At 42.4% G+C, this 144,179-nt stretch overlaps 1 long non-coding RNA gene across 1 annotated transcript; it reads left to right on the top strand.

The window, feature by feature from the left end:
- The first annotated feature begins 12,491 nt into the window (after nt 1-12,491).
- On the top strand, nt 12,492-14,141 carry LOC122929572. The gene is made up of 3 exons (XR_006387981.1): nt 12,492-12,613; nt 12,892-13,013; nt 13,609-14,141. It is a non-coding gene; the product is annotated as an uncharacterized LOC122929572 (long non-coding RNA).
- The last annotated feature ends 130,038 nt before the right edge of the window (nt 14,142-144,179 follow it).

Below are 144,179 nucleotides of genomic sequence, written 5' to 3' on the forward strand. Positions count from 1 at the left end.
GTGTTTTCTAGGGGTACCATCATTTTTGTCCATGCCTGTTTCATGAGTTTATTTTTTTACATAATTCTGTTGAAGCATGGTTGAAAAACAATGTCTGACTTTCATTGGTTAACATTTATAGAATTTTAATTTATTATTACTTTTGTCAGATTAAAGTTATTTCTGTGACCATTGTGACTTTTTCTTTCATTGACCAAAGGGTACCAACAATTTTGTCCACGTCTGTACATTCATGTGCAGCAGCTCCTATCCACCTTGTATCTTGGCTGCAGCAGTTGCTGTAACACCTGGATATGAGCAGTGCATAATGTGATAAAAAATGAATCCAGCCAGTAAAAAGGAGGCAATATGGACAATCACAGTACATTAGTAAGTGCCTTGTATTAACTTTCTCTATATGTGTAACACCCCAGAGTTGTGTTACTACACTCCTCTACCCCGCTACTATCTGTTAAGAGCCTTCACCTTGTTATCTGATATGATTTTCTAATGTCTTCACAACTGTGCATTTAAAACTGTGTTGGATACAATTTTCCTTGTCATTTTCCATGTTCACCAGTAGGTGGCAACAATGGATTGGTAGTCCCAGTTTAGTATATCTAGGCTGGACTGGTTCATTCCAGCTTAGCTCCCCCTCTTTGGAGTTGTGGACTGTTCCCACATCCTGCACCTTGGGTGGAGAAGGAAGTTAGGCTGAATGTGCCAGCCACCCCTGTTGGGGAAGGCTGTGCGATAGAGTTTAGAAGTCCCCCTGCATAGGGAAGAAAGACAGGATCTTGTCTCGGCTGAGACATTGATCATATTCCCAGACTGAGCCCTGTAGCCTCAGCTGGATGACAAGAAAGCAGACAATCTCCAGAGTTCCAGGACGAAAGCCTTCCCTGAGAATATATCTGTGAGTAAAGTCCATAGACCTAGGAGAAGCCATATTCCTCCTAAGCTAGTCAGTCCCCACAAAGCAGAAAATATAGAAAAGTGGAGAAGTCAAATTCCAGCCACATTTATAGAGCTAACAAGCAGAAGTCTTTTCCTGCAAGCTCCTGATTTATAGTGCAGAAGATTTATTCCTGCCAACCATTGCCAAAACCTGCTGGGACCAAAGATCAAAGCTATATTCAGTTTGGATTCAAGTTATCATCAGTAAAGAAAAGTTTAAACTTCATCTAATGGTCTGGACATCATTTCTGCAGCAAAATTCCTCTTTTACTCCTACTATCACTACACTCAATCACTACACGCCTCCAGAGGTTTCGCAGCCATATATAAAAACTAGTGGTTTGCAGGCCATTGGCCACCAGAAATCTATTAACTCAACGAGTATCCTCCCTGTTATTAGAGATCTATCCAATTGTAGCTGCTGCTCAAGTCTGGAGTATGCAATGGGCCAATTCTCCAGTGACATTCATCACGGACAACCAGGCAGTGGTGGACATCATTACCAAGGGCAGGTCAAAGTCATTTTATGTCATGCCCTTCATTTGGAAATTAGTCTGGCTTTCCTTACATTATAACTTCCAAGTGTCATGCAGACATATCCAAGACATTGAGAACTTAGCTGCTGACGCATTATCACACTTTAATTTCCATAATTTTTTCCAGGTCATGCCAGAAGCGGAACAAACGGGATTATCCCCTCCAGGCTTCAATACTCTGCGCATGGATTAGGACACTTCATATGAACAGCCAAATCCCTAGTGCAAAGGTCGCTCGCTATCTGCCAACACGGCCAGAAACTACAAGACCGGCTGGAACATCTTTAAAAAAAAATCCCTTCTCCATCCAAAGAACGACACAGATAAGACCACTTATTTAATGGCTTGTATTTAATAAAATCCTAAGCTACCCTGCTTGGCTTCTTTTGCCCCTTATAGGTCTGCCCATATACATGGCTATGGGCACAATCCAAGCCATTCAGTTAAGTCAGCAGGATGTGGATAGTTTAACTATTTTGTCACCATCATGTCAAGTTCAGTATCTGTAGCCATGACCACAAATATATATATATATATATATATATATATATATATATATATATATATATACATACTGCATATATAAGAAAAACATATAATAAATGCAGTGGGTATAGATATTTAGTATATACAGCAGTGTACAGTTATATTAGGTATGATGTATAAAATATGCAGTGTGTACAGGTATACAGTATATACAGCAGTGTATTGACAGGTATAAATTACAGCTCATACCTCACATATCAGTACACTGCTATATATAATATATATCTGTACACACTACATTTATTGTACCTCATATCTCAAATATCAGTACACTGCTGTATAATATATATATATATATATATATATATATATATATATACATATTTACATACTGCATATATAATAAATACATATAATAAATCCAGTGGTTAAAGATATATTGTATATACAGCAGTGTACAGAATCAGATATGTTAGGTATGAGGTATTACAGATGCGGTGTGTACAGGTTTATAGTATATAAAGCAATGTATTTAAAGGTATAAATTATTGCTCATACTTCACATATCAGTACACTGCTACAGTCAGGTCCATAAATATTGGGACATTGACACAATTCTAACATTTTTGGCTCTATACACCACCACAATGGAATTGAAAATGAAACGAACAAGATGTGCTTTAACTGCAGACTGTCAGCTTTAATTTGAGGGTATTTACATCCAAATTAGGCGAACGGTGTAGGAATTAAAACAGTTTGCATATGTGCCTCCCACTTGTTAAGGGACCAAAAGTAATGGGACAATTGGCTTCTTAACTGTTCCATGGCAGGTGTGTGTTATTCCCTCATTATCGCAATTACAATGAGCAGATAAAAGGTCCAGAGTTCATTTCCAGTGCGCTATTTGCATTTGGAATCTGTTGCAGTCAACTCTCAAGATGAGATCCAAAGAGCTGTCACTATCAGTTAAGCAAGCCATCATTAGGCTGAAAAAAACAAAACAAACCCATCAGAAAGATCGCAAAAACATTAGGCGTGGTCTAAACAACTGTTTGGAACATTCTTAAAAAGAAGGAACGCACCAGTGAGCTCGGCAACACCAAAAGACCATGGAAAACAACTGTGGTGGATGACCGAAGAATTGTTTCCCTGGTGAAGAAAACACCCTTTACAACAGTTGGCCAGATCAAGAACACTCTAAGTGTATCTGTGTCAAAGTCAACAATCAAGAGAAAACTTCACCAGAGTGAATACAGAGGGTTCACTACAAGATGTAAACCATTGGTGAGCCTCAAAAACAGGAAGGCCAGATTAGAGTTTGCCAAACAAGATCTAAAAAAGCCATCACAGTTCTGGAACAACATCCTATGGACAGATGAGACCAAGATCAACTTGTACGATAGTGATGGGAAGAGAAGAGTATGGAGAAGGAAAGGAACTGCTCATGATTAGGGATGAGCGAACTCGAACTGTATAGTTCGGGTTCGTACCGAATTTTGGGGTGTCCGTGACACGGACCCGAACCCGGACATTTTCGTAAAAGTCCGGGTTCGGTGTTCGTCGCTTTCTTGGCGCTTTTGTGACGCTTTCTTGGCGCTTTTTGAAAGGCTGTAAAGCAGCCAATCAACAAGTGTCATACTACTTGCCCCAAGAGGCCATCACAGCCTACTATTGGCATGGCTGTGATTGGCCAGAGCACCATGTGACCCAGCCTCTATTTAAGCTGGAGTCACATAGCGCCGCCCGTCACTCTGCTCTGATTAGCGTAGGGAGAGGTTGCGGACTTGATTATTGATCGATCTGCAGCTGTGGGTCATTGAGCTGCTGATACTCAATTGCTCACTGTTTTTAGGCTGCCCAGACCGTTTGTCAGTCACTTTTTTCTGGGGTGATCGGCGGCCATTTTGTGTCTTGTGGTGCGCCAGCACAAGCTGCGACCAAGTGCATTTAACCCTCAATGGTGTGGTTGTTTTTTGGCTAAAGCCTACATCAGGGTGAAGCTGTCACACCAAGTGCATTTAACCAGCAATAGTCTGTTTATTTTTTGGCCATATACTACATCAGGGGCAAGCTGCGCCTGTCACCAAGTGCATTTAACCCTCAATGGTGTGGTTGTTTTTTGGCTAAAGCCTACATCAAGGTGAAGCTGTCACACTAAGTGCATTTAACCAGCAATAGTCTGTTTATTTTTTGGCCATATACTACATCAGGGGCAAGCTGCGCCTGTCACCAAGTGCATTTAACCCTCAATGGTGTGGTTGTTTTTTGGCTAAAGCCTACATCAGGGTGAAGCTGTCACACCAAGTGCATTTAACCAGCAATAGTCTGTTTATTTTTTGGCCATATACTACATCAGGGGCAAGCTGCGCCTGTCACCAAGTGCATTTAACCCCTTAATGGTGTGGTTGTTTTTTGGCTAAAGCCTACATCAGGGTAAAGCTGTCACACCAAGTGCATTTAACCAGCAATAGTCTGTTTATTTTTTGGCCATATACTACATCAGGGGCAAGCTGCGCCCGTCACCAAGTGCATTTAACCCTCAGTAGTGTGGTTGGTCAAGCTGTCACACCAAGTGCATTTAACCAGCAATAGTGTGGTTATTTTTTGGCCATATCCCAGTCTAATTCTGTCAGTAAATCTATACCTGTCACCCAGCGCCTAAATACTAGGCCTCAAATTTATATCCCGCTAAATCTGTCGTTACTGCTGTACTGTTCTGGCTGGGCAAGTTATTTAGTGTCCGTCAAAGCACATTTTTTGTTCTGGCTTAAAATACAATTCCCAATTTAGCAATTTCCTAATTTAGTGGTTTCTGCTGTATCAGAGCTATTTGAAATCTATCCCTAAAAGGGTATATAATATTCAAGGTGCACATAGGGTCATTCAGAATAACTTCACACACACGCTACTGTGCATTTCCAAGTCTAATTCTGTCAGTAAATCTATACCTGTCACCCAGCGCCTAAATACTAGGCCTCAAATTTATATCCCGCTAAATCTGTCGTTACTGCTGTACTGTTCTGGCTGGGCAAGTTATTTAGTGTCCGTCAAAGCACATTTTTTGTTCTGGGTTGAAATACAATTCCAAATTTAGCAATTTCCTAATTTAGTGGTTTCTGCTGTATCAGAGCTATTTGAAATCTATCCCTAAAAGGGTATATAATATTCAAGGTGCACATAGGGTCATTCAGAATAACTTCACACACACGCTACTGTGCATTTCCAAGTCTAATTCCGTCAGTAAATCTATACCTGTCACCCAGCGCCTAAATACTAGGCCTCAAATTTATATCCCGCTAAATCTGTCGTTACTGCTGTACTGTTCTGGCTGGGCAAGTTATTTAGTGTCCGTCAAAGCACATTTTTTGTTCTGGGTTGAAATACAATTCCCAATTTAGCAATTTCCTAATTTAGTGGTTTCTGCTGTATCAGGCCTACTTTAAATACATCCCTAAAAGGGTATATAATATTCAAGGTGCACATAGGGTCATTCAGAATAACTTCACACACACGCTACTGTGCATTTCCAAGTCTAATTCTGTCAGTAAATCTATATCTGTCACACAGCGCCTAAATACTAGGCCTCAAATTTATATTCAGCTGAATTTGAATACAATACATTGGGCCAAATAATATTTTTGTTGTTGTGGTGAACGATAACAATGAGGAAAACATCTAGTAAGGGACGCGGACGTGGACATGGTCGTGGTGGTGTTAGTGGACCCTCTGGTGCTGGGAGAGGACGTGGCCGTTCTTCCACATCCACACGTCCTAGTGTACCAACTACCTCAGGTCCCAGTAGCCGCCAGAATTTACAGCGATATATGGTGGGGCCCAATGCCGTTCTAAGGATGGTAAGGCCTGAGCAGGTACAGGCATTAGTCAATTGGGTGGCCGACAGTGGATCCAGCACGTTCACATTATCTCCCACCCAGTCTTCTGCAGAAAGCGCACAGATGGCGCCTTAAAACCAACCCCATTAGTCTGTCACATCACCCCCATGCATATCAGGGAAACTGTCTGAGCCTCAAGTTATGCAGCAGTCTCTTATGCTGTTTGAAGACTCTGCTGGCAGGGTTTCCCAAGGGAATCCACCTAGCCCTTCCCCAGCGGTGGAAGACATAGACTGCACTGACGCACAACCACTTATGTTTCCTGATGATGAGGACATGGGAATACCACCTCAGCATGTCTCTGATGATGACAAAACACAGGTGCCAACTGCTGCAGTGTGCAGACTGAACAGGAGGTCAGGGATCAAGACTGGGTGGAAGACGATGCAGGGGACGATGAGGTCCTAGACCCCACATGGAATGAAGGTCGTGCCACTGACTTTCACAGTTCGGAGGAAGAGGCAGTGGTGAGACCGAGCCAACAGCGTTGCAAAAGAGGGAGCAGTGGGCAAAAGCGGAACACCCGCCGCCAAGAGACTCCGCCTGCTACTGACCGCCGCCATCTTGGACCGAGCACCCCAAAGGCAGCTTCAAGGAGTTCCCTGGCATGGCACTTCTTCAAACAATGTGCTGACGACAAGACCCGAGTGGTTTGCACGCTGTGCCATCAGAGCCTGAAGCGAGGCATTAACGTTCTGAACCTTAGCACAACCTGCATGAGCAGGCACCTGCATGCAAAGCATGAACTGCAGTGGAGTAAACACCTTAAAAACAAGGAAGTCGCTCAGGCTCCCCCTGCTACCTCTTCTGCTGCTGCCGCCTCGGCCTCTTCTGCTGCTGCCGCCTCGGCCTCTTCCTCCGCCTCTGGAGGAACGTTGGCTCCTGCCGCCCAGCAAACAGGGGATGTATCACCAACACAACCACCACCTCCGTCACCAAGCGTCTCAACCATGTCACACGGCAGCGTTCAGCTCTCCATCTCACAAACATTTGAGAGAAAGCGTAAATTCCCACCTAGCCACCCTCGATCCCTGGCCCTGAATGCCAGCATTTCTAAACTACTGGCCTATGAAATGCTGTCATTTAGGCTGGTGGACACAGACAGCTTCAAACAGCTCATGTCGCTTGCTGTCCTCTTCTTCTACCTGCTCATCCAGTCAGCCACACACCTTCACCACCAACTTCAGCACAGCCCGGGGTAAACGTCAGCAGGCCATTCTGAAACTCATATGTTTGGGGGACAGGCCCCACACCGCACTGGAGTTGTGGCGGGGTATAGAACAACAGACCGACGAGTGGTTGCTGCCGGTGAGCCTCAAGCCCGGCCTGGTGGTGTGCGATAATGGGCGAAATCTCGTTGCAGCTCTGGGACTAGCCGGTTTGACGCACATCCCTTGCCTGGCGCATGTGCTGAATTTGGTGGTGCAGAAGTTCATTCACAACTACCCCGACATGTCAGAGCTGCTGCATAAAGTGCGGGCCGTCTGTTCGCGCTTCCGGCGTTCACATCCTGCCGCTGCTCGCCTGTCTGCGCTACAGCGTAACTTCGGCCTTCCCGCTCACCGCCTCATATGCGACGTGCCCACCAGGTAGAACTCCACCTTGCACATGCTGGACAGACTGTGCGAGCAGCAGCAGGCCATAGTGGAGTTTCAGCTGCAGCACGCACGGGTCAGTCGCACTGAGCAACAGCACCACTTCACCACCAATGACTGGGCCTCCATGCGAGACCTGTGTGCCCTGTTGCGCTGTTTCGAGTACTCCACCAACATGGCCAGTGGCGATGACGCCGTTATCAGCGTTACAATACCACTTCTATGTCTCCTTGAGAAAACACTTAGGGCGATGATGGAAGAGGAGGTGGCCCAGGAGGAGGAGGAGGAGGAAGAGGGGCCATTTTTAGCACTTTCAGGCCAGTCTCTTCGAAGTGACTCAGAGGGAGGTTTTTTGCAACAGCAGAGGCCAGGTACAAATGTGGCCAGCCAGGGCCCACTACTGGAGGACGAGGAGGACGAGGAGGTGGAGGAGGATGAGGATGAAGCATGGTCACAGCGGGGTGGCACCCAACGCAGCTCGGGCCCATCACTGGTGCGTGGCTGGGGGGAAAGGCAGGACGATGACAATACGCCTCCCACAGAGGACAGCTTGTCCTTACCCCTGGGCAGCCTGGCACACATGAGCGACTACATGCTGCAGTGCCTGCGCAACGACAGCAGAGTTGCCCACATTTTAACCTGTGCGGACTACTGGGTTGCTACCCTGCTGGATCCACGCTACAAAGACAATGTGCCCACCTTACTTCCTGCACTGGAGCGTGATAGGAAGATGCGCGAGTACAAGCGCACGTTGGTAGACGCGCTACTGAGAGCATTCCCAAATGTCACAGGGGAACAAGTGGAAGCCCAAGGCCAAGGCAGAGGAGGAGCAAGAGGTCACCAAGGCAGCTGTGTCACGGCCAGCTCCTCTGAGGGCAGGGTTAGCATGGCAGAGATGTGGAAAACTTTTGTCAACAAGCCACAGCTAACTGCACCACCACCTGATACGCAACGTGTTAGCAGGAGGCAACATTTCACTAACATGGTGGAACAGTACGTGTGCACACCCCTCCACGTACTGACTGATGGTTCGGCCCCATTCAACTTCTGGGTCTCTAAATTGTCCACGTGGCCAGAGCTAGCCTTTTATGCCTTGGAGGTGCTGGCCTGCCCGGCGGCCAGCGTTTTGTCTGAACATGTATTCAGCACGGCAGGGGGCGTCATTACAGACAAACGCAGCCGCCTGTCTACAGCCAATGTGGACAAGCTGACGTTCATAAAAATGAACCAGGCATGGATCCCACAGGACCTGTCCGTCCCTTGTCCAGATTAGACATTAACTACCTCCCCTTAACCATATATTATTGTACTCCAGGGCACTTCCTCATTCAATCTTATTTTTATTTTCATTTTACCATTATATTGCGAGGCTACCCAAAGTTGAATGAACCTCTCCCCTGTCTGGGTGCCAGGGCCTAAATATATGCCAATGGACTGTTCCAATGTTGGGTGACGTAAAGCCTGATTCTCTGCTATGACATGCAGACTAATTCTCTGCTGACATGAAGCCAGATCCTCTGTTACGGGACCTCTCTCCTCTGCCTGGGTGCTGGGCCTAAATATCTGACAATGGACTGTTGCAGTGGTGGCTGACGTGAAGCCTGATTCTCTGCTATAATATGAAGACTGATTCTCTGCTGACATGAAGCCAGATTGTCTGTTACTGGACCTCTCTCCTCTGCCTGGGTGCTGGGCCTAAATTTATGAAAATGGACTGTTGCAGTGGTGGGTGACCTGAAGCCTGATTCTCTGCTATGACATGAAGACTGATTCTCTGCTGACATGAAGCCAGATTGTCTGTTACGGGACCTCTCTCCTCTGCCTGGGTGCTGCGCCTAAATATCTGACAATGGACTGTTGCAGTGGTGGCTGACGTGAAGCCTGATTCTCTGCTATGATATGAAGACTGATTCTCTGCTGACATGAAGCCAGATTGTCTGTTACGGTACCTCTCTCCTCTGCCTGGGTGCTGGGCCTAAATTTATGAAAATGGACTGTTGCAGTGGTGGGTGACGTGAAGCCTGATTCTCTGCTATGATATGAAGACTGATTCTCTGCTGACATGAAGCCAGATTGTCTGTTACGGGACCTCTCTCCTCTGCCTGGGTACTGGGCCTAAATTTATGAAAATGGACTGTTGCAGTGGTGGGTGACGTGAAGCCTGATTCTCTGCTATGACATGAAGACTGATTCTCTGCTGACATGAAGCCAGATTGTCTGTTACGGGACCTCTCTCCTCTGCCTGGGTGCTGGGCCTAAATATCTGACAATGGACTGTTGCATTGGTGACTGACGTGAAGCCTGATTCTCTGCTATGATATGAAGACTGATTCTCTGCTGACATGAAGCCAGATTGTCTGTTACGGGACCTCTCTCCTCTGCCTGGGTGCTGGGCCTAAATTTATGAAAATGGACTGTTGCAGTGGTGGGTGACGTGAAGCCTGATTCTCTGCTATGACATGAAGACTGATTCTCTGCTGACATGAAGCCAGATTCTCTGTTACGGGACCTCTCTCCTCTGCCTGGGTGCTGGGCCTAAATATCTGACAATGGACTGTTGCATTGGTGGCTGACATGAAGCCTGATTCTCTGCTATGACATGAAGACTGATTCTCTGCTGACATGAAGCCAGATTCTCTGTTACGGGACCTCTCTCCTCTGCCTGGGTGCCGGGGCCTAATATCTGAGAATATCTGAGAATGGACTGTTCCAGTGGTGGGTGATGTGAAGCCAGATTCTCTGCTATGGGACCTCTCTCCAATTGATTTTGGTTAATTTTTATTTATTTAATTTTTATTTTAATTCATTTCCCTATCCACATTTGTTTGCAGGGGATTTACCTACATGTTGCTGCCTTTTGCAGCCCTCTAGCCCTTTCCTGGGCTGTTTTACAGCCTTTTTAGTGCCGAAAAGTTCGGGTCCCCATTGACTTCAATGGGGTTCGGGACGAAGTTCGGATCGGGTTCGGATCCCGAACCCGAACATTTTCGGGAAGTTCGGCCGAACTTCTCGAACCCGAACATCCAGGTGTCCGCTCAACTCTACTCAACTGGTTCTCTTGAATTTATTGATGATGTGACTGCTGACAAAAGCAGCAGGATGAATTCTGAAATGTTTCGGGCAATATGCTCATATTCAACCAAATGCTTCAGACATCATTGGGTGGCGCTTCACAGTGCAGATGGACAATGACCCAAAGCATACTGCAAAAGCAACGAAACAGTTTTTTAAGGGAAAGAAGTGGAATGTTATGCAATGGTCAAGTCAATCACCTGACCTGAATCCGATTGAGCATGCATTTCACTTGCTGAAGACAAAACTGAAGGGAAAATGCCCCAAGAACAAGCAGGAACTGAAGACAGTTGCAGTAGAGGCCTGGCAGAGCATCACCAGGGATGAAACCCAGCGTCTGGTGATGTCTATGCGTTCCAGACTTCAGGCTGTAATTGACTGCAAAGGATTTGCAACCAAGTATTAAAAAGCGAAAGTTTGAGTTTTGATTATTATTCTGTCCCATTACTTTCGGTCCCTTAACAAGTGGGAGGCACATATGCAAATTGTTGTAATTCCTACACCGTTCACCTGATTTGGATGTAAATACCCTCAAATTAAAGCTGACAGTCTGCAGTTAAAGCACATCTTGTTCCTTTCATTTCAAATCCATTGTGGTGGTGTATAGAGCCAAAAATGTTAGAATTGTGTCGATGTCCCAATATTTATGGACCTGGCTGTATATATAATATATATCTGCACTCACATATCAATACACTGTTGTATATAATATATATATTTTAGAGGTGGGACGGGGGATTCGTCAAATCCATGAATTCCTAGATTCTTGCTGGATTCTTGGACTCGAATCCCAACGTAATTTCCATAATTCGAATCCCGCCTACCCTGCGACGTAGCGATGTCACGTCCCCTCGCCTCCAGAGAGCAGTCTGCCGCTCGCCTGCCGGAGAGAAGAGACATGTGCAAACCCCGGACTTCCTCGGACTGCACTGCTGGAGCCTGCCTCAGCCACACACACGGAGGTAATAAGTACAGCCTGGAGCGGGAGCACTTTACATTGGGTGAGTGTGGCCCGGAGTCTGCTTGCAGGTTTAGCGTCTTCACCGGCAAGAAATGGCACATTGGGCACTGTATGGCACATAGGGACACTGTACGGCACATGGGGGCACTGTACGGCACATGAGGGCACTGTATGGCACATGGGGGCAAGGAATGGCACATGGGGGCAAGGAATGGCACATGGGGGCACTCTATGGCACATGGGGGCACTGTATGGCACATGGTGGCACTGTATGGCACATGAGGGCACTGTATGGCACATGGGGGCACTGTATGGCACATGGAGAAAAGGAATGGCACATGGGGCAAGGAATGGCACATGGGGGCACTGTATGGCACATGGGGCACTGTATGGCACATGGGAGCACTGTATGGCACATGAGGGCACTGTATGGCACATGGGGGAACTGTATGGAACATGGGGGCATTGTATGGCACATGGGAGTAGGCGCGTACATACAGGGGTCGCAGTTAAAGTGGGGGGGTGGCTGCGACGCGGAAGGGGCCCCATGGATCAGTTTTGTATTGGGGCCCCATGGAATGTGTGTACGCCACTGGCCTTGGCTAACCTATACTGGGGCGCTATACCTGGCTAACCTATACTGGGGCACCATACATGGCTAATCTATACTGGGGTACTATACCTGTCTAACCTATACTGGAGTACTATACCTGGCTAACCTATACTGGGGCACTATACCTGGCTAACCTATACTAAGGCACTATAGCTGGCTATTGTCTCTTCTATACTAGGGCATCTATACCTGGCTATCTAATACTGCGGGCAACTATACCTGGCTACTTATCCTGGGGGCAACTATACCTGGCTACCTACAAATGGGGGCATCTATACCAGGCTACATATACTGTGGGCTACTATACCAGGCTACCTATACCAAAATTCAAGTGATATAGCTAAGCTTGTTGTTGCTAACTGCAGTATTCTCAATTGCATTTTGACATCTTCTGTGCAGGTCCTGCTCAAGTACCGCTGTTGCTTACAGTGGAGATCCGACCCGACCTTGTTTGGAGCTGCCAAGCAGGACATCAACCTTGCCTGGAGCAACACAACTGGTCCTTCTAGTTTGTTGTGCAGGTAGGTACTTTTAACAACACCAATACCTGTTAAGAAATTTGAGTTAAGAGCTGGAGTGCTAACCCTGCTACATCTGTAATACTGTGGGCAAATATACATGGCTACCTAATACTGTGGGCAACTATACCTGGCTACCTACAAATGGGGGCATCTATACCAGGCTACATATACTGTGGGCTACTATACCAGGCTACCTATAACAAAATTCAAGTGATATAGCTAAGCTTGCTGTTGCTAACTGCAGTATTCTCAATTGCATATTGACATCTTCTGTGCAGGTCCTGCTCAAGTACCGCTGTTGCCTACAGTGGAGATCCGACCCAACCTTGTTTGGAGCCGCCAAGCAGGACATCAACCTTGCCTGGAGCAACACAGCTGGTCCTTCTTGTTTGTTGTGCAGGTAGGTACTTTTAACAACACCGATACCTGTTAAGAAATTTGAGTTAAGAGCTGGAGTGCTAACCCTGCTACATCTGTAATACTGTGGGCAAATATACATGGCTACTTAATACTGTGGGCAACTAACCATGGCTACCTAATACTGTGAGCAACTATACCAGGCTACCTAATAGTGTGGGCTACTATACCTGGCTAGTGGCTACTTATCCTGGGTGCAACTATACCTGGCTACCTGCAAATGGGTGCATCTATACCTACCAGGCTACCTATACGGGGGCAACTATACTAGGCTACCAATAACAAAATAAAATTCAATTGATATAGCTTACTACTGCACTTTAATTGTAAATGCACCTCTTTTCTGCAGGTCCTGTTCAACTACCTGGGTATATCTTATGTGTTTTGACTGGGAGGTTTATATTGCTGTGTTACTTACTAGAGGGGGTTCTATACTGAGGGGCAGTATCTAGTCAACTAAGGGGGCATTATATTGAAGTGGCAGGCATGAAAAAAAGGAAGCAGTGACAGGGAGCAATGCAAAATGTAGGGTTAAAGACTTATTTATGTATTTATTTATTTATTTTTGTCACTTTCAGGCAGAGTGTGCCAATGGCACCCCATATGATGGCATCATCTCAACCAACATCAAACATCTGTAACTATTTCAAAATATCACCAAATGAAAATTTTGCCAATTGCAACCTGTGCCCAGCTAAAATATCCAGAGGAAAAGACTCCCATACCACCTCAGCTAGCTATGTGGAAACATTTGAAAACAAAACATTTCTCCAAGGAACTGAAAGGCACACCATCACCACTATTGCGTCCAGCTTCCCCCTCAGACCCTCGGTCTATCAGTGAGGATTTAACATCCGAAGACCTAGATGAAGAATTAGCTTTTGTTCACAGTCCGGTATCAACGTCTAGTCCAGCTCCTAGTCCAGGATCATCAGAGTCATCGTTTACAGCAAGTCTGTTCAAACCACCCCCACGGAAACGCAAAGCAGTAACACCACCTTCTCAGCAATGGACTATGCCAGCCTTACTAGACAAAAATTCTAATTTTCAAACCAGGAGACAAAAGAGCTAAAACAGTTACACGATTAGTCGCTGAAATGATCTGCCAGGACAACCAACCACTATCCATAGTAGAGGATAAAGGTTTCAGAAAGGTGATAAACCACCTAGAGCCAAGATATGCCAAGCAGGAAACACATTGCAGAAAAGGTAATTCCAGAAATGTATGAAGAGGTAAAGACAAAAGTTCAGGACCTTCTAGTTAAAACCAATTTCATTTGAGTAACAACACACATGTGGACATCTATATCTTATGATGATTATCTCAGTTTTACAGTTCACTTCATAGATGACAACTTTCTGCATCATCCCCTGTGCTTGGAATATATTCCCTTTCCTGAGGTTGGACATACAGCATATGCCATAGAAGCTTTCATTACCAACACTATGACAGAATAGAATCTGTCACAAAAAACTGTGTGTCATGAGCGATAATGGTCCTAATGTGGTAGCAGCTTTACAGCGCAGTCCGTTTCACCGCTTGCCTTGCCTGGCTCATACCTTTCAATTAGTTCTGAAGGATGGTTTATTGAACAAGAGTGAAATTAGGACAAGCTCAAGTTAAATAGCTCAAGTCAAGCTCAAGACAAGTTAAATCTGAAACCTCATTGTCTCATACAAGACGAACCAACTAGATGGAACTCTCAGCTTCACATGCTAGCTCGTCTCCCAGAATAAAAGTTTTACTATCTGCTTCTGACCTAAATTTTCAGGTAGATCTTAGTGTTTGGCAGTGGACAATTATATAAGAAGTGATATGAATCCTTGATGTGTTTGATAGAGCTACTTTTGTGGCCAGTTCAAGCCAAGTGACAATCTCTAAAATAATTCCTTCAGTCAACAGTACAATTCATGCTTTGAAGAATTTCAAATCCACTATAGCTTCCATACAGGGATTCAGAAATTATTTGCTTGCATCGATAAAAAGGCGCTATCACTCTGTTGATTCTGAAAAATTCTATGCTCTTGGTACTTTACTGGATCCCCGATTCAAGGGAACTGTGTTTATCAATAGAGAAAACCTTGAGGAAGCTAAATCCACACTGGCCATTGAGATTACAGATTCAGATCTAAGTATGCAAGGCGAGGACACTGATCGACATTCATCAGCACAGGGACTAGGAGGAGATAACAGTCAAACATCACAAACTGAACAAGGAGGTCATAGCATGTGGAGGAAGAAATAAATGCCTACTTAGCAGAACCACTGATTGAACCATCCTCTGATATTTTCAAGTATGGGAAGGAAAAACCAAAAATATCAGAATTTGAGAACACTCTCTAAAAAGTTCTTAATTACACCACCTTCCACTGTCATTTCAGAAAGACTATTCAGCACATCAGGCATCATAGTTGATAGGAAACGAAGTAGACGGAACCCAGAACGAGTTCATATGCTGGTTTTCCTGAACAAAAATCTTCCTTGAGCAAACAACTTAGTAAATTGTGATATGGAGCAGGGTGCATTGTTTTAGCTTGAGGCTGGGATATGGAGTGTGCCATGTTTATATACAGGTTGCCTTTTGTCCTGTTGATCTTTCCTGCATCTCTTAATCACATACCAGTAGGTGCAAACATGATATTTAAAATTCCTGTAAAACTTCAGTCTAAAGTAGTTAGAAAATCCAACTGCCTGCTTCCTCAGGGCCTATGTCTAAATAGCTGAGGTGGTATGGGCGTCTTTGCCAGGCACAGGGTGCAATTTGCATTTCAGTGAAATTTTGAAATAGTTCCAGATGTTTGATGCTGGTTGAGATGATGCCATCTTATGGGGTGCTATTTGAACACTCTGAAAGTGACATGAAGAAAAATAAATAAGTCTTTAACCCTACATTTTGTATTGCTCCCTGTTACTGCTCCCTTCTTCTCATGCCTGCCACCTCAATATAATGCCCCCTTAGTAGACTAGATTCTGCCCCTCAGTATAGAACCCCCTCTAGTAAGTAACACAGCAATATAAACCTCCCAGTCAAATCACATAAGATATACCCAGGTAGTTGAACAGACCTTCACAGAAAAGGTGCATTTGCAATTAAAGTGCAGTAGTAAGCTATATCACTTGAATTTTGGTAAAGGTATCCTAGTATAGTAGCCTGTAGGCATATATGCCCCCATTTGTAGGTAGCCAGGTATAGTTGCCCCAGGATAACTAGCCAGGTATAGTAGCCCACACTATTAGGTAGCCTGGTATAGTTGCTCACAGAAGCATCACAGGCAGAGGATCATCTGGACAGCCAGGCAACTGGTATTGTTAAGAAAACATGTCAGCCTACAAATCCCCCTAACTTCAGGTGCTTTAAAGGACATTTGAAGTGAGAGGTATATGGATGCTGCCATGTTTTTCATTTTTTAAACAATACCAGTTGCCTGGCAGCCCTGCTTGTCTATTTGGCACCAGTAGTGTATGAATCACACCAGAAACAAGCATGCAGGTAAAATTATCTGATTTGACAAAAATGTCTGATAAACACCTGATTTGCTGCATGCTTGTTCGGGGCCTATGGCTAATGTTTTCGAGGTAGAGGATCAGCTGGACAGCCAGGCAACTGTTATTGCTCAAGTAATGGCAGCCTCCATATACCTCTCATTTTAGTTGTCCTTGAGGTTACTTTCTTTCTGTGTTAACAAATACTTTGTTAAAAAAGTAAGGACTCTTATTTTTTTTCATATTAAAAGAATATTGAGTTTGGATCACTTTGTTTGTTAAACCGTTCACACAATTCTTATGTACAGGATTCGTAGGATTCGAGATTCGAAAAATTCAAGAACCTTTTAAAATTCGGATTCGAAAAAAATTGGATTTGTCCCACATCTAATATATATATAACGAGAGAGAGAGAGAGAGAGAGAGAGAGAGAGCAGTGTACTGATATGAGTAATACAAGTTATAATAGATGCAGCTGGTACAGAAATATGTGATCAGTTATACATTAAGGTCTCTGTGTATGCGGTACATGAGGTAGTGGTGATTGTAACTGTCTGCAGTATTATACATGAGTGAGCAATGAGTAAAAACAGGGCATGGGTGGGGGGAAAATGAAGAGAACAGTGGAGGACCTCCTCTTACCACTCCATTCCAGTCTCTATGGATCAATGCAGAGCACATCGCGCATGTCTACTCCTTGCTGTTAGGGGTTGAAGGACCTGTGATGATGTAATTAAAGGTCCTGGCAGATGCACCTTTCAAACCTGAGAACTACACCATTCTTAGTGAAGTTCCTTTGCTAGATCGTGCAGGACCTGTGATGTCCTGGTATATGCACTGTTCTAACCTGGGAACTATACTGTTCTCTGTGCAGTTCCCTTGCTAGATGTACAAGACCTGTGATGACATCAGCAAAGGTCCTTTTGCTTTCTCCACTGATGATAGGAATTTTAAGCTGAAGATGGACAGGAGCCAGTATTAAAGGTAATTAGCGGGTGTGGCCTAGCCTTCACTGTGGGGTCCTCTTCCCCACGGGCCCCATAGCAGCTGTGTGGTCTGCATCTATGAGAGGTATGCCACTGATCGCTAATGCTAACGCTCTTCCCCATACACAGCACGATCTGCTACTGGGAAATGATGATCATTTGTGCTGCACAAAATATACAATTACTTGATGAATGAGTGTTTTGCTTTTCATCTGGTAATCTGTGGTGCACTTACACCACCAGTTTATCACTATCCAGTGTTACTAGCAACAATGGTTAGCAATAATCTCTCTGCCCATGTAAAGGGCCCTTCAGACCTGCTTGATGTGAACTGAAGTCATGTCAGAGCTTTAAGAAAATCTTTCACTGCCTCTTAGCCAGAGGGAAACAGTCTACTCACCTCTCCTATTCTCAAACCTATTGTTTTTTCTTTACTTTTAAATGTAATGTTCTTTTAAGAAGACATCGCATACAGTATGCGGCATATATTATTCTACATAGCTGAAAGGGGCATGGCTTAAGGTTGTATAAGAAACAAGTGCCAGACAATGCACCAGATTTATCATACAACATAAGCTGTTGTAATAAATTTAGCGCTTCCTTAGACTGTCTTACAGAGATGTTACACAGCTTTAGTTAATTTGTCAGGTCCTCCTTCACATGTATCAGTTGTGCCTGGCCAGTTGTTTTATGCTGAAGCCGGACACAACTGATATATGTGCACAGGACTGCAGTGCACAGATCCGGTGTCTATACACTGATAGGGACAGACAGAAAAACAGAGCATGCAGCGTTTTTCTGTCCGGAGTTGCCATTTGACATCCGGCATCACAACTGATGCTCCGGATAGATGTGCCCAATCACATAGATCAGTTTCCACCAAATATTGATTGAGGCCTGCGATATACCTGATTCTACAAAATACTGATTAAGGAGTTTGATATACCTGCTTCCACAAAATACGATTGAGGGCTGCGATATACCTGCTTCCACAAAATACTGATTAAGGCCTCCTGCACACGACCGTATGACTTTTTCAGTGTTTTACTTTTTTTTTCAAGGAAAAGAGGCTTTACAACAAAGGGTAACAGGACAAAATGCACCCCGTATTTTGTTACCCATTTCCCCCGAATACGTCAACACCCCATATGTGATCAAAAAATGATGTATGGGCGCACAGCAGGGCTCTAGAGTCAAACATCAAAATATGGATTTGGCTGACCTGAATTGGCAGACATTTATATTAGATACCATGTTGCATTAATTACATTCCTGAGCTCCCCATAAATTAAAAACCTCAGCAAGTGACCCATTTTCAGAAACAGCACCTACGTATGAACATTTTAAGTGTTCATAAGGGTATTTCTCAGCAAACAGGTGTCTCATAGAAGGCCGAAATAATAGTGAAAGCATTTCAAAGCACACATTTGTAAAAATGTTAAATTACTAGCAGTCCTCAATTTTTCACATTCACAAGGAGTAACGGGACAAAATACACCCTAGTACATGTTCCCCATTTTCTCCCCATTCAGGAAAAAAAACATATATATATACTTTACTGAACTATCACTAATTAACCAACTATATAATCATAACTCTAATAAAGTAACGAATTGAGTGCTTTAACAAATACTCCATACAATGCACAATTGCCTCCTTATCTGAATTGCAAGTAATTTTCATTCTTTTTTTTTAATCAATCCTAACAGTACAAATTCAATAGAAAAAACAAATAAGGCGGCTGCAACAGGAGCACCTAAAATCAATGCAGGAACTCAGGGAACAGCACTGGAAACAGCAAGACAAACTTAAGAAATTGCCATAAAGGCATATTTGTTTCCCAAATTGTAAATAAATATTTTGTTCAGTTCTAACGTGTGCTTTAGTTTTTTCAAATTGTTATGTTTTTGTGTAATATTAACAGATAAGGTTGCAGTATGGCCCCTTTAGTCCAGGGCAAACTCATCAGGATCAGGACAGACAGCAGCATCAGGTACATGGTAATGGTGGATTATAAGGCCTACACATAACTAATTAAGATCAGGACTGACAGCAGCAGCAGGTACATGGTAACGGTCGAGTATATGGCCTACACTTAACTCAGCAGGATCAGTACAGACAGCAGAAGGTAAATGGTAATGCTATAATATAAGGCCTACACATAGCTGGGCCTAACTCAGCAGGACCAGGACAGACACTAGCAGCAGGTAAATGGTAACGCTGTAGTATAGGGCCAACACATAACTCAGCAGGATTAAGACAGACAGCAGCAGTTAAATGGTAACGGTCGAGTATAAGGCCTACACATAGCTCAGCCTAACTCAGCAGGAACCAAAAGCAGCAGGTTCTTTGTTTGCAGCAGAATTGTGTTTGCAGCAGGTTCTTTGTCTAAATGCAATATTTTCCTTTGACAATTTATTTTTCAAAGGTGTTTTATGTTTGTAAAGCCAACAATAAATGATTGCATCGGTCTGCTCTTAGTTTCCATATCAGGCACATTGAGTCTGGAGCAGAACACTGCGGTAAGGCAGCCTGTCTCTACTCCAGTGGCCTACAGTCAAAATTTTATCCAGTACCTCCAGCCACATAATCACAAGTTCTTTTCTGTCAGATGAATGCCTAATTTTTGGGGCCTGTACTGGCCTACAGTAACCTTTTTAGCCAGTGACCGCCTAATGTACCTCCAGCCACATAATTGCAAGTTATTTTCTGTCAGGTGAATGCCTAATTTTTGGGGCCTGTACTCCCGTGGCCTAAAATAAAACTTTTCTAGCCTCCAGCAGGGCACATATTTGAGAGTTCCCCTTCAAGACGCATAAAAATGGCCCCTGATTAAAATACATATTTTTTGTGGGAATTTTTGCCAATAATCCCCCTCTGATATGTCACTGTCCATGTTGTGGGACTATTTGTGCACTTCTAGTAAGTATTTGGTGGCTGCAAATATGACCTGAAGGTTTTTCAGGTTCGCCTGCCATTGAAGTCAATGGGGCCTGCCGCAAACGTGCGGTTCGCGAACATTTGATTGCGAACCGTCTCAGACAATGTTCGTCCATCACTACTAGTTAGGGCTTATGTACAAAGCAGAGCTATTTGCACATAACATGTATAGTAATGCCAGAGGTCATAATGCTACTTAATACAGAGTTATTTGCCCTCCATGTGATACTATTCAGGCGCTGTATGCAGTTGCATATTTAGAGATATTTTCTTTAACAAGTAATGCTTTTAGCATAAAATATCTCCACACATTTAGCAGCCAATGAGGCAAGTCCAAACTTCTTTGGGAAAAAAACTCTCTCTGTGCCTCCATATGATATTGGAGACATACAAAAGTACAGGAGAGGCTCGTTTGTGTCTCCATACAAATTAGGGCAATTATGCAGCCTTGTACAGGAGCCCTTATTATCATTTATATCCAGAGATATTGGTGGAATATTTGTGCAAAGCACTGATATATGGTAAGTTATATATACAGATTAGAGATGAGTGAATCAATTCTAAAAAAAAAAGTTGTTAAAATGTATTCAAATTAGAACGTTTGTTATGGACTTTAATTTCTCATAAAATACAAACTTTATAAAATATTGCAACATGTTAGCAAAACTTCTGACAGACTGCAATAAACATCACAACTAGCTTTGCGCAAAGCAAAGCTTTCAAAGTGGAAGTCGGTCTGACGTTTAGGAAAACTTTGATTTGTAATTAATGCAAATCTCCTTGCTCTTCATGGTAATGAATCACTTTCTCCTAAAATGGTGGCTGCACGTGTTATAAGATGGACGCCTTTATTATTCCGCTGCCAACATGCCAACCAATACCATCCAGTCTGCACCCTTGAGGGGGGGGGCAGATCTTAATGATGGCCATCCTTATCTTTTGCTGGCTTTATTTCTTCCAAATCATCTTTCAAAGTCTCCATGTCCTAGAAAAGTCAGCACGATTCAGATTCTCATCGATATTAGATGATGTGGAAAAAGAAGTAAAGCAGATGGTAGAAGAAGGGCTTCCACCTGTAGGGCAGGAGAGTGCTGGGGTTGGAGAAGTGGGTATGCCAGAGCTGATTAATATTCTGTGTTTGCTATAAAATAAACTGCAGGAAATTGCAGGTCAGAACAGCAATAATATGTATATTGTTCCCCTACCTAAACAGCCAAGCCCCATACCAGCAACTGCCCCGCTGCTATTAATAATAAAGACCAACCATATAATGCAGTCTTTATTAGTAAATAAAAGGCAGCTGTGGTGTGGGCTAATTGGCCGCGAGGTTCTTCGCCCTCAGCACGGCTGCTCTGTGTGGCCGCACCCTAAGGCAGAGTGGCCTGCGTATACTTGAATTAAAGTAATTCGTAAAAAATGTATTCATAACAAATAGATTTTCTTGGCGAACTTGCTGAATCAAATTTTTTCAAAACTTTGCTCATCTCTAATCACAACAGCTGGATGGCCACACATAGATTCATATAGCGTAAACATCGCCTGACAATGTATCTCAAAATTATGCTTTTTTTTCTTCAAAATTGTTGTTGCACCATTCACTAAGGTAAGCAAAGGGAAGAGATTTAGTGAAGATTAATAGTATCCTCAAAGCTAAGGAATACAGGCAGATACTTATCTGTCATGCAGTACCATCAGGGAGAGATCTGATTGGTTTCAAATTTATTCTACAGCAATCCAACGACCGCAATCATAGAGTCAATGTCATTAAAGGGGTTCTCCAAGACTTAAATATTGATGTCCTATCCTGTAGATAGGTCATCAGTATCTGATCGGTGGAGGTCGACACCCAGAACCCCCACCGATTAGCTGTTTGAGAATACAGCAGAGCTCACATTATCACTGCTGCCTTCTCTAGCTTCCCCTAAGTCAAGTGACGACACATACCAAGCACAGCCACTATACAATGTACGGCACTCTTCTTCGCAAGAAGGGAGAAAGTTGTTCTCAAACAGCTAATCGGCCGGGGTCCCGGGTGTCGGATCCCTACCAATCAGATAATGATGACCTATCCAGAGGATAGGTCATCAGTATTTAAAGGGAGTCTGTCACCTAATCTGAGCATTTTAGACCGCTCAGATTAGGTTATAGACTCTTTGACCCTCATTACAATGATACCTATATTTTCTGTGTGCCTCGTCGAGATCATGAAAAAGACACTTTTCAAACATATGCAAATGAGCTTCTGCAAGTGCCCAGGGGTGGCGTTACTGCGGCAAATGCCCAGGCACCTCGGCGATGTGCCCAGAAAAACACACCTCTTTCAGCCCTCTGGCCCGTCCTTCTTTCCTATTATTACCTCATCCTCTGCCTCCAGCCTGCATAAGTCACGAGCGGCACCAGAGGACGGCGGGCCAGCAAGTCTCAGCCCAGTAGGCCCGCACCTGCACACTGCTCTGCCCATTATAGGCAGAGGAACAGCTTTTCATATTGCGCTGGCCAACTAAAGACAGCTGCGCTGAGACTTGCCAGCCCGCTGTTCTCTGGTGCCGCTCGTGACTTCTGGAGGCAGAGGAGGATGTAATAATAGGAAAGAAGGACGGGCCAGAGGGCTGAAAGAGGTGTGCTTTTCTGGGCACATCACCGCTTGCAGAGGCTTATTTGAATAAGTTAAAAAAGTGTCTCTTCATGATGGTACACGAGGTACACAGAAAAGAAAGGTTGTCAGTATGGGATCTGCATCTCCACGGCAGGGTGGCAGATCGCTGTCTACACATTGCAGCACTATGGGTCCCAGTACTGGCTTACCTTGTAGGAGACGCAGGTGCCCGCCAGCATACCGCCGCATCCGTCCTCTTTGCCAGGTGTCATCTGATGAGCAATAGCACGCGCGCGCGCACCTCTCCCTTTCTTATAGGAGTAGGCAGCTGGTTCCTGATTACCATCCCCACCCGGAGGCGGGACTATTTTGTATTTAAGGCAGCTTCACTCATCATGAAGTGCCCAAGCGTGGTTGTTGTACCTCTTGACTCCCGCTGAAGCATTCCACTGTGTCCGTTTATTGGATTTCCTGGATTCTGACCTCCGCTTCATTTGACTACGCATCTGCCTGCTGTCTGTTTATTGGACCACCTGGATTTTAGACCTCTGCACTGCCTGACAACGAGACCGCTTATATCTGCACTGCCTGATTACGCATCTGTCCATCTCCTCCTGTAAGTCTGCCTGGATCCAGACCCTGTGCTGCCTATGAGACTGCTTATATCTGCATGCTATATTGCTCTGAACTTTGTGTTGCCTGTACCTGTCAAGTGACTTTTGAATACTGTCTGCCAGTAAAGACCATCTGTTCCTTTATTCTGCCTTTGTTGGACTCTGTTCACACTACTGCAGGTAGCTGCATTCAAGGTAACAGGTGCAGACACCAGGGTCCTGTCTCTGAGAGTCAGCAGTCAGCAATATTGGACTAATTCCAGTCCTCTATCAGCTGACACAGAGGATCCACATCCTCTGGTCGTAACAGTACGCTTGGGCCATGGATCCCGCTGGCTCTAAACCAGGAATGTCTGAAGTACTACATGAACTTGAACAACAGCGTACCACCCAGAAACAAGTGATAAATTACTTGCAGCATGTAGCTGCTCGCCTGGACTCCCTTGCTACAGCACAGTCTGTACAGGCTCCTACTGCTCCTGCTGTCCCTGTTGCGGCTGCAGCACTGCCAAGCGTTTCCGGACCACGATTATCTGCTCCGCCCCGTTACAGCGGCAACCCAAAAGCCTGTCGTGGATTTCTTAACCAGTGTACAATTCACTTTGAACTGCTTCCTCATCACTTTCAATCAGACCGCGCTAAAGTGGCGTTCATTATCTCTCATCTCGAGGGTGAGGCTCTGGCCTGGGCGAATCCAATATGGGAGAGATCTGGTCCTATCACCAATAATGTGGCACTATTTATGGGCTCTTTTAAGAGGGTGTTTGAGGAGCCAGGTCGAGCTTCTTCTGCGGCCTCCTCTCTGCTGCACGTCCGTCAAGGGAGCTGGTCGGTGGGCCAATATGCGATTCAGTTCCGCACCTTAGCGTCTGAAGTTTCGTGGAATGAGGAGGCTTTGGTGGCGGCCTTTTGGGAAGGTTTGTCGGGTCGTATTAAGGATGAACTTGCAGGTCGTGATGTGCCTACCTCCCTTGAGGCTCTAATCTCTCTGGCTATTAAAATCGACATACGGTTTTCGGAGCGAGCTCGGGAGGCCCGTCGAGAAAAAAGACTTCCACAACAACTGTTTAAGTCTAATATGTCTCAACCTCCATTACGCACCTCCTTTTCGGATCCTGAACCCATTCAGGTGAATTCCACTCGGCTCTCGGATGAGGAACGTCGTCTTCGCATGTCTTCTGGACTCTGCCTCTACTGTGGTGGTCCGGGTCACCGTGTCCGCAACTGTCCCCAGAAGTTGGGAAACTCCAATGCTTAGGGTCTTTGGGAGAGGCGGCCCTAGGCGAAAACTGTTCCACTCTCCAAATTCCTGTGACTCTGGTTCTTGGGGGCATCAAGGTCTCCATATCTGCTTCCTTGGATTCCGGGTCTGCGGGGAACTTCATACACCAAGCTATGGTGAGTCAATACCACATTCCTGTACGCCTGCTTAAAAATCCCCTGCTGGTGACTGCCATCAGTGGACAAGTACTGACTGATCCAGTCCGGTTCATCACTGAGCCGTTGGAACTGCAGGTAGGGTGGTTACATGTTGAAAAGATTTCTCTATATGTGCTCCCTGAACTGTCCCATTCCCTTTTTCTGGGGTTGCCCTGGCTTAGGATGCACAATCCAGTAATCGAGTGGAGCTCTGGAGAGGTTCTTCAATGTGGTCAGCTGTGCCAAGGCAAGTGCTTATGTTCTATTCAACGAAGGGTCCCTATATCCCTCCCTAAAAACCTGGAGGCCTTGCCGGTGGTCTATCATTCCTTTGCGGATGTGTTCGATAAAAAAGAGGCTGAGACACTACCTCCCCATCGCCCCTATGACTGCCCAATTGATTTACTATCTGGGACTTCTCCTCCTCGGGGTCGTGTTTATCCTCTGTCTCCTGCTGAATCGCAGGCAACAGCAGATTACATTAAGGAGAACCTTGAGAGGGGTTTCATCAGGAAGTCTTCCTCACCTGCAGGGGCAGGATTCTTTTTTGTGAAAAAGAAAGATGGGTCTCTTCGCCCCTGTATAGACTACCGTGGTCTGAATAATATCACCATCAAGAATAAATACCCTTTACCGTTAATTTCTGAATTATTTGATAGACTCCGTGGGGCTCGGATCTTCTCTAAGCTGGACTTGCGGGGGGCATATAATTTAATACGGATTCGTGAGGGTGACGAATGGAAGACAGCCTTTAATACCAGGGATGGCCACTATGAATACCTTGTGATGCCCTTCGGGCTCAGTAATGCCCCTGCTGTCTTCCAGGAGTTTGTCAATGACATTTTTCGAGATCTGCTCTATTCTTGTGTTGTTGTCTATTTGGATTATATTCTTATTTTTTCCAGAGACATCAGAACTCATCGCAGGCATGTGCAGATGGTCTTACAACGCTTACGAGAGAATCGTCTGTACGCTAAATTGGAAAAGTGTGTCTTTGAAAAGTCGTCCCTGCCCTTCCTGGGGTACATCATCTCGGATCAGGGTCTCAAAATGGATCCTGGAAAGGTGGCAGCAGTGCTCGACTGGCCCCGTCCCTCCGGCCTGAAGGCAATACAAAGGTTCCTGGGTTTTGCCAATTATTATCGTCAATTCATCCGTAATTTTTCTACCCTGACAGCTCCTATTTCTGGCCTGACCAAGAAGGGTGCCAATCCCAAACTATGGTCCCCTGAAGCAGAAACCGCATTTTCCTCCCTCAAGCAAGCCTTTTCTTCAGCTCCAGTTCTTAGACGCCCAGAACCCAACAAACAGTTCTTCTTGGAGGTGGACGCATCCTCCGTGGGAGTCGGGGCCGTCCTGTCACAGAAGAATGCCTCAGGTCGTATGTCTCCTTGTGGTTTTTTTTCTAAGTTATTTTCCGCTGCCGAAAGAAACTATTCTATTGGGGACAGGGAACTCCTAGCAATTAAGTTGGCTCTAGAGGAATGGAGATATCTTCTGGAAGGTTCTAGCCTACGGGTCATAATTTACACTGATCATAAGAACCTCACCTATTTGCAGACAGCTCAACGACTTAATCCTCGTCAGGCCCGTTGGTCTCTCTTCTTTGCCCGATTTAATTTTCAATTGCATTTTCGGTCTGCTGACAAAAACATCAAAGCGGACGCTCTCTCCAGGTCCTTTGAAACCACAGATTCAGAAGACGAACCCCAGTTTATCATTGAACCAACTAAAGTAGTCCCAGTGGCTCCAGTTAACCTGTCCAAGGTTCCCCCAGGTAAGATCTTTGTTCCGGAATCTAAACGAAGGAAGGTTTTACGGTGGAGGCATGCATCCAAGATTGCCGGCCATCCAGGTCAACGGGGGACCTTAAATCTCATCTCCAGACATTACTGGTGGCCATCCATAACCGCGGATATTGTAGACTTTGTGTCTTCCTGTACCTTGTGTGCCCAGAATAAGTCTCCCAGACGGAAACCTGCAGGTTTATTATTGCCTCTTCCGGTGCCTGAGGTCCCCTGGCAGCATATTGGTATGGACTTCATAACCGATTTACCTGTCTCTGAGGGCTGTACGGTCATTTGGGTTGTCGTTGACCGTTTTTCTAAAATGTCGCACTTTATTCCGCTTCCAGGTCTGCCATCTGCTCCTCGTCTTGCTGAGCTATTCATTTTACATATCTTCCGCCTTCATGGATTTCCCCTCCATATCGTCTCGGATAGAGGAGTACAATTCACCTCCCGGTTCTGGAGATCTTTATGTAAGTCTCTGAATGTCTCTTTGGACTTTTCTTCTGCCTATCATCCACAGTCTAATGGCCAGGTGGAACGCATGAACCAAATATTGGTCAGCTTCCTGCGACATTTCACCAATGCCCATCAGGATGACTGGGTGAAGCATCTTCCCTGGGCGGAATTTGCTCATAACAATAGAGTCAACCAAGCCACAGGTAAATCTCCATTTTTTGTGGTCTATGGACGACATCCAAGTGTTCCTCTTCCCGTGCGGCCTTCTTCTGGAGTTCCTGCGGCAGATTCCTGTGTGGAGCAGCTGTCTCGGGTCTGGTCTGACACTAAAGTATCGCTTCGGAGAACAGCGGACCAGATGAAAAGGTCTGCGGATAAGAGGCGCAGACCTCCTCCTCAGTTTGCCATTGGAGACAAGGTATGGCTTTCTTCTAAGAATATCCGTCTCAGACTTCCCTCTTACAAACTGGCTCCGCGATTCTTGGGACCTTTTTCTGTGATCAAGAAAATTAATCCTGTTGCCTACAAGCTCAAACTACCTGCTACCTTGCGGATTCCCAACTCATTTCATGTTTCATTACTTAAGCCAGCTGTCTTTAACAGGTTTTGCAAAGGCACTTCACAGAACCCTCCTCCTGTCACTATGGATGATGAGTTTGAAGTTAAGGACATTCTAGACAGGAGGATTATCAGAGGTAAGACCTTCTATTTGGTGGACTGGAAGGGCTACGGGCCTGAAGAAAGGTCATGGGAATCTGCTGAGAATATTCATGCCCCTCTGTTGCTGAAGAAATTTCTCTCCAGGTCAGCCGTGTGGAGGAGGGGGCGTAAGAGGGGGGGTACTGTCAGTATGGGATCTGCATCTCCACGGCAGGGTGGCAGATCGGTGTCTACACATTGCAGCACTATGGGTCCCAGTACTGGCTTACCTTGTAGGAGACGCAGGTGCCCGCCAGCATACCGCCGCATCCGTCCTCTTTGCCAGGTGTCATCTGATGAGCTATAGCACACGAGCGCGCACCTCTCCCTTTCTTATAGGAGTAGGCAGCTGGTTCCTGATCACTATCCCCACCCGGAGGCGGGACTATTTTGTATTTAAGGCAGCTTCACTCATCATGAAGTGCCCAAGCGTGGTTGTTGTACCTCTTGACTCCCGCTGAAGCATTCCACTGTGTCCGTTTATTGGATTTCCTGGATTCTGACCTCCGCTTCATTTGACTACGCATCTGCCTGCTGTCTGTTTATTGGACCACCTGGATTATAGACCTCTGCACTGCCTGACAACGAGACCGCTTATATCTGCACTGCCTGATTACGCATCTGTCCATCTCCTCCTGTAAGTCTGCCTGGATCCAGACCCTGCGCTGCCTATGAGACTGCTTATATCTGCATGCTATATTGCTCTGAACTTTGTGTTGCCTGTACCTGTCAAGTGACTTTTGAATACTGTCTGCCAGTAAAGACCATCTGTTCCTTTATTCTGCCTTTGTTGGACTCTGTTCACACTACTGCAGGTAGCTGCATTCAAGGTAACAGGTGCAGACACCAGGGTCCTGTCTCTGAGAGTCAGCAGTCAGCAATATTGGACTAATTCCAGTCCTCTATCAGCTGACACAGAGGATCCACATCCTCTGGTCGTAACAAAGGTACCATTGTAATGAGGGTCAAAGAGTCTATAACCGGATCTGAGTGCTCAGATTAGGTGACAGACTGTCTCGGAAAGCCCTTTTAAGTATAAAGGAGAACTAGGAGTCCTGGAAGTGATGATATGGCCCCTACAGTGCCCTGATCTGAACATTTGTTGACTCTGTCTGGGATTACATAAAGAGACAGAAGGATTTGAGCAAACCTATATCAACAGAACTTCTGTGGTTAGTTCTCCAAGATGTCTGGAAGAACCTCCCTGTCGAGTTCGTTCAAAAATGGTGTGCAAGCTTACCTTGTGTACCAGAAGAACTGATGCTGTTTTGAAGGCAAAGGGTGCTCACACCAAACATTGATTTGATTTAGATTTCTATTTTGTTCATTCACTGTGTGTTTTGCCTTTTTTATAAACATAAACTATTAAAACTCCTATTTTTGAAAGCATTCTTAGTTTGAAGCATTTTTCCAAACCCGCCTAATACAGTACTGTATACAGCAATTTTAATGTATTTGGAAGCACTCATTTTCATACAAAATTTTGATTAACTTTTCTAGAGAGCAATATTTACTCAAATGACAGTCTCCTGAGAAACTTCTCCAGCATCAGCATAACAATAGGGAGTAGAAGAGCTTACTGCGGAAAGCTATTTAACTTACATGGAAATATAAAAATACGTCTTCTTCTAAGAACCTGAATATCAAGCATTATTTAACATTTATTGGCAGCTCACATACATGACTTGGCAAGCAAGTAGATTAAAGAGCATAATCAGGATCAATATAGGAGCAGACATGTTTATTATACATTATGCATACAAACAGCAGATATCCCTGGTGTGTTTTCTCCTGGCTGGAGAGGAGGAGGACAAACACTGTGCAGCTTCCCCCAGAAGAGCTTTCAAGAAGACAAACTTTGGGGGTCATTTACTAAGCCATTTTTCTGGCGTATATTTGTCGCAATTTGCGACTTTTCACCGCTCACACCAGGTCTAAAAAAAAGGAAATGTGCATGGCGACCTGCCTTTTCTACGCCTGTTTTAGGTGTAGAAAATGTTTTAAAGCTTCGCCAGCAAGGAAGCTGGTGTAGATTTACACCAGCGGTGGATGCGCCGAAGTTATTTAGAGGCCGGGACCCCTACATAACCATTGCAGATCCACCACCAGCGGTCTCTTTCATTGTGTTCTTATGATGTGCTATTATTTTCCACTATAATATAAACAAACTAAGGGCTCATTCAGACAAGCAATGCTCCCAACGGACATCGCCCAGCCTGAGCATTGACTCATTGTAGTCAGTTTTAGGCCTCTTTCACACTACCGTATGGCTATTTGTTTTGTGGTCCGTTTTTCACTGATCCGTTGTTCCACTGTTTTATTCCGTTGTGTTTCCGTTTCGGTTCCGTTTTTCCGTATGGCATATACAGTAATTACATAGAACAAATTGGGCTGGGCATAACATTTTTGGATACGGAAGACATACGGATGCATTTCCGTATGCATTCCGTTTTTTTTGCGGACCCATTGACTTTAATGGAGCCACGGAACTGCGGTGATTTGCGGCCAAATATAGGACATGTTCTATCTTTGCACGGAACAGAGATACGGAAACACGGAAACGGAATGCATATGGAGTACATTCCATTTTTTTTTGCGGACCCATTGAAATGAATAGTTCCTCTGTGTCATGAGGAAGGATCTGTAATATATGTTGATCCGAAACATGTTGATGAAATGAACCTGATGTTTTGTTTTTTAAGCACGTTTCCTAATAAAATACGCACTGCGAGGTGAAGCTGGACAATCAACTTTTTTCATTGAATTGAATAGTTCCGTATACGGACCGTATACGGAACGCAAAAAACGGCCCGCAAAACGAAAAAAAAAACCGGTAGTGTGAAAGAGGTCTTAAACGTGGACCATTGGTCTTTGCAGATAGAATCACAACATTCACAATTGAAGTCCAATTTTCATGCAAGGCGAGAAAACAAACGCACATGCCATCTATATGCAACCTGTTTAAAAAGTTGTCCATGTTTACCGGACAGAACATGGACAAGTTTAACTTGTCTGAATGAGCCCGAAAGTTACCCATACACCTTTAACAGCTGTTCGGCCGGCACCTATCTCCCACATACACCAGGGTAGCCAGCCATCCAGAAATTTCCTATTATGGTATATGGATCAATTGTCAAATAGTGTTACTTGTCAGAGATGTATGTCACTGCACAGTCTTCCCCTGCTGACACTGATGGGATAGTCTCAGTGTGCAGGGACACAACCCCAGTTGGTAACACCCAGTTGTTAATTTATCTATAAACTTCTAGTAGGCGTAACAGAGAAAAAGCACAACATACTGTCATAATAAAAGATGTTCCAGACTGTCATTTCAGGTGGAATACAATTATTTACTGGCATGTCAGGAGAGATGACAGGTCCTCTTTAAACCATACACAATGCCTTGTTAGGGCTATGTCAGCTGAATGTAATGACAGCTTTTCGCTTACCAATACATTGCTTTGCTCTGTAGAAAAAGTACTTTTAATCTATATGCAAACAAGTAGTTAAGGGTACTTTCACACTAGCGTTGTTAGAATCAGCAACGGAACTGCCTGCCATATGCAAACGGATATCTTTTTTTTGCCGGATCCGTTAGACTTATGCATTAAAATACTGGATCCGTCTTTCCGGTATCATCCGGAATGACGGATCCGGTATTTATTTTTTTCCGAGCTAGAAAGAACTGCACATGAGCAGACCGAAAAACCGGATCCGACAACTTCCAGAACAGTTGGTACCAGATCCGGCATTAATAAATTTTTTATAGAAGTGCGGTAGTGTTTCAGTATTTTGTCCAGAAAAAATACTGCAGCATGCTACAGTATTTTGTTCGGTCAAATATCGTACAAGGGACATAACGGAAGACATCCCGATGCATACTGAACGGATTTCTTTCCATTCAGAATGCATTAGGACAAAACTGATGCGTTTTTTTTTTCCGGTATTGAGACCCTTTACAGGATTTCAATGCCGGAAAAGTATAACGCTAGTGTGAAAGTACCCTTTCGGGTGCATTTAAAATTAGGAAAATACTGTAACAGCTAAGACTGTGACTGAATCTTGTAACAATTAAGGTCCAATTTCTGCATTTTCCATGTTTTCCTGCCTGTATTTGGTAGACCTGAACCCCTCAGCAAACAACCTCTGAATTAGTTGCAGAATAACATTCTACATTTTGCAAATTAAGATCATAAGTCTGTGGAACTTTAGAAATTGTTTCTGAAGAAAAAAAGAAAATACAAATTTAAAGGGGTTGTCCTGGACAGTGATGGCCAGTTCGCATTGTTCACCCGTGAACACATGCAGACTGCCATCTTAACTCACAAGTCCGGCGAGGCACAGGTAAACCCTTACCTGTGCCTGCACCTTGAGCCGCTCTGAAACAAATGCGGTTCCCGGGAGCAGGCAGTTCCAAGAGCAGCCATTGGGGGCCTTCATCGGGCTGTTCTCAGAACTGCCTGCTCCCGGGGACCGCATTTGTTTCAAACAGGGCTTACCTGTGCCTCACCGGACTTGTGAGTTAAGATAGCAGTCCACATGTGTTCGCGGGCGAACAATGGGAACTGGCCATCACTGGTCCTGGATAGGTCATCAGATCATCAATATCTGATCGGTGTGGGTAAAACACCTGGCACCCCCATCAATCAGCTGCTTAACGAGGAGATGGAGCTCCATGTGAGCGCCACTTCTGCAATATTACACTGTCATCTCCTATGGAGTGGGGATGTAGTGTAATTACAAGTACTCAAACTTGTCCTTGCACTGCACTTCTGAGACAAAGTAATGAACAGGAAGCAGCGCTCACACAGAGCTCCTCCTCCTTTTCAAACAGCTGATTGATGGAGGCTCCGGGTGTCGGACCCCTGCTGATCAGATATTGATGATCTATCCTAACAATAGGTCATCGATATAAACGGCAGAAAAAAACCTTTAACCACTTTAAAGGGGTATTCTCATCTGGGACATTAATGGCATATTGACAGGTTATGCCATACAGGTCCGATTGGTGTAAATCTCACCTCTGTGACCCATTCCCATCTCAAGAACGGGGCCCCAACGGGGCATGTGCAGCCATCCCTCCTTATAAAATTGTTAGGCCTCCTGCCCACGAATGTGTGCTGCCTGTTGCCTTAGTGTGGACTCCATTTGCGTATCCGCAATACACGGACACCGTTTCGTGGGCATTCCGCAAATCCAGAGATGCGGAATGGTGCAAAACAGAAGCACGTAACGGAATCCCACGGAAGAACTACGGTGTGCTTCCGTGGGGTTTCGTGCCATACTTCCATTCCGCAAAAAGATAGAATATGTCCTATCTTTTTGCGGAACGAGCAGATCGCAGACCCATTAAATTGAATGGGTCCGAAATCCGCTGCAGCTGTCCAATGTTCAGTATTCGTGCATTGCGGCCACGGGGCGCACACGGTCTTCTGGCCGAGTGCTCGCTTGGCTATTTTCAGAAGCCCCATAACCATGAATGGAGGTGTGGCCACACTTGTGCTGCTTCCATTCCATTCACTACTATCGGACTTGCCATAAATGTCCCTGATGGGAATGCCCCTTTAACAGCAAGGTGTTGAGATGCATGAATGTCCAGCTAAAAATTTCGGAATGTCACAGAGAAATAATGTCTGTCCAGGTGTATGTGGGATCTGTAAATGGGCACAATTTAATTTTATTTTTGTTTTCATTTGACACTTTGTTACTTTTTGCTTTGTATGGAAGGATGCTGGGATAACCTGTCCTGTGTTATCCCAGTATTTCTAGTTTTACATATAATTTTTTTTTCAAAAGCAGACAGTCCTTTATGGGGGATCTCAATCTTTCATGGAAACTGTAATAAGAATACGTAACATCAGCAGAAGTGGTATCCACGATGAACTGGATCTACAATAAAGGAGAGGCTATGTCCTACGGCCAAATATAATGTTTCAAAGGCCGTGTTTGTAATTTATTGCTATGTCTCATTGCAGTATGTAACATTGGTTGAGATTACATTCAACACATTTGTCATTTAGTTTGAGGAACTACAATTGCTACGTGAACTGTGTGGTCAACCTAAAGGGAAGGAGCAGCACTTGCTTTTAAAATGTTTCATCTAGTTGTCAACTCTTCAAGACAAACCTAAAACGGTTAAAATGGAGAAAGAAATAAAGAGTTCACTAAAAATAAATCCACATAAAGCAAGATATTGGGAGTTGTCAGGCCTTGCCCTTTTTTTCCAATCTGCCTGTTTTTATGCAATTTTTTTTCTTTCTGCCTGGAAAAATGATAGAGAAATGTGATGCTGGGAAGACCTGCCTAAGCAACCTATGGCCTCTGGTTCTTAGCTGACAAAAGTGTCAAGATATCTGACAGTAAAATATGCGAACAACAACTCGACAAACAAGAACACAGAGCTGACTGCTCCAATCGTATTACTATCCACGACTAGAACAATATTGTTTCTAAGTGTGTTGTGTGAGGATAGAAAATTGAGAGTCAGGCTACGGCAGTGTTATCGGAATTACAATGGGGCAAGCAAGAAATTGTCCACGAAAAAAAAGAGCATTAGAAATGGATTAGAGGAAAGCCGAACAAGCATTAATAATTTGATGATGAGAATAGCATGCATGAGAAATAGATTTCCACCGTCTACTTCTGCGTCATGCATAAACTTCTCCTAAGGCTTCATGCACACAACTGTATTTTTCATCAAGGTGCTATCTGCATTTTTAGCAGCCTATTCATTTCTATAGGGCCGGCCACTCATCAGCATTTTCTGTGGATCTGTATTTCCCTAGAACATGTCCTATCCTGGTCTGTGTTGCGGATGAGAAGAGTCAATTCTATTGTTGGGAGTGTGAAAAACCTGGAATACACACAGAAGGTATCTTATAAAGATTAGACGTAGACCAGTTCACCACTCCTCAGACGGGTATTCTTCGAGTGCATAGAAAAAAAAATACTTCAGAGGCTGGAAGAAATATAGAAATCAATATCCAGCAGTGCAATGGGAATCCTGAATAGACTTCTTCATGCAATCAGATAAACCATCCAGCATGGTGGTATAGAGGAACGCTTATATGTTTCAAATTTAGACCAAACAGTCCTTAGTCATGATTAAAGAAAGAAGTCTATTCAGAATTCCCGTTGCATTGCTGGATATTGTCTTCCACACAGACAATATTTTGCCAATCTATTGTTTGTGGGCCGAAATATGGACAGGGTCATGTGCATGAGAACGAACTCAAATACACTGTGGAAGCAGTGATTTTGCAGGTGTTTTAGTAATCCTGATAACAATGCAATCTATGGCCAGCTTCACGTGGCTGTAATGCTGGCAAAGTTTCATAGAAAATCATCCCCCTGTCATCTCGGTGAGGAATTGAGGTAATCTACTGTAAATTTAGTTCTGTAAAATTTGTAGTGGGTGTCCAGATAATTGAGCCATAGTGTAGACTTTGAAATGCAGCTGCCTTATGACCTTCTGAAATTGGGTATTAACTGACTTTAAATTGAAACCTCTGCTGCAGTTGAACAAAAAAAAAATGAATGCTGCTATAACATCCCTTATATCCAATGGCTATAGGTAACCTGCAACTTTCTAGCCATTGTAGAACAACAACTTTCAACATGGCCTAAAACACTGTGTTGGGGGGCTACGCACCATGGGTATGTCACGGACACCTCTTGTGAGAATCAAAGAGATGATTGCAGACACTTTAAAGTAGTTGCCCATATCTACTGCTGCACGTATGCTGGGAACAGCATGTACAGGCAACTAGTAATTGGCTGCTATTAAAACATTGGTGCAGATGTCTGATGATCTGCTATGAAGGATTCTTGTTTACTAGTTGTTACCCTTACCTGCTGGCTGGCACTGAAGTTCCAAAATGTCTGCTGATGGAAGGACATGCGATCAGTCCCATCCATCACTGGCCTCAGTTGACTTACAACGTGGACATACACGGGAACTAATACAGTGTAATTTATTGCAGGCCACTGATGGACAGGACTGGTCACATCAGATACCATTTTGGGACCACAGCACCGACCAGCAGGTAATATATACTGCTAGTAAACAAGAATTGTGCATATTAACCCCTTCAGGACCCTGCCATATTTCACCTTAAGGACCAGGCCATTTTTTGTAAATCTGACATTTGTCATTTTATGTGGTTATAACTTTAAAACACTTTAACTTATCAAGACCATTATGAGACTTTTTTCTCGTCACATATTGTACTTCATGACAGTGGTAAATTTGAGTAAAAATATTTCATTTTTATTTATAAAAAAATGCCAAATTTACCAAAAATTTGGAAACATTTGCAATTTTCAAAATGTCAATTCCTCTGCTTTTAAAACAGATGGTGATACCTCCTAAAATAGTTATTACTTTAGATTTCCCATATGTCTACTATATGATTGGATCACTTTGTAAATTACATTATCCTAACATTTTTCATCAAATTTCCAAAACCCACTTTTTAAGGACCAGTTCAGGTCTGAAGTCACTTTGTGAGGCTTACATAATAGAAACCACCCATAAATGGCCACATTTTAGAAACTACACCCCTCAAGGTATTCATAACTTTTTGTTATCTACAATGTTCATTTGACAGTTTAGATCATGTAGTATTTTTATAGAGCAGGTTTTTACGGACATGACGATACCAAATATGACTGCTTTTTTGGGTTGTTTGTTTTAGTTTTACATAATAAAGCATTTTTGAAAAAAATATTTCTTTTGTGTCTCCATATTCTGAAAGGCATAGTTTTTTATTTATTTTATTGGGATGAGATGACGGTTTGATTAGTACTATTTTAGGGTGCATATGACTTTTTGATTGCTTGGTATTAGGCCCCTTTCACACGATCGTTGCGGGAAAAGGTGCGGGTGCGTTGCAGGAACGTGCACGATTTTTCCGCGCGAGTGCAAAACATTGTAATGTGAGAAAAATCAGCATGTTTGGTACCCAAACCCGAACTTCTTCACAGATCGGTGTTCTGTAGATTGTATTATTTTCCCTTATGACATTGTTATAAGGGAAAATAATAGCATTCTGAATACAGACTGCATAGTACAATAGCGCTGGAGGGGTTAAAAATAAAAATATAAAATTTAACTCACCTTAATCCACTTGCTCGCGCAGCCCGGTTTCTCTTCTGTGCTGTGTACAGGAAAAGGACCTGTGGTGATGTCACTCCGGTCATCACATGGTCCGTCACATGATCCATCACCATTGTAAAAGATCATGTGATGGACCATGTGATGACCAGAGTGACGTCACCACAGGTCCTTTTCCTGTACACAGCACAGAAGAGAAGACGTGCTGCGGGAGGGGTTATTTTTTTTAACCCCTCCAGCGCTATTGTACTATGCATTCTGTACTCAGAATACTATTATTTTCCCTTATAACCATGTTATAAGGGAAAAAAATAAAGATCGGGTCCCCATCCCGATCGTCTCCTAGCAACCGTGCGTGAAAATCGCACCGCATCCGCACTTGCTAGCGGATGCTTGCGATTTTCACGCAGCCCTATTCACTTCTATGGGGCATGCGTTGCGTGAAAAACAGACAAAATAGAACATGCTGCGATTTTCACTCAACGCAGAAGTGATGCGTGAAAAACAACGCTCATGTGAACAGCCCCATAGAGATGAATGGGTCCTGATTCAGTGTGGGTGCAATGCGTTCAACGCATTGCACCCGCAGGGAAAACTCGCCCGTGTGAAAGAGGCCTTAGACTTTTTGTGATGTAAGGGGACAAAAAATAGCTTTTTTGACACAATTTTTATTTTATCTTTTTTACAGTCTTCACCTGAGGGGTTAGGTTATGTGATATTTTTATACAGCAGGCCCCTTTGGACGTGGCAATACCTAATTTTTATTAACCTTATTTTTATTTATTTAAATTTTACACAATAACAGCATTTTTTAAACAAAAAAAAAACATGTTTTAATCTCTCCATATTCTGAGAGCCATAGTTTTTTTTTTAGTTTTTATGCGATTGTCTTAGGTAGGGTCTAATTTTTTTTCGGCATGAGATGACAGTTTGATTGGTATGATTTTGGGGTGTGTATGACTTTTTGATAGCTCGCTATTACACTTTTTGTGATGTAAGGTGACAAAAACATTTTTTTTTACACTGTTTTTATTTTTTACGGTGTTTACCTGAGGTTATATCATGTGGTATTTTTATAGAGCAGGTTGTTACGGACGCGGAAGTAAAGAATGTCTACTTTTTTATTTATTTTTACAGTTAACACAATAAAAGCATTTTTGAAACAAAAAAAAAATCATTTTTTAGTGTCTCCATAGCCTAATAGCCATAGTTTTTTTATTTATTTTTGGGCCATTGTCTTAGGTAGGGGCAAATTTTTTGCGGGATGAGGTTAGTTTGGTACTATTTTGGGGGCAGATGCCTTTTTGATCGCTTGGTGTTGCACTTTTAGTGATGTAAGGTGACAAAAAATGTGTTTATTAGCACAGTTTTTTTTTTTTTTTTTTTTACGGTGTTCACCTGAGGGGTTAGGTCATGTGATATTTTTATAGAGCTGTTCAATATGGACCTAATATGTCTACTTTTCATTTTTTATCTATCTTTTCCAATTATTTTTTACTTTATTTTGGGAAAAGGATGCTTTTGTTCACTTGAAACTTTTAATTTTTGTGTAAAACTTTATTTTTTTACTTCTTTTTTCACTTTATTTTTTGTCCCACTCTGAGACTTCAACTTTTGGGGTCTGATCCCCTTTACAATGCATCACAATACTTCTGTATTCTAATGCATTGGCTGTAAGTGTATTACACTGTCACAAGCTGTCACGGAAAGCAGCCACAATGCCTAAGGAAGGAATTGGGCTGGCCTCCCTGCCATCGGGTCCCCGCCAGAGCAGCGCGGGGACCCGATGGCCACCCCGCACCCGGCAGGATCCTGCTGACAGGGGCAATGCGAGGGTCAATGCACCGGCATCTGTGTTTTTATCAATACCGGCACATACAGCAGGGGTCCGGCTATCTGTGACTGCCGGACCCCTGCAGCTGATCGGGCAGGTTCAGCTCCTGCACCCGCTCGATCAGCATGACGTACGTCACTGGTCCTTATGGGGTTAAACTGACATCGTATTACTAACTGCCTGTATGTGCTATTCCTGGAACATGTGCAGCAGTAAACAGACAGTGACATTCTATTTTAAATGGTACAGTATGCTTAGCGAGTTCACACACACTTGGTGGGAAAAAATCTCTTAAACATCTGAATGGTTAAAAAGATAAAGGGTCATAATTGTTAGGCTGGTGTCTCATGTCCACTGTTGTCCTGCTCTCCTGTGGAAACACAGGCATTGCTCAATTCTCCCATTTTGTACTGGGACTAGTGCTCAGTGAACTCCTTTCATCACTAGGAGAGTTACTCCCTTTCTCCTGCCCCTTTCCAGGTGCTGGTTAAGTTGCTGATCAGCCTCCTATTTAGCTGGGCTGTGGGGCCACCTCCTCACCCGAGCTTTAAGGTTTCTACCTGTTAGTACCCAGTGAAGGTGATCTCGTCTGAATTCTCATTTACAGAACCCTGTCTGCCTTATGATTCTGCCCCTTGCTGCCCAGCCCGACCTTGGAACTGTGACCTGGATTACGCACAAACTCTGCCTGCCTGGACCTTGTAATCGCCAATTTGAATACCAAAGTACTCAGCCTGCCCTGGCTTTTACTGTATTCAGACTACACTTTTGCCCGTGTCCTTGGTGCTTCGCATTGGTGCCTCTGAGTCCTGTGGGTCAGCAGCCAACTACACCAGGACAACTCTGGGAGGCAGCGGCCTGGATAGTTCCTTGCGGCGAAGTCCAGATCACTGTATAAGCGTTAAATGGTGAGTACCAGGGAACCACCAGGACAATGCCCTTAGGTTTAGCCCAAAGCCAAACTGGTTAGTTGGTACACTGGGTCCACACTCACTGTCCATAACAATAATCAATCCTTAGCACAGTCCTGGAGGACTGTGTACCATGCCAGAATTTTACCAGAAGGTCAGGTTTTGCCCAAGATGGACATTGACTCTTTCCCAAGGATATGTGCTACTCTTGGTCTCAGGGAAGTTACCCCCTACTAAAATAGGTCCCAACTTAGTGTTTACTTGTTGGGTGGTACCAACCTCTGGTATATGTGACTACTAGGCTGCTATTGTTCTCAGGAATTCCTTCTAATCACCCACAGTTACGTGTCACTGTGAGATCAATACAATTAAAGTTCAAAGCATCACTCCCTGGTAAATATTAGAGTGTCTGTTTCAGCAACCTGGAGACACCTTGATTCATTCAACTCTAGCACATTCTCTTTTTTAGTCTGAGTACATTTGGGCCTTTTACACAAGCTGACTCCGCAGGTAGTTATTGGGAATGAACTGTTCCTGCTAGCACTTGTCCCCATAGAGAGTCATTGTTTCTCACATAATCTGCTGCCCAGATATAATGATTTTGATGTCCCCATCAACAGGGGTGTAGCTATAGGGGGTGCAGAGATAGTAGTTGCTACTGGGCCCAAGAGTCTGAGGGGGCCCAAAGAGTCTTGTGCCACATAAGAAGACACCATTACTATAGAATGTGCATGCTGGTCAAGTTACACCTCTGGCTGGAGGGAAGGGGTTAGGGCAAGAATTTGGCATGGGGGGGGGGTGCCATTACAATTTTTGCCTCAGTCAGCACAAAGGCAATATACTACCCTGCTCCTGACCACAAAGCACTGAGGGAAGGGGGTCCCAAGCTGAACTCTTGCAGCAGGGCTCATGAGCCTTTAGCTACGCACCTGCCCATCAATGCTTTCCCTCATTGAATGATCAATTAATTGCGGCACAGTTACAGAGAACAAGTATCAGGAACAAGCATTCCTAGTTACACTCCTTCTTGATAATCGCCATGGACATTGGCCTGTGTAAACAAGAGTTAAGATATAGCAAATATTGAATGCATTGGGATTGGGTGTATGGGTTATCTAATATTTTTACATTAATTAAACCTATTTCTGCTATCGTGCCCATCCCCTCCACCCTCCCCATCATGGCAAAGTAGTGAAATAAAGACGTGCAATATTTTTGGTACAGAAATCGCTACATAAAACATATTCGTGGATTTAAGCTGGGACCATTTTTGTTTATTTTTATTATTTTTTTAATATATTTTCCCACCACATTTATAATCTACTGGCATCTTTCAATGTTTTTCTATCTATCCAATATAAATATTTATTACAAATATACAAGTTAAACCTTAACAGTCCATTCATGCTTCAGCATGACACTTGTTTATATAAAAGTACATGCTGGGCAATATTACAATTGAATTGTATTTTTAAGTTGCTTACATAATGATTTCAAAGATTATCATTTCTGTTTGCCTTTCCCTTTTCTGCAGTGAAACACTTTCAGTCTTGTCACTTAAAACCTGGTTATATTTACAGAGATAAAATGACAGACTGTGGAGCCCACTAGGTAGCTCTTGACTTTGGGTAAACATATTTAGAAGTGGGCTGCAGTACATGTATGTTTCAGGCTACTGACTGGCATAGTACAGGAAACTGGTGTTTAGATAGATAGATAGACAAATAAATATTGCATCAATAAATAAATAAAAGACAGATATAAAATAGAGAAATAAAAGATGATAAAAATAGTGAATTTAAAAAAGCAAGTACATCACAAAATTATTATAATAACTTGTATTTCCATAAATGCAAATGTACTGGAAATACTTCACATTCATTTCCAAATCAAAACAATATCAAAATGTATCCAGTTTGTGTTAATCCATTTACAGAAAGCAAAGAAAACTGAATATTTAGCTTGTCAAAAAAAATAGCAGTGCAAGTATTTTTATTTTAAAACTGTAATGTAACTGTAAAAATGTAATGAAAAAAGTGAAAAATGTTTGAGATTTCACTTTAGTGAACTAATATTTAGTGGTATACCTATTGTTTCTGAGAACTGCTTGACATTTGTGTTAAATGGAGTCGACCAACTTCTGGAACCTCCGAACAGATATTCTTGTCTAGGAAGATTAGATTACATTCCACAGTTCCTCTGCAATTTGGGGTTTTGCCTCATAAATTGCTTTTTTTTTTTTACCCCACAAGTTCTCTATGGGATTGCGGTCAGGGGATTGGGCTGGCCACTCCATTTCCTCAATCCTGTTTGTAGCCAAGCTGCTGTTTGATTAAGGCCTCTTTCACACTACAGTATGTTGAATTCAGTGTTTTGCGTTCTGTTTTTCACGGATCCGTTGTTCCGTTTTTTGCTTCCGTTGTGGTTCCGTTTCCGTTCCGTTGTTCCGTTCCGTTTTTCCGTATGGCATATACAGTATACAGTAATTACATAGAAAAAATTGGGCTGGGCATAACATTTTCAATAGATGGTTCCGCAAAAAACTGAACGGATACGGAAGACATACGGATGCATTTCCGTATGTGTTCCGTTTTTTTTTGCGGACCCATTGACTTGAATGGTGCCACGGACCGTGATTTGCGGCCAAATATAGGACATGTTCTATCTTTTCAACGGAACGGAAAAACGGAAATACGGAAACGGAATGCATACGGAACACATTCCGTTTTTTTGCGGAACCATTGAAATGAATGGTTCCGTATACGGACCGTATACGGAACGCAAAAAACGGACCGCAAAACGGAAAAAAAAAATGGTAGTGTGAAAGAGGCCTAAGGCCTCTTCACCATGACAGATATAGTAGATGATTGTCGGGAAGGAAGCATTCATTCCTTCCTGGCAATCACCTGCTCGTCAGTGAAGAAGGCTGCTGTATTTACATGCAGCGATCTCCTCCATAGTATGGCGAGAAGCGATCAGTAATGCAATCGCTCGTCCCCATACAGAATCCTTGTTTGCCAGCAGCAAAGGATGTTTAGAAGTCAAGATCTGATTCTGGAAAATGATGATTTAGGTGACCGCTCAAACTATCATATTACCCGATGAACAAGTGTTTCGCTCGTTCATTGAGTATTCGGTGTCACTTTTACATTGGCAGATCGTCGCTAACGAGGGTCCTTACGAATGCTTGTAAGCAATTATCTGTCCAATGCTGAGCCAGTGTAAAGGGGCCTTTACTGGTGTGTTTTTGGCCATTGTTATGTTGAAATATCCATTTTAGGCCTCATGGACACGACTGTTTTTGTGGTCCGCATCCGAGCCGCATTTTCTGCGGCTTGGGTGCGGACCCATTCACTTCAATAGGGCCGCAAAACATGCGGACAGCACTCTGTGTGCTGTCCGCATCCGTTGCACCATTCCATGGCCCCGCAAAAAAAAAATATAACATGTCCTATCCTTGTCCATTTCTACAATGGTCCACCGGTTCTGCAAATTGCAGAAGGCACACAGGCAGCTTCTGTTTTTTTGCGGATCCAGAGTTTGCGGACCGCAAAAAATGGCACGGTCGGGTGCATGAGACCTTAAGGGAATTTCTTCTTTAGCATAGGGCAACATGATCTCCTCAAGTATTTTGATATATTCAAACTGACTCATGATCCCTCATATGTGACAAATAGCGCAACACCATGGTATGAGGAACATCTCCATATCATAATGTTTTCACCACCATGCTTTACTGTCTTTACAGTGTGCTGTAGCCTGAATTCAGGGTGATGACCTGACATACTGTCTGCAGCCACTAGACCGAAAAAGAACAATTTTGCGTTCATCAGTCCACAAAATGTTGTGCCATTTCTCTTTGGGCCTGTCAATGTGTTCCTTGGCAAATGTAACCTATTCAGGTTATGTCTTTTTAAATTGACTTTGTGGGAAGTTTGTTGCTGGTAACTTGGCTCCACTTAATCGTCCTCTGATGGTAGCATTACTCACTGGTAACTTCAGCTCTTCTTTCATCTTTCTGAAGGTGATCATTGGCTGAGCATTTGCCTATTTTTCGATCCATTTGAACAGTAGTTCCCTGCTTCTTTCTGCGTCTTCCAGGTTTTACTTGCCACTTCAAGGCATTTGAGATCATTTTAGCTGAGCAGCATTTGCTGCACTTCTCTATATGTTTTCCTTCTCTAACCAACTTTTAAATCAAAGTATGTTCTTCATCAGAACGAGGTCTGGAATAAACCAACATGTGCAACATTTGCCACCCTCTTACTTATTTAAAAATTTACATCTGTTATTCCACAGAATGAATTATTTCACCAATGTAACTCATCACTGCTATTATTTTGAACAAGCCCCTTTCGACTAATGATTAAATTACTCAGAATGAGCAGCATGCATGTCCTAATGGTTGGGTCTGTTTTTTTTTTTTTTTTTTCTATTACTCTACTACATATACAAGTAAATTATTTGCTGTGTAGAAATATAAATTCTACCAAAAACAGTGATTTTTTTCAGGTTAATTATGCTGGACTGCTATTTTTTTAACACTTCTGTTGATAGATAGATAGACAGTTGGACAAATAGATTATGGGTCATTAAATATAATATTACATAGATTAGATAGACAACTCGATATAATATAGAGAAATAAAAGGTGATGATAGATAGATAAATAGATAGATAGATAGATAGATAATAGATGATTGATAGATAGATATATGATAGATAGATAGATAAATAGATAGATAAATAGATAGATAATAGATGATAGATAATAGATAGATAGATAATAGATATATGATAGATAGATAGATAAATAGATAGATAAATAGATAGATAATAGATGATAGATAATAGATAGATAGATAATAGATATATGATAGATATTAAATAGATAGATAGATAGATAGATATTAGATAGATAGATAGATATTAGATAGATAGATAATAGATAGATATTAGATAGATAGATATTAGATTGATAGATAGATAATAGATAGATGATAGATATTAGATATTAGATAGATAGATGATTTAGTTTTTCTTTACATTTTTCATACTGTACAGCCCTGACACTACTAGTCATATCAAGTAGTATTTCCCCATGTTCCCCTGAAGCATGCCCCACTCCATGACCCCTATCTCATTCGGTTTCTTAGAAATGCTCTTCCCACCTATACTGTATGCTTATGAACCATGTCTGAACTTCTGCTGTCAAAGACTTTCCCCTTTAGGGCTGCTTTTCTTGCCCTTGGAACACATTGACTATTTCTTGATGTGTATTTTGATCGGAATGGAATTCATGTAGACAGCTACAGTGTGGGAGTTAAATAAGGAAAAGTTTGACACATACTGTACATCAGACACCATAGTTCAAAAAAGTATATTTTAAACTTTATACTTAGTAATTAGTATCTGCATCATTTCTTACTTATATTTCATATTGCAATTCCAATTCTTTGGTTATAACACTATATAATACTAAACTGAAGTTTAAGGTGAAGTATAGGATTCATCAATGCAAATTAATGTGGAATACAGCACTCTTATTTCTCTAGACAGTCCCCTGACCTCTCCTGTCAACCCCACAGAAATCTGCAGTGTTTTCATAAATTGCTTGTCTACTTTTAAACATCTTTTTTTTTTTTTTTTTTAATATAGCATATTTACTGAATAAAGGAGGGCCCCACAGCTTACTACTAGATCTACAGGGCCTTAAAGGAGGTTGTGCAATGTTATAACATTGATGACCTATCTTCTTAATATATGACTATGAATAAGAATATGCCAGTCTAAATTTTCTTGTAATATTTATCAGAGGGTGGCGCCTCTTTTAGACTGAGCAACGGCCCATCTGCCTGGGGCTTCTGAGCAAAGTACAAATGTAGCTGGTTCCTTCACTGCCCTGATAATGTGGACTTGGATAAGTCCAAGAGAGGCGGTATATTAGTGATAGGGACCCGTCTGCGGAAGCCACCTTAACGCCTGGTAGATGGGCCCGACACAAGTTTGATCAAAATGTGAGCTTCCATTGATCCTTTTATAGTAGGTATACCACTTGAATTTAGAATGATCCCCATCTCTCAGCTTTACTGCTTATATGTGTGTGCAGCCATTATTTTTTTATTTCTTAATATGTCATCAATATCAGATTGGCGGGGGTCCAGCTCCTGGCTCTCCCACCAATCAGCTGTTTGAAGAGTTAGCAGTGTTTGAAAGTGCTGCTTCCTCTTCAAAAATTATATCGGCAGGAGTACCAGGAGTCAGATCCCACCGATCTGGAGGATAGGTTATCCATATTGTAGCACTGAACGACCTCTTTAAGGACCCGATTTATTGAGGAAAAGTATTGCACTGTTGTTTAGATCTCTGGTATTCAGACTCTTGGATTTTCCCTGACCTTGCTTTTCCTGGAACTGACCTTTTCTGGTATTTGACTCTGTTTTAGTGTTTTGTCTTGGTTCTTACATATCTCTCTGGTTTGGGCATGATTTTGACATTACTTTTGGATTCTGTTCCAGTCCTGGTTTGCCTGTCTGGTTCTGACTTATTTCTGCTTGATTTCTCTTATCCTTTTAGGTTAGGCCCCTGCACTTAGTTAGGAAGGGACTGTTATCCAGTTGTGGGCCTTCGCTTAGGTCCGATCGTGCAAGTAGGTAGTGACAGTGGTGCAGATGGAGCACAGGGCTGCATATGAAATTCCTATGTACCACTATGCCACATGTATGACTAAAAATGTCACATATGGATTGAGGTGGCTTTGCAGCATGTGATACATAGGACAAACTAAAAGGGAAATACGAGTGAGACTAAATGAACATAAATCTAACTTAAAGGGACACTGACAGGCAAATTCAGCATATTGTGTTATATATGTGACATTACAGGTCTTATACAGTCTATTAAAAGCATGTAAGTAGCCCCCCCTGTCCACCTTCTAAATACCGAAATATAAAGTTTTATAACTTGCCTGTCTCCTCACCAATCTGCCCAAGGGGCGGCGTTTCATCTGAAAATGCGCCCAGCCAGCCGCTCCCAACTGCCGTTCTGTAGCCCCGCCCAGCTCATCAATATTCACTTCGCTGGGCGGGGCTACAACTCTCCGCACTATCATTAACCCCTTTGGAGATGTGAGTGAGCAGCGCTCTGAAGCGCTGCTTTGAACAGTGCCTGGGGCATGCGCATGAGGCAGAGGCTGCAGCTGCCTCTGGGAACGCAGGCAGGTTGTGTGTACAGCAGGCGCGATCTAACCACGGCGGGGCGCAGGCGCAGAGGATTAGACGGACGCTGCCAAGAGGATTCTATCAACCATACGCAGGATGGTGACTGGGGAGAGTTGTAGGCTGTAGTTGTAGGCGGGGCTACAGAACGGCAGTTGGGAGCGGCTGGCTGGGCGCATTTTCAGATGAAACGCCGCCCCTTGGGCAGATTGGTGAGGAGACAGGCAAGTTATAAAACTTTATATTTCGGTATTTAGAAGGTGGACAGGGGGGGCTACTTACATGCTTTTAATAGACTGTATAAGACCTGTAATGCCAGATATATAACACAATATGCTGAATTTGCCTGTCAGTGTCCCTTTAAGGAGATGCATGGATGCAACAGACAGCAGAATAGAAAAAGAAAAAATTAAATACCAGAAAACCGCATTGTTGCAACACTGTCAGGAAAAGAAACATAGATGGAATGAAATAAAATGGGTTGTATTAGAATATATTAAACCAGGAACAACTGGAGATGAGAATAAACGCAAATTATTGCAACATGAAACTAGATGGATAACAAAAATGGAAACATTAAAACCAAAAGGGTTAAATGACATCTATGATTTCAAGGTGTTTCATAGGGCATATAATATAAAAATAGACCCCACCCACGGTATAGAGTATTTAAGCCTGCTAGTTACACCTGATGTTCACGCATGAGTAAGGGGTTGTGACCCCCAAAACGTTGCGCAAGAACTCGTGTGGTCCTCTGTACAAAAAGTGCCTGTGAGCTATATATGTCTTTTATAAAGAAGAATAAAGCTGCAAATATATTGAAGATAATTCTAAAGCGTGAGTAACTTTTTCCTCCTACGCTTGATCATAATGCCAATGAATGGTGGCTGAATTGTATGTGAGAAGCTGCACTGTACCCTCCCATTACAAAGGAAGAGAGATAGATCAGAGTTGAACCACATTTATCATGCCATTCAAGCTGTTTTGTTACAATTTCATTGTCTTATAAAATATAGCATTTTATGATAATATTAATAAAACTCCCTCGATTTGTTCTATGTTTAGACCACAAGCATCATTTGTATAGCAGTAAATGGGAGCAAAATGACTATGGAGGTGAGATGGTGGTACGGTTTTATTAGTTTATTTTATGTTTAATAAAAATGAAGCAAACAAATAAATGAAACCATGTTCTGTACATCCCCTTTAAATCATCAAGATAGGATGTGAAAGTCCTCTAGACTTTTAGTCTATCCAACACATATCTTTATGACATGGTTCTCACAATGCAGTTTGGTTCAGTTTTGGTGACGTCATCTAATTAAAAATGCCAACCAAAAGGATCAGTCAGCGATGACATTATCTAGCGCTATGCCGTCTGCAGGGCTCTGGTCTGCATGTCTTTCATGAGGCTGTGACCTGATGATACCACAATAAAACACATCCAGCGTGTACTGGGTGAGCCCAATAAAATGCCATGTCCTACCACCTAAGTGCTGACTCTAAAATCCACTGCTGAGAAAACAATTCCAGCAAGCACTAGGGAGGTGGAAGATTCACTGCTTATCTGAGTCTGGCATGGAAGGAAGTCGTCCAGTGTTCCAAACGGCTGCTGTTAGATTACTGACCACAAATCATAGGGGAAAAGGTCAGCCGCCTGGAAGACAAAAAGAGTGAGCTCACAAGAGCCCAGGAGTAATTATGCCAAGCTGGATAAAACCAGCATACATTTGTAGTGTAAAAGACTGCTCTGCTCTGAATGTATTAGACCCCCATGATAGATAATTTATTTAAAACCGCACGACTTCAATAAAAGAAGTGTATGTTTCATTTGCACTATGAATATACAGAATGTATTAGTTTCAATGTAAATTCCCTTTAGCTATATGAATAAAAATCCAACTTTATAAATGAATAGACCTCATATTGGTTAATGGCTGTTTAGCTTGCAGCATTAAAAGGGTAGTTATCCCCTATCCTGTGGACAACAGAAAAACCCCTTTAAGGCTCAAGCACTCTGGCAAAGAGCCTATAAGGCAGTGCATTGATCCCATATGGCTTCTTTAGTATGGCAATACAGTCTCCATGCACTGCCGCTGTCAGACTCCATGTGTTAGCGAATATTCTGCCGTAGAGTTAAAGGGGTTGTCTGATCTCATTTTGTTAGGATATGCCTCCATTGTCTGATAGGTGTGGGTCCCACCTTCATCTAAAGGTCTGGACATAATTCATTCTGCCAAGTTTCTCTATTACTCCTACTATCACTACACTCAACTTTATTGCAAGTGAGCCAAGAGTCCGGCCGTACCCAGGTAGGAGACACCGTTGACACAATTATCACTACCCTACAGAGACATTATAGGCCATTACACCACTCTGGCATTCCTAATCTGGGACGTGCGCTATAACACCTTGGAAGGGCCCTGGGATAGTACCCTGCGCACGCTGCAATTGGCGTCACGACAAATACAGAATATTATCCCCATGTACCTGCCAACTGCACATGTGAACAATGTAGCAGAAAGAGCTGAGATTTAAATGTATAAATTGCTAATTTTATTGAATCTTTTGCCATAAAGCTACATAACAATCTGCTCAGCTCCTCCCGCTCTATAACACGCTGCCTGCACTGCAGAGAATAGAGCTGAGCTGCAATACCACACAACCTTGTAAACAGGTATGGCGCTGTTGCTGGAAGTGAGATGACAGTAGTGGAATAATGCACATAGTTGTGTCACAGTGTGAGAGATATGTACGCAGTGTAGGCATAACACACAAAGTGATGTTATGTCTCAGGAATAACGCACACAGTGATGTTACAGTACAAAGACAATGCACACAGTTATATCATAGTACAAGAATAATGCACATCAAGGTTTCACAGTACACTAATAAGGCACTTGATTTCATAGCAAAATGGTAATGAACACAGAGCTATCACAATAGTGACATAATGTGGTGGTGTCGTAGTACAGATACTGTAGGCTCACAATGAAGTAATAGAACAGTAATAATGCCCATTATTATGTCACAAAATTACTGAACACGAAGATGTCACAGTGCAGACATAAAGTGCATAATGACGTCACAGTACAGACATAATGTGCATAATGATGATGTCACAGTACAGACATAAAGTGCATAATGATGATGTCACAGTACAGACATAAAGTGCATAATGATGATGTCACAGTACAGACATAACGTACATAATGACGTCACAGTACAGACAATGTGCATAATGATGATGTCACAGTACAGACAAAATGTACTGTGACATCATTATTCACCTCATGTCTGTACGGTGACATCATTATGTACATTATTGGGGTCATTTATCAAACTGGTGTAAAGTAGAACTGACTTAATTGCCCATAGCAACCAATCAGATTCCACCTTTCATTTTCCAAAAGAGATATAAAAAATACAAGGTGGAATCTGATTGATTGCTGTCGGCAACAAAGCCAGTTCTACTTTACACCAGTTTGATAAATGACGCCAATAATGTACATAATGATGTCACCATACAGACATGATGTGAATAATGATGTCACAGTATAGAAATAATGAACAAGAATAATGCAGAAAATGACATTGAGTGACCTCCATTCAATTCTTCAATCTCCCTTTCCATTTCACCTTCCTCCGGGAGACGATGTGCCACTTTACATACTAGTCTCATTACATCTGCTATGCCTGGAACCCTTGTAGATACATCCAGAGAAGGGGTATAGGGAGCCTTCACACATCTTCTATTGCAGAAATCTCTGCGACTGAAGGTTCATTCCTGTGAATGGAGCCCACAGAAGTCCGTGTGCTTGCTGCCAAAACAACCCCATTCAGATGAATGGAACCTATTCCTCTTGCAGAAATTTCTGCAGCAATATCCGTCACACGTGGAAGCCCTAAGGGCTGCAATATTAGGGAGCAAAAGAGAAATGATAAAACAAACTGATAAAATGGGATGATACTCTTCATAACAACATAGGTAACGAATGAAACCGGCCCTCGGATCGCTGATCGCTATGACTCTGACTTCTGTAATTCCCTGATGGCAGCTGCAGGCGAAATGTATCACATGAAACACTTTTAAATGAATGATCTTCCATGTAATACAATTCTCATTCTTACAATATCCTTGTTGCAGAGAGGGGTTCCTGTGTAGGAGACCCCCCCCCCCCCCCCTTTTTATGAATTATCAGGCATATTGAGAACCCAGAGCATATGGGGAAAAAATTGTCTTAAAAATTATTGATTATCATAGAAATTCAATGTACTATGTATAGCTTTTGATAATTATTAAAAAAAACTAAATAACAAATTGAGGGTTAGAAGACCAATTAACATGCTGCAACATGATCAATACTCCGATTAAATATTACTGACGTCACCTAGTGGACCCTGTTGTGGCTAAATGGTAGGGCACACTTAAAGAAGTGGGAGTCAGTTTCTAAAAGAGCGGGCTTAATATCAGTAGGAAACAAGGGTGCAATTATCTGGGCTGATTTGACAGCTAATTATCATGTCAGCCTTTACAGAGAACAGATGATTAATGGGGAGTAATCAATACTGTTGCACAGACTCTGCTGTGAACTTAGACGCCGGCTGAGTAATGCTTTAATAAACCCTTGGCAATGCTTCTTTTTTAGCTTTCTGAGAGCAAAACAGCCATGGAAGGTGATGGCTTTTTATAGCAAGACCTTTTCAACTTTGGGCAGTTGAAAACTCCTTTTTCTAGTTAAAATGCGTCTGGCTAATAGTAGGGATGTTTTAGCTCGATTAGTGTTTTGAAAGTTTGTGTATAGTATTTTTACATTTAAAAAACAGGCAATAAAAAGGCTCACCTTTGACCGACAGTTTTATGCGTTTTTTAATGCAGCTTGTGCCGATAAAAGCATGCTTGATTCGAGAGTGAAAAGGTCACTGGCAAGTTGATCAGAGAAGCTTTAAAACAGTTTTATTGACCTTATATTAGTGGAGTTCTACATTGCGCTCTATGAAATTAGTAAAGGCAACATGAAATGAAGATTGCAAACATTCCCGTTGGCCAGAATCATGCTTGCAAAAGTATGAAAGCCTTCCTAAAGGAAATGAATGTATCATAGTTTCAGTAAGGAAAACAGAGCATCCTGAACACTTAACATTCACATTTACTACAGTAACATTGTTACTTTTAGGGTTTTATTATTATTTTTTATTTTTACTTTTACTGTCATTTAATAAAGTTAAAAAGCAATGCAAGCCAAAGGTGTTTTCAGAGAACCATTCCAAAATCACATAAAGCCATTAATAAAAAATATAGATAACTGATGGGCAACGCATCTAGTTGGTGGCTTGGTGGAGTCATTGCGAGCAGTGCTGCCTTGCAGTACGGATTTAAGGAATGAGATGGTATAATGAACTGTTTGAGATTTTTTGTATCAAACTAGATTAAAGGGATTTTTTGTTAATTAAATACTGGCAGCCTATCGATGGGGGTCTAACACCTGGAACCCCACCAATCAGTTGTTTTGGGTTGATGCCAGAAACTATACAGTGGATGGAGCCAGAAGCACAATGTTCTAACCACTGGGTAGTGACTGTGTCGCTCCAGCACAGCTCCCATTCAAGTGAGCCTTCCATCCACTGTATAGTTTCAGATGCCATTGGCTGCCTAAAGCAGCTAATCGGTGGGGTTACAGGCATTGGACCCCTGTGATCCGATGTCTCAGAAAAGTCCCCGATAACCTGATATACTTTAGGGCCCACAACCTCAGAATTTGACTGGTATGTACCTTATTGAAGGGGTTAAGAACCAGTTGTGGCTCAAGATCCACTTCTCTGGTGACAATCGTAAGAATGAATAAGATAATTTGCTCATCCTATGCATATATACGGCTTGATATATGAGCTGAGCAATATTTGCATGAACGTCACACGTTTCCTACATCTTTTGGTGGGATTTTTAGGGTAATCAAGTTTCCTTATTTAAGTTATTTACATATGTGTGTGTGTACCTAATACAACATCGGTCAATCTTAGGGTATTCTTTCGACAGCACCGTAAAATATGTTAGTACTGTGAATATAAATTTAATAGAGTAATATGAGTAAAATGCTGGCTTAAGCCTTCAGCTTCTTTTTTTGTCCCTGAAGAGCTGAGAACGGGCTACAGATAGTATAATCCCATTATCAGATCTGTGAGGAGAGCTGTCCAGAACTGAAAGGGCATGGTGACCAGCCAATAGTCCCTGCGTTAAAGCAACCAATGAGTGTGATATGTCAGAGGTGAGGAAATGATGGTGACCCTGAAAACATAACTAACCATGAAACATCTGACCAAATTTAACTAACTGTGGATAGGCATGATCGAGGCCAAAACTCTGGAATCAAAACCTCACTATACAGGTACATTGTCAACGCTGTAGTCGTACAGTTGTTTTCAACGGAAATATTCAAGAAGTTTAGTAGCATTTATCTAACTTTGTCAGTTTCATCTCATCTCAGATGGTCTTAAAAATCAAAAGATGATGATAAGATCTGCTACTTTACAGAATATTGCTTGGCACCTGTATCACCAATATTGCACAAGTGATATATTCAAATAACCATGGGGTTAAGTTATTGGATGTTGTCCATTTTATTAACGATATGCATGTGGGTAAAACAGTGACTTTATTCCAGAGTAGCAGGATCAGCCCTGAGGTGGTCGCTTTTGCATTAGATTCTGTAGACTAAGAGATATCTTGTTTTTTTGGGTTTTTTTTACGTTTGCTGAAACTTTGCAGATATATAAGCACACTGCACCATCATTAGGCTTGAAGTGCATTGCAGGACTCTGATATACCTCACATGAACATATTGCTTCAGTTCTTTCCAGCTTTCTTGATCCCACCAAGCCACATTTCATATACCCTATTAATGTGCTTCTGGCACTGGATGCTTAATTAGGATTACCATGGCTTGTTGGCAGAGTTACACCATCACATTAATTTTTGATAGAAACCTTAGTTTCAACTCAAATCTTCAAAAGGACACTGGCTTGATCTTTCCTCCCTCTGTGTATATTCAGCTTTTCTGTACTAACATTTTTATATATTTTTCTATGCTTCAAGAGAGCTGAAGATGAAAATATACTAATAAATATATAAACTTACAGGTGCAGGAGGGCATTTTCCTGCTGTATGTAAATATTCATCAAAATAAAATAAAAATAATGTTGCTCAAACTCAAATCCTGATTAAGAATACATAAATAATCTAAAATATATGAAAGATGTAGTTTTGGACTTAAAGTTTGGTAATCTTATGAAGCAATACTGGAAACTTACTAGGTCTTTCCTATATCAATCCTTCTCTAAAGGGAACCTGTCATATTGGAAATGGTGTCTGAGCTGCAGGCAACATATAGCAGGAGATGCTGAGCAGGTCTGTTGGTAAAGATACAGTAAAACGTTTAATTTATTTATTTAAATTCATCTTTCTGGGCTTAGGGGTCCAGTGGGTGGAAGTACTCATTGACTGGCATCATACCTGGTATAACTGTGCAACCAGACATAGATGTCAGTTACCAGGCATCATTAGATATAGGACTCCTAAGCATAGAAAGAGCAGTAATTCTAATAAATAAAATTATTGGAGTAAATTTGTCATGAGGGTATTAGTTGAGGTCAGTTTTCTTTCAGTCTGTGCTGAAATACTTTGTGCAAAATTTGTTAAACGGCGCACAGCACTTGTTAAATTTGGCTCATCCTTAAGGAGCCAATTTTTGCTCTTGCAATTTAGTTTTTTCCACCCCACCTTCGAAGAGTCATAACTTTTTAGATTTTTCTATTCACATAACGATATGAAGGTTTATTTTTTGGACGTGTTGTATTTTTAATGGCACCAGTTAATGTCCCATAACTTATATTGGAAAATGGGGAAAAATAATTTTTGGTTGCTCAATAGGCTTAGCCACTGTGCAGTTATTCTGTGCAGGTTCCTGAGCCAGCCTACTGCAACGCAGCTCCAGTAATTTGAATGGGAGATGAGCTGCAATACCCCAGCATGGCCACTACACAATGGACAGAACCTTGTATTTCTGGTTCCGTTCCCTCTATATTTTTCAGTACAAGCAGCTATCTTAAAAAGCTGATAGTTTAAGGTGCTAGGTGTCAGACCCCAACTGATTTGATATTGATGACCTATTCAGAGGATAGGTCATCAATATCTAAGTACGAAAAAAAACCTTCAACACCTGTGTAACCTAAGGCCTACCAATACATTCAATAAATGAGTTCTGGTCAGAACACCAGTAATAATCTAAGCATCAAATCTTCTTGATATTTACTTTAAAGATCTTCATTCTTGGCTGAAGACAACACTTTATGCATTGTCTGTGCTCCGACTGTCATGGGAGAGATAGAGAGCTGTAACCTTCTCATGAAAAAAATGGCTTTTGTCAGAGATTACAATGAATGTCAACCCCTGATCAAAAAAATGGTTGGAAATTTCTGTAAGAAGTAAGAAATTCCACAGATGGAGAGAGCTGTTGAGACGAAAGCTCTGGAAATTTTTAAAATGGCTTGTATATTAATGTTACACATAGAGCAAATAAAATTACAGGTGGGAATTCATCAACCAATTGTGACCATTTTTTACTGTTGGAAAGTTGCTAAACATGGTGCAGGCCATATTGCTGCAAACATTGCATAGGGTTAAGCAGGAGGAGACATGGCCAGAAACTTTCCAAAAGATTTTGCTCCATACCGACATTGGCTTCTAGCAGACGTAGATTTAATTTTCTCATCTTTAGTATGGCTCAACCTGTGCCAAATTATTATGGAGGTATGTCTAGTTCATTCAATTAGGAGTGTATTAAGTGCTTGGTAGTAAAGCAAAAGAAGATCTAAACATTTGAAAACTTACGCTTTTTAAAACCTAGCAAAGTCAACTAATTAGCCATATTGTATTTCTACCCCTGTACCCCACCAACAAGTATAAGTACTCAGCGTTTTATACATGGATGGTTAAATAAATCACAGATGAAACATGACATAGTGAACTGTATCTAGACATGCTGCCAGGTTGGCGGTCCAAATGACCATCTGTTAGATACTTAGTTAAACCTTCTTACCTGCTTTGGTATCCCTGGTTGAGTCCCAGTTACCCCTGATGATTCTGAAATATGGGGTTCATAGGTTTAGGGGAAACTTAGTAAGAGGTCTGTGTTATGACAGCACTCCATGCACACCATAATCTCTTTCTCAGCGGGCATGGACGCTGCAGCACTTACTATTCTTTCACTGCCACAATGACTGTGCAGTTCCATCAACTCCATGTAGGCTTAAGTCTGCTCCATGTCTTCACTTCCTCTCTGCCAATAGTCTGCACATTCATGCTCCCTTTGGCTCCTGAAGAGCCAGGAGACATACACCTTGATCTTTCCCAGCAATTCGCTGTCCACCCATGGGTCTTTAAGGCATCTTACCCTTTGGGAGGGTGCCTGAGCAATAGGTTCCAGTAGTTTAATTTCCTGCAAAGGTGTGCAATTTGTCTTGTTGGCTCTCCCATGTACGGACTGCCTGGCTCTGGATTTTACCCTTTACCTGCCCTGATCTCTGCCTGATGATGTGGCCCTAGTGCATATTGGTGTACATTATTTGCATGATTTGATATACTAGTGCATTCATAAATTTAAATTCAATTCAAAAAGTAAAGCTCTAATATATAGATTCATTACACACAGAGTGTTTATTTATTTTAATGCTCATTATTGTGGCTTATGGCTAATGAAAACCTAAAAGTTAGTATCTCAGAAAAGTAGAATATTATATAAAATGATTTTTAATACAGAAAGGTTGGCCTACTGAGAAGTATTACAGTATATGCATTCAATATGCATGAATTACTGTATCAATGTGGCGTGGCATGGAGGCGATCAACCTGAGCACTACTGAGGTGTTATGAAAGCCCTTGTTGCTTCGCAAATATTTAGAATATAGTGATATATATTCGTAATTTCGAATATTCTAGATTTTTTTTTTTTCATCAGTAACCTCCCTTCTTGCTTGTGGGCCAATAAGAAGGCTGCAATGTCTTTGTCTGAGCTTAGCAACATCCCTAGCAACCAATAGGAAAGTTGCCTACCTCCTTACTGTATAAGAAACTCCCCAGCAGCCCTTGTATGCAGTATTTTGCAGATCTGCGAGAGGCAGCAGTGTTATTGCTGTGCTCTCTGCTTTCCTGTGTCATTACATTAGATAGCTAGTTAGTTAGCTAGCTTATATACAGTACAGACCAAAAGTTTGGACACACCTTCTCATTCAAAGAGTTTTCTTTATTTTCATGACTATGAAAATTGTAGATTCACACTGAAGGCATCAAAACTATGAATTAACACATGTGGAATTATATACATAACAAAAAAGTGTGAAACAACTGAAAATATGCCATATTCTAGGTTCTTCAAAGTAGCCACCTTTTGCCTTGATTACTGCTTTGCACACTCTTGGCATTCTCTTGAGGAGCTTCAAGAGGTAGTCACCTGAAATGGTCTTCCAACTGTCTTGAAGGAGTTCCCAGAGATGCTTAGCACTTGTTGTCCCTTTTGCCTTCACTCTGCGGTCCAGCTCACCCCAAACCATCTCGATTGGGTTCAGGTCCGGTGACTGTGGAGGCCAGGTCATCTGGCGCAGCACCCCATCACTCTCCTTCATGGTCAAATAGCCCTTACACAGCCTGGACGTGTGTTTGGGGTCATTGTCCTGTTGAAAAATAAATGATGGTCCAACTAAACGCAAACTGGATGGAATAGCATGCCGCTGCAAGATGCTGTGGTAGCCATGCTGGTTCAGTATGCCTTCAATTTTGAATAAATCCCCAACAGTGTCACCAGCAAAGCACCCCCACACCATCACACCATGCTTCACGGTGGGAACCAGGCATGTAGAGTCCATCCGTTCACCTTTTCTGCGTCGCACAAAGACACGGTGGTTGGAACCAAAGATCTAAAATTTGGACTCATCAGACCAAAGGACAGATTTCCACTGGTCTAATGTCCATTCCTTGTGTTCTTTAGCCCAAACAAGTCTCTTCTGCTTGTTGCCTGTCCTTAGCAGTGGTTTCCTAGCAGATATTCTACCATGAAGGCCATATTCACACAGTCTCCTCTTAACAGTTGTTCTAGAGATGTGTCTGCTGCTAGAACTCTGTGTGGCATTGACCTGGTCTCTAATCTGAGCTGCTGTTAACCTGCGATTTCTGAGTCTGGTGACTCGGATGAACTTATCCTCCGCAGCAGAGGTGACTCTTGGTCTTCCTTTCCTGGGGCGGTCCGCATGTGAGCCAGTTTCTTTGTAGCGCTTGATGGTTTTTGTGACTGCACTTGGCGACACTTTCAAAGTTTTCCCAATTTTTTGGACTGACTGACCTTCATTTCTTAAAGTAATGATGGCCACTCGTTTTTCTTTACTTAGCTGCTTTTTTCTTGCCATAATACAAATTCTAACAGTCTATTCAGTAGGACTATCAGCTGTGTATCCACCTGACTTCTCCACAACGCAACTGATGGTCCCAACCCCATTTATAAGGCAAGAAATCCCACTTATTAAACCTGACAGGGCACACCTGTGAAGTGAAGACCATTTCAGGTGACTACCTCTTGAAGCTCATCAAGAGAATGCCAAGAGTGTGCAAAGTAGTAATCAAAGCAAAAGGTGGCTACTTTGAAGAACCTAGAATATGACATATTTTCAGTTGTTTCACACTTTTTTGTCATGTATATAAGTCCACATGTGTTAATTTATAGTTTTGATGCCTTCAGTGTGAATCTACAATTTTCATAGTCATGAAATTAAAGAAAACTCTTTGAATGAGAAGGTGTGTCCAAACTTTTGGTCTGTACTGTATATAATACAGATAGTTAGTGGGAGATAGTCAGTGTAGGTTAGATAGTGATATAGTGTAGCTGCTGTCCATACATACATACATACATAGTCCTGTGATGTTACAAGTTCACAACAATACTGCACCAATCACTAATAAGTAGTCAGACCTGTTAAAATGTGAAGTTGCACATATTGCGCCAAAATACTCGCATCATTAGTGCTGATTTCGCAATCGCGAATATATTGGAACACTCTATCTGCATATAAAGCTATTGTAATGTTCTGCCGTGCCACCCATTTTCTCCTATCTCAGGAAACTTCTAGCAGCTTAAAAAATTTAGCTATAGTGACCCACACCTGTATTTTGTGCGCATTACGCGAATACTACATTGCCGATTTTTTCGCGATCAAGAAAATAATCTCGAATTTGCCAATATATGACGAATATTCTACCAAATATTCACGAAATATCGCAAATTCGAATATTGCCCCTGCCGCTCATCACTATTTGTCTGCATTATTGGGTCTGGTGTCTCTCATCTTCCTTTTGACAATACCCCACAGATTCTCTATAGGGTCAGGTGGATTTGCTGGCCAATCAAGCCCAGTGATACCATGGTTATTAAACCAGGTATCATTACTTTTGGCAGTGCTCTAAAATTTTCTGATAGACGGCTGCACTAACTTTGAACTTGATATAACACAGTGGACCAACACCAGTAGATGACCCATGGCTCCCCAAACCATCACTTACTGTGGAAACATCACAGTGGACCTCAAGCAACTTTGATTGTGTGCCTAGCAACTCTTCCTCCAGATTTCAGGACCTTGATTTCCAAATTAAATGCTAAATTTACTTTCATCTGAAAACAGGACTTTGGACCACTAAGCAACAGTCCAGTGCTTTTTCTCCTTAGCCTAGCTAAGATGCTTCTGACATTGTCTCTGGGTCATGATAGGCTGGACATAAGGAATGTGATAGTTGTAGCTCATATTCTGGATAGGTGTGTGGTGGTTCTTGAAGCGCTGACTCCAGTTGCAGTCCACTCCTTGTGAAACTCCCCCAAATTCTTGAATTACTTTTTTTTGCTTGACAATCCCTTTCAAGGCTGCGGTTATCCCTGTTGCTTGTGCACCTTTTACTACCACACTCTTTACTTCCACTCAGCACTCTATTATTATGCTTGGACACAGCCAGCTTCTTTAGCAATGACCTTTTGTGGCTTTTCCATGATTATGTAGCCTACTAAACCAGACTGCATGTAACAGCGGCTGCTGTGTGCCGCTGTTCTCCTGCTTACTGCCGCGGTCCTGGGTGCCGTGATCTGCTGCCTGTGCTTACCCATTCACTGTTGCAGTCCTGGGCTCTGTCCTTGCAGGTTCTGTTTGTTCTGGGATCTGCTTCACAGTTTACTTTCAGCTCTGGCCATAGCATGCTTGCTGCTTCTTCCCTGCAGCACCTACTTAAGGACCGGTGCCCGTCACTTCCTGTGCCTTATGGGTTAGATCACGTGACCTCGCTGACCAATCCTAGCCCTCCTGCATGTATATAAGTGGCTCAGCCCCCTTCCCAGATGCCTGTCAACGTCCTTGTGTCCTGCAAAGGTTGATGATTTCTCTGCTTGTGTTCCTGTGTACCTGACCCGTGCTTGTGTTTCTGGACTCTGCTACCTGTTTGATCCCTGCTTGCTTGCCTTGACTCTCCTGTTGCTGATCCGGACTGCCTGACCTGTACCTGTGCCGCCTGCCCTGACCTATTGCTTGTTTGACTTTGCCTCTGCTTCATCCTTTGGTCATGCACTGTTGCTCCTGGTTACGACTCGGCCTGCTGACTACATCTGTACCTCTGGTACCTTGCTTTGGTACCTCCTGGTCCGCCGGGCACAGCTGCCTCATGTGACAATCTTTCTCAAGAGGTAGCGACCTGGTGTTCCTCTTGGGAAAGCCTATCCCCACCATCAGGGGTACTGTGAAGAACGAGGGGTTCACTTACAACACCCTTAGAAGAGGTAGGACGCATGGGACATTGGGTTCACACCCGCTGGTTCGTGACACTGGGGGACCATTTAAAAGCTTATGAAACCTATTCAGGTGTTCTGTGTTGATTAGCTGATTAGAATTTGACACCATGAGTCTACAACAGTTAACTTTTTCACAATATTCTTATTTTCTGAGATACTGACTTTTGTGTTTTCATTAGCTGTAAGACAGTGGCATACTGCCAACATAGGCAGACCATGCAGCTGCTATGGGGCCCATGGTGGCCTATGGGCCCCCGGAGCGCAAGGAAGGCCCCGCCCACATTTCTTCTGTTCCTGGCCCTGCTTGCTTCCCCTATGCTCAGTCAGGGCCATGGAGTGGGGAATTTCCTGGCTTAGGAGTCCCTGCTCTATATATGCTCCATATATGGATATATATGTCCATATACGGAGTCAGTGTTATGAATATGAAAGGGGTATTCCCAAGCATGATCACTATGCTTGGGGGACACCCTGTATATACAAGTCTAATTTAGCCTCTATTTTCGAAATGTTTCTGTGATGATTCGAACTCACAACCATCTACATTAAAGATAAAAGCTATAGAACTCAGTGCTAAGTCATTACTGAAAGAACTCATAGAGGTTTATCTTGTGTCATACAAGAGAAACTTCTATGAGGTTTTTAATACAAGAGAAACTCCTATGAAGTTTTTCAGTAATGACTTTAAGCTCTATATCCCAGTGCTTAAGGTTCTTGCCTTTAATGTAGATGGTCGTGAGTTCAAATCCCACAGAAACATTTTAAAAATAGAGTCTAAATAAAACTTAAATACACAGGACTCACTTCATAAAAATGTTTTTTTTTTCTTTTCATCGCGATATTCTGACCCTTATAACTTTTTTATAGTTATGTCTACAGAGATTTATGGGGGCTCATTCTTGTGGGCCGATCTGTCATTTTTGACAATACCATTTTGGTGTGTGTATGACTTAATCACTTTTTATTAAATTTTCTTGGGCGATAAAGTGATGAAACCATATGGGCTAAACTTTTAAAAATATTTTAATAGTATAGGCGTTTTTGCATGTGGCGATGCCCATAATGCAATTTTTTGTGTTTCTTTTTATTTTGGGGAATGGGGGTGATTTAAATTTTTACGTGTTTTTTTTATATTTTTAAAGCTTTTTTTGAGTTTTTTTCTTTACTTTTTGTTAGGTCCCCCAAGTGGACCACAACTTACAATCATCAGATGTAAATTGCTCCATTAGTCTGTACAGAAATCACTATATCACAGTTCAGTGCTGCCACCTAGTTGTCTAAACTGGGATATACTAACAATGAGTCTGGCCTTTTTATAAAACATGGTGCTCTTCCCGATCTCCGCTGGGGGAAAGCACGCCTGAAGAGGAATCCCACACTTCTGGTTTTTAATACTCTCAGATGCCGTAAGTGAGGGGAACTCATTGCTGTGAGGGGAGGGAGCATGTGGCGTATTCTGGGGCCATAAGAGTGAAGAACTGTTGCATTTTGGGGGCATAATAGGGCTTGGATAACCCTTTAACCATTAAGATACCGAAGGTTTTTTCATTTTTCTTCCCTATCTTCCTTGAGCCATAACTTTTTATTAACTTTGATTTTTCCGTTCACATATCCATATGAGGGCTTATTTTTTGCGGTACAAGTTGTACATTAATATGGCATACAATGTAGTGGAAAGTAGGCAAAAAATTCCAAATGGGATGGAATAAAAAAATAAATAAAAATTCCTCCACCGATTTACAGGTTTTGTTCCTATGGTGTTCCCCTTGTGGCAAAACTGACCTATGCCCTTCATTCTCTGGGTCAGTAGGAATACAATGGAGGTGTGGCAGGGGAAGAGCCAGGGCAGGTGGTCGGATGGGCCAGGGTGGGTAGTGGGCAGAGTTATGGGGCCCAATTCAGATTCTTGCTATGGGGCCCAATGATTTCTATGTACGCCCCTCCTGTAAGGCATAATCATCACTATTAAAAGAAATTAAAGCTTGAAATACTGTATTTTTCGCTTTATAAGATGCACTGCCCCCCAAAAAAAGTAGGGGGAAAATGCCCATGCATCTTATAAAGCAAATACTAGTGAGCGCTTCCATTATGGAAGCGCTCACTAATATACATTAGGTGTCGGGAGTGGGGAAGAAGCGCAGCAAGCGCTTCCGGCCCTCACCCTTCGTGGTTTTCTTTGATGGGGCCGGCACTGCATTGTCCTGACCCCGTACAGCGTCAGGACGTAGTGCACACACTATGACCTGACGCTGCACTCTGGCAGGTGACAGTGCAGCGATGGCCGGAGCCGCGGCGCAGGAGAGGAAAGAGGAATTTTTTTACTTTTAATCTGATCTGAGGTCTAATGGGGGTTAATAATAAAGGGCTGATCTGAGGTCTAATAGAGGTTAATAATAAAGGGCTGATCTGAGGTCTGATTTGGGTTAATAATAAAGGTCTGATCTGTGGTCTGATAGGGGTTAAAAATAAAGGGCTGATCTGAGGTCTGATTTGGGTTAATAATAAAGGGCTGATCTGAACTCTGATAGAGGTTAATAATAAAGGGCTGCTCTGAAGTCTACCATAAATGGCTTATTTGAGGTCTGATGGGGTTCTGACATAGAGGGCTGATATGGGGTTATGATATAATGTCCTGATATGGGGGTCTGACCTAAAGATCTGATATGAGGTCTGATGAAAAATATTTTTTCTTATTTTCCTCTTCTAAAATCTGGGGTACGTCTTATCATCGGGTGCGTTTTATAAAGTGAAACATACATGTGTGTAGAAAATCTATATAAAATAGGAGTTTCACTTTTTGAATGTGAATACTGAAATAAATGAACTTTTCAATTATATTCAAACTTTTTGAGATTTATTAGTAAATATGTATGTCTTTGCATATGCTTTTAAGCATTGATAGGTAACGACGGTGACATTGTGAGGATGGACTCCGACCCTTATATCTATATTATTGCCTTTGTAGTTATGTGGGTTTATGGTAGGGTTATTCTCTACCCTGTTAAATATAGGAGTAAATAATCCCAATACCTCACCATACAGATGTACAGAACCTCTGCCTGTGCTTTTTTTCACACCTTCGGCTGGGTGTTAGGGCCAGCAGGTCCGGACCCCATGATAGTCAATGGGAGTGGCAGACATTCTGGGACAGTCTGGCAATGTCAGATACAGAAAGCTCTAGCAGGCTGTTCTCTGCTGCAACGGCCTGCTGGAACTCCTTCCGGCAGTGTGAAAGTAGCCTAAAGGTGAAAGGGTGAAAATGTAAACAAACAGCCCTTGCCCTGCACGATGCAGAGCATGCTCCACTCATAAGGGCTGGAGGGGTGAAGAACGGGTTATGTCCAGGTTTAGCTCTGAAGTCGGACAACCCCTTTATACATAGTTCCTCAGCTCAATAGTGATACCATACATTTAAACATGGAATGTACGTCTGGTAGCTGCTAAAAGCATTTCTCGGTCTTCTAGATGATGAACCTAAAGACTTCAGTGGTTTTTGCATGAATGACTATAGATTTAACAGTTGGTCACTTTATCATTGATGTCTTAATAAAGCCATAAACTGACAGTGGATCCGCCGAAGTTATGAAGAAGCTCAGGCCTCTTCATAACTTCAGCGTATCCACCGCCAGTTCTAAATGTAAGACAGCTTCCGAGCTGTCTGCGCCTGAGATGCGCCAAATTTAAGAGTATTTCAGTATAGTAAATGATCCCCTTTGGGCTTTTGTGCACACATGTAATATTTTGGACATTCCTCCCGCCTCACTAATTATCATTAGGAGATAATGCTAATATACAAAGAAATAAAAAATAGCATATAACAAGAATGATCAATTCCAAAGAACTGACAGTAAAGCAAGCATTGAAGGAATAAAAAATAGAGATTGCAGAACGGCAGTCATATTTAAAAACTTTCTACATATTTTCTATTACATGGCCCTATTAGCCAAGAATCCACATCACAGCACCCTGCTGCCATCACTACACAGAAAGAGTTAAGAGTCATCATGGCTATTTGGTGATAGAGCTAACATTTCCATAAAAATGAAAGGGGAAAAATGTGTTTATGAATAATGGAGCATTTCACATCCATCTGCCTTCTCAGACATTTGTTTTAGATCCCATAGCCAATTATATAGCATGCTTGAATGATAACTGGTTCTTTTCCTCAGGCTCATTCTGTTCGGTAATTTCTACATTGATAGTTGCGACCAACCTCTAAGGTTAGTTGCCATATGGTAGTTCAATATGGCATATCATACCTCCCATTGTTCCGTACATTGTAATATTCTTCTACTATGAGGGGGTAGAATATAAAGAGTGTCAAGGTGTTTGTAGACAGTGACTGGCACTGCATGTTTATGCCACTGAAATCAAAGCCTGTGTTTCCATTTTTACGCTTTCAAAGGGCAATTTATTTTACTACACGGTTATATGTATGTGGCACAACAGTACATATCAATATAGACTATGTAAGAGCTCTTTTTTGTGATCTATAGTTTTTTTTAATACCATTTTGAGATTTATATGACTTTTTGATAACTTTCTATTGCATTTTATTTTATTATTTAGGCTATGTTTCCACTTTTCCACTTTCTAAGGGCATTTTTTTTTTACATGTATGTGCCAAAACAGTACCTATCACCATAGAGAACTACTGATCGGAGCAAGCACCCTCCTTGTAAGTGATCATTCTTGCTTCCATGGTTGCAATTCACCATAACATCTGAAAGGTTAAATGTTCATGTTCAAAGTTGACTCTGATCATGGACACTTCTGGTGGTTGTCTGCTGTGTAAAACAGCAGGCACAGAATAGCTATAGTGCCAGCTCAGCTCCAGAGCTGGCACCATCACCCAACACCTGCCGTACATGTACAGTGATGTCACAGAGGGGTTAATGTGTTCATTACAATCAAGCTATAGCATAAAGCTGTTTTCAGATGGGCATACCTTAGTACTGTGAAACGCTGAGAAAGAAGTAAAACTCCACATTTTATTTAAATACATATTAAAAATAGGAAGGACCTATATTTCACCAAAACAGAACACGAGCAAAATGTAATTTTTATGTAAATCCGTTGGCCTCCAAAATAGTGGCACACCAATTGTAAATGCGACAATCAGAGGTCCAATTACTTATTTGGGCTTCCAATTAATGCTCCTCCAGTGGCCAGTTAACGGGTCCCCACCACCTAAAGGTGAGACAAACCACCTCTAGTGAGGATCCAGTGACCACTGGTGCAATCCCTGCAGCTAATAGATTTATACTGCTGCACTAAGAGGTCCCACTCGATCCCGCTGCTTCCTCTATACTGTAGCGTATATTAACTAGAGGATGCTAGCGGCTATTGAAAAAGCTCCAAGGTTTTTTATTATTATTATTTGTCAGGCTGATCTGACCTAGGGGTGAGGGGCACATTCACATCACCGCGGCCATATTTCTGACTGCCCCTGAGGGTGTGAATCTCTCTTATCTCCCCTTCCCTCATATAAGTTCAGACCCAGGATTTCTGCCTGACACTAACTGTAATGGCTATCTGCCCTAATAAATGATGACATACTGCCTGCACTTAAGAGCCTAGTGTGTGCTCGACGCGTTTCACTAAAAGCTCATCAGGAGCATTAGCTCTCATACAAGACAGACAAACAAACATAAAGCCGCCCGCCTTGTGTATCCAGGCAGCGGCATCAGCGCTAGGGTGGCCGTAAGTATGGCCGTCGCAATCAGCTGCTTAAATGGGGAATGCCCCTCCCCATCCTGAGGCGTAGCATGCCGCTGTCAGCGAATAGGAGAGCTGCGGGTATGTCCACAGCACAGGGCATCCCCGCCCTACTCCTCCGCCCACCACAGCCGCCACCACTCACAAAATAACAAGTCGGACCAATAGGCAGTTGTATATGGAAACAATAGCAGCATCAATACATGTAGGGGTAAGGAACTAAGGAATATATAAGATTACCAATATATTACCTAGATGTGGTATTATGAATATATGAATGCATCAGTAAAAAGTTAAACTGATGCATATACACTCACCTAAAGAATTATTAGGAACACCATACTAATACGGTGTTGGACCACCTTTTGCCTTCAGAACTGCCTTAATTCTTTGTGGCATTGATTCAACAAGGTTCTGTTGGCCCATATTGATAGGATAGCATCTTGCAGTTGATGAAGATTTGAGGGATGCACATCCAGGGCACGAAGCTCCCGTTCCACCACATCCCAAAGATGCTCTATTGGGTTGAGATCTGGTGACTGTGGGGGCCATTTTAGTACAGTAAACTCATTGTCATGTTCAAGAAACCAATTTGAAATGATTCGAGCTTTGTGACATGGTGCATTATCCTGCGGGAAGTAGCCATCAGAGGATGGGCACATGGTGGTCATGAAGGGATGGACATGGTCAGAAACAATGCTCAGGTAGCCCGTGGCATTTAAACGATGGCCAATTGGCACTAAGGGACGGACCGGAAGACATCCTGATGCATACTGAATGGATTGCTTTCCATTCAGAATGCATTAGGACAAAACTGATGCGTTTTTTCCAGTATTGAGACCTTTTACTGGATTTCAATACCGGAAAAGAATAACACTAATGTGAAAGCAGCCTAATACTGTGGCAGAATTGTGTTTTTTTAATAATTAAATCCTATTTGAAATTTTTTTCCTGCTTCCCACTACATTGTATGCAACCGTAAATGCTGCCATTAAAAAGTACAATTTGTCCAGCAAAAAAACGCCATCGTACAGCTATGTAAATGGATAATTAAAAAGGTTATGGCCTGAGAAAAAAGTCAATTGCACTGGTAACATCTCATAAAAAGCACACATACGAAATGTGTTCGTTAAGGCCCTAAGGCTGTACTGTTCGCAACCTAAACATCCATTCTGCTTCCTTTTGTAAAAGTCTCTTGTCATAGTACCCACCCCTTCGGCAATTTTCTGATCACTTCAATGCCCTGAAATTTTATAGCATCCACTTTTCCATCATGAGTTGCACAGATGTGGCGTGCAATGGGAGTGTCGGCCTCTTTACGGATATCGTATCCGTCGCCGAAACTCACTTAAAGTCTTACCTACATACTGTAGGCCACATATGCACGTTGCCAAGTAGATCACACCTTTCATTATACAATTAATAAATGAGACTATTGTGAACTTTTTTTGTGTCACCGTACTGGTAAAGCTGTTTCCCCGTTCAATTGCCGTACATGCCACACATCCTCCACACCGAAAAGTGCCACTAGGTTGACAATTTAGCCACGTGGTAGGTTGTGGAGTTTGTTGGATGCTATGAACTAATTTGTCCCTTAAATTGTGGCCTCGGCGATATGTAATGGTCGGGGTGGCATCCACAAGATGTCCCACATCCGTGTCCTATTGTAAGATACCCCAGTACTGGGTAAGAACATCCCGTACCTTCTTGTGTGCTTCATCAAAAGTGGCAATGATGCAGGTTTTGTTATCTGCATTTTCTCTCATTCGTGATTCAAGCAACGCCTAATGGATCCGGAAAAAAGCTATCCGTTTGTATATGACTTGCCGTATCCGGCAGGCAGCTCCGTTGCTGGAACTATCTGCCAGATTCTAAAAACGCTAGTGTGAAAGTACCCTTATAAGTTTCGTTTTTACAGCATTTCCAATAAACCTGTTACTTTCATTCTGTGGGTAGTACAATTACAGTTTTGCTTGCATTTCAATGCAAAAATAAAAACTTTGTTAAAACACATTTTTCTTTGCATTGCCATATTAAGATCTCTATAGCTTTTTTATATTTCTGCTTATGGAGCTGTCGGAGGGCGATATGTACTCTTCCTTTATACCATTTTGGGGTATGTATGACTTTTTTATCGCTTTTTATTCAGTTTGGCGAATTGGCCATTTTGAGGTTTTTTTTGGCCTTATGAGATAAATATTTTTATATTTTAATACTATGGGCGTTTTTGAAAGCAGTGATGTTTTTTATGTTTATTTTTTTTAATTGTTTATGTATTTTTATTTTGGGGTAAGTGAGTTTTATTTTTTTTTATTATTTTGTTTACAATTTTCATTAGTTTCAATCATTAGATTGCAATTAATAATGGCATCTATGAGAATTTCACTGTGTTCCTATGGAACCCTGCCACAGCTCTCCATTGGAACCTATGTGGGCAGCCTCAGGAGTGCCAAAGCTGCCACGCACAACATCTGGCTCCCCCGATCCTTGCTAGGGGGAGCCAGTGCGGAATCGGGAGCATGCCCTCCTTGCGTTTTTTTTTAGCTAATAGATTGCCATTCACGCTGTTATAAATAGCGATAGGGTATTTGTTGCTGGTAAAGGCTTGTGTCCGTTGTATATTGCCCAATTTGGATTTGGCTGTAAATACCCTTAAATTAAAGCCGACGGTCTGCAGTTAAAGCACATCTTGTTTGTTTCATTTCAAATCCATTGTGGTGGTATATAGAGCCAAAAATGTTACAATATATTTATTAATGATCTTGTAGAAGGCTTGCATAGTAAAGTATCAATTTTCGCAGATGACACTAAACTGTGTAAAGTAATTTACACTGATGAGGACAGTATACTACTACAGAGGGATCTGGATAGATTGGAGGCTTGGGCAGATAAGTGGCAGATGAGGTTTAACACTGACAAATGTAAAGTTATGCACATGGGAAGGAATAATGCAAGTCACCCGTACATACTAAATGGTAAAACACTCGGTAACACTGACATGGAAAAGGACCTAGGAATTTTAATAAACAGCAAACTAAGCTGCAAAAACCAGTGTCAGGCAGCTGCTGCCAAGGCCAATAAGATAATGGGTTGCATCAGAAGGGGCATAGATTCCTGTGATAAGAACATAGTCCTACCACTTTACAAATCGCTAGTCAGACCACACATGGAGTATTGTGTACAGTTCTGGGCTCCTGTAAACAAGGCAGACATAGCAGAGCTGGAGAAGGTCCAGAGGAGGGCAACTAAAGTAATAACTGGAATGGGGCAACTACAGTACCCTGAAAGATTATCAAAATTAGGATTATTCACTTTAGAAAAAAGACGACTGAGGGGAGATCTAATTAATATGTATAAATATATCAGGGGTCAGTACAGAGATCTATCCCATCAGCTATTTATCCCCAGGACTGTGACGAGGGGACATCCTCTGCGTCTGGAGGAAAGAAGGTTTGTACACAAACATAGAAGAGGATTCTTTACGGTAAGAGCAGTGAGACTATGGAACTCTCTGCCTGAGGAGGTGGTGATGGTGACTACAATAAAGTAATTCAAGAGGGGCCTGGATGTATTTCTGGAGCGTAATAATATTACAGGCTATAGCTACTAGAGAGAGATCGTTGATCCAGGGAGTTATTCTGATTGCCTGATTGGAGTTTTTTTTCCTTCCTCTGGATCAACTTGCAGGATAACAGGCTGAACTGGATGGACAGATGTCTTTTTTCGGCCTTATGTACTATGTTACTATGTTACTATGATGTCCCAATATTTATGGACCTGACTGTATAATCGCAGCTCCCCAACATATTTCACCTCTAAATGCGGCATCCTCAGGGGTGATGGAGCTACTGCTAACACGAGCGCTATAATGTATTCCAATTTAAGCATGAGAGGTGGGTTTACCGTCTTTCTTAGCCAATATGTTCTCACCGCTCGTGTGAATATATAGGGGGAGGCCAATAAACTCTTGCAACTTGTCATACTCTAATGCAATAGGTGGAGGTCCGTTCACCCAAATGTACTACTGTGCATGAGTTGGGAAATAGTTAGGTTTTCACTCCCCTCTACTAAATGCGCATGCTCCGGGACTTAGAATTATTCCTTCGATTTCTAGCTCTCAAACTACACTTGCGCTTGGACTTAGACGATTTTTCTTGTTCATTCATTGCAATATAAAGGAAGGAGAGATGCTATCCACTGAATTGACTATATTAAATCTGGATCGAAAAAAAGTTATATAATCTTTTTTTCAATCCAGATTTAATATAGTCAAACTGGATACTTAGTTGCTACATTTATTGCATTTTCGCAAGAGCAATAATATGATACGGTAAGATTTATTATTGCCATAGCTTAGTAGCTCAAGGGGATATGAAGTAAATATCACAATGAGACCCCCCTTATATCAAAATAAACCCCAGTCTAATTAAAGAAAGAATATATATTAAAATAGGGAAATATAAAGTATCAATCTCTATAGCACCATATGACCATTTTCAATTTTTAAACTATTTTTGGGCTGATTGATGTTCTTAAATAAACTAATAAATGTTTTGTTTTGAGTAAAATAAAATGACCGAAAACAGGAATTATATAGCCTCTAGGCTATTGAACCATGTATTATTGATTAATCCTGGGTCCACTTAGGGTCTTTTTTTGGATTTAGAAGTTATCTGTTTAAAACAGCAGGCACCCGGAGGCTATGGCGCCCCTTTGCACTCTTGAGCAAACACCATATTTAGATACCCAACCACTGACATATATTTACGTTAGGCAAGTACACCCAGGAATGCACTTTCCCATGCAGGAAAATGTATTGTTACAAGGTGGACATTGAGATGAATAGCCATCAATGTAACAGAAGAACAGCTCAAGTACTCAAGACAGGGAGCTGCTTGCACAGAGCAACTATATATTCTGGCTTGTAGATGGGAGTCCCAAATGGTGAACATGTACAGTGCATATGCCATTTTGAAAAAAACTAATTCAATTGAATGATTGCTCCTCTTTCTATTTGTAAGTTGACTGAAGACAGGTGACAAACAAACTTAGTATATGGCAGAAAGCAGCAATCAGAATGATGTAAAACTTGAACACTCTCTGCAACTTAGTAATCAGTTTTGATTGAGCCGAGTACAGCATCAAAACAATCTTGTGCTCAGCCTCTGCATACACCACTGCTGGTGCAGCCGCACTAAGTGTGAACTGCTTCCAAAGCTGTTTCTTCTCTGCATACACCAGCTGCCTATATTCTCCCTCAGCATGCAGCATTTTGCTCTGAGACCAAGAGATTGTTACTTCTCTCATTGCTTAGGTTCTCCACTCTGCTGCTCTGGTACTGAAGCAGTAATGAGCGGCAGGGGCAATATTCGAATTTGCGATATTTCGCAAATATTTGGGCGAATATTTGTCATATATTCGCAAATTCGAGAATTCATGATCTCCAGTCATTATTTTCTTAATTGCAAATATCGGAAATCGGAAAATTCATGATATAATTCGCAATATGAAAAATTCATGATCAACACTACTCCTATAGGCAACTTTCCTATTGGTTGCTAGGGATGTTGCTAAGTGCAGATATTCGCGATAAACTCGCAATAAATTTACGATTAGAATATTCGTGAATACGAATATATAGCACTATATTCTAAATATTCGCAAATTCTCAAAGTGGTGATATTCGCAATCAAAATTAGCGATTCGATTATTCGCGCTCAACACTATACTGAAGCTCTGACTGAACTATAAACCCAATCTCTGCACACACATGCACACACTGGAGCAGTATTCTTTGCTCACATCCTGTTTGGGATGAATCTCCTTCCCTGGCTGTCCTGACCATGGGTCTGGCTCCCTCTGCTGAAGAAAGATGTTACACTAGTATGACTAAGTGTTACATTTCCTTTACACATAATAGTGTGGTTTAAATCTCTTGTCTTTTGACTGATCACAGAGCACCTTAATCAAGTGGTGCTTTGGTTAGCTGCTAAACTATAGGAAGCATGTCATATGCCACAAGACTTTCCAAAGAGCTGGCTACTTGATAGAGTGGTTTGGGGTAGTTGTCCTGCTGCAGAATAAATTTAAACTATTAACACTTCTATTTTGAAAGCGTTTTACTTTGCAGCATTTCCCCCATACCTGCCTTAGACCTGTGTACATTACTGTACGCAGTTAAAACTCTTGGTATTTGAATTACTGCTATTGATAAGAAAATCTCCAAACACAAAAGCTTTTGGAATCCTGCGCCTCAAAGGCTTCGATGAAGCGCAATATGCGTGAAACACATAGCCAGGTTGATGCCATGAAGTTTTTAACCACAATGTATTGAAATTTACGATTTACCATTCGAGGTGCTGGATTCCTAAAGTTTGGAGATTGTCTATCACGCCAGGACCAGAGGAACATTCGTGCTGCCTTGCATTTGCCAGCCAGGAGTGGGTATTTATTCCAAGCTGAATCCTGGGTGAGCTATGCTTGCATAAGTGTGTTTTTATGTTTATTGATAAGAAAATCCAATCCCCTGTGGTGTACTGTACCTGAAGCTTGCTCACCACTATCCCCTATCCATATGTGTGCAACAGGGGATACCTATTTTGTTTAAACAGTTATTATGGAACTACCTTGCGTCTGAATTATTGGCTAGTTGTGCATGGTTAATTAGGGTGGCGTTGCTGATTGTTGAGCATGTATATATGCAGACCCTACTCCATTCTGGTATTTTGTACTATATTCTGTATTTTAGGATCTGTAGTTTCAAGTTCTATGTATCTTGGTATACAGGGAGTGCAGAATTATTAGGCAAGTTGTATTTTTGAGGATTAATTTTATTATTGAACAACAACCATGTTCTCAATGAACCCAAAAAACTCATTAATATCAAAGCTGAATATTTTTGGAAGTAGTTTTTAGTTTGTTTTTAGTTTTAGCTATTTTAGGGGGATATCTGTGTGTGCAGGTGACTATTACTGTGCATAATTATTAGGCAACTTAACAAAAAACAAATATAAACCCATTTCAATTATTTATTTTTACCAGTGAAACCAATATAACATCTCAACATTCACAAATATACATTTTTGACAGTCAAAAACAAAACAAAAACAAATCAGTGACCAATATAGCCACCTTTCTTTGCAAGGACACTCAAAAGCCTGCCATCCATGGATTCTGTCAGTGTTTTGATCTGTTCACCATCAACATTGCGTGCAGCAGCAACCACAGCCTCCCACACACTGTTCAGAGAGGTGTACTCTTTTCCCTCCTTGTAAATCTCACATTGCTGGCATCTGAGTCGGACTGGAGCTCTCTGCCCTTTACCAATCCAGCCACGGGCCCATCCATCTGGCCCATCAAGACTCACTCTCATTTCATCAGTCCATAAAACCTTAGAAAAATCAGTCTTGAGATATTTCTTGGCCCAATCTTGACGTTTCAGCTTGTGTGTCTTGTTCAGTGGTGGTTGTCTTTCAGCCTTTCTTACCTTGGCCATGTCTCTGAGTATTGCACACCTTGTGCTTTTGGGCACTCCAGTGATGTTGCAGCTCTGAAATATGGCCAAACTGGTGGCAAGTGGCATCTTGGCAGCTGCACGCTTGACTTTTCTCAGTTCATGGGCAGTTATTTTGCGCCTTGGTTTTTCCACACGCTTCTTGCGACCCTGTTGACTATTTTGAATGAAACGCTTGAATGTTCGATGATCACGCTTCAGAAGCTTTGCAATTTTAAGAGTGCTGCATCCCTCTGCAAGATATCTCACTATTTTTGACTTTTCTGAGCCTGTCAAGTCCTTCTTTTGACCCATTTTGCCAAAGGAAAGGAAGTTGCCTAATAATTATGCACACCTGATATAGGGTGTTGATGTCATTAGACCACACCCCTTCTCATTACAGAGATGCACATCACCTATATGCTTAATTGGTAGTAGGCTTTCGAGCCTATACAGCTTGGAGTAAGACAACATGCATAAAGAGGATGATGTGGTCAAAATACTCATTTGCCTAATAATTCTGCACTCCCTGTAGTCTAGTGTTTTTTGTAGAGGGAACGGTGATATTTAAATATATATATACAGTGGGATGCGAAAGTTTGGGCAACCTTGTTAATCGTCATGATTTTCCTGTATAAATCGTTGGTTGTTACGATAAAAAATGTCAGTTAAATATATCATATAGGAGACACACACAGTGATATTTGAGAAGTGAAATGAAGTTTATTAGATTTACAGAAAGTGTGCTATAATTGTTTAAACAAAATTAGGCAGGTGCATAAATTTGGGCACCACAAAAAAGAAATGAAATCAATATTTAGTAGATCCTCCTTTTGCAGAAATTACAGCCTCTAAACGCTTCCTGTAGGTTCCAATGAGAGTCTGGATTCTGGTTGAAGATATTTTGGACCATTCCTCTTTACAAAACATCTTTAGTTCATTCAGGTTTGATGGCTTCCGAGCATGGACAGCTCCCTTTAAGTCACACCACAGATTTTCAATTATATTCAGGTCTGGGGACTGAGATGGCCATTCCAGAACGTTGTACTTGTTCCTCTGCATAAATGCCTTAGTGGATTTTGAGAAGTGTTTAGCGTGTTTTCTTGTTGAAAGATCCAGCCCTGGCGCAGCTTCAGCTTTGTAACTGATTCCTGGACATTGGTCTCCAGAATCTGATGATACTGAGTGGAATCCATGCGTCCCTCAACTTTGACAAGATTCCCAGTCCCTGCACTGGCCACACAGCCCCACAGCATGATGGAACCACCACCATATTTTACTGTAGGTAGCAGGAGTTTTTCTTGGAATGCTGTGTTCTTTTTCCTCCATGCATAACGCCCCTTGTTATGGCCAAATAACTCAATTTTAGTTTCATCAGTCCACAGCACCTTATTCCAAAATGAAGCTGGCTTGTCCAAATGTGCTTTAGCCCACCTCAAGCGGCACTTTTTGTGCTGTGTAAAGTGCGCCGAATGGTTGAACGATACACAGTGACTCCATCTGCAGAAAGATGATGTTGTAGGTCTTTGGTGCTGTTCTGTGGGTTGACTCTGACTGTTCTCACCATTCGTCGCTTCTGTCTATCCGAGATTTTTCTTGGTCTGCCACTTTGAGCCTTAACTTGAACTGAGCCTGTGGTCTTCCATTTCCTCAATATGTTCCTAACTGTGGAAACAGACAGCTGAAATCTCTGAGACAGCTTTCTGTATCCTTCCCCTAAACCATGATGGTGAACAATCTTTGTCTTCAGGTCATTTGAAAGTTGTTTTGAGACCCCCATGTTGCTACTCTTCAGAGAAAATTAAAAGAGGAGGGAAAATTACAATTGACCCCCTTAAATACTCTTTCTCATAATTGGATTCACCTGTGTATGTAGGTCAGGGGTCACTGAGCTTACCAAGCCAATTTGAGTTCCAATAATTAGTTCTAAAGGTTTTGGAATCAATAAAATCACAACAGTGCCCAAATTTATGCACCTGCCTAACTTTGTTTAAACAATTATAGCACACTTTCTGTAAATCCAATAAACTTCATTTCACTTCTCAAATATCACTGTGTGTGTCTCCTATATGATAGATTTACCTGATATTTTTTATCGTAACAACCAACGATTTATACAGGAAAATCATGACGAAAAACAAGGTTTCCCAATCTTTCGCATCCCACTGTATATATATATATATCCATTGTAATATACATATATGTATTGGCTTTGAATGGCCAGTAAGGATATGTATATGTATATACCCCCTGTATTAGCCAAGTGGGATATATATGATGTACATGTATATATATATATATATATATATATATATATGTTTGCCCTGAATGGCCAGTGGGGCTCATTGTATATGGGTATTTGCTGCCCATTTATGTCCCAGGTTTATCTCATGTATATGTGTGTATATATATATATGCCCAAAGTATCTATATAAATATATATACTTATGTTATGCGGCCAAGATTTCCCCCAATCACGGGTGCCCCCACAGCAGATTTTTCCCTCTGCAAGCACATGGGAAATGACGCCTAGGCGACTGGACAATCATGTCCAGTTTTGGCCACTTCAAAGGACAGAGGATCAATAGATCCTCTGCCTTTTAATAACACCTCCGGCACTGCCAGAGATGCTTTGCATTCTCCCCTGCTGCATATCTCCGGCACAGTAATTGCCATGCTGGAGATACATGGTCACTTCATAGGCGGGATGATGAAATTATCCCCCCGCCTGGAAGCGCGCGCCAGGAGGCGCGGGCTGGTGCGGTGACGTCATATCGCTGCACCAGCCCACGTGTACCCGGCGACGCTCTCAGAAGCTGAGTTGAACCGTGCAGCCCGATTGAGAATAATCCCCTGGGAGAAGCGAGCAACCCCTGAAAGGCAAGCATTAGTGGCTAAGTATCATTAACCCCTATGCCACCAACGTATTTCCCTTCCTATAAACCCATTGTTTCCCTGCCTATTCTCTTTACCACCAACATACATTAACCCCTGTACCCCTGCAATAGCCCACAGTTATCCCAGTCATTAACCCCTGAACCAAAAATACTATTGGTTATAGTTATAGCAATATTTAGACTGTAGACTTGTTATTGTGCAGTAAATACCTTATTATTCATAGTACAGCGTATAGTCATTTATTTGTAGTAGTCGCCGCCATAGTAGTAATTCACACAAAGTTCAGTTCAAAGTAAGAGCAACATGGAAGTTAGTATTTATAGTATAAATAGACTCACGCCTATTTATGACTATTAATTATTAATATTAATGCAAAATATTAATAATTAATATTTACTTTATCATGTTTTCTCTGCATATTGGGATTTGTAGTTCCACATCCTTTCCTGCTATGTTTGAGATCTGTTTGTAGCTGTCCTACTGTATTGTCCAGGCTGATTTTCTAACCTCAATTCCGATTGGGTCCGTTCAGGTCAGTTCTACTTTTCCCGTCACTGTCATTTATCTGCTGTCTATCTGCCACCCACTCAATTGCTGGATTATATCCACCTTTCATGACCCTCAGAATTTGGTTACTGTCATCCACCGGTGAGTTTGTTTTAGTGCCTTGTTTTCTGCCAGTGTTGACACATGCTTAATATATACTGTTTTTGTGATTGTCCATTTGTTGTTCAGTTCAGTCCAGTTCTACTGCTATATGTTGTTCAGTTCAGATCAGTTCAACTGCTATAGGTCAAATCCAGTTTGTGGTCTTGTGTACGATCATAATTGTTAAATCTCCTCACTATTTGTGATTGTGGAAAAATAGGTGATTATGCCATTTAAAGAGATTCTTTACTTTTTGGTTTACTAACCATGCAATACCTGTGGAAATGACAAACTCTGCACTTATTCACACAGCATATGGATAAAAGAAACTAACCTGAGTCTTCAAACTTATGGACCTCCTATGTGGTACGCATGGTCCTGATAATGCAAACGTGTAAAAGCCAAATTGACCAAATGGGTGCAAAGTCTGTATGTTGGCCTTTCAGTGACAAAAGGTAATCTTTCCTTTAAAATGTCAAACTATGCATCCAAAGTATGCATCTCCAAGACTACAACATAGGAATAATGGCACTGAGTCAATTACCCTATTTGACGGAAGGTATGTGTCACCGAGGTTCCTGGCCTCGGTGGAGTAAGAGACAGTTTTCATGTGTCAGCAGCAGTTGCTATTTGTGTCTCCTGGCAATGCCCTGAAGATGGTGGACCCGGTAGAGCGCTACGAGGCTACTATGAATCTTAAGGAGGGTCATTTCAGGAGGGGGGCAGTCAAACCCCATAAATCTCCACCCCAGACCCGGGGACTTGTGCCAACCAAACTCGCCTGGGTTGTACCCCGTATGGACCCGACTCCGATGGTCTGTTAGTGGTGTCGGGAGCCTGGCCATGTACGAGCTGACTGTCCTCATCAGGTGGAACCAGTGGACACTAACTATGACTTCCGTCAGTCGTTATATGCCAGGAAGCAGGCACCCCAGAAACTGTAAATCACTTGCGCCAGGTGGAAGTAGGAGACACTCCAGCGGAGGCCCTGCTGGACTCAGTTAGTCTGGTGTCCCCTGGTAGGTCCGCTAAGTATACTGGCCAGAAAGTCAGGGTCAAGTGCATCCATGGGGACTTAAAAGACTATCCCACCGCCCTGGTGTCTCTAACCACGTGGGCTGGAAGGTGGACTCACAAAGTGACGGTTGGCACAAATTTACACTACAAACTGTGGCCTGCTACGAAAGTGACTGAGACCCATGAGACAGGGGTAACCCCAGCAGAGTAGCCTTGCTCCGGGGGGAGGCCAGAACCCTGGGAACCTGGGGCCGAAAGGGTCAGCGGTAGGGGTGACCGCCACTTCTGTGGAAGAGGAGGAGACAACCCCACTGAGTGTAATGGTGGGAGACATGGAGGACTTGTTGCCGGGGTCTGAGCTGGCAGACCTCAATGTCTCCGGGGATATTTTTGGTACTACACAACACCAGGACCCCATCCTATCCCAAGCCTGGGAAAATGTATTAATAGTAGATGGTGAACCACAACAAGCTGGGGCAGAGTCGGTGTTCCACCATTTTGTTGTATCGAGTAAAACAGCTGCTGGGTGAACCCATTGAACATTTGGTGGTGCCCCAGGCTTATCGCAAACTCATGTTAGAGTTAGACAACCAACATGTTCTCGGGGGTCATCTGGTAATGCAGAAAACACAGGATCGGATACTACAACGGTTTTACTGGCACAGTGTGTTTAGGGAGGAGGACGAATTCTGTAACTCTTGCACGACCTGCCAGGCAACTAGACCCTAGCACCTTTCCCGCATTTCCTTAGTACCTCTCCCGATCATCGAGGTACCGTATGAGCGAATCGCTATGGACCTCATCGGCTCAGTACCGAAGTCTGCTAGAGGACACTAACACATCTTGGTCATCCTAGACTACGCCACTCGGTCCCCAGAGGCGGTGCCACTGCGACATACATTGGCTAAACTTATAGCTAAGGAGCTAATGGAGATGTTCTCCCGAGTAAGGCTACCTAAAGAGGTTCTGACTGACCAGGGGACCCCTTTTATGTCCAAGGTCATGAGGGAACTCTGTAAGTTGCTGCATATCAAACAGTTAAGGACGCATACCATCCGCAAATGAATGGTCTTAAAAAGGGTGGTGTCTAAAGATGGGAAGGACTGGGACCTTCTTCTGCCCTATCTCATGTTCACTTTTGAGGGTTCTCGCCCTTCAAATTGATATATGGCAGACATCCTCGCTGTTTGTTGGACGTAGTCAAAGAGGCGTGGGAACAGCAACCCACTCCGCATAAAAGTGTCCTTGAGTATGTTACCAAGATGCAACAGCAGATAGAGACCATTTTGCCCTTTGTCAAGGAGCATATAGAGGCTGTTCACCAAGCCTAGAGTCGTAATTATAATTGGCAGGCTCAGGTCTGGATCTTTAACCCCGGGTGATTGGGTTTTGGTACTGGTGCCAACCGTGGACAGTAAGTTCCTGGCCAGGTGGCAAGGGCTTTACGAGGTACTTGAAAAAATTGGAGAGGTAAATTACAAGGTGCACCAGCCAGGGAGGCGAAATCTGGAGCAGGTGTACCATGTGAATCTACTCAAACCGTGGAAAGATAGGGAAACCTGTACTGAAGACAGCCCACGGTCAGGTTTTCGGACCCTCTGTCTGAAGCAAGGGAAACGGCTGCCACAGTAAGAATTTCTGGCAGCCTTTCCTCTGAGCCTGCTCAGGAGGACAGGGAGTTTATTAGTCAGAACACGGATGTGTTTTCGGATCTCCCTGGACGCACTTCCACAATTCGGCATGACATTGTCACTGAGCCTCAGGCGAAAGTCCTGCTAAAACCATACCGGGTACCTGAGGCTCGACGACAAGCCATCTCAGTGGAAGCGCAGATGATGCTGAGGGTAGACGTCATTGATGAGTCTAAAAGTGAGTGCTATAGTGCTAATATCCAAGCAGGATGGGACACTCTAGTTTTGTAACGACTTCCGAAAACTAAACGAGATCTCTAAGTTTGATGCATATCCTATGCCTCAGGTGGTTGAGCTTATTGAGAGGTTATTTTTCTGTTTTGGACTTTACCAAAGGGTACTGGCAGGTACCCTTGATGGAGGCTGCCAAAGAGAAAACTGCCTTATCACGTCAGAGGGTCTGTACCAGTATAAGGTGTTACCCTTTAGTCTGCATGGTACCCCTGCCACTTTTCAATGGCTCATGGACATTGTGCTGCGTCCACATCGTCGGTCCACAGTGCCGACTGGGAAAGTCATCTACCCAAAGTGCAGGCTGTAGTGGACTCCCTTAGGTAGACTAGACTGACCACTATCCCAAAAAAATGCATGATAGGGTTAGAGGAGACTAAGTACCTGGGGTACGTCATTGGATGTGGAGTTATCAAACCCCAAGTGAATAAAATAGAGGAGATTCGGAATTGGCCCCGACCTGTCACCACGAGGCAAGTAAAGTCGTTCCTGGGAATGGTAGGCTATTATTTGAGGTTCGTTCCCCATTTTGCCACTTTAGCTGCTCCATTGACAGGGCTCTTGAAGGGAGGGAAGTCCGTGATGGTCCGCTGAAATGACCAGGTGGAAGAGGCTTTGTCTCCGGTTTTGGTGATGCCCGACTTCAAGAGGGAGTTTGTGGTACAGACCGATGCCTCTGAAGTAGGCCTGGGAGCTGTGCTCTCTCAGGAAATCAATGGGGAGGAACATCCCGCTGTTTTCCTGAGCCGCAAACTCACCCCAGCCGAAACCAGGTACAATATAGTGGAGAGAGAGTGCCTGGCCATCAAGTGGGTACTCGAGTCTCTCCGCTATTATCTGTTGGGGAGAAAGTTCCATCTGGTGACCGACCACTCCCCTTTCAAATGGATGAGCCAGGCCAAAGAGAGGAATGCTCGTGTCATCAGATGGTTCTTGTCATTACAGAACTTCAAGTTCTCAGTGGAACACAGGGCAGGCCGCTTGCAGGGTAATGTAGATGCCCTGTCCCGGGTACACTGTCTGGAAAGTGTTCACCCCCTCAGGGTTGAACAAAGGGGGGAGGTATGAAGGAAGGCACAAGAGACCGTTGTTGATGGAAGGTATGTGTCACCGAGGTTCCTGGCCTTGGTGGAGTAAGAGCCAGTTTTCATGTGTCAGCCGCAGTTGCTGTTTGACAGTGATTGACACCTTGCTATTTAGTATAGCTATAATAGCTGATCCGGAATGGCTTTTAATGGGAGTAGTCAAAGTGGTGGGTGGGTGACTACTCCCCACGTTCCAGGCCGGGTTTTGAGAGGCCTATAAAAAACAGCCAGCAGTGTCAGGTGGTAGTGATGATCTCTCTCTGACATTGGAGCTCTGGCAATCTCTGTGGAATCTGAGCCTTCTGCCAGGCTGGAGGCCTGAATCCGGGAGGACTGCTCTGTCCTGTGCTATGCCGACCGGGTGTGGATTAACACCCAGGATAAAAGGTGACTGTTTTTACTGTATGTACTGTCTATATGTGAACAAACACCAAAACTGAAAATGGACTGTTGTACTGTTTTGTTGCCATAAGTGTGAATAAAACACTGACGTTTTTGAGTTACAAACTAGTCTTTGCCTCTATACTGCATCTGCTTGTCCTGTCTACCAGAGCGTATCCCCACAGTACCTATGCAATATTATGCATTAACAATTAACATATTTTCACACTGATAATGAAACAGGGCACACTATTAAAATCCAATAACTCAGTCTGCTTTTATTTGCATTTCGTCTAATTGATGCTGTTGCAGCTGAATTTTAATTAGTTTTTGATCACTGCTTCAAAATACTTTCTGATGTGCTTATTGTACACAATTTTGCTTGCATTTAAGCAGAGGAAGTGAGTCATGCTACCTTGGCTATTAAAGGGACATTTCCATTTTTTTTTATCATACTGTATATTAACAACCAATGTGCAAATTATTCTATGTATTTTTTTTTTAAATAAAAACATGTGAATTGTTTTCTGGATATGATTTTTTGAAGTTATTCCATGTATTCTACTTCCTGTCCTGGTTCTTTAACTTCCTTGTTGTTTTCAGCATAGTTTTCAGCATAATTTTTTCAGTGAGACCATCATTGCAACCAGAGAGAGTCCCCCTGTAGTGCTTCAATTACAGCATCACACATTACACTAACAAATGCAATGCTCACATTTTTCACTTATTAACAACCTATATAAATAGTTTATATAATATGTATACAGTGAATGGTTTTCTGGATATAAGTTATTTACTTTACTTATTACTCATTACAAATTTTAGCACAGCAGGCAGTTTCACTTAACTTTTTCAGAGAGACCATCACTGCGACCAGAGAAAGCCCTCCTCACCTGTAGTGACTTAATTTGATCATCACACATTACACTAATCAATGCAATGCTATGCTGTGGGCATCTTTATATAGGCCTATCAAGAAAACAATAGAGCTGTCATACTGTTATTACAATTCTACCCCTAATGGTATCATGAGTATTACTATTCAGATAACACTTGCCCCTCACAGCTGCAACACACTGACAATGTGACTATACACTGACAATAAACTACCTATTAAAAAGGTTTAATCATTTGACTGCTACAGATGACAATATTTTGCATTTAATTTTCAATTGAAAAGGAAAATTAAAAAAAATTGTATGAACATTGGCCCTGATTTATAAACAGGGGGCAAATTGAAGGTTGCCTACACATTTGTCTATTTGTGTAAAGTTAATGGCCCGTGCGCCGAATTTATCAAAGTGTCACACAACAATTGTTGAATTTAGTACAGGCAAATTATCCCATTTTAACTTATTTACATCTGCTTTAGCTACAGCAGGTGGGAGTGGAGTGCACTTGAGACAATTGTTTGAGACTTTCCCTATGAGAAATAAGGCCAAAAAAACTATGAGCCCATATAGATAGATTTCTGAATCTGACTTAACATAACATTAGCCTATTGATAACATCGCAGCCGATTGATAAATTTGTCTTACAATGAAAACAATATTAAACTTTACTCCAAAATAAAGACAAAACTAGTTTGATAAATCTCGACCATATACCGTATTTTTCATCCCATAAGACACATTTTTTTCCCCCATTATGGAAGCGCTTATTAGTACCGGAGGACCAGGAAGCTGTGAAGGCTCTGTACTCATCGATTCCTGGTCTTCGGCTGTCGGCTGTACAGGGCTGCACACAGCGTGAGGGCTCTCTATGACCTCACACTGTGCGCTCCGTTTCACTGCACAGCCAGCGGCAGGATGAAGAAGATCGCACTGGAGGAGAGGAGCGGCGTCTGGAGCTGGGAAGGTAAGTGCTTTTTTATTTTATTCCAGGTTGATGGGGGCTAATATAAGGCTTATGGTGGCTGGTGACAAGTAATGGGGCTGGTGATAAGCAATGGGTGCTGACATGAGGCTGGTGACAAGCAATGTGGGCTGACATGAGGCTGCTGGGGGCTAATGCGAGATAATGGGGGTTAAAAAAAGGCTGCTGGGGGCTGGTGAAAGGCAATGGGGGCTGATATGAGGCTGCTGGGGGCTAATGAGAGGTAATGGGGGCTGAAGAGAGGTTACTGGGGGCTGGTGACAGGCAATGGGGGGCTGATATGAGGCATATGGAGGCTGATAAGAGGCATGGGGCTCTTATCTGAGGTCTGATTGGGGGTCATTCACATAGGGGTCTGAGCTGAGGTCTGATTGGTGGTCTGACCAGAGAAAAAATGAAAAAAAAAAATTCTTGCTGTCCTCCTCTAAAACCTAGGTGCGTCTTATGGGCTGGTGCGTCTTATAGGGCGAAAAATACAGTAGTTTATAAAATTTCCTTTCTTATGGGTGTCCCTTTAAATAGCTGATTAAGAACTGAGGACCTGTATACAATAAGTAAAGTAGGAGGGTGAACATGTTTTTGTACGAAATGTTAATTATTAGTCTTATAAAAAAATAAAAAAAAAGCTGAACAAGACATTTCCAGATATGAATATGGAATATCCAGAAATTCCCCAGTAGTGGATATACAGTACAGACCAAAAGTTTGGACACACCTTCTTATTCAAAGAGTTTTCTTTATTTTCATGACTATGAAGGCATCAAAACTATGAATTAACACATGTGGATTTATATACATAACAAAAAAGTGTGAAACAACTGAAAATATGTCATATTCTAGGTTCTTCAAAGTAGCCACCTTTTGCTTTGATTACTGCTTTGCACACTCTTGGCATTCTCTTGATGAGCTTCAAGAGGTAGTCACCTGAAATGGTTTTCCAACAGTCTTGAAGGAGTTCCCAGAGATGCTTAGCACTTGTTGGCCCTTTTGCCTTCACTCTGCGGTCCAGCTCACCCCAAACCATCTCGATTGGGTTCAGGTCCGGTGACTGTGGAGGCCAGGTCATCTGGCGCAGCACCCCATCACTCTCCTCCATGGTCAAATAGCCCTTACTTTCAAAGTTTTCCCAATTTTTCGGCTGACTGACTGACTGACCTTCATTTCTTAAAGTAATGATGGCCACTCGTTTTTCTTTACTTAGCTGCTTTTTTCTTGCCATAATACAAATTCTAACAGTCTATTCAGTAGGACTATCAGCTGTGTATCCATCTGACTTCTCAACGCAACTGATGGTCCCAACCCCATTTATAAGGCAAGAAATCCCACTTATTAAACCTGACAGGGCACACCTGTGAAGTGAAAACCATTTCAGGTAACTACCTCTTGAAGCTCATCAAGAGAATGCCAAGAGTGTGCAAAGCAGTAATCAAAGCAAAGGGTGGCTACTTTGAAGAACCTAGAATATGACATATTTTCTGTTGTTTCACACTTTTTTGTTATGTATATAATTCCACATGTGTTCATTCATAGTTTTGATGCCTTCAGTGTGAATCTACAATTTTCATAGTCATGAAAATAAAGAAAACTCCTTGAATGAGAAGGTGTGTCCAAACTTTTGGCCTGTACTGTAGGTGTGATAAGACATTTACTACAGGGTAGACCCTTTCTGTCTTCAATATACTGGATATACGTAGGTGTGATAAGACATTACAGTGAAGACCCTTTCTCTCTACTATATATATATATATTCAGGTATATATATATATATATATATATATATATATACACAAATACAATTTTTTCTATAGCTTTTTGCTTCTGAAAGAATATTGATGACTATTAATAGAATATAATAGCTTGTAACGATACTGTGCAATACTGCAACTGAGCTGATAAAAAATAAGTGCAGATCTGCAGAAATTCCCAATGATTTGCATAAAAGGAAAGAAGCAAGAGAAAAGCAGCGTAATAGCATCCTTTGTTGGCCATTGACAAAGACTCATCAGATCAGGCCCGTCTAGATTCCATGTCTCTTCCCATCCTTTATAAAACGATGACATCATAATCTCCAATGTGTGATGCTCGTCTTACACAAAGGCCTTGTTTGGTAGACAATTTTCTCCTTTTATTTGACAAGACAGTGGTACAGCGGTCTACACCCTCGTTTGTTGGGAAAAGGGATTAGTGCAATAATATCCCATATAAATTCATACTGAGAGGTTGCCTTTCATAACACAACAAATAATTGACAGATGGATATAATAGCCATCATACATTTCACCGCCAGCTTAAGTCGTATGCATATTCACTAGCGATTCTCATTAAGTTTGTTTTATTTTATTGAACACAATCTTGTACATCAGAAATTAGCAGTTTTGGTTTATTAACACTGTCGCTATCCAAGTAAATTAATAATATTATATTTTGTATATAGTTGTGTCATGACCCATGCAGAAGAACAAACCAAACTATCTAGATTGTAGAAAGAGTAGATGTGGTGCACAGAATTATGATACATTTGGTCCTTCTTTAGGTCAGATTTTGTGGAACCATTTAATGTCTTATTGACACAGTCAGTGTTCTGTCGGTGATTTCCATCAGTGATTTTGAGCCAAAACCATGTGCGCCTCTAAACACAGAACAGGTGCAGATCTTTCCCTTATACCTTACTTCTATGGAGGCTCCAATCCTGGTTTTGGTTCACAATTAGAGATGAGTGATTTTTTTTAAAATTGGATTCGGCCGGTTCACCAAATTTTCTTAAAAAAATTGTTTCGATCCGAATTTATTTGCAGCGAAAAAATGGACCCTGTCTGTTGAGCATTTACCCTCACTTGGTCAGCATTTGGTAAGTAATCCATCAGTATTGCTAATGGCCAAAAAAAGAGTGGATCCAAAACAGAGATGATACGTGAATGGATCATTTCTTCTGTGTATTGTTCCCACTCTTGCTTTTGGCTACCAAATCACAAGCCAATGTGTGGAGGAGGCAGCAGCAGCATCAGGAGGAGGCCACAGAGTGGCACAATGACAGTGTGGCGGTGGCGGCAGCATCAGGAGGCCACAGAATTGCAAGATGACATAGTGTAGAGGTGGCAGCAGCATGAGGAGACCACAGAGTTGCAAGGTGACATAGTGTGGAGGTGACAGCAGCATCAGAAGACCACAGAGTGGCAAGGTGACATAGTGTGGAAATGGCAGCATCATGAGGAGACCACAGAGTGACAAGGTGACATAGTGTGGAGGTGGGTGGCAATGCCAGTACCAGCTTAAGATGGTGGGTGAAAGAAGGAGCACTTGGCATCAGATGTCTGGCATTAGACAGGTGGCAGCATCAGAATAGTAGCTGAGGCAGGTAGCCAGAATAAATCAGTCTCTTTTGTCAAAGTGTTGTTTTGGCACTATGGATGATGGTCTGATATATCAGGCATTGGTGGCTGGAAATCCTGGCTCATCCATGCCGGATTCATTTTGACAAAGGTCAGTCTCTACACATCTGGACAGGCGAGTTCTTCTTGGAGTAACTATGGCCCCCGCCGCACTAAACACCTGCTTTGATGCCACACTATTGGCTGGGCAGGACAGCTTTTCCAGGGCAAATGACAGCTGGCAGGGTGCACTCCAAGTATGCCATCACCTACTGGTTCAGGTTCTGCTCTATGTCTAGCTGGTGGTGAACAGTTTCTTCACTATGCGGGTGAAGAAAGCTGCTCATCAGCGACTCTAGACTTAGGCTGCTGCTGATGGAGCTGGTACTGCTCCTGCCACTCCACCCCTCCCCAGGAGCCATGGCAGTGGAACGTGAGCGCAGAAGGCCCCCCAGTCAGACCTGCGAGAGGATGGACGATGGTGCAGATAGGCAGTGGCCAACTGACTACAGTCATGTGAAAAAATTAGGACACCCTTTGAAAGCATGTGGTTTTTTGTAACATTTTTAATAAAAGGTTATTTCATCTCCGTTTCAACAATACAGAGAGATTAAAGTAATCCGACTAAACAAAGAAAACTGAAGAAAAGTCTTTTCAAGATCTTCTGTAAATGTCATTCTACAAAAATGCCTATTCTAACTGAGGAAAAAGATAGGACACCCTTGCCCCTAATAGCGAGTGTTACCTCCTTTGGCTGAAATAACTGCAGTGAGACGGTTCTTGTAGCCATCTACCAGTCTTCGACATCGGTCTGAGGAAATTTTACCCCACTCCTCAATGCAGAACTTTTTCAGCTGTGAGATGTTTGAGGGGTTTCTTGCACGTACAGCCCTTTTCAAGTCACCCCACAGCATCTCAATGGGATTCAAATCTGGACTTTGACTTGGCCATTCCAGGACTCTCCATTTCTTCTTTTTCAGCCAATCTTTGGTTGATTTACTAGTATGTTTTGGGTCATTGTCATGTTGCATGGTCCAGTTCCGCTTCAGCTTTAATTTTCTAACTGATGGTCTCACATGTTCTTCAAGCACCTTCTGATACACAGTAGAATTCATCGTGGATTCTATGATGGTGAGCTGACCAGGTCCTGCTGCAGCAAAGCAGCCCCAAACCATGACATTCCACCTCCATGCTTCACAGTTGGTATGAGGTTCTTTTCTTGGAATGCTGTGTTTGGTTTACGCCAAACATGTCCTCTACTGTTGTGTCCAAATAATTCAATTTTGGACTCATCTGTCCAAAGAACATTATTCCAGAAGTCCTGGTCTTTGTCAACTTTATCTCTGGCAAATGTCAGTCTGGCCTCGATGTTTCTCTTGGAAAGCAAAGGTTTCCTCCTTGCACACCTCCCATGCAAGTTAAACTTGTACAGTCTCTTTCTGATTGTAGAGGCATGTACTTCTACATCAACAGTAGCCAGAGCCTGCTGTAGTTCTCGAGATGACACTTTAGGGTTTTTGGAGACCTCTTTTAGCATCTTGCGGTCTGCTCTTGGGGTGAACTTGCTGGGGCGACCAGTCCTGGGCATGTTGGCAGTTGTTTTGAAAGCCCTCCACTTGTAGACTATCTTCCGGACAGTGGAATGGCTGATTTCAAAATCTTTTGAGATCTTTTTAAATCCCTTCCCAGACTCATAGGCTGCTACAATCTGTTTTCTGAAGTCCTCTGACAGCTCTTTTGCTCTCACCATGGTGCTCACTCTCACTTCAACAGTCAGGAGCACACCAAACTAAATGTCTGAGGTTTAAATAGGGCAAGCCTCATTCAACATGCAGAGTAACGATCTACTAATTATGTGCACCTGGTGTGATATACCTGTGTGAGATCTGAGCCAATTTAAGAGGGAATACATGTGAGGGTGTCCTATCTTTTTCCTCAGTTAGAATAGGCATTTTTGTAGAATGACATTTACAGAAGATCTTGAAAAGACTTTTCTTCAGTTTTCTTTGTTTAGTTGGATTACTTTAATCTCTCTGTATTGTTGAAACGGAGATGAAATAACCTTTTATTAAAAATGTTACAAAAAACCACATGCTTTCAAAGGGTGTCCTAATTTTTTCACATGACTGTACATAGGATGTTTCTATAGTAGTTCAGTTTGTCCTCCCTCTCAGCGAGTGTAAAAAAAGGCCTCCATTTTGCACCGGTAGCGAGGGTCAACAAGGTTGAGAGCCAGAAGTTATCCCTTTGCCAAATGGTGACAATTCAGCTGTCACTGCCCAAGCAAGTGAGCATGCATCGGGCCATTTGTGTAAGTGACTCGGAGGGACTCCCTGCCTCCATCTCATAATTACTTGAGGGGCCCATAGAATAGTAATTGCAAACACGAGATCCCAGTAATGATGTAGCTATAGGGTGCAATGGCAACCAATCTGCATAGGGTAACAGAGGGCAGCACAGAGGTGATATGGCATACCATACTATGGCACACCATGCTACTGAATACTGAAGTACACATATACAGTAGGTATGTTTTTGGAGGAAACCAGTGCAAGCACGTTGAGATCATGCACATCCATGCAGATGTTGCTTCTCGTCAAATTTGAATGCAAGACAAAGGAAGAAATTTGTGCTGACCACAGGGCCACCATTTTGCATCCATTTGCTGTCATGACTGCCAATGATGGATTTCAGGCTCTTGCCTCCTTCAGTCCTGCTAAAACAAAATGCAAAGTTAGTCAACACATCTTGTAAAATGAAATAAATGTGCAAGTAGGCATCACCATGCCTGAAAATACAAGACCAAACACTCCTAACAAGCCAATCTTTCCCACAGGCTCTTTTTAATTAGTACAGTATATCGCTGGATCCTGTTCTCTCTGAATTCATTTGAGGCCAGTTAGCAAAAGGAAAGGAGTCAATTTAGAGTAGGGTCCCATCTAAAAGAATCCACCTTGCTGTAGTAGATGGGCACAAATGATTTTGATCATAATATTTGCTAAGTACCTCATATTCATTTATATATGAATATGGCTTTAGTTTATATATTCAATGTTTGCAGAGTGGCGCGAGTTCGAGTTCGGATTCGGGGTTTAAGTGAATGCCTTTAGAGGCATTCTGTTTTGCATGCCGACATAATACAAGTGTATTTCCAACAGAAGGGAACCCTCGGAGCTGGCCATACACTTGTATCATGTGGCAGAAATGATTTTGATCAGAATATATTTGGCAAGTACCTCATCTTCATTTACCGTATGTAGTGAGTATCACATTAGTTCATATATTCAATGTTTGCAGTGTGCTGTTGCAATGTGTTTGGTTCTGCATTCCTGCTTCATATACTGTATAACAAAATATTGTAAATGTGAAGCCAATGAAGTATAATTTTAAAGGGCTTCTGTCACCCCACTAAAGTGATTTTTTTTTTTGGGCTAGTGAAATTAGTTATATTGCGATATATCACAATATAATTGTGTTACTTACTTTGATCCAGCAGTTTCTGCAAAAAACAAAGTTTTATAATATGTAAATTCGGTCTCTACCAGCAAGTAGGGCGGCTACTTGCTGGTAGCTGCTGCAGAAATCCGCCCCCTCGTCGTGTTGATTGACAGGGCCAGCCGGGATCTCCTCCTCCGGCCAGCCCTGTCGGCATTTCAAAAATCGCGCGCCTCTGTTGATTCGGCGCAGGCGCTCTGAGATGAGGAGGCTCGTCTCCTCAGCACTCCCTCAGTGCGCCTGCGCCGATGACGTCTTCTATTTCGGTGATGTCATCGGCGCAGGCGCACTGAGGGAGTGCTGAGGAGACGAGCCTCCTCATCTCAGAGCGCCTGCGCCGAATCAACACAGGCGCGCGATTTTTGAAATGCCGACAGGGCTGGCCGGAGGAGGAGATCCCGGCTGGCCCTGTCAATCAACACGACGAGGGGGCGGATTTCTGCAGCAGCTAGCAGCAAGTAGCCGCCCTACTTGCTGTTAGAGACCGAATTTACATATTATAAAACTTCGTTTTTTGCAGAAACTGCTGGATCAAAGTAAGTAACACATTTATATTGTGATATATCGCAATATAACTAATTTCACTAGCCCAAAAAAAAATAAATCACTTTAATGGGGTGACAGAAGCCCTTTAAGTAAGGTGCAGAGTTGCAGGATGAATTACTCAATCATTTTGGAAATGTTTTCAATCACATATTTTGACAATACTTGGTGGTTAGCACTGTTGACTTGTAGAACTAGGGTTCTAGGTTAAAACCAAATGTCTCTGACTCCATTGGTGGCCAGCACATTAAGGGTATGACCACAAAGTCAGGTTTCTGCATGCAGTTTTGGAAGCCAAAACCTGGAGGAAAAAAAAAAAAAAAAAAAAGAGAAGTCACATCTATCCTCTATACTTTCTCTCCTTTCATGATCCACTCCTTATATTGGCTTCCAAAAACGGCATGCATGACACCAGAGCGTTTGGGCGTACCCTACCGGAGCGTTTGGCCATACCCTAAAGTTGGTTTCCGATGAATCTATTTGAAGGGGAAAAGATGGCCTTCCATGCAGGTTTAGGCGGTATTACAGCCCAGAGCAGAAAGCGAAATAGCCAAGTGAGCACTGAGTTTGCATGTTTCCCCCATGTTTCTTTTAGTTTCCTTTAATACTCAAAACATTCCTTAAGGTATTTGGAATCCTACCAATTTGGCCCCAGTGTATTTATATGTGTATGAAATGGGGAATTTGGATTGGGGGACTGTAACTGATGGGAATGATGACAATCTCTGTACAGCACAGCATAATATGTTGGTGCTATGTAAGCAATGAAAAAATAAATAATTCAGAATCACGCAACACAGCAAAAAAATATTTTATTATATCTTTAATATCTTTTTTCTTTGCAATGTCACTGCTTTATCCCAATATTCTGCTCATTTATCCCATAAAATTGGCGTCAGTTCATGTTGTTATCTATGGAAATCCATCTATACAGACAGTGTTTCCAAAGGTTCTGCAGCAGACATCATTCTTTGCACTTGGATACCCGCCAGTATCCAATGATGAATTTCCACTTTCACTATGTCTCTGTCATAATTAAACTATTTTATGTCTTAGTAATTGTGTCCTATATTAATGTGAGACGTATGCACCCCTGCTCATTGTATACAAATTCCATGTTTTTATATCACATTTATATCACAACGTGCTGTGGTATATTAGGCACACATCAAAAGTACACTTGTAACACGATAGTTTGTATTTTCTGGCTTCCTGAATACCTTTGTGTGCAAACTTTTCTATTACTTTTTTTAAGTTTAAAGGAGTTGTACAGTTTAAAAAAATGTTTAAGCTGCATATGCAGTGAAATGACAAAAAAATAAAAAATATATTCCCTGTTGATTTTTGTTTGCAACAGCAGCAATGACATACTTGTCCACTGCAGCCAATCACTGGCCACATTATTGACACCTTTACATATGTCAAGTGGCCACCAGTGATTGGCTACAATGGTCACATAGTTGTATATCTGTAAGTCATCTCTTCTGCAATGTAAACCTGCAATGTATGGGAACCTTGGTCCTGCAGAAGTGTAGAATTTTTTTTTTTTTACCAGCAGTCAAATTTTGGTGAATAGATGGACTACCCGTTTAATTTCTAAAGTCTTATATGTTTGCATAAATCAGCTTTTTTCTATTTTTCAAAAATGGTTAACAAAAATTAGGTCAGACTTTATGCCTCACAGTAAGATGGTATCTTTACGATGTTCCATGGTAATGACTAAGCAGTCTTCATTATTTTTAGAGATGTTGCTTGGGAAAATTTGATCCGGCTGCTTCTTTAAATTTTACAAAAAAATCTGCGATTGTAAGTAGTGGGTGCAATGACATTGTACCCCTCAGATGTCGCAATCATACATATATGCAGCATACATAAAAGAGTGTAAAAATAAAAAATAAAAAACACTTACCTGATCCATTTGCTTGCGCTTGGCCTGGCCGCCATCTTGCTTGAAGGTCTGGCACGAAATCTGTTGCGGCCTGAGATGACATTATCACGCCAGCCAGCGTGGTGACGTCATACGTCACCGCACACGGGATTTCGGTGGAGATCTTCAAGCAAAATGGCGGCAGGTGGCCCGTCATGATCAAATGGAGCATGTAAGCAATTTTTTTAGTTTTTTTACACTATTTCAGGTTAAATTGATTCACTACTGCGAAGCACGAGGAAATTCGGCTTAGCAACTAATCAAATTTATCCTGAAATTTGGATTGAAGCCCACTTTGTGGACTTCTATTAGCTCATCCCTAATTATTGTCAACAATTTTCATTAAAAATGTTTTAGCTGTTAGTACAGATGTGTTTTCCCTCACCACTTCTCTTGGTTTGAGGTATTGCAAGAGAAGTGGCACAAGATGGGCAGCTTTAAAAATAAAAACGAGCAATTGTAAAACTGTCTGACGTTGTAGCGCATAATTTTTTTCAAAGCTGGTTACCAAGGGCTACGCATTATAGAAGGAAACATCAGCAACTGTAGATAAGAGAGAGAATCATAGGTTTCCCGAATGCCGCAATGAAAAAGTTAAGCTTTTTATCAGCTGGGGAAGCCCTACAAGGCATTCTGTCTGGTTTAATATTGATGATCCTGGTAATAGATGTCTATTAAGGAATATTGGAGTTAAAAGGGAAATAGACTAAAATAAAATACACATTGGGGGAGATTTATCAAAACCAGCACTTTCTGAGCCAGTCTTGATATCCCTAGCACTCCTGTGAGTGACGCGGCCTTCTCGTTGCTCACAAAGAACAGTGCAACACCTTGTAAATCAGCTGCGCTTCGTATCGCAGCTCAGCCCCATTCACTGCGCCTAGGCCATGTGACTGATGGAACTAGGGAAACAGTGAGAAGGCCACATCGCTACTGCGAATGCGACTGCCTTCTCAAACAGTTGATTGGCGGGTTTTCATGGTGTTGGACCCCTACTGATCAGATGCTGCTGACCTATCCAGAGGACAGGTCATCAGTAATAAAGTCTTGGAAAACCACTTTAATGCAATGCCAAAATTATAATTCATAAATAACAAATAAACTAATATTGCATAACCTATAGGCCCACTAACCAATGGGATATATTGAGCTACTCCTCACTTCACATAGGAGACAGGGTTAACAATGATCCACTGCTTGAGAGAAAATAAACTCTCACTTCAACTTGTTTTTTACTATGATCAGTCTGGGTCCTGCTTGAGCCTCGAACTGTTCATAGTCAATATTCTTTAGTTAGTTCCAATCCAATAATTGCTGTGCCAGAGGTAAAAACAAAGAGAAGGCGAAGCTTACGCTATATGCTTGTGGTGGTACTCATGGAGCTGCTCCAGCCATCAACATGCTTACGTAGCTTCCATCAGTTCTCAGGAGTCCGCAGTGATGTCACTGGCTTCCATAAGGGTACAATTCCAACGCATTTTGGAAACTCTGATTTCCTTCCTCCTGAAGGTCTTCTGTTTCTTTTGATAATTCATAAATTGTCCATTAACTACCATTGAACATCTGGTTGCAGCAGTTCAACACTGCTGTAGAACATTATCCTGTGTGACTGAGGCCTGGATACATGCAGCAAGTATAGCATGACTAGAAAAGTGTTTTCAAAATTAAGATTAACTTTTAAATACTGTACCCTTTCAAAACCTAGAAAGATAAAATTCTGAAGACCATACTTAAAATACACTTCAAATTCCTGGGCCCCAATTTTAGATCTGCAATTGGGCCCCCCACCCACTATTTTCCATTTATAATACTGGCGTGTTTTTATGTGTCAGGTTTTTGTGCCTTTTGAGATTTCAATGTCACCTTTGCACCCGCTTTGCACCTGGCTATTCTAGTGCCTGTGGTGTCACCATAGTCCCAGTGAACATAGTTCCATTTGGCACGAGGATGGTTGTGTTGTTCAGCAGAAATGCTCTGGTACCATTTACTATTGCTGGGATAGCACAGGGCTTAGTGCTTTGGTGAATGACATAATAACACACCCCATACTCAAAGAAGGGTGCTGTCTGAGGATCATGGATGGCTTATCCCTAATTCAAAACCTACAAACTACAAGGACTATGAGCAGAAACATAAAGGACAAGACAGTTGAAAAACAGATGCTGAAAATGTGCTTAGCTGAGCAGCCATCCAAAAAGACCAGGAGTAAATAAAAATGTACTGTAGATGTTACTAGGCTAGGAAACTGGAGACAGAAATGAAGAAAAAGAAGGGAGAATTACTAGTAGCTAGGTGACATGATAGTCCTGTTTTCCTTATCTCTTAAGCAGCTTCCAATGCATTAAAAACGTCATGATCCAAGAACCGCCCTGTGGACACGTCCTTGATTTCCTGTCACCAATGTCCCTGGTCTGTTGGTTACATCTGGGATCTAAATGATAAATATGTTGTTTCAAGCTGTATTTTACCCAAGAGACGTCCATTTCTAATGCATTTTTCTCACAAAGCCAAGAACCTCATAATCTCAGTGTCAGAAAAAGTGAAAACTGATTTGGTTTAATTCTCCAAGGAGTCGGAGAATTAAAGAAAAACACAAGTGTAGAGGTTTCCCCTCTGTAAGCATGAGTTTGTCAGAGTTTCTTTGACAATCTTTTAAATAAGCACATCCGGCCCAGCAATATAAATACTGCAGAGCTGGACAGTCATTTGTGTGGATTAGAATTGTTAGCATTTATCAATCGCGTGGTTTTAAAAGAACTCCCAAATTCCAGCTCGAAGCATCTCTTTGTAGTGAAGGATTGATTGTACGAGTAAAAAGAAATCTGATGAATTTAAAGCTATAGATGAGAGGAAGTAAAGCTGGCTCGATCTACACTCAGATACTATTAGTGCTCCCTATAAATCATCCTGTGTTTATAGCAAGGATATAGTTGAATTACCATCTGGACTTTTTAACCTTAAAAATGTATTTCAGAAACCATCTAGAACAGACACTTTAAACTCTCCCTTTCATCTGTTCCTTTTTTTGTGCCAGGTCAATAAACATGAGGATGTTATTTAGAAGGGTTAAAGAAATAACAAGCTTCTTTATGAATGTAACATACATCATTTTTATAGGTTTAGCATATTACATCTCTTCAAGGGCCTCCATCCAGGAAGACACATTCCCATACCCTGACAGAATAGAAGAGATTTCATATTGTATCAGCTGAATATTTGTTAAGAAAAAAGGGTTTCCTCTCATTTTTTATTTTATTTATTTTGCTCCTTTTTAATTATTTTTTTATTTTGAACTTTTAGATCTTTCAGACAGAAGGACTACTTCAGGTAGTGCTTCTGGATGAGAAGACACCAATAGGTCTAAGTTATCAAAGCTTGATATTTCTTGTCCCTAATACAGTTAAAGAAGAACTCCCAAAAATCATTTTATTCTCTTACCTGTTAGAAAGGTACATGATGCAAACTGTATGGAAATAAATTTTCTTACCAGTGACTGTATTTGAGAGCTATAACCTCCCATCTGATCCTCAGCTGTCTCATGTGACCAACACTCTGACTCTCCAACTGACACAAGACAGAAAGTCAGTTACTTCTCTATTCATTCTTATGAGACTGACATTGAGGCTCCCATGGGAATACATAGAGAAACTGCCTTCCTGTCCACAGATAAGATGCTGTGTAATTTGTAAAGTCAGGGTTCTGGTCACATGACATAGCTGAGGATCAGAAGGTAGGGGTTAACTCACAAATACAGTCTCTCATAAGAAGCTTACCTTCATTAAAATTTACATCATATACCTTTCTAACCGGTCAGAGTGCAAGAATTATACAAGCAATACAAGACAATCCACAGCTTCCTAACATGTTGATAATTTTGATTCATTGAGGGGTTTTTCTGGGAGTACAATATTGATGACCTATCCCTAAAATAGAATATCAATATCTGATCAGTTGTGGTTCAACACCCACCGATCAGCTGTTTGAAGACGCAATCGGGATACACTGTATACTGGCTGTGCTTGATATTGCAGCCCAGGTTTATTCACTTGATAAGGACTGAGTTGCAAGTAGGTAATGTGACAGATGAATGTGATATCACTGGCCTAGGAAGAGGCCGCACGCTCACAGGAGTGCTGGAGCCTCTTCAAAGAGCTGATTGGTGGAGGTGGCAGGAGTCAGACCCCCATTAATCAGAAATTCATGACCTATCCTGAGGATAGGCCATCAATATTGAGGTCTCGGGAAACTTCTTTAATTTTTTTATTCTAACAAAGTTATTGGAGATTCAGTTGCTCCATATATCATGTATACTGGCCATCTTCTTTGAGAAGACCAACCCCCAGAGGACCACTTTTCAAAGTTATTTTGGGTGATCATCTTAACCACTTGTCAACTGTCAATTGACTATATATATCCATGCAGAGATCACATCTACATGCTAATTGTCAGTGACATCAGGGCTTCGAGTAGAAAAGACAGGGGCGGTTTCTCACCATGTCCTCACGTCTCTTTGTACATAGCGTTCAATGAATGACGTGTATTTTGATGACCACTGCATATCTGAAAGTATGGGGTTGCATTAGTGCAGGGGTGCCCAACCTGTGGCACTCCATCTGTTGTGAAACTACAACTCCCAATATGAATACTTGCCCTGCTCTTCTCAGAACTCTCATAGAAATAGAGTATAAAGGGAGTTGTAGTTTCAGGTCCAGGTGCTGAACTGGCCTGCCTGCAGTTCACACCTTTCACCAATAGGAAACATTTGGTGCATCATGAAAATAAAAATCTGGCAAAGTAAACCCAGGACTGTTGTGCAGCTGGAATCGTATATCAGACAAGAACGGGGCAACATTCCTCTCCAGAAACTCCAGCAATTGGTCTCCTCATTACCAGATATTTACAGACTGATGTTAAAAGTAGAGGGGATGCTACACAATGGTAGACATGGCCCTGTCCCAGCCTTTTGTGAGATGTGTCGCTACCAACATGTTCTGAATGAGTTTTTATTTATTTATTGAAATTGTAAAATGTCTCACTTTCAACATCTGATATGTGTTCTATAATCTATTGTGAATAAAATATGGGTGTATGAGATTTGTAAATCAGTGCACTCCTATTTACTGGGTCGAAAAACAGTGAAACAAACCTGGTTTTCATATAGTCTTCAACCACCTCAACTCCATCTTCTGAATATGTCCTTACACTGCTGACCGAATAGTTAGCTTATATATGTAAATTCAAGGAACAGATGAGGCACAATACACAGCTCTACTAGTGCAATGTTAGAAGACCAGCAACAGTTATATGTATAACAAATAATTAGCTGGCTACTTCTGCTGGTGTATTGGAATAGCTGCTGCTTCGGGAATAATACAGCGATGTGTGTTCTGTGCACAATTACCCCAGAGTACCGCAAAATGAAAATCAACAACCCTATTTACATAGATAGATACTGTAGATATGAGATAGATGGATAGAAAGATAGATGGATAGATATTATATGATATAAGTGAGTAGATAGACATACAGATAGAGCAATATGATATAGGTAGAGTTGAGCGAACACCTGGATGTTCGGGTTCGAGAAGTTCGGCCGAACATCCCGGAAATGTTCGGGTTCGGGATCCGAACCCGATCCGAACTTCGTCCCGAACCCGAACCCCATTGAAGTCAATGGGGACCCGAACTTTTCGGCACTAAAAAGGCTGTAAAACAGCCCAGGAAAGAGCTAGAGGGCTGCAAAAGGCAGCAACATGTAGGTAAATCCCCTGCAAACAAATGTGGATAGGGAAATGAATTAAAATAAAAATTAAATAAATAAAAATTAACCAAAATCAATTGGAGAGAGGTTCCATAGCAGAGAATCTGGCTTCCCGTCACCCACCACTGGAACAGTCCATTCTCAGATATTTAGGCCCCGGCACCCAGGCAGAGGAGAGAGGTCCCGTAACAGAGAATCTGTCTTCATGTCAGCTGAGAATTAGTCTGCATGTCATAGCAGAGAATGAGGCTTCACGTCAGCCACCACTGCAACAGTCCATTGGCATATATTTAGGCCCAGCACACACACAGGCAGAGGAGAGAGGTCCCGTAACAGAGAATCTGGCTTCATGTCAGCAGAGAATCAGTCTGCATGTCATAGCAGAGAATGAGGCTTCACGTCAGCCACCACTGCAACAGTCCATTGGCATATATTTAGGCCCAGCACACACACAGGCAGAGGAGAGAGGTCCCGTAACAGAGGATCTGGCTTCATGTCAGCAGAGAATCAGTCTGCATGTCATAGCAGAGAATCAGGCTTCACGTCAGCCACCACTGCAACAGTCCATTGTCATAAATTTAGGCCCAGCACCCAGGCAGAGGAGAGAGGTCCCGTAACAGACAATCTGGCTTCATGTCAGCAGAGAATTAGTCTGCATGTCATAGCAGAGAATGAGGCTTCACGTCAGCCACCACTGCAACAGTCCATTGGCATATATTTAGGCCAAGCACACAGGCAGAGGAGAGAGGTCCCGTAACAGACAATCTGGCTTCATGTCAGCAGAGAATCAGTCTGCATGTCATAGCAGAGAATGAGGCTTCACGTCACCCACCACTGCAACAGTCCATTGGCATATATTTAGGCCCAGCACACACACAGGCAGAGCAGAGAGGTCCCGTAACAGACAATCTGGCTTCATGACAGCAGAGAATCAGTCTGCATGTCATAGCAGAGAATGAGGCTTCACGTCACCCACCACTGCAACAGTCCATTGGCATATATTTAGGCCTAGCACACAGGCAGAGCAGAGAGGTCCCGTAACAGACGATCTGGCTTCATGTCAGCAGAGAATCAGTCTGCATGTCATAGCAGAGAATCAGGCTTCACGTCACCCACCACTGCAACAGTCCATTGGCATATATTTAGGCCTAGCACACAGGCAGAGGAGAGAGGTCCCGTAACAGACAATCTGGCTTCATGTCAGCAGAGAATCAGTCTGCATGTCATAGCAGAGAATGAGGCTTCACGTCAGCCACCACTGCAACAGTCCATTGGCATATATTTAGGCCCAGCACACACACAGGCAGAGGAGAGAGGTCCCGTAACAGAGGATCTGGCTTCATGTCAGCAGAGAATCAGTCTGCATGTCATAGCAGAGAATCAGGCTTCACGTCAGCCACCACTGCAACAGTCCATTGTCATAAATTTAGGCCCAGCACCCAGGCAGAGGAGAGAGGTCCCGTAACAGACAATCTGGCTTCATGTCAGCAGAGAATTAGTCTGCATGTCATAGCAGAGAATGAGGCTTCACGTCAGCCACCACTGCAACAGTCCATTGGCATATATTTAGGCCTAGCACACAGGCAGAGGAGAGAGGTCCCGTAACAGACAATCTGGCTTCATGTCAGCAGAGAATCAGTCTGCATGTCATAGCAGAGAATGAGGCTTCACGTCACCCACCACTGCAACAGTCCATTGGCATATATTTAGGCCTAGCACACAGGCAGAGCAGAGAGGTCCCGTAACAGACAATCTGGCTTCATGACAGCAGAGAATCAGTCTGCATGTCATAGCAGAGAATGAGGCTTCACGTCACCCACCACTGCAACAGTCCATTGGCATATATTTAGGCCTAGCACACAGGCAGAGCAGAGAGGTCCCGTAACAGACGATCTGGCTTCATGTCAGCAGAGAATCAGTCTGCATGTCATAGCAGAGAATGAGGCTTCACGTCAGCCACCACTGCAACAGTCCATTGGCATATATTTAGGCCTAGCACACAGGCAGAGGAGAGAGGTCCCGTAACAGACAATCTGGCTTCATGTCAGCAGAGAATCAGTCTGCATGTCATAGCAGAGAATGAGGCTTCACGTCAGCCACCACTGCAACAGTCCATTGGCATATATTTAGGCCCAGCACCCAGGCAGAGGAGGGAGGTCCCGTAACAGACAATCTGGCTTCATGTCAGCAGAGAATCAGTCTGCATGTCATAGCAGAGAATGAGGCTTCACGTCACCCACCACTGCAACAGTCCATTGGCATATATTTAGGCCCAGCACCCAGGCAGAGGAGGGAGGTCCCGTAACAGAGAATCTGTCTTCATGTCAGCAGAGAATTAGTCTGCATGTCATAGCAGAGAATGAGGCTTCACGTCAGCCACCACTGCAACAGTCCATTGGCATATATTTAGGCCCAGCACCCAGGCAGAGGAGGGAGGTCCCGTAACAGAGAATCTGTCTTCATGTCAGCAGAGAATTAGTCTGCATGTCATAGCAGAGAATGAGGCTTCACGTCAGCCACCACTGCAACAGTCCATTGGCATATATTTAGGCCCAGCACACACACAGGCAGAGGAGAGAGGTCCCGTAACAGACAATCTGGCTTCATGTCAGCAGAGAATTAGTCTGCATGTCATAGCAGAGAATGAGGCTTCACGTCAGCCACCACTGCAACAGTCCATTGGCATATATTTAGGCCCAGCACACACACAGGCAGAGGAGAGAGGTCCCGTAACAGAGAATCTGTCTTCATGTCAGCAGAGAATTAGTCTGCATGTCATAGCAGAGAATGAGGCTTCACGTCAGCCACCACTGCAACAGTCCATTGGCATATATTTAGGCCCAGCACACACACAGGCAGAGGAGAGAGGTCCCGTAACAGACAATCTGGCTTCATGTCAGCAGAGAATTAGTCTGCATGTCATAGCAGAGAATGAGGCTTCACGTCAGCCACCACTGCAACAGTCCATTGGCATATATTTAGGCCCAGCACACACACAGGCAGAGGAGAGAGGTCCCGTAACAGAGAATCTGTCTTCATGTCAGCAGAGAATTAGTCTGCATGTCATAGCAGAGAATCAGGCTTCACGTCACCCACCACTGCAACAGTCCATTGGCATATATTTAGGCCCAGCACCCAGGCAGAGGAGGGAGGTCCCGTAACAGAGAATCTGTCTTCATGTCAGCAGAGAATTAGTCTGCATGTCATAGCAGAGAATGAGGCTTCACGTCACCCACCACTGCAACAGTCCATTGGCATATATTTAGGCCTAGCACACAGGCAGAGGAGAGGTTCATTCAACTTTGGGTAGCCTCGCAATATAATGGTAAAATGAAAATAAAAATAGGATTGAATGAGGAAGTGCCCTGGAGTCCAATAATATATGGTTATGGGGAGGTAGTTAATGTCTAATCTGGACAAGGGACGGACAGGTCCTGTGGGATCCATGCCTGGTTCATTTTTATGAACGTCAGCTTGTCCACATTGGCTGTAGACAGGCGGCTGCGTTTGTCTGTAATGACGCCCCCTGCCGTGCTGAATACACGTTCAGACAAAACGCTGGCTGCCGGGCAGGCCAGCACCTCCAAGGCATAAAAGGCTAGCTCTGGCCACGTGGACAATTTAGAGACCCAGAAGTTGAATGGGGCCGAACCATCAGTCAGTACGTGGAGGGGTGTGCACACGTACTGTTCCACCATGTTAGTGAAATGTTGCCTCCTGCTAACACGTTGCGTATCAGGTGGTGGTGCAGTTAGCTGTGGCGTGTTGACAAAAGTTTTCCACATCTCTGCCATGCTAACCCTGCCCTCAGAGGAGCTGGCCGTGACACAGCTGCCTTGGCGACCTCTTGCTCCTCCTCTGCCTTGGCCTTGGGCTTCCACTTGTTCCCCTGTGACATTTGGGAATGCTCTCAGTAGCGCGTCTACCAACGTGCGCTTGTACTCGCGCATCTTCCTATCACGCTCCAGTGCAGGAAGTAAGGTGGGCACATTGTCTTTGTAGCGTGGATCCAGCAGGGTGGCAACCCAGTAGTCCGCACAGGTTAAAATGTGGGCAACTCTGCTGTCGTTGCACAGGCACTGCAGCATGTAGTCGCTCATGTGTGCCAGGCTGCCCAGGGGTAAGGACAAGCTGTCCTCTGTGGGAGGCGTATCGTCATCGTCCTGCCTTTCCCCCCAGCCACGCACCAGTGATGGACCCGAGCTGCGTTGGGTGCCACCCCGCTGTGACCATGCTTCATCCTCATCCTCCTCCACCTCCTCCTCATCCTCGTCCTCCTCGTCCTCCAGTAGTGGGCCCTGGCTGGCCACATTTGTACCTGGCCTCTGCTGTTGCCAAAAACCTCCCTCTGAGTCACTTCGAAGAGACTGGCCTGAAAGTGCTAAAAATGACCCCTCTTCCTCCTCCTCCTCCTCCTCCTCCTGGGCCACCTCCTCTTCCATCATCGCCCTAAGTGTTTTCTCAAGGAGACATAGAAGTGGTATTGTAACGCTGATAACGGTGTCATCGCCACTGGCCATGTTGGTGGAGTACTCGAAACAGCGCAACAGGGCACACAGGTCTCGCATGGAGGCCCAGTCATTGGTGGTGAAGTGGTGCTGTTCTGTAGTGCGACTGACCCGTGCGTGCTGCAGCTGAAACTCCACTATGGCCTGCTGCTGCTCGCACAGTCTGTCCAGCATGTGCAAGGTGGAGTTCCACCTGGTGGGCACGTCGCATATGAGGCGGTGAGCGGGAAGGCCGAAGTTACGCTGTAGCGCAGACAGGCGAGCAGCAGCAGGATGTGAACGCCGGAAGCGCGAACAGACGGCCCGCACTTTATGCAGCAGCTCTGACATGTCGGGGTAGTTGTGAATGAACTTCTGCACCACCAAATTCAGCACATGCGCCAAGCAAGGGATGTGCGTCAAATTGGCTAGTCCCAGAGCTGCAACGAGATTTCGCCCATTATCACACACCACCAGGCCGGGCTTGAGGCTCACCGGCAGCAACCACTCGTCGGTCTGTTGTTCTATACCCCGCCACAACTCCTGTGCGGTGTGGGGCCTGTCCCCCAAACATATGAGTTTCAGAATGGCCTGCTGACGTTTACCCCGGGCTGTGCTGAAGTTGGTGGTGAAGGTGTGTGGCTGACTGGATGAGCAGGTGGAAGAAGAGGAGGAGGAAGCCGAGAAGGAGGAGGTGGCAACAGGAGGCAAAGAATGTTGCCCTGCGATCCTTGGCGGCGGAAGGACGTGCGCCAAACAGCTCTCCGCCTGGGGCCCAGCTGCCACTACATTTACCCAGTGTGCAGTTAGGGAGATATAGCGTCCCTGGCCGTGCTTACTGGTCCACGTATCTGTGGTTAGGTGGACCTTGCCACAGATGGCGTTGCGCAGTGCACACTTGATTTTATCGGATACTTGGTTGTGCAGGGAAGGCACGGCTCTCTTGGAGAAGTAGTGCCGGCTGGGAACAACATACTGTGGGACAGCAAGCGACATGAGCTGTTTGAAGCTGTCTGTGTCCACCAGCCTAAATGACAGCATTTCATAGGCCAGTAGTTTAGAAATGCTGGCATTCAGGGCCAGGGATCGAGGGTGGCTAGGTGGGAATTTACGCTTTCTATCAAATGTTTGTGAGATGGAGAGCTGAACGCTGGCGTGTGACATGGTTGAGACGCTTGGTGACGGAGGTGGTGGTGGTGGTGTTGGTGGTACATCCCCTGTTTGCTGGGCGGCAGGTGCCAACGTTCCTCCAGAGGCGGAGGAAGAGGCCGAGGCGGCAGCAGCAGAATAGGCCGAGGCGGCAGCAGCAGAAGAGGTAGCAGGGGGAGCCTGAGTGACTTCCTTGGTTTTAAGGTGTTTACTCCACTGCAGTTCATGCTTTGCATGCAGGTGCCTGGTCATGCAGGTTGTGCTCAGGTTCAGAACGTTAATGCCTCGCTTCAGGCTCTGATGGCACAGCGTGCAAACCACTCGGGTCTTGTCGTCAGCACATTGTTTGAAGAAGTGCCATGCCAGGGAACTCCTTGAAGCTGCCTTTGGGGTGCTCGGTCCCAGATGGCGGCGGTCAGTAGCAGGCGGAGTCTCTTGGCGGCGGGTGTTCTGCTTTTGCCCACTGCTCCCTCTTTTGCTACGCTGTTGGCTCGGTCTCACCACTGCCTCTTCCTCCGAACTGTGAAAGTCAGTGGCACGACCTTCATTCCATGTGGGGTCTAGGACCTCATCGTCCCCTGCATCGTCTTCCACCCAGTCTTGATCCCTGACCTCCTGTTCAGTCTGCACACTGCAGAAAGACGCAGCAGTTGGCACCTGTGTTTCGTCATCATCAGAGACATGCTGAGGTGGTATTCCCATGTCCTCATCATCAGGAAACATAAGTGGTTGTGCGTCAGTGCATTCTATGTCTTTCACCGCTGGGGAAGGGCTAGGTGGATGCCCTTGGGAAACCCTGCCAGCGGAGTCTTCAAACAGCATAAGAGACTGCTGCATAACTTGAGGCTGAGACAGTTTCCCTGGTATGCATGGGGGTGATGTGACAGACTGATGGGGTTGGTTTTCGGGCGCCATCTGTGCGCTTTCTGCAGAAGACTGGGTGGGAGATAATGTGAACGTGCTGGATCCACTGTCGGCCACCCAATTGACTAATGCCTGTACCTGCTCAGGCCTTACCATCCTTAGAACGGCATTGGGCCCCACCATATATCGCTGTAAATTCTGGCGGCTACTGGGACCTGAGGTAGTTGGTACACTAGGACGTGTGGATGTGGCAGAACGGCCACGTCCTCTCCCAGCACCAGAGGGTCCACTAACACCACCACGACCATGTCCACGTCCGCGTCCCTTACTAGATGTTTTTCTCATTGTTATGGTTCACCACAACAACAAATATATTATTTGGCCCAATGTATTGTATTCAAATTCAGCGGGATATAAATTTGAGGCCTAGTATTTAGGCGCTGGGTGACCGGTATGGATTTAGTGACAGAATTAGACTTGGAAATGCACAGAAGCGTGTGTGTGAAGTTATTCTGAATGACCCTATGTGCACCTTCAATATGATCTACCCTTTTAGGGATAGATTTCAAATAGCTCTGATATAGCAGAAACGACTAAATTATGAAATTGCTAAATTGGGAATTGTATTTCAACCCAGAACAAAAAATGTGCTTTGACGGACACTAAATAACTTTCCCAGCCACAACAGGACAGCGGTAACGAGAGATTTAGCGGGATATAAATTTGAGGCCTAGTATTTAGGCGCTGGGTGTCAGGTATGGGTTTAGTGACAGAATTAGATTTGGAAATGCACAGTAGCGGGTGTGTGAAGTTATTCTGAATGACCCTATGTGCACCTTGAATATTATATACCCTTTTAGGGATAGATTTCAAATAGCTCTGATATAGCAGAAACCACTAAATTATGAAATTGCTAAATTGGGAATTGTATTTCAACCCAGAACAAGAAATGTGCTTGAACGGACACTAAATAACTCGCCCAGCTACAGCACTAGGGACAGATTTAGCGGGATATAAATTTGAGGCCTAGTATTTAGGCGCTGGGTGACAGGTATGGGTTTAGTGCCAGAATTAGACTTGGAAATACACAGTAGCGGGTGTGTGTGAAGTTATTCTGAATGACCCAATGTGCACCTTGAATATTATATACCCTTTTAGGGATAGATTTCAAATAGCTCTGATATAGCAGAAACCACTAAATTATGAAATTGCTAAATTGGGAATTGTATTTCAACCCAGAACAAGAAATGTGCTTGAACGGACACTAAATAACTCGCCCAGCTACAGCACTAAGGACAGATTTAGCGGGATATAAATTTGAGGCCTAGTATTTAGGCGCTGGGTGACAGGTATGGGTTTAGTGCCAGAATTAGACTTGGAAATACACAGTAGCGGGTGTGTGTGAAGTTATTCTGAATGACCCAATGTGCACCTTGAATATTATATACCCTTTTAGGGATAGATTTCAAATAGCTCTGATATAGCAGAAACCACTAAATTATGAAATTGCTAAAGTGGGAATTGTATTTCAACCCAGAACAAGAAATGTGCTTGAACGGACACTAAATAACTCGCCCAGCTACAGCACTAAGGACAGATTTAGCGGGATATAAATTTGAGGCCTAGTATTTAGGCGCTGGGTGACAGGTATGGGTTTAGTGCCAGAATTAGACTTGGAAATACACAGTAGCGGGTGTGTGTGAAGTTATTCTGAATGACCCAATGTGCACCTTGAATATTATATACCCTTTTAGGGATAGATTTCAAATAGCTCTGATATAGCAGAAACCACTAAATTATGAAATTGCTAAATTGGGAATTGTATTTCAACCCAGAACAAGAAATGTGCTTGAACGGACACTAAATAACTCGCCCAGCTACAGCACTAGGGACAGATTTAGCGGGATATAAATTTGAGGCCTAGTATTTAGGCGCTGGGTGACAGGTATGGGTTTAGTGCCAGAATTAGACTTGGAAATACACAGTAGCGGGTGTGTGTGAAGTTATTCTGAATGACCCAATGTGCACCTTGAATATTATATACCCTTTTAGGGATAGATTTCAAATAGCTCTGATATAGCAGAAACCACTAAATTATGAAATTGCTAAATTGGGAATTGTATTTCAACCCAGAACAAGAAATGTGCTTGAACGGACACTAAATAACTCGCCCAGCTACAGCACTAAGGACAGATTTAGCGGGATATAAATTTGAGGCCTAGTATTTAGGCGCTGGGTGACCGGTATGGATTTAGTGACAGAATTAGACTGGGATATGGCCAAAAAATAAACAGACTATTGCTGGTTAAATGCACTTGGTGTGACAGCTTCACCCTGATGTAGGCTTTAGCCAAAAAACAACCACACCATTGAGGGTTAAATGCACTTGGTGACAGGCGCAGCTTGCCCCTGATTTAGTATATGGCCAAAAAATGAACAGACTATTGCTGGTTAAATGCACTTGGTGTGACAGCTTCACCCTGATGTAGGCTTTAGCCAAAAAACAACCACACCATTGAGGGTTAAATGCACTTGGTGACAGGCGCAGCTTGCCCCTGATTTTGTATATGGCCAAAAAATGAACAGACTATTGCTGGTTAAATGCACTTGGTGTGACAGCTTCACCCTGATGTAGGCTTTAGCCAAAAAACAACCACACCATTGAGGGTTAAATGCACTTGGTCGCAGCTTGTGCTGGCGCACCACAAGACACAAAATGGCCGCCGATCACCCCAGAAAAATGTGACTGACAAACGGTCTGGGCAGCCTAAAAACAGTGAGCAATTGAGGATCAGCAGCTCAATGATCCACAGCTGCAGATCGATCAGTTAATCAAGTCCTTTGGAGGAGTTAATCTGCCTAATCTCGCCCTACTGTCGCAGCCGCAACCTCTCCCTACGCTAATCAGAGCAGAGTGACGGGCGGCGCTATGTGACTCCAGCTTAAATAGAGGCTGGGTCACATGGTGCTCTGGCCAATCACAGCCATGCCAATAGTAGGCATGGCTGTGATGGCCTCTTGGGGCAAGTAGTATGACGCTTGTTGATTGGCTGCTTTGCAGCCTTTCAAAAAGCGCCAAGAAAGCGTCACAAAAGCGCGAAGAAAGCGACGAACACCGAACCCGAACCCGGACTTTTACGAAAATGTCCGGGTTCGGGTCCGTGTCACGGACACCCCAAAATTCGGTACGAACCCGAACTATACAGTTCGAGTTCGCTCATCCCTAGATATAGGTCAATAGATAAATAGACAGATAACTGTAGATATGAGATAGACAGAAATACAGTCAAAACATGAGGAAGATACATGGGCGATAGATAGATAGATAGATAGATAGATAGATAGATAGATAGATAGATAGATAGATAGATAGATAATAGATAGATAGATAGGAGATAGATATGACATAGGTGAAGAGATAGCTAGACAGATTGATTGATAGACAGAAATATAGACATGAGATAGATAGATACAAAAATGATAGCTAGATAAGATAGATAGATAGATAGATAGATAGATAGAAAGATAGATAGATAGATGGATTACAACTCAAATAGAGATAGATACTGTAGATATAAGATAGATAGAAACACAGATCGTTAGAAACATAGAAATGAGATAGAAATTAAATAGATAGTAGATATTCTTATATATTTCCTTATTTTAACATAATAAAAAGACCAGAACTCAGTAAAGTGTTGGTTGCAGTTCTTACTGTGCTGAGTGCCGAGCTTTATACTATTGAATCCGTGGAACAGAGCAGTCTTTGGCTCTGAGTATGAAGCCCACGGCTGTAAATTACATTTATTAACATTAGAATAAGTACAATACTTTAAACCAGAGATATTTTGAGTGTTAACCTTGTCTCCTAAATTTTGTCAGTAAGAGCAGAAAGATATTTTTTTGGCCCATTGTACAAATTATCACAAAAAGCATCACTTTATCACAGTGCCTCTGGCTTCAATAAGTGTCTCCAGATCACACAATCTTTCAAGTCAAGTTGAAGGTTTTTCAGCCAGACTTTTATTGAAGATAACCTAAGGGTTAGTGCTTGGACCGATGCCACAAAGCATTCTCTCCAGTTATTTGTAAATGTGCCCCTTCCTTCAGGGAAGTCTCCGCATTTCCTGGATTTACCTTAAACTCCAAAGTTCCAAGTTTTGTGTTTCATATAATTCAGTGCCTTCCGCTTGTGCGCGCGTGTGTCAGATTATCTGCTAAAGGTTATAAGCCCCTTCCTGTGACTGCGGACACAGGAAGAGGAAATGAACAAGCACACAAGTAGTGATTGGATTTCAAAGGTCAGCGATCCCAGGAGGTAGCATCAAGATTTTTCAAGAACCTGCGCTGCAGCATTCACAACACAAGGAAGAGAATCACAATTTTTCTTGTCGTGTCGGAAATCACTTTTCATAACAGCTGACAAAGTAGCCCGAGTAACAATAGGCAGACAGCGATGTTTATTTTATGTATTATCAGCGGAAACAATGTGAAGCTATCAGGGGCAGAACTGGACACACCTTGGCTGATGAAAGGCCATTCAGAATGCCATGGAAGTTAAATCACTCTGTCCAGAGGTTGAATGCATTAATGTGTAGCTCTGGCCCTTTGCTTCCCAGCAAGACTTTAAATCAAAAGGTTAAGTGTATAAATTATGTTGAGAGAATGCATGTCTGAAGTGTGGTGGGGGAGGATTGCGCTAAGGTGGGTGGGAATGTCCAGGAGCTCTTCATACTTGGCCACTTTTTTTTTATGTTTTTGATATTATTGTTGCTTTATATATGAAAACAGCAAAGTAGTTATTGAAAGGATTTACGTTTTATTCAAATCCACTGAGTACAATTTGGTGGGAGGGTAGAGGAGGGTGGTGCAAATTCAAAAAAAGATGTCCTAGGCAGGAGCCTTATCCACAGGGCCGACCTTGCCCATCCATACTCTCCTGGGTGATAGAAAATGCACAAACCTGTAGGAGCACATTTCCTGGAAGCAGTGGCGTACATAGAGAAGTAAGGGCCCCATAGCAAGGATCAAACCACACAGGACAGAAGGGTTTCTGCCTAAACCCTTTTCAATGACCCTTGGGCCATTTTTCCACTGCCTCATTTAAAACAACTAAACTAAAAGTTGTTCCTTTAGAGGGTAGAGTCCAAGTTTTCACCTCCAGTAGAAGAGGAGATAATCCCAACTAAGACTGGGCCCCCTCTTGCCCTGGGCCCTATAGCAGTCACATGGTCTTCCCCTATGGTAGTTATGCCCCTGCCTGGAAGAACTACCGTACATGAACTGTTGAGATAGGGAGTTTATTACAGAGTTCACACCATCCCAGTTGTTAGTTGTAGGACCCCCTTATGGTTAATAAAGGTCCATCAAGTTACAGGAAACTGCAGTGACTGTAATACTGTACATACCCTAAAAAATGTAACTTCAACATTTATAAGATTAGAATAGAGAAAACATACAGATACAGCCTTTCATCTTGTATGACATGCTGCTATGAGTCATCTGGCAGATCTCCTTAAAGAGCACCTGTCACAGGATCAACCCTACTAAACCAGGCAGACTGCCTGGTACAGTAGATCCTGCTGTTTAAAATGACACCCGTCTTGCGAAAATTGGTGGTGGCGTTCTGAAGAAAAATACTGTTATTCATTACGCAAATAAAGGCTCCAGTGCACAGAGAAGTGTGGTCAGCCAGGTATTATTTTGATCGGCAGGGTCAACCCAACCAGTCCATATGCATTATTTAATAGGGTTGAGCCTGCTCACGGGTGCTCTATAAACTTCAGCCAGTATGAACAGAGTGTCGTTCAAACGTAGACTTACAAAACAGGAAATTAAAAAGGGGGCTACTATAGCGTGGTGGTCTACCAGGACAATAACACTATAGCATGCAGTCTAGTCATTGGGTGGTCATGCTATGGTAGCACTTTCACAGCATTAGGACTCAGCTGATCAGGAGGACATCAGACAGGAGACTGGGACATTAAAATAGGAGCCAATACTAGATTGATTAAATAAAACCTGGCATCTCCTGTATGCTGGTACAGGAAACGCTCAATGTGTATGGCTGATACATCCAAAGGGTATTTGCAAGGATATGGGGGGGGGGGGGGGGGGGTTCAGAGTCGATATGCAAAGTAGACAAAGTCTTGCTATTTAAGCTGTAATGGGAGTTTTTATTAGTAAGGGATTATTCAGGACCATTATAATTAATGGCAATATACAATGCAACACAGCACAGGTAAAAACATTGTAATAAGGGCTTATGCGTGCAACTGTATGTATTTTGCGGTCCACAAAAACGGATCCGCAAAAAATACGGATGACATCTGTACATGCTGGCCCCTAATAGAACAATCCAATCCGTGTCCGTAGTGCGGACAATAATAGGACACTCTCAATTTTTTCGCAGAACAGACATACGGAAACGGAATTTGCGCGGAGTAACTTCCCTTTTTTTGCGGGCCCATTGAAATTAATAGTTCCACATATGGTCCGCTAAAAAAACCCGAACAGACATGTAAAGAAAATATATTCATGTGCATGAGCCCTAAATACAATCACAAACGAGTTCTAATCTAGATATTGGGATGCCAGCAGTCCGTGCCCACTGGCATCTCCCCTCTCCCGGCCTCCAGACTACTCAAAGTTCACACTACTCTACACTGCGTTCTGTTGCAGGCCGTCCCTCTGCTAGTTCCCATAGGACATACACATGTGCTGCACACTTGCACACGCATAGGCTAATCGCTTCCAAGTCAATGAAAGCATTACCTGGGGTAGGTAGGATGCCTTTTCCTATAGGAAGGTAACTGGGTTTTAGCTTTCTGGCTTATCTAGCCCTTCAAGGGTGCACTATAGCATGGTACTGACCTGACCTCTGCCTGTTTACTAGAGTGGCCCACAATCACCAGGGCTTTTGTGGACACATCACCACTGAGGTCAGGCATTGGCTGCAGCAGCGCACATGACCCTGTCTGGAATTATACAAGCCATGGACCAGAAGATTCTGAAACTAATCCAGGGAGCTGGAATAAAGCAGCAGGGAACAAGTGAGTATGATTTTTTTCACTGGGTATAACACGCAGCTGGGGACAAAACAAGCATGAGACTGGATAACGCAATAATAATGGAGCGTCACAAATTGAAGCAATCTTCACAAAATGGTTGAAGGAGTGACAGCATCCAATAGGTGAAATGAAACAACCTTTATTTCTCCAACACATAGGGGGTCATCTACTAACCAGAAATATGCCTATATTAGGTGTATTTCTGGGGCAGATTGCGGCACAAAGGTCCTTTGCACCACAATCTGCAACTTTTTCCAGCTCACACCAGGTCTAAAAAAGTGGGCGTTATGTGGGAGGGGAAGGGTACGGGCCGGCAGCTGTTTTATTTCACCTAATGGGTGCTGGCACTCCTACCACATTCAATGATAAAATAATGATGTGCAAAGAGCCCCTGAGGAGCCGGTGCAGAGGATAGGAGTGGTAGTGGCGCTGATGAGATGTTGTTTTACTAGGCACTCCTTCAGGCCTTCGCTCCCTGGGGTTTGGTGCAGTGAAAAGGTGGATGGAAAGGATCAGGAAGACATTGAAGAGCAATAAACATTTTTCTATACTGTGTGCAAAGAATGATACAGTACATCCAGCTGTCGTTTATACGTAGTCCTACACTGTCTCCTGATTTCCTTTCACTAACAGCAATAAGCTGGCACATTTGTCTACTTGTAAAATGCAGGCTTTTGAGTGTGCCTGTCTTGAATTGTGGTGGTAGGTGTCTTAACTTGTTATCCCCTCCCCCGCAGTGGAGTTTTTATAGTTGCAATCCTGATCACTTTGCTGACTTTGTACTTTGTAGCAAGTTCCATTCCTAATGCCAACCATACTTTATCATTGCTGAAGCATGCAGAAGATACATAAAACATGATATTAATGCAAAATATAACAAGCAATTGCAGATACCCCCCTGTTCTGAGATACTGCAGATGTGGGCACATTTTATCAATATGATCCTATTATAATAATTCAGATTGAGCTAGTTAGAATTTAGAAATAATGATGTTATGTGTTTTCTTATGGAATTTTAATTAACACAAGAAAAAAAAAACGAAATGAATCAGAATTAAATACGTATGTCATGTTCATCATTATTCCACTGGATTTCATGCAGCGTGGCACTGTAGTAATTTGCATAGGTGAACATAGCGCACCCCAGCAGTGCAATAGTACAGAAAAAAACGTCACTACAATAAATGTTCATTTTCTCACTCCATATTAATCAAAACATGCAATGAATTGCTTTAATGGGAGGTTTCGGCCTGATTTATAGCTTTTAGCACTGCACATGTTTACCTCTCAGGATGCTGTCTCTACATACAGTAAACCAGCAAGAGTCGGAAGGTCCCCTTACATCTTTGACATTCTCTTTCCAAAGGCTTTTATTTTAATACTATTCCTAATTGCCCTTCAGTATCAAAATTAATTGTATTTTCTGCTAAAAGGCCAAGGCGTTTTAAGGTTACTCCTGGGTCTGAGCAGCCTATGTATCTTCAATAAAAGGCTTGATTGCATTCAATGGAAAGGAGTGCTGGGAGAGATTTGCTTGACCGAGGCTATACATTACAGTCCAATTAGTGTGGAGATCACTGCAGAGTCTTTAACTTTATCTAGTAACTGTCCAGACCGTTAATGGAGACTCCAGAGAATCTGCTGGAAGGGAATTTCTGATCTCCTGGAGTGGCATTGAAGGATACCCCATTATAAACTCGCCTTTCTCAGAAAGGAGTCATGTAAAGAGAAAATTGCTAATGGAATTAAGTTATAATAATAGACTTTTTGACTGTCGGGCTAAATGTGCCCTTCAGTATCACTGTAGACGTTGTCTCCCTGTGCACTCTCTTTTATCATTCATTTCATGCTTTGCTAGACACAGGCGATACATTCATATACCTGTCCTGACTGCATCACTGGGTAATATTGCAATCTTTTTGGTATTACATTTTATTTTCACATGTTAAGGGTGCATTCACATCACCGTGTAGCTTTCCGTTCTTCTGATCCGTCAGAAGAAGAGAGAGAGAAAAATAAAACAGGATCCAGTAAAAAAAAACGGATCCTGTTGCATCAGTTGTCATCTGTTTAAGCAAGCCATTTCCGTCTGAGATCAGTTTTTTACACGGGAAAAACCTGCATGCAGAACTTTCGTTTTCATCTAAAAAAAATGGATCTCAGACAGAAATGGCTCAATCGGACGACAACTGATGAAACAGGATCCGTTTTTTTACTGGATACATAAAAGGGTTTTATGCAATCCTATGCATAACTGATGCAACAGGATACATTTTTTTACAGGATCATTTTTTATTTTTTTTTCTCTCTCTTCTTTTGACAGATCAGAAGAACGGAAAGCTAACCGGTCATGTGAATGCACCCTAAGGTTCCATTCACACGTCCGTAACGTGTTTTGTGGATCCACGGATCCGTGGATCTGCAAAACACGGACACGGCAATGTGCGTTCCACATTTTGCGGATCCGCAGAACACTTATGGACGTGTGAATGGACACTAAGGCCTCCTGCACACGACCAGTGTTTTGCAGTCAGTTTTTCACTGATCCGTTGTTCCATTTTTTGTTTCCGTTGTGCTTCTGTTCCGTTTTTCCGTTCCGTTTTTTCGTATGGCATATACAGTCATTACATTGAAAAAATTGGGCTGGGCATAACATTTTCAATAGATGGTTCCGCAAAAAACGGAACAGATACGGAAGACATACGGATGCATTTCCGTATGTGTTCCTTTTTTTTATGGACCCATTGACTTGAATAGAGCCACGGAACGTGATTTGCAGGCAATTATAGGACATGTTCTATCTTTCAACGGAACGGAAAAACGGAAATACGGAAACGGAATTTATACAGAGTACATTCAGTTCGTTTTTTTGCGAAACCATTGAAATGAATGGTTCCGTATACGGACCGTATACGGGAGCGCACAAAATGGCCTGTAAATGGAAAACAAAAGAGGCCTAAGAAAGATTTTATTAAAATCACAACAGTAAATAAGTGCTGCCGTTTTTTTTACTGCAACTAAAGTAGTTCTCTCTAGGGAGGTAAGTTTAAAGAGTTGTTTGGTACTTTTGTATTGATGGGCCATCATCAAGACAGGCCTTCAAAATCTGAGTGGAGGGATACAACACCCAGCTTTTTGGGAGTAGCTCCTGTGCTGAAAGTAGGGAGCAGCCCTGCGGTGACCAGCTCCATTAACTACACAATGGACAATGTGTAGCTCTGCTGCCTACTTCCAGCACTGCAGCTACTCCCAACCAGCTGATCAGCAGAGTGTTGGACCTCCACCAATCTGATTTTGATGGTCTATCCTGAAAATAGCTCATCAATATAAAAAGAATCCCCTGGACCTCAATGTCAAATCTGTATGATAAATTATGTAAAATTTATAATACTAGTGTCAGTGGAGGGGTCAACGGGCACCAGAGTCTTTGTGCAACTGCTACCTCTACATCCACTATTGATATGCCTTTGGTTCCCATTCAGTATCACTTGCTACAGCAGATGAGAAGCAGTTATTCGTAAATGTCAAAACTCCCAATTTTCGCAAAATGCACACAATGTGTGCCGTCGAGTCGTGGTAACTAGTGTTGAGCGAATTGAAGTCTATGAAGTGGAATTCGAATTTCAGGACAAATTTTATTTGTCACGACTCTGAATTTCCAGGCGAAAATCAGATTGTTTTCTAAAATGGCTGCTGCACATCTTACAAAATAAAAGTAAGAAGCCCGGGAATGAGAGATAGGGACCCATAATGCTGTGCAGCGAGCCAATCAGCAGATAGCCAGCCCCTGTGATGTCACAGCCCTATAAAAAGCCTCATCCTGCCCGATCTCTACCATTTTACAATGAACTGAGCATAGGGACAGATGTGACAAATACTAGGAAAAGTGATTGGGAAAGACATTATTTTAAAAATATTAGTTTTCAACAGTTCGAGGACAGCACTGAGATAGTGTAGGGATATAATAGGGTGACTTTCTCCACACTAATAGAGAAGCTATTCTATTACCCCTCGCTGCACTAATTGGTGTTGGAAAGTGTTATAATACTACTGATTTCAGGTTGTTCACATTCTTTTATACATAAATAATTCTGTTAATCCTTGATTCTGTCATTGGGGTGAAATAGAGGTCTTATACTACTGATTTTGGGAGGGGGGGGGGTTCACATTCTTTCATACATAAGTAATCCTTGATTAATACTTGATTCTGGGGTGAAATCACGGCCTGATACTACTCATTTTGGGGTGTTCACAATCTTTCTATACATAAGTAAATCAGTTAATCCTTAATTCTGTAATTGGGGTGAAATAGCGGTCTGATCCTACTGATTTTAGGGGTGAACAGGTTCTGTAGCAATCTACTTGGAATCAGCTGACAGCGGTGTAAAAGGAGAGCGCTCTTTAACGCTATATACACAAACAGAAGATATACTGAGACTAAAACGGGTATAGTAGCAAAATATAAATATACTTTATTGAGTGATACATACACACATTTTTTATGTATCACTCAATAAAGTATATTTATATTTGCTACTATACCTGTTTTAGTCTCAGTATATCTTCTGTTTGTGTATGTTTATGTACATTGAGTCGCTACGCTATTATAGGGTACTCTTTATCACATAGGATCACTATTAATGAACGCAAATCTATGTGTATTTTGTGACTTTTGTATTTTAATCTTTCACGCTATAGTAGAAATTTGGGCCACTGCACGGTTCTTCATACCTGGCGCTAACATTGACCTGTAAGGCTGAGCTCACACTTTGGCCCTGTAACTTACCAAATAAATGAAGTGTGAAAAGAGTGTTGCCTGTCACCTGCCTGTCATACTTTGCTTCTCTCTAGCGGTGACTGCACCACAGTAACTGGTAATTGCCAGGCCACACCTGTACTTCTTTGTATTTTCAGGTACAGAGTACAGATGTGGCCTGGCAATTAGTGGTAACCAGTACCGGTACCTGCAGCTTAACCCGCATCTGCTATAGTACCCAAATAAAAATACTGTAGTTTAGAAACATAGAAACATAGACATAGAATGTGTCGGCAGATAAGAACCATTTGGCCCATCTAGTCTGCCCAATATATCTGAATACTATGGATAGCCCCTGGCCCTATCTTATATGAAGGATGGCCTTATGCCTATCCCACGCATGCTTAAACTCCTTCACTGTATTTGCAGCTACCACTTCTGCAGGAAGGCTATTCCATGCATCCACTACTTTAAGGCAATAAATTGTGGCATCATTCCAAAAATATATATGCATGTAAATGTATAGCACCTATTCAATGCACCTGATTAGGGAATTTTGTATTCATATTTCTAAGGCCTTATGTGCTTGATTAATTTTTAATGGAGACAGAATATGACATCTATTCAAGTGTATGAGTCTTCAACTAAACAAGTTTCCTCCTTTAATACAAAGGCATACATAGATTGTTCTGTTCGTTTCTGCTCCATCAGAGTTGTGTGCTGAGGTATTCTCCTACAGAAGCATTCCTTCTACAAAAGCCAGTACAGCAGAAGAGAGGTTGACAGGCTCTGCCATGTTAATGGGTCCTTAAAGTCAACATATTGGCTGATATTGAAGAATGTCATACCAGACAAAAAACTATGCAAAAGCAAGTTTGCAATTAAAAAATTTAGCAATTTTTGTATACTATTCATTCTATTTCATTTCAATTTATATTGATTTGCCATAAACATAGGCTTGTATTATCCAAATATACATTGATTTTGCATGTCCAGGACTTTGTCTAATATTATGTGATATGTTCAGCCTTTGGGGATTGAAGATGAATAATTATATTTTTGCTTTTTCTTTACCAACTTCATTACTAGAGATGACAGATATAATATTTAAAAAACATATTCAAGTAGAAACTGTGAAATTTATGAAAGCTTGAATATTTTTCCATTCTTACGAGTTTTTTTTTTCTATGGCAAAACATTTCTAAAGCCATTACTGTATGTTTGTACTGTGAAAAAGGATTAGACTGAAGCGCATTTTGAATGTTGGTGACCTATATTTCTGTTGATGGTTCTATGGCACCATACTGCCAGAACAGATGTTGTACAGTTATAAACATTAGAAACACCCATAAAGTGACTATTTTTTATGTTAGCCCCCTGAAGAATATACAGTATTTTGGGGGAAGTTGGACATTTTAAGCTTTTGGCTTTTTTATTTAATTTTTTTAAAATAAATAAAAAAATATGTGTTTGTTTGTATGTTTTATAAAACAATGCTACACTAAATATAGCAAAAACAAATATCTATTAAAAAAAATATATATATATAGTTGAGCGAACTCGAACTGTAAAGTTCGGGTTCATACCGAACTTTAGTATTTTTGGACCCCAGACCCGAACTTTTCAGTAAAAGTTCGGGTTTGGTGTTGGGCGAGTTAATGGAGCTTTTTGAAACAAGCGTTTAACTCGTGTGCCCTTAGAAGCCATCACAGCCATGCCTACTAATGGCATGGCTGTGATTGGACAGTGGAGCATTTGACCCAGCCTCTATATAAACTGGAGTCACGTAGTGCTGCACGTCACTGTGCTGTTACTAGTGTAGGGATAGGATGCTGCTGCTGTTAGGGAGAGAATAGGAAAGAATCTTTAATCAGAAGTGCTTGTTAACTCCAGCGATCTACAGCGATTTTGTTTTGTGGGTGCAGTGCACAATTTTTTTACCCTGCCCTGAGCCCAGTGACACAGAAAAATAACTTTTATCCATCTGTTAGTTAGGTGGGCGTCGGTGGCCATTTTATGCAAGTTCAGTGCACTAGCACAGCATATGTGCTTTTGTGACAGTCAAATACAAGCTTGAAATACTGCAATTATATTTTGGGTTTAAAAAAAATCTCAAATTTTTGGCAATAACCTATATCTGGTGCCTTTGCTGCATTTGTCAGTGTGAAATACAAGCTTGAAATACTGCCATAAATAATATCCTGTTATAAAAAAAACACCCATTTTGGGCAAAATACAAAATTTGCGTCCTTTGCTGCATCTGTCAGTGTGAAATACAAGCTTGAAATACTGAAATAATATTCTGGGTTAAAAAAAAAACACCCATTTTTGGCAATACCCTATATCTGGGGCCTTTGCTGCATTTGTCAGTGTGAAATACAAGCGTTAGATACTGCTGTTATATTCTGTTATTAAAAAAACACCCATTTTGGGCAAGATCCTAAATTTGCGGAGTATGAGGAGAGCGTCAAATAAGGGACGTGGCCCCGGTCGTGGTGCTGCTGGTGGAGCTCCTGTTGCAGCGTTATTTGGTCGGGCCTAATGCGGCTCTACCAATGGTGAGGATAGAACAAGTACAGGCAGATATCCAATTAGATCGTGGACATCACGGGGACGTGCGACATGGTGGAGCAGTATGTGTGGACACGCCTACACGTACTGACTGATGGGTCTGCCCCCTTCAACATCTGGGTCTCCAATTTGGGCACATGGCCTGAGCTTTCCCTTTACGCCTTGAAGGTGCTGGCCTGCCCTGCAGCCAGTGTATTGTCTGAACATTTGTTTAGCACGACTGGAGGGGGTTATCACAGGTTATATTTCCCAATGTTTTGGGGTGTACCCTAATTTAAACAAAAAAATTCAAATTCAAAAGTAAAACAAAAAAACTGTGTTGGCTATCTCCTACTCCTTCACCGCGGCTTCCACCTACACCACCACATCCACCGCCTCCTCAACCTCCAACTCCATATGGACCTCGTCCTCCTAGATCAAGATTATTATTTTTTATTTTTGCGTATTTTATGTTATTTAAAGTCATTTCCCTATCCACATTTGTTTACAGAGCACTTGCCATGCTCTTAATCACATTTTGATGCCATTTACAGCCCTTTAGCCCTTTCCATGACATTTTTAGAGCCATGTTAGTGCTCCAGAGTTCGGGTCCCCAATGACTTCAATGGGGTTCGAGGTCAAGTTCGGGTCCCGAACTCGAACTTTTTTGTGACGTTCGGCCAAACATCCAGGTATCTGCTCAACTATATATATATATATATATATATATATATATATGAAAAAAAATTGTGCATGCTTGTATATTTTCCACACACAAAGTCTGCTTTACTATTGCTAAAACTAATACATATATTTTTAATTAAGTTGTAAGGGGGTGTGTATGTGTGTGTACGTGGTTTGCTATACTATTACTAAAACTAATAAATATAGCTATAACCTTTTTTATTTTTTTATTTAACTTTTTATTTATTTTTTTACTTAATTTTTTATGGAAAAAAAACAATTAATCCCTTCCTCTGACATTAACGACTTGGCTGGTCTCCGGGATCTTCACTGTGACCGCAGCTGTCTAATAATAGTGTGGTCACAGCTATCTGTAGTGCCACAGGACTTGGGCAGATCATAATCTAACTCGCCGATTTATACAGTGGGTTACAGTTAACAGCTGTTAAGAATAAGAGAATTAAGAATAGTAAAACTGTGACATACATAAAAAAGAAATAACATCATTGACACAACTACAAAAAACTGTTAAAAAGTTGTTTGCCAGATTTTATTACCTTACATTTTTAGTAAACTGTTCAACAATGTAATAGACATCAGAATCTTTTCTGTATGATGCAATAATTGCAATAATTGTGACACAGGCTGTGATATATTGACGTCTTTAAGACATTGGTGGCCATTACACAGGGACTGCATTGTTTTAAACAATGCCAATATAGACTAATATAAAGCAGAAATGAAAATACCAAAATTTTCCTCCTTCAGTCCCCACAATCTTGTATTGAACAGCTCCAGTGGATACTAATGAGTCCTGAATATTCATGCGCTTCTGATTTTCTCCGCCCTCTGCTGATAATTCAGTTGGAAACAACACTGTCGCAGAGGGGCAGAGAAAGCCAGAAATTCATGAATATCAGAATGAACCCTGGGAGTCAGTGTGCCTGATTTAGGATCCAGCTGATAGGTGTTCTTTAAATCCCATATACTGGGCCTACTGGAATCTTAAATGAGGTATCCCATAAATGTAAAACTCTTTTTAAAGTAGTTTTACTCACTTATCTGGAGGACTTGCTTGCCTTTATGTGGCTGGGCAGCAGCTGATCAAGCACCTGAATCTCCCAGGATACATTACAATTAGCTCTTATATACCCCTTCCTAACTGCAGAGAGAATAATCCATCACATATAGCCCCAGCGATACATATAGTTTATAATGCCCCCACTATTGCCTAGTCTAGAGAGAGATAGAGCTATATAATTCTATGAATTTAGAAGTAGATTACACGACTACATCAGCACTGCGAGGAAGAAGGCAGTGGTGAAGCTACTGAGCATATTAGTCCACCTCTGAATCAAGGAGATGGACTGGAAAGATAAACAGCAGGGGGCGCTAACAGAGAGGAAAATGTAATGTACATAAAACACATAATATTTCATTTGAAATTTCCTATTTATTACATAGTTTCCTTGTGATAACCCCTTTAAGCCCTGTTCCAGCTAAATATTTTTGTGTTTGCTATACAATTGATGGCCAGCCTGTATCAGAGCAGCGCTGACAGATTTGTTGCATCTATTTCTTTATAAGGACTAAGAGAATCCAGGACGCTGCACAAACTGCAACTTGTGTCAAGGTTTACAGTCTCCTATGTGGGTATAAACCTTAGGAGAACAAGAATGGAAGAGAAGTTTCTGTGTGGTGGAATGTGATAAATAGCGTTGACAATTGATGAATTCTAGGACTAAAGCAGACAGTAATGTGCAGGGGAGTAAAAGGTCAAAATTTACAACCCCCTGCTTTTCAAATCCAGTCAAAATGTTTTCCTTCTTTCAGCTCTGCATATTACTGAAATATTTTACGTGTGGGACTTATATCTCTGTCTTATCAGGTCATGATAAATGATCTGTGTTTTTTAAACCGCTGTTCGGGTAAGTCAGCTCAGTTTTTGAGATTCAGCCTTTTCATGGTGTCATGCAATACCCATACATCACTGCAAGTGATTCATCGAACTCGAGTTAGGGTTAACACACCTACTCAGCCATAGACCCCATGAAGTCAAAGGGAACTGTTACTGTAATGATCACATTCACCTTTCCCTGAGCTTTCTGAATCATTGTGTTACCGGCAATTGCTTTTTGCAAACTTTTTTTTTTTTTCTTTAAATAAAACCTTTCGTCTGTAGAGACCTGAAACGATAAGTGCTGCACAGTATCTTGTCTTAGTTCACATTTACTGCCATCTAGACATGATGGATGCTTTACCTTAAAGTGAATTATTCCTATAGAATTGAAACAATCTCATTATACATAAAATGACCTTCTAGAAGAGATATAGATGCTATTATTTTCATTTATGGGATCAGCATAGGCCATCAATATCAGATCAGTGACGATCTTACTCTCCATACTCCTTCCAATCCAATATTTTAGGGGGCCACAGGGCTCTTGTGAGCAGGTACAGTACATTGGCTGATGTAAACTGGGAAGTGGCTGCAGTGGTCGTAATGCGACCCCTTCAAACAGCCAACCAGTGAGGGTGCCGATAGTCAGACTATCCTAAGGATAGGCCATCAATATGCTGATCCTGGAGAACACATTTAAACATCTATATATAAGCTTTATTAATAGATATAGGTCCGGTTGGGGTTCCACATTGATTTGGTTCACTAAAAATTGAGTAGTTTTATATACCACAGAAGTCTCTAATATTTGAAAGGCAAGCTGGACACATGGGGGAAGACATCAAAACTGGTGTAAAGGAAAACTGACTTAGTTGCCCATAGCAACCACTCAGATTCCACCTCTCATTTTCCAAAGGAGTTCTGAAAAATGAAAGGTAGAATCTGATTGGTTTCTATGGGCAACTAAGCCAGTTCTCCTTTACACCAGTCCCCCGAAAGAAGCAACTGTGAAACGGCGTTGGGGTCATAGTAGCCATTGTGGTTGGTATGTCTATGTGTTGTTTTGGTTTATGTGCATATGGTATCCTAATTCTCAGCCATTATTGTGGCATTTATAAAAGGTTGCTGTGTGCAATCATTTCCCTATATTATTTCATATGTAGAGATTAGTGTTGATTGAGCACCAAAGTACTCGCGTGCTCGAGTAGAACACCTCGGGATGCTCGGGTGCTCTATAGAGCACCTGAGCACAATGGAAGTCAAAGGGAGAACCCGAGCATTAAACCAGGTACCCCCTGCACTGAAGAGGGGAGGATGTCTGGTTCACATGAAAAGGTCAGAAATTGATGGAAACTCCACTGAAATGGTTCAGTGACAGCATGAGGAGGATGTCTGGACACATCTTGGACTCCCAGATCACTGCTGGGAACGATGTTTTCCGAGTAGTACGACACTTTTACAGACTGACAATAATACGCACCAAACAGAAGATAAAATCGATTTTAGAGGAAACATTCTTTCCTGAATATTTACTTGTATATAAAGTGCAAGTACTGCCAAAAATTACAAGGAAGAGGCACTCTGATACAAACGGATGCGCTTATCAGTTATTATCCCCCAGCAGCACTAAATACCCACTCTGACAAAACGATGGCGTCAGGGCAGGCCAACACCTTCAAGGCGTACAGCGCCAGTTCATGCCACATGTCCAGCTTGGACACCCAATAATTGTAAGGCACAGAGGGATCATTGAGAATGCAGACACGGTCTGCTACGTACTCCTTCACCATCTTCCAAAACTTTTCTCTCCTTGTGACACTAGGCCAGGCATCAGGGTGAGGTTGCTGGCGGGGTGTAATGAAACTGTCCCAGGCCTTAAAGAGTGTTGACTTGCCTCTGTTAGAATTGCTGTGTGTTCCCCTTGTCTCCCCTCCTCAGTTGCCCAAGGATCTACGTAGAGATGTCTGCTGAAAATTTCTGGAGCAATTTTTCCACAAGGACCTTATGGTATTGCACCAATTCGCTAGTACTCTTCAGTCACCACCACAGGAATGAGAGATGAGAAGTTCTCTTTGTAGCGGGTTGTCGAGAGTCAGACATCCATGCCCACTCGTCGCTTGTGAAGAGCGGAAGCTGACTTGAAAGGCGAGGACCATGCTGCAGTTGGTATTTCACTACTGCCCTCTTGCTGCTCACAAAGCCTGGCCAACATGTGGAACGTGGAGTTCCAGCACGTGTTCACATTGCACAACAGTCGGTGAGCTGGCAATTGCAAGCGCTGCTGAAGTGTTGCCATGACTTTCGGAAATGGGCACACACGCGGCGCATTTTCACCAGTAGCTCAGGCAAATTGGGGTAGGTTTTGAGAAACCGCTGAACCACTAAGTTGAACACGTGGGCTAGGCATGGAATGTGTGCCAGCTTTCCGAGCTCCAAAGCCGCCACCGAGTTACAGCCATTATCAGACACAACCATGCCTGGTTCTAGGTTGAGTGGCGAGAGACACAGCTCAGTCTGGTCCCTTATACCCTGTCACAGCTCTGCGGCATTGTGCTCTTTGTCACCTAAACATATTAGTTTCAGCACGGCCTGTTTCCGCTTCCCCACTGCAGTGCTACACTGCTTCCAGCTACTGACTAATGGCTGACTGGTGCTGCAAGATGAGAATTCAGAGCTGGAAGTGGAGGAGGAGGTGGAGGAGGAGAAGGGGGGATTGCATCCTTTATGGTAGGTGGTGGCGGAAATCCTGATGGAAGTAGGGCACGCAATCCTTGGCGTCGGTAGCACCTGTGCCATCCCAGGTGTGCGACTCGCTCCCGGCCTCCACAACATTCACCCAGTGTGCCATCAGGGAAATGTAGCGTCCCTGCCCACAAGCACTTATCCATGTGTCATTCATTAAGTGGACCTTCCCAATAACTGTTGGTCAGGGAACGGGTGATGTTACGGGACACATGCTAGTCTAAGGCGGGGACGGCACACCGGGAAAAATAGTGGTGGCTGGGGACTGAGTAACGAGGGACCGCCGCCGTCCATCAGGCTGCGGAAAGCCTTAGTGTCCACAAGCCGAATTGGCAACATTTTCAGGGCCAGCAATTTGGAAAGGTGTGCATTTAGTGCTATGGCCTGTGGGTGGGTGGCTGGGTATTTGCGCTTTCATTCTAAAGCCTGGGGTTTGGACATCTGTATGCTGCGCTGAGACACAGAAGTGTATGTGCTAGCTGATGGTGCTTGCGAAGGTCCAGGTGCAGGGCGGGAGGCATCCGGCCCTATGTCTTGGACAGGGCATTGGCCAGCACGTAACACAGGGGAAGAGGAGGCAGTGGTGTGACCTGCAGACAGTGATTGTGTACCCAGGCATTCGGCCCACCTATTAGGGTGCTTTGATGCCATGTGGCGGATCATGCTGGTGGTGGTGAGGAATACTAGTGTTCACGCCCCTGCTCATTTTGGTATGGCACAGGTTGCAAATGACAATACTTTTATCGTCCACACTTTCCTCGAAAAAGCGCCAGACTGTGAAACACCTTCCCCTTGGCAAGGGAGATTGCCGCAAGGGGGTGCTCCGGGGAACAGTTGCGGGCCTTTTTGGTGTGGTCCGCCTTCTACCTTTTGTCACCCCACTGCCTCTTCCAGCCTGTTGTGGTGCTGCGGAGCCCTCCCCCTCTGTACTGCCGTCCTCGCTTGGCCTGCCACCTTCCCAGGTTGGGTCAGTGATTTCATCGTCCACCACCTCCTCTTCCACTTCCTCACTCTGGTCATCCTCCTGACTTGTTGACCTAACAACAACCTCACTTATTGACACCTGTGTCTAATTCTCATCATCAACCTCTTGAGACACTAATTGCCGTTGACTTATTGGCAACTGTGTCTCATCATCATCATCCACCTCGTGAAACACTAAATGCCGTTCCCCACCGCCATATTTTTGTGACTGTGGATGCTCCAGAGTTTGGGCATCGGTGCACACAATCTCCTCATGTCCCTCTTCAAGCGGGCTTGGCGAGAGGCCAAAATCAAGGAATGGCGATGAAAAGAGCTCCTCAGAATATCCAAGTGTGGGATCACTTGTTTGGCAAGACTCTCCGTGGTGGGAGGAAGCAGGATCATGGTGAGGATTCTGTTGCCCAGACTCTTGGCTACTGAGACTGGACTTTGTGGAAGACAGGGTGGTGCTTAACCGACTGGAAGCATTATCTGCTGCAATACAACCAACCACCTGGTCGCACTGGTCTGACTTCGAGAGTGGTGTCCTGCTCTGCCCTGCAAACTGGGACATGAAGCTAGGTATCATGGATGAGTGTGTTTTTTTGTGATCTGGCAGTAGGCACAGTTTTAGCTTCCCCAGGGTCACGGCCTCTGTGTGCACCATCAGCAGCACAGCCACTTCCCCGTCCCTTACTGATCGCCTTCTGCATATTAAATTTGTATATATATGCTTGCAAGTATGTCACACGTACACTAGCGCAGGTTTTGTAAGTGTATGCGCAAATAAATTAAATTAAACTGAATGTCACTGATATTTAGGATGCACAAACGTTATACAGGAGATGTAGCGCAGGTAATGTCGCTGCTGTCACCAGCGGCTAATAAAAAATTACAGGGAATGTCACAGCTATTTGGGATGTGCAAACGTTATACAGGAGATGTAGCGCAGGTAATGTCACTGCTGTCACCAGCGGCTAATAAAAAAATTACATGGACTATCACTGATATTTATGATGCGCAAATGTTATACAGGAGATGTAGCGCAGGTAATTTTGCTGCTCTCACCAGCAGCTAATAAAAAATTACAGGCAATGTCACCGCTATTTAGAATGCGCAAACGTTATACAGGAGATGTAGTGCAGGTAATGTAACTGTTCGCAGCGGACACCATCTACGGAAAAAGTACACTGGATGTCACAGATATTTTTAGAATGCACACATGTTAAACAGGAGATGTAGCGCAGGTAATGTTGCTGTCTGCAGTGGCCAAACAATTGCAAGCAATTTAGCTCAGGTTGCGCTAATAATAAATATTGCTGCCAGATACAATAGTCCTTAAAAAGACTTTTGGGTCTCTAATCGCACGCAATTTAGCGCAGGTTGCGCTAAAAATATATATTGCTGCAAGACAGAACAATAGTCCTTAAAAGGACTTTTAGGTCTCTAACACCAACCCTGCCTAACAAAAAATAAATTATATTCAATTCCCTACACTATCTGTCCCTTCTATAGCACAGCTTTCTCTGACTAAGACTGGCCGAACCACGTGAGACGTTTCGGCCAGCCTATCACTATAATGGCAGTAACCAACATGCCTACGGCATTACAGTGAGTGGCATGCTCGATCAACACTAGTAGAGATATCTTGACTTTGTCTCCTGTATTTTTGTAGGTATGGGACCAATTTAAACTTTTCTCTGTGATTTTTAATGTACTATAATAAAGATATTTAATATTTTATCTTTCAAACTATTGTGTGGTGGTGTATTTTTGGAGGTTTTTACACCAGTTTTGATAACCCCCTCCCCCATGGTTGTTGAGCCATGTTTGATATTAAGAAAAAAATTCTGACAAAGATATGACCTAGTCAAAAGATGCTTATCCTAGTGATAATTGCCAGATACTGTATATGGTTTTGACCCTGGTGCCAAGTTTTAGGAATACTGTGACATCTCTGTTCCCGAGTATACAACAGAAAATAGAGTTGTTACTAGTTTACGGGCTACATGTAGGGAGCACAAGAGCCGTATGCGACTCTCAAGCCACTCATAAGGGAATATTGCTATAGCCAATTACAAAGATCAAGCCCTACTTAAGGTGCTTTTATCACTAGCAAGGGACTGAGCACCAGACATTTTATGCACACATCACATAAACATTTGTCTTGTTTTTCAGATATTCAACCCTGGCTTCATGGCAGTACTGCATGTGATTGAATCTGTTTTCCGTAATCCCATAAGGACCATGCCAATTTTGGCCTTGAAGACAGAACAGTCCTTTTATTTTTCTGCTTTGCATTCTGACAGTTACAAAGCCTCTACTTTTTGTTTAGTATATTTATCTCTTTTTTTCTTATTTTTTTAACAGCTTATACCCAATCATCATAAACAATGCTATAAATTTATAATATACGTTGCTACAGCAGTGAGGAAACAAAATTTGTGTACATTATTTAAAATGTTATTCCCAACTCAGATATTGATGGCATATCATATTCTCTGGGACCTGCTCCTATCTACAGAACAGAGCTCCAGAAGAGAAAGAGAGTGCACAGAGCATGTGCGTCTATTTTCGGAACTTCCATAGCCGTGAATGGAGGCTAGCCACACTTGCATAGTGTGGGAGACCCATACCACCCCCAGAGGTAGGAACCCATACCTACATATCTGACATTGATGACGTATACTAGCTATTACTCTTTCAATGTTTTGGGATATATTGTTTAAAGTTTTTTATTTTTTAAGTGCATTTTTTATATTACTTTTTTTTAATTAAATTTACTTTTTTTTAGACCCCTAGGAAATTTTTTCCATTCAGTCTCTATTACAATTTTAGTTAGGACAGCTTACCAAAACATACCCTATAGTGTATTGAAATGAACATACATGGACAGTAAAGATTAAAGAGCTTCCAAAGCATTATCCCCTTCCCATACCACTCTTTATAATGCATTGTAGCATACCCTGTGAGCCATATACATGTGTCCAAACAATCCAGGTACTTACAATAGCCCTCATATTTCCTGAAAGGCCCAAGGCCACAAATACTCCTAGGAATGCAAGATCCCATTACTAGTTCTAAGTCTTTTTAAAGAGACCAACTGTATCTGGAGACATGTTGGAAGTGCTATATCATATGGAGAGTTATAGGCAATGCTCTATGGGAAAATAATATGCAAAGAGATATCTCCCAAGGAAAGAAAACAATCTCGCTACCGCCACCTTGTGGAGGTGGCTCCCTCTGAGTCAAAATCTGACTTTTTAATAAGCCTTGGGACATGACAAGGGAACATAGCCAGGTCAGATATCCATCTGTAGACAGCTGTTTTGAGGTGCTTGCCCCTTGTTAGTACAGAGTAGGGTTCTGGCTGAGTGCGATGATTTTGAAGTGGCCTAGACAGAGTACTAGCTCTCCTTAAAGAGACCAGCCGTGTATAGAGACTTGTTTGAAGTGCTCCATGGTATGAAGAGTTGTAGGCAATGTCCTAAGGGAAATTAATATGCAAAGAGATATCTCCCAAGGAAAGAGAACCACCTCACTAGCGCCACCATGTGGAAGTGGATCCTTATGAGTCAATATCTGACTTTTTAACAAGCCTTGGGACATAATGTAAAATAGTCAAGCCAGATATCCATCTGTAGACAGCTATTTTAGGGTGCTTGCTCCTCGTCAGGACGAAGTAGGACACTAGCTGGCTGAGTGTGATGACTTGAAAGTGGCTTAGACAGGGGACTAGCTCTCCTTAAAGAGGGATTTGATGGAAGTGCTCCATGCTATGGAGATTTATTGACAATGTTTCATGGGAAAATAATATGCTCTTTAAGGAGACCTAGCCCACTGCCTAAATTGCATCCAAGACATCACACTCCGCCAACCAGTGCTGATGAGGGGCAAATACTCCAAAACAACTGTCTACCAATAGATTTTTGGCTTGGCTATTTTCCCATGTCATGTTCCAAGACCTGTTATAGGTGCCACATAGGGTGCCACTTCCACCAAGTGGCACTAGTGGGCTGGTTCTCATTCCTTGAGAGATACCTTTTTGCATAAAGTTTGTGGGTGATTTAGAAGATGGAGGACATTTTCTATATTTGCAATTTTAGCTTTAGCAATCCAGTGCACTGTCAGGGTAAGGGGTGATTTCTGTGAGAATAATGAACAAAATAATACTTTATAATATATATTTTCTTATATTTCACAGTATAATAATATATACATATATATGTTTTCCAAGTATGGATGTCAAACATCAGTGACAGGCAAGCACTGCATGCGGTCATGTGATTGATTAGATATAAAGAGAGACACTTCATATTGCCTTGTATGGGGTTAATACTTTGCCTGATTAAAATAATGATACATTCTATATTTTCTATCATATAGAAGATTTAGACTATAATAGCTTACTTGTCCCTTTTATGCTTCTATAGCCACTATCCTTTGAAAAAGCCATTTGTCTGCCCCATAAAAGGTAGCACACCCTACAAAGAATTAATTTGTCCAAGGGACCACTATAGTTTTCTTGAAGTCATTACTCACCTACAGAAACAGGGATAGCAAACAAGCCGTAAAAATCAATGGAAGGTCATTCCTTAGTAACACAAAGATAGCGGCTTTACATTTTTTATGTCTTTGCCCTTCAGACGGCATGTTCACCCGCGCACCCCACACCTTCTCCATTGGATACCAAATTTGATCTAATTCGCAGTTTACGTAAACCAGTAAACTGGAAGTAAATTCCCGGTCGTGATTTTCAGATGACTTTAAGAAAATGCTGTAAATAAACAGTGCCCTTCACTCTGTTTAGTGCTGATAAGGTTTGGCAAGACTTGGAAGCTATTGATTTATACAACTGTTACAGTTAATAGTTCTATAGTAAAAACATTTTAAACGTAATCATTTGATGTATGGTCCTGTAGAAACACGAGTCCTGCAGAAACACTGCCCTGTTAAAAGAGCTGGGATACAAAAGGTCAACCCAATTTTTTTCATGAGTAATGGTGCCATTAACAAAACCTCCACATAATACAGTGCATTTAAGGCCTATTATAAGAAAAAATGTTGCAATTTGTTTCCCCATGTCGTTAAAAGGAGACGTTCGCAGCAAGTTAAGAACCACAAGAAAATGAGGATAAAAAAAAAAAAATGCAATGATCTCGGCAAAATTCAGAGTGGCCAAACAGTTGGATGTTTTAATTGTTCTCTTTGTGTCCCTCGTATTGTAATGATTGTGCTGAAAACCATGGACAAAAACATGCACCTTGTGTACTGATTGGAATTCAATTAATACGTAAATCTTCTTTTTTTTTATCATTCTAAGGGTACATTCACACGACCGTATAATTTTATCTGCATCTGATCCGCATTTTGCGTAATAGATTTGGATCCATTCATTTCTATGGGTGAATAAAATTTGCGGACAACGTTCAGTATGTTATCCGCATCCGCGTTTCCGCACTTCTAGTCCGCAAAAATATGAAGCTTGTCCTACTTTTGTCCGCACATATCTGTCCGCAGCCACATTCAAGTCAATAGATCCGCAAATTGCAGATGACATACGGGATGGTTTCCGTATGTCATCCATTTTTTGCAGATCTGTTTCCGTATTTTTGAAGGCCTTAGTAATTCTTTTTTTTCCCTCTCTTTTTTTTTTCTTCCATTTTTTGCAGACCGTAAAAAACGGAAGACATATGGAACACAAACGGAAGTTATTTGTCCGCAAAATGCGGACACACGGTTCCATTATTTGCGGACTGCAGAACGGAAAGGATTACACACGGTCGTGTGAATGTACCCTAAACAGTAATAATGGATAACAACAGACAGATGAAGTTAAACATTCTCGCTTTATACACGTTTTCCTTCACCCACTAAAAGAGAACCTACGTTTATTTTAATGTACAATATACTGTATGCTAAAGGGATATTCTCGGGGTGAATTATTGATGACCTATACTCATGCTGGCACCATACCAATCGACTGTTTGAAGAGTCCTGTAATGTTATGTTCATTGGAGACATGGTCTATGTGCAGCTTAGTCCCATTCAAGTGAATTGGCCTGGGCTGCAGTACCAAGCACGGCCACTATACCATGTGCTGCCCAGCTCTTGGTATGCTATGAGTAGGCCAAACACTGCGAGCCTTTCAAACAACATGTACTAGGAGGGGTGGGACTCGGACCCCTAATGTTCAGATATTGATGACTTATCCTAAAGATATGTCACAAGTATTTACTTCTGGAAAACCCCTTAAAAAAAATTGCACATTGCAGTGTAACATACACTTTGACTTATATAATATTCTTCAGCTAAATTAAACCACTAAAATTATTATCAGTATTTTACACCTGTGCAGCCCCCATCATATACTATTGGGGGCCTGGTTGCATCCTACAGTGTGCTGGTGTTTAACCTTGTAACAATGAATATGGCCTTTTTTCTGTGATATGTTATATTTGATGTCTTTTTTCAGTTAACTTTAGTGTAGGGAGTAGCTGAGGACTCATGACGCTTGACCCAAGTTTGCGTACTTTGGCCAAAATATCAAATAATACCTTATGTGTATCATCTTTTTTGAAGAATTCACCCATGCTTTGTTATACTGTAGAAGAAGGGGGTGTCAGCACTTGTGAGGTCTATTTGCAGAGATGCTGGTTAGCCTGATCACATAGTATCGGCATGATGAAGAGGCCGTTACCCAGCATACTGCACCGCATGTGACCATAGGATTGGCACCTTTTAGAAGTCATAGACGTGTGCATTCAGAATAGCAAGCATCCGCCATATCATGGATAGTCATGTGGATGTTTATCAGTTTTTTCCATCATCTGCCATTGGGGCCTCTAAGCATCCTACTATGAACTACTATAGATTTGCAACCTTCTATCATGGACACATTAGAAAACCATAATGAATCATATATATTGGGGGTAGAGAGGAGCAAATTTCTTAAAATTTGTTACAGGTCCGATTCATCCGAATCAACCTCAACCTTGCGATTTGATTAGGGTACGAATCGATTCTACCTGAATGGACAGATGGTTGGCGAGCCTGTTCTCACTGCATTTGGTATTTACTTTTGGAGGACCTGTTTGAAACCATCACATCAAATGTAAGGCAAGACATATGTGACTGCACGGCTAACAATTTGCCGAGGTCTACCATCAACTACCTTTGTAAAAACAGCTACTGTATATTAAAAGGGGTGGGGCTGTGGGATCCCGGCAGATAGGGGCTGAATAAGGTAGGCCGAAAGCACACCCCTTTAACCATTAAAGTCTAGGGACACATTGTGTATACATTGGGACAATCGGAATAAATACCCACAGCACACCCAAACAAGTTGTGAATTTAGCCATAGTGTGAGGTAAACTTCACATAAATAAAATTAAATAGTGGTTCACTAACAAGTAGAAAATCACTTGAATAGCAGTTCCATTCTGATTGCTGAAATTGCTGTGTTTCGCTTTTGAATTGCATTGCGTCTACCACAGAGGTCTACAAAATCTAAACTGAAGTAGAAAAGAGGATGGCTTCTACAAATTGATAATGAACCTAAACACTCCTCAAAATGCGCAAGCTGAAGGTTTTACCATGGCCCTCACAGTCCCCTGATCTCAATGTCATTGAAAATCTGTGGATGGACCTCAAAAGAGCAGTTCATGCAAGACGGCTTAATGAATGGATGAAAATCGCTCAAACAAGAATTGAAAGACCCTTGGCTGGCTACAAAAAGCATATACAAGCCAAATGGGGGGCTACTAACCATACAGGAGGCCCAAAGTTTTGCTTCAGGCACTTTTCCTTTTTTATTTTGAAAATGTAAAATATGAAAATAAAAAAACTATGTTTTTGCTTACAAAACAAAGGAAATGTGTCATCTTTAGCGTCATGCCTTTTGGAGATCATTTAATCATCAGCTGTAACAGCAATTTTTGACCAGGGGTGGCCAATTTCTGACCAGTTTTGCATGCCACTGTATATTTGGAGATGGAGAATAAATTTAAACTATTAATTTAACAATTCTATTTTTTTTATGCTTTGCAGCATTTTTTCTATGCCTCTCCAACTATATATATATATATATATATATATTCCGCTTACTGTATACATTTTGTTTTGTTTGTTGCCATTTGTCACTGCTCACAAAGCATGTCCTTATTTGATCACCTTATTACACAGATAGATGCCATGCGGTTTTTGGATCTTGTCTGTAAGTATACTAATCTTATTTTTATATTATGTTTCATCCACAGAAGTCACATTGTGATTTCTTTTTTTCTCCTATCACAATTGAGAAAGAACCACACTGAGTGACAAACTGGCAGGTGTCATAATGTGCCAGTTAGCATGTCCAATACAAGACAATCATTTAAGTGTCTCTCGGGATTAAAAGACAGAAACATAACAAAGAAACTGGATCAATAATGCTTGGTGAAATAAGACAGAGAAGGTTATTTACTCTGCATTGATCCGTTGCTGCAGTGCCATAAACTTGGCCTGTTTTTTCTTTCCTTAACCTCCTGCTTTAAGAATACTCGCAAGCAACCAGGGAGCTGACTAACAGGTGTAGATTAAGGATCGAAGGAGGTCATTGTACCTCTGTCACCACAAGGCACCCATGTAACAACATCCCCGAAGAAATTTAAACATCAATAGCCATAATAAGAGCAAATTTATCAAGCTTGGCCTATTTTTTTTCCCTGAATGTGTCCTTCTAGTTTTTTTCCGCTGAGAGCTGAATGCACTGGGGCATTATTTCAGAGGACTTGATTATCTGACACAGCAGATTTGTAAGGAGGCATGTTCTGTTCGCTTCATCTTCCCAAGCTCCAGCTCGCCGTTGTTTATTTTCTTATAATAGATAAAGATGAAGGAATCATTGTTGTGTCAATTTAGGTCTCGCAACTCTGTGTGCTGCAGCCGGTGAGACATTATCTGTGCACCTGAAACTGCAGATCTGGATAATGCTATCGAACGATGTTTGGTCCAGCGTGTCATACGTGCCGGGCGTGATAACAGGAGTTTTGTGAATGTTCATTAAAGCAGAAATAATATATATCATAAATTGACTGAACTGAAAGCTATTGTTCCACCAGTAAAAACTCTTTACATATGGTCTGTTAGGGCCACATATAGATGCTTTACCTTTTCACCACCCCCATCTATTGCATATACAGTGCTCTAAAAGTTTTAGGCAGGTGTGTAAAAATGCTGCAAAGCAAAAATGCTTTCAAAAATAGAAGTGTTAATAGTTTAAACTTACATTTATTCTGCAGTAGGACAATGACCCCAAATATATAGCCAATGTCATTAAAGGGGTATTCCCATCTTAATGATCACTGGTGAATCTGTTAATGATTTAACAGTCATCATTTTTCTAAATATATTTAATTAACTAATCCCCACCCCTTAGAAGAAAATGAACATATACTTACCTGACTGTTGTCTTCCGTCTCCCCTGGTTACATCCACCGCTCTTCCCCGGAATCACGGTTGCACAGAGAACTTCTTCTTTTCTACCGGCCGGCCACACACAGTCCCGAAAGCGCACGCTGAGGCCGCGCATGTGCTATGGTGATTTCTTCCTGGCCAGTATAGTATACTTGCCAGGAAGAAGTCACCAGGGCGCATGCGCGGCGGCGTGCGCATTCAGTCCAGCGCGCATCCCAGCCGGGAGAAGACTTCAATCAAGATGAAGCCCATCCCCTGCCGAAACCAGGAAGTGGACAGTGCGCCGGGAGCAGGTAAGTATAAAACAGTGTGATGGGAATACCCCTTTAGGCCTCTTTCACACTACCGTTTTTTTTTTCCGTTTTGCGGTCCGTTTTTTGCGTTCTGTATACGGAACCATTCATTTCAATGGTTCCGCAAAAAAACGGAATGTGTTCCGTATGCATTCCGTTTCCGTATTTCCGTTTTTCCGTTCCGTTGAAAAGATAGAACATGTCCTATATTTGGCCGCAAATCACGGTCCGTGGCTCCATTCAAGTCAATGGGTCCGCAAAAAAAATGGAACACATATGGAAATGCATCCGTATGTCTTCCGTATCCATTCCGTTTTTTGCGGAACCATCTATTGAAAATGTTATGCCCAGCCCAATTTTTTCTATGTAATTACTGTATACTGTATATGCCATACGGAAAAACGGAACGGAACAACAGAACGGAAACGGAACCACAACGGAAGCAAAAAACGGAACAACGGATCAGTGAAAAACAGAACGCAAAACACTGAATTCAACATACTGTAGTGTGGAAGAGGCCTTAACGACTATCTTCACCTTAAATTAGAACAAGGAGTACTGGAAGTGATGATATGGCCGACACAAAGCCCAGATCTCAACATCATTCAGTCTGCCTGGGATTACATGAAGAGACAGAAAACATGTCCAATTGCTACCGCTCCAAGGGTCTTAGGGACCAGCTGTTTACCCAGTTCTTCTGTGAGATCACCACTGTAGAGAGATTGACAGAGTCACAATGGCTTTTCTGAAAAGCTACAGTGTTAGGCCTCTTTCACACGGGCGTCATGTTTTTTTGCCCGGATAAGAGGCGGGTGCGTTGCGGGAAAATGCGCAATTTTTCCGCGCGAGTGCAAAACATTGTCATGCGTTTTGCACTCGCGTGAGAAAAATCGCGCATGTTTGGTACCCAAACCCGAACTTCTTCACAGAAGTTCGGGCTTGGGATTGATGTTCTGAAGATTGTATTATTTTCCCTGGTCGCATGCATCCGCAAGCAAGTGCGGATGCGGTGCGATTTTCACGCATGGGTTCTAGGTGACAGTCTATTCACTGTATTATTTTCCCTTCTAACATGGTTATAAGGGAAAATAATAGCATTCTGGATACAGAATGCTTAGTATAATAGTGCTGGAAGGGTTAAAAATAATAAAAAAGTTAACTCACCTTCTCCTCTTGTTCGCGTAGATGCCGGTCTGTTCTTTAGCTGTGGACTGAATGACCTGAGGTGATGTCAGATCACATGCTCCAATCACATGGTCCATCACCATGGTGATGGAGCATGTGATCTGACATCACCACAGGTCCTTTAGCCCAAGCCCACAGCTAAAGAACAGACTGGGATCTAGGCGAACAAGAGGATAAGGTGAGTTAACTTTTTTATTATTTTTAACCCTTCCAGCACTATTATACTAAGCATTCTGTATCCAGAATGCTATTATTTTCCCTTATAACCATGTTAGAAGGGGAAATAATACAGTGAATAGACTGTCACCTAGAACCCATGCGTGAAAATCGCACCGCATCCGCACTTGCTTGCGGATGCATGCGATTTTCACGCAACCCCATTCATTTCTATAGGGCCTGCGTTACGTGAAAAACGCACAAAGAGGAGCATACTGCGATTTTCACGCAACGCACAAGTGATGCGTGAAAATCACCGCTCGTGTGCACAGCCCCATAGAAATGAATGGGTCAGGATTCAGTGCGGGTGCAGTGCGTTCACCGCACGCATCGCACCCGCACGGAAAACTCGCCCGTGTGAAAGGGGCCTTATATTGTCAGCAGAGTGACCAGTAATCCACAGATTCACAGAACCTACTGCAGGTGAGGGACTATGGCTCAGACACCCATCATCCAAATTACATGAAGGCCAGACCAACATATTTGGCCACTTCCAGAAGGTGGCGCTAGCAAGATGCTTCTTTTTCCATGGCAGATATGTAATTAGGGAAATATCTCTGCTCTGTTGATAATTAATGAGGGTCATTAATAGATGTTACTCGTACACAGACATCTACCCAATGAAGTCTTTTAACTTTATTCATCATCTCAATCCCCTCAACACTTCTGCAATGCTATTTCCTTCATTTTTCCTGCATCTTTCAGTGTACTGCACTAGGGTTCCAATCCGTTCAAGGTTTTCAAATCTATCAGTGAAGAATGTGGTCCTATTTTAAATGGTTTTCTATCATAGAAAGTGATGATAATAATAATAATAACAATAATAATAATATTCATTATTATAGCATATCATTAGGATATGGCATCACATTTAATAGTAGGGCTCCAACTGCTGGCATACCCACGATCCTTAGGAAGACATGGCTACATTGCTGGTTCTGCACAGTTCTTTCCTGCGCAGTAGTTCTCCTGTCCACCTGCTCTGCATGGAATTGCAACAGAGCTTCATTAAGATACATTAGTGAAATCAGAATTGCTGGGGGTCCCAGAAATCGCAACCAGTTGATAAAAAAGGCATGGCATACCCTAGCGAAAAGCTTTCTGTGATGACAAAAACAAGCAAATGTTTACCGCGTTAGCTATATACACTGTATGGTGACATTTATACAGTACTTTAAATACGGACACTAACTATGTCTATCAAGCTTTTTGCATCTATTGGAATATGTGTTCTCTTCATTTTCATAACTGCCTGTTTGATAAAAAATATTTCTGTCCTATTGCCATAAATTTACATTCTGTATATTTTTATGCATATAGATTTTTTTTTTCTAATTACTGGCAGTCAGTGCCATCATGTAGGCATACAGTTATACATGTTAAATCCCTTTCAGCGGTATACTTTTTTTTATTTTTTTTAAGCTGCAGTGCCCAAAAGAGGTGTGAATTTAGCCTAAGTGTTATAATGGCAGGCTAGAATACCAGTTGGCAGCAGGTGAAGAGAAGTCAAGATGTTAGAAAGAAGAATGTGAGTGAACAGGTGCAACACCACCGGCATTCAGAAGGGGCGTCAGCTCAACATACAATTGCACACAAAGAATGCCGGTCATGTTGAATGTACAGCTCCATACCGTCACCGATCTGGTGGGCTGCCCATTACTATATGGACACCATACTGAGTACTGACACCACATCATATCAGGGGGAATCCTACAAAAATAATAAATCAGGTATTTGTTGATAATTTGGTTAAAATACAGAGTCCTCCAAGCCACATGAAGGATTCTTCAACTGTCAGATTGAATTTCTGCGCTGTTGGCATTGCATAGGTATAAAATATAAGATTTATATTAATTGCAAAAATATGTTACCTCATATGAATAAAAAAAACAAAAAACAAATAGTGAAATGTATAATCATGCTAGAAAATTTCATGGATTATAATCATCATCCTGATCCACGACTGAGGATGTAAAATGAGCCAGGACAGAGGGTTTCATGCACGATTTTAATGAATTCCATTACTTTTTATTGTTATATTTTTATGTGTGACACTGAGGGCTTGGCCAGGTTGACCTGTTTATTTGTATTGGCTGATTGCTGATTTGGCTCTTCTCCAAACAGTCACGGCCATGTAAATATGCCATCTATCACTCCTATCGTCAGGGAGATGGCACTTACCTGATGGGATAGGCCGAGGCTGCCTCTCAAGCCATATGCTGAAGATTGTCAACGACCGTTCCATGCCAGGGCATTTTCTTTTCTATGCCAAACAAACCTGCCTCCTGTGCAGACTGCCAGTTGGAATATGACATGCCGTTAAATACATTTCCCTGTGCTTAATATTAAATGGCACTGCTTATGGGCAAATGTTTTCAGGTTCAGCATCTACAATTGATCAAAATAACTGGTAGGCATTTATTTTTACTATGATGGTTCTTTGCTGGTTATTTTTGCTTTCAACATTGCTTTAGTTTCTCCAGAATAGAACATTTTAACACATCAACCTGACTTCTCTATAAATGTGAAATTGATGGGGGTCTGGAAGTTGGGACAGCCACAAAGCTTGAGAAAGTTTCCATTTTAGGATGGCAGCATAATCTGAGGCTTATTCCAAAACTTGCAAATGGATTATTGAAAGCTAATGGAGAAGTCTATTCAGGCCCACAGGGGAACAGTTGAATCCCCTGAGCACGGGTGGGTCTCCAGTCCCCCACCTGTTACATACAGTATATGACACATGGCACAGTACTGTAGATTGATAGCATTACATACAAATAGGCACGTTACAGAACTTTAACCAGTCTACAGAAGAACAAGGTCACTCAACATGCTGAAGGACAAAAGCTGGAACCCGCTCTTACCACACTGACAGAGGATCACAGCAGACCCATAGCAAGCATCCTGCACACAGCTTTCCTGGAGACAGAAGAAATACTGATCTCCCAGGTAGACTGCCCACAGGTCTAAATAGCTGAGAAATTAGGACAATTGTCCACCAGCAGTTTTTGCCGCTCGGGTTCGGACCCATTCACTTCAATGGGGCTGCAAAAGATGTGGACAGCACTCCGTGTGCTGTCCGCATCCGTTGCTCCGTTCCGTGGCCCCGCAAAAAAAAATATAACATGTCCTATTCTTGTCAGTTTTGCGGACAAGAATAGGCATTTCTACAATGGGCCGCCTGTTCCGGAAATTGCGGAAGGCACACGGGCGGCTTCCGTGTTTTGTGGATCTGCAATTTGCGGAATGCAAAAAACGGAACGGTTGTGTGCATGAGGCCTTATTCACACAGTCAGTGTTCGGTCAGTGATTTCCATCAGTGATTTTGAGCCAAAACCAGTTGCGGCTCTATACACAGATCAGGTGCAGATCTTTCCATTATACCTTTTGTCTGTGGAGGCTCCAATCCTGGTTTTGGCTCCGAACACTGACGTGTGAATGAGGCTTTACACTGGGATAATACAAATCACAGGAAGCAGGTCAGTACACCCAAATAATTCTGCCACCTGCACACAAACTAGCAGCCAATTTACAGAACATGGTATCACAATGAACAGCACTGTGACAGACAGATAGCAATACCTCTTTAAATAGGTATTAAAGGGAATCTGTCACCTGGTTTGACCATATTAAGCTCTCACCATTGCCATGTGTAATAAAATACCTTATCTCCTGCAAAGGTCTTCTTTCTTCTCTTCATGGTTTCATTTTGTTAAAAAAGTGATTTTTGTATTATGCAAATTAACTTCGAAGGTGCTCAGAGGGGCGTTATTCTTCACCCTCAGCCCAGTAACGCCCCCTGCAGTGCCTAGCCCGCCTTAGTTTAGAGCCCAAGCACGCCTCCTCGTTATGTAGTAACGACCCACACCCTAGTTTACCGGCGCTGCCCTCTCTGCTACGTCAACTAATTAATTCAAGCTAAGCACCTGGAATCTTCATTTCGTCCGCCAGAAATCTCGCGTAGGCGCGGTACCGCCTACTGCCTGCGCCTTTGCGATCCAATAGCTCCTGAGCGCAACAGCCTCAAAAGTGTCACTGGGCTCGGCGCATGCCCAGGAAGCACATAGTGTCACATATTTTGAAGAGTTCCCATTTTAATACATTTTTTCTGTAACATAGTGAGGGTTAACAGCAAAACAAATTATAATAGTTATTACTAGTGTTGGCGCGAATATTCAAATTGCGAATATCGGCACTTCGAGAATTCGCGAATATTTAGAATATAGTGATATATATTGGTATTTTCATATATTCTAGATTTTTTTTTCATCTGAACCCATGATCCCTCCCTGCTTCTTGCTTATGGGCCAATGAGAAGGCTGCAATGTCTTTGTCCGAGCTTAGCAACATCCCTAGCAACCAATAGGAAAGTTGCCTACCCCTTACTATATAAGAACCTCCCCAGCAGCCTTTCTACAGTTTTTTTTTAACGTTCTGAGAGAGACAGCAGTGTGATTGCTGTGCTCTGTGCTTTACTGTTTAATTACATTAGATAGTCAGTTAGCTTATTTATATCATACAGATAGTTAGTGGGAGATAGTCAGTGTAGGTTAGATTGATCTATAGTGTAGCTGATAGGTTCCAGTGCAGGGTGTTAGGTAGTGTGATAGGTTCTGCTGTCCATACATACATGTACAGATATAGTGCTATGATGTCACAACAATACATAGTGCACCAATCAGTAATATGTAGCCAGACCTGCTAAAATGTGAAGTTTCACGTATTGCACCAAAATATTTAGTGCCGATTTGCGCAATCGCGAATATATTGGAGCACTCTATCTGCATATAAAGCTATTGTAATGTTCTGCCATGCCAACCATTTTCTCCAGTCTCAGGAAACTTCTAGCAGCTTGGAAAATTTAGCAAAAGTGATCCACGCCTGTATTGCGCGAGTATTACGCAAATATTACATTGCCGATTTTCGCAATCAAGAAAATAGTCGCAAATTCTCAAATTTGCAATTATATGACAAATATTTTGTAGAATATTCATCATATATTCGTGAATTTGAATATTGCGCCTGCCGCTCATCACTAGTTATTACCTTAATTCAGCATTTTACAGACACACCCCATATATGGTCATAAACTGCCATATGGTTACACTTACGGCTGAGAAAGGAAGCAGCGCCACATGGTTTTTGAAGGGCAGATTTTGTTGCATACATTTCGGGCACAATATTATATTTGAAGAGATCCTGAGGTATCCATACAGTGGAAACCCCCACAAACTATTTTTCATTTCCATAAGAGGTAACAGAAGAAAGAGCACTCCACAATTTTTTATCCATTTGCTTCTGAATACAGCAATATATGTGGTCATAAATTGCTGTATGGGAACACTGCAGGATTTAGAAGGGAAGGAGTTGCATTTGGTTTATGGAGTATGGATTTTTCTGGAATGTTTTTCAGGTGCTACATCACATTTGCAGAGTCCCTGAAGTACCCAGATTGTGAAAATAGTAGAATAGATCATGTGATATATGGGCAGACTAGATGGGCCAAATGGTTCTTATCTGCCGACACATTCTATGTTTCTATGATATTTTTATAGAGAAGGTCATTATAAATGAAGCAATACCTAGCCTGTCTTTTTTTATATTTTCAGTTTTATACAATAAAGGCATTTTTGAAAAAATGTGTTTGTGTTGTCAATTTCAGAGAGACATATTTATTTTTATTTTTCTGGTGATGGCCTTGTGTGAGTGCTAGTTTTTTGCAGGATGAGGGGACATTTTCATTGATACCATTTTGTGGTTAGTGATGAGCGGCAGGAGCTATATTCGAATTTGTGATATTTCACGAATATTTTTTAGAATATTCGCGAATTTCGAGAATTCGAGATTATTTTATTGAATGCGATAAATTGGCAATGTAAAAATCGCATAATGCAAATTTGTAACGTGAAATACAGGCGTGGGTCACTTTGGCTACATTTTTCAAGCTGGTATAAAATGGTTGACATGGCAGAACATTAGAATAACTTTATATTACGATTGTGCTAATTGGCAGTGATTAGAATATTTTTCTAATCACTGTCCCTACCATTTGGGGACGTCTCTGGGCTGAGGGATATATAGGGTTTAATAAGGAAAGACTTTCCCTACCTGTATATCCCTCTGCTATCCTACACCCCTAATTATCTATGCACCAAGTGGCTTCATATTTTTTTACATATTTTCAAGTACAGTAAAGATGCTACCCAGGCAGCACCCTCTTCTCCTGACACCCTAGGCACCAGACAATGAAGACTTCTATAAAAAAAAGACTAGACAGGCACTGTGTCAGGACGACGCCGTGTTTTCAGCTCTTCAAATACTAAATTTAAGCTTGGCAACTAGTCACTCCTGAGAAATCATCATTAAACGAGAGAATTTGCTGTGACTTGTAATTGCTTACATAATGTGAACCATCACATACTTCAAATTCTGCAGCATTTACTTTGTTTATGTCACACAAGAGTTAAAAATTACTACATATCATTATATGATACTGTATACGCCTATTCTACACTGACGTAATTATCCTGTATGTTTTGAACTTTTGACTTTCAGGCTCCTTATCTCACCATCCACTACAGCTTTGACTGTAAGATGCCGGTCTTAATAAATGACCCCCTTAGTTTTAGTTTTTTTTTTTTAAACAATGATCAGGTTTGTTGTAAGGGATAGGTTGGAGAAGTAGGTGTTCATCTAGGGTGCATTTGAGGATGAAGCACAATAGACGGATTTTGAAAAAAAAAGAAACGCTCTGCATTTAAATGTTATACCAATC

Source organism: Bufo gargarizans, chromosome 2 (assembly GCF_014858855.1).
Source record: "Bufo gargarizans isolate SCDJY-AF-19 chromosome 2, ASM1485885v1, whole genome shotgun sequence".
NCBI lineage: Eukaryota > Metazoa > Chordata > Amphibia > Anura > Bufonidae > Bufo > Bufo gargarizans.